Raw genomic sequence first — 126,808 nt, forward strand, 5'->3', positions numbered from 1 at the left:
GTACTTATCTCTCTCCACTTTATCCCTCTCCAAGGCTTAGTACATATGCCCAATCTATCTTTATTGAAATGCATTGCACAGACCAGGGGTAAATGTACTAAAGTGAGAGTTTTTAGAAGTGAGTTTTAGAAGTGATGTTGCCCATAGCAACCAATCAGATTCTACTTAACATTTAATTAGCACCTCCTAGAAGATAATAGCTAGAATCTGATTGGTTGCTATGGGCAACATCACTTTTAAAACTCACTTCTAAAAACTCTCACTTTAGTAAATTTACCCCCAGGTCTCAATCTTGGGCCTGACTTGTTTTTGATTCTTAACCACTTCATGACCTAAAAGGTCACTTTTCTCCCCATTCACAACCAGGGCAGTGTTGAGGTTATACCCGCTTGTTCCATTAGGAGTTTTGTTAGTTTACCAATGTAAGTTTCATATTGAGATAGGACTTTCTTTTGCACAAAGGGCCTGATTCATTACGGATCGCTATTGCGATCTCAGCTGCGATTACGCACGCAGTGCCACTGCGAAAATATGCTAAAGTTTGCAATCGCTATGCTGTTGCAGCCAAACATAAGGACGCCCACTTCCCCTTACTCACATCCGTAATACATTGCAAGTCTGGAAAATCATCGGTAACATCGAGTACCATGGGAGCCTCACGCACAGTTACATCAGGTCTGGCCTTACTCAAATTTGCTAACCTCATCGCACGCAGTGAAAGCCCAAGCTGCGTATGGCATCGCCGTGGTTAATTTATGCACGCCCCGGTAACGGCGTTCAAACGCACTGACGTTTCGCCGACCATCCCCTCATCACCACCCCCAAACAGTCACTTCTTGTCAATTACTCTGTGATGGGTCTGCGCAGTGTGATCGCAGTGGAGCCCTTGCACACAGGCACTGCGATGCATATGCATGCACAGTACGCAACAATAGGCCGTCTGCATGCGTAATCGCAGTTGTGATGTTTAATGAATCAGGACCAATATTGGAATAATCATCTTGTCTGTTATTTCAAGGATTTTTTTTGTAACTTTCACACAGTTAGTGCCAACCAAAGATGTAATCGGTATGCCGGGTAGGGTACGGGATGCTGGTGCTCACATTCCTGGCGGTCAGAATCCCTGACGTCGGCTTCCCGATAGGGTCACAATCCTGTCAGAAGGAGGTAACTACGCATCCCCTGCCTCTAAACTTCCTTCCCCGCAGCCTAAACCTAACACTCCCCCCCGTAGCCTAAACCTAACCTTCCCCCCTTTAGCCTGAATCTAATCCTATACCTCCCCCCCCCCGCAACCTAACCCTAATCATCTCCCTAGTGGCTAACCCTAACTCTCCCCCTAACCCCAATACTTACTGTCGCATCCCCCCTCCCCCGCAGCCTAACCCTAATCATTTCCCTAGTGCCTAACCCTAACCCCTAACTCTCCCCCTAACCCCAATACATACTGTCGGCATGCTGGCGGTTGGGATGCTAGCGCCGGGATTCTGACTGGTGTCGGGACTTCGGCGTCGACATTCTGAGCGCCGGTATCCCAACAGCAGGGATAATAACTACATCCCGTTATGGCATATGTGTAATGTATGTTATATTTTTTTATAAGCATTGATTGGGTTGTAAATGCAAGTCCTGTATGCACTTTTATTTTCTTGTTAAGCTTTTTTTAATAATAATTATTTTTAATTTGTGATAACTGCAGTTTCCTCTCCCTTTCTCCTAGTACTCTAGATTCACTATGCACATCCTGCATGTTTACCCCTCATCTGTACAATGTTTAAAACGTATTACTTATATACTGACACATCGCTCATCTACTGATATTCTTTGCACTGTTGGGGGACCCTGCTCCTTCCACTATAGAACTCAGGGCCTGATTCAGAGCCGCTCGTAAGCGGCTGCCGCTCGTTTGTTCTGAGCGATGTTTGCACAACTGCGCTTGCGTATGGGTCGTAATGCGCATGCGCAAACCAGTCATTGCGTCGGAAATCGTGCGCTCGCAAAACAGCGAGGGGCTGCTAATGTGATTGACAGAATGTACCGTTTGTGGGTGGTAACAGTGAAGGTGCTTGAAAACGGGGGAGTGGAGATCCGAACGCAGGCGTGCCTAACGGTCAAAAGGGCGTTTAATGGGAGTGCACAATTAGTAAAGGAGCGTCATCGACCACGTCACCTGGTTGTCTTTTAGCCTGAACTGCTCGCAGTGATAGCGGGAAGTAAAACCTACCACAATCACTGCGAGCAGTTCAGATGCCTTTCGATGTACCCGATTAATCTAATAAATAGCGGAGATGACGTGTGATGCGAACAGCAAAGGGGCGTCTTTACAAAATAGCGAGCGCATTTTTCGTTCGCTCGCTCAGACATAGAGGCGTCAACAAACTGCAAAGAGCGAGCGCTCAATTTAAATAGCCGTCCCCTTTTTTGGAACGACCGTCCGCAAATAGCGTCCGGCTCTGAATCAGGCCCACAGTCTCTGGCCTCCTACTGCCTCCATTTCTCACCTTACATCATAACACTGAGCCTGTCACATGCAGCCTTCCCTCGCCATCACTCAGCTCCTGATATACTATTTACTGCTGAGGGAACCTGCTCCTTCCACTATATAACTCACAGCAGACGAGCCGATAGCAGCGCAGGGCCCTTGCAAAGGGGGCGTGGCCTAATCTTGGGAGATGTGACCACACCCCCTTAGGAGGAAAATAAACACTTTTTGCAGCGCCGCAAAAAGAGTTTAGAAAATGTGAGAGTTTAGCAGTAACCTCTCACATTGGCCGAGTTTTATCTTCAAAGTGGGAAAACATCTAGATGAGAGTTTATATATTGAGAGGTTTTTTAGTCTAAAATGTTCCATGTTCTCAGACTCTATTACATTGACCGAGTTTAAAAGTGTGAGAGTTTATTGCTAAACTCTCACATTTTCTAAACTCTCACCCTATTGCATTTGGCCCTCAGTTTCAACCTCACATCATATCACTGCTCCTGTCAAACGCAGCTCTGTCCTCACTAACACATTACTCACCTCCTGATATACTCTGTGAAGCTGGGGACCCTGCTCCTTCCACTATATAACTCTCAGTCTGTGGTTTCCTACTGCCTCCATTTCCAACCTCACATCATTTCACTGCCCCTGTTAGATGCTGCCCTGTCCTCACTATTACTCATCTCCTGATATACTCTGTGCTGCTGGGAACCCTGCTACTTGCCACAATATAACTCTCAGTCTGTGGCTTCCTGCTGCTTCCATTTCCCTAATCATTACACAGCCCTGTCACATGCAGCCGTCCTCACTTAACACATCACTCATCTCCTGATATACTCTGTGCTGCTGAGAACCCTGCTCCTTCCACTATATAACTCTTTGTCTGTGGCTTCCTGCTGCCTCCATTCCCCTTCTCACATCATATCACTGCTTCTGTCACATGCAGCCCTGTCCTCACTAATACCCCTTTTACATCAGACTCCTAGGTCTGACCCGGGATTTGGAATACATTTCCAACCCGGATCAGACCCAGGACAGATCCTTTTTACACCACGGCGCCGACCTGGGCTATGCCCGGGTCAGCACCGTTCACACCAGGACTGGGTCAGCACTGACTCAGCTCTTCCGACGCAGGTGAGCAGCGCTTCTTCCCCTCCCTAACCCTCTTACCTCACTCCGCAGCTGTCCAGAGGCAGGAAGGCGGATGGGGTGCGCTGCTCCATGCTGGTCGGCCCGGCCCTGGTTGCTGTGGACGCTTGGAGATGATGTTATCGCCAAGTGCCACTAAGCCGGCCAATTGGGCGGCACGCGACACGATGAGGGTCATCATGACCCGGATCGCACCGTTTACACTGCAGGGTGACACGGGAACGACTCATGGTCAACTCTGCAACTACCGAGTTGTGTCCCCGGGTCCCTGAACCCGGGTGGATCCATTTACACTGACAAAAAATCCTGGGTTTATGCACATTCACATGCATCTACCCAGGATTTTCAGGTTGGTGTAAAAGGGGTATAAGGGAAAGGTGTCCTAAGCTCTGGAAAGTGATAAATTGGAGAGTGATAAACTACCAGCCACTCAGCTCCTGTAACTTTACAGGCGATGGGCCTGATTCATTAAGGATTACATAGCGTATGCAGTTGGCTGATTGTTGCGTACTGCGCATGCGCGAAGGAACCACTGCGATCACACAGACCACGTAGAGCCATCGCAGAGTGATTGATAGGCAGTGAGCGTTTGGGGGTGGTGACGTGGGGGTGGTTGGCGATACACAGGTGCGCCATTGCATGGACGTGCATAAATTAGCCAATGCGATTGCATACGCAGCTTGAGTACTTACTGCGGCAACAAGGCTAGCAATATCTAAGCAAGGTCAGGGCTGCTGTAATTCTGAGTGAGGGGCCGATGGTACTCGATGTTACCGATGTTATGGAGGTTTGCAAGGTATTACTGAGATATCAGTAGAGGGAGGCAGTGGGTGTCCCTATGCTGGCAGTGCGACGGCATTGTGATTACAATCATTAGCATATTTTCACAGTAGACCTGCGTGCGATTACGGAGCTGCAATCGCAATAGCGATCCTTAATGAATCAGGCCCTGTGTTTGAAAAATGACAGTTAGGAGCTGATTGGTTGGTAGTTTATCACTCTCCAATTTATCACTTTCCAGAGCTTAGGCCCTGATTCAGAGCCGCTCGCTATTTGCGGTCGTTCGTTCTAAAACAAGGGGTGGCTAGTCAAATGAACCGTTCGCTAATTGCGGTCTGTTCACGCCTCTAAGTCTGAACTAGCGAGCAAAACTTGCGGTTGTAATTTTGGAAAATACGCCCCCTGGCCGCTCGCACCATACGTCATGTCCGCTATTTATTAGATTAATCGAGTACATCGAACAGCGTATGAACTGCTCGCTATTCTTGTGGCTGTTTTTTTCAACCGCTATTTTGCGAGCAGTTTTGAGTAAAAAAAAAACAAGTGACGTGGTCAATGACGCTGCTGTATTAATTATGCACTCCCTTAAAACGCCCGTTTTGACCTTTAAGCATGCCTGCGTTCGAATTCCACAACCCCGTTTTCAAGCACCTTCCCCTGTTACCACCCACATACGCCTCCTTCTGTCACTCAAAATAGCAGGCATTCGCTATATAGCGAACAAACGATTTTCGGCCGCACTGACTGGTTCGCGCATGCGTATTAAAATCCGTACGCATGCACAGATGTGCGAACATCGGTCAGAACGAACGAGCGGCCGCTTACGAGCGGCTCTGAATCAGGGCCTTAGTCCATCTACCCCTAACACATCACTCATCTCCTGATATACTCTGTGCTGCTGAGAACCCTGCTCCTTCCACTATATAACTCCCAGCCTGTAGTTTCCTACCGCCTCTATTCCCCTCCTTACATCATGTCACTGCCCCTGTCACCGTACTACAAGATTATTACACTCATTGGCTCATCGGCTTTCCAACAATCTGACTGGCTGATAAAGTAAATACACAGAGGTGCATACACGTGTCTCAAATGCACCGTAAAAAGGGTTTGACACAAAAACATACTTCTAACAAAATTGTCTGTTGACAAAACTAACTTTTGTGTAGAATGTAAGCTCCAGTAGGACTGATAGGAATGATCAACAATTCTCAATTTAGAGCCGTATTCAATTAGGTGCGTAAAGTCCGTTATCGGCGATAATTTTTTGCCGATAACGTCATTTTTGCCATTTTCAGTTATCCCCATATTCAATTTTCAAAGACACCTGCGAAAAGTCTTTGTCAAAAAACGGGGATAAGTTTCCACCATAGAATAGGTGGCGAAAAAAAGTGCAGAATTGGGATTTTGGGGTGCAGACTTTAAAAAAGTACCCTGCAGCTATTGGAATGTCCCCTAAAAGTTATCTGTGTCAAAAAAAATGAAAAAGTAGCATAGGACACCCCAAAAAAAGTGTTCTAGTTTCGGAGGTGAAAAAAAAAGCTAGGGGACAAACTTAAAAACTAGCGAAACAGACTCAGGGGGGGTCCCCATGTATGCGGCAGGTGTTTTCTAGAACGCGGTTGGTTGCGGCAGGTGGATTTTGAAGAATTTTAAAACTTTACTTTAGGGACTTAAAAATAAACTTGCACCTATTTTCATGTACCCCAAATTTGATGGAACTAGTTATTTTTTTCAAAAAAATGAAGCTAAATGCTATTCCATACCACTTCTTTAAATACGCATTAATACACCTTTCGCAGCCGTTTAAAAACCCAATTTACCTTTAGCAGGCCAATTCGGAGGTACCTATAGTGGTCCCCCATGTCAGACCATATTTTGGGGGGTGACAGGCTGATTTCCCCAAAAGTGACAGGGCTTTTCGATACTTACCTTTCCGCCGGGCCCCGTTTTCACCGATTCCTAATTGAATACGATGATACGCGCCCGATACTTTATCCCCAGGAAAAATGGCGATGATGGCAAAAAGTCGTACCTCGGTCTTATCGCCTCTAATTGAATATGGCCCATAGTGCTGTGTAACAAGGTATTGTAGTAATAATGGAAGACGAAATTTGGATAGAATTGAGGGAAGATAAGATTGCTGGTTTTCTGCTGGTGTGGGATTGATGACAGCCTTGTTACTGGGTTAATCTGTGTGTGTCAATTTGTTTGGATTAGCCTATGGGATGTTTAGAGGGAGGAGTTATAGGGAGTCTATTTAAAGTGCTGCAAGAGCTCAGCTCGGTCTCTTGTAAGTGGATCATCTTCACCCACCATCCCACCCAGTTGTTTAAGTTGTGTACACTAACTTTTATTTCCAAACAGGTGAGGCACAGCATGGCGGGAGTACGCTGCAGCTCAGTGGCTTTAAGTGGCGTAAGACAACTTTGTGGGGGCACTGACCCTCGTTGCCCCTGGCGAATTTGTCCTGCTCTGCGCGGGGGAGGACCCGGGTGCTGGCTGTACGGTAGCACCTCGGATTGGCCCTAGAGGGAAGTGAGACTCTCACATCGTTAGTGCGTCTAGAGGGGGGACTTTTAAGTAGTCCTCCGAGTTTTGTTCAGTGTAAAAGCTAGAACTGAGCTTGCAGCGTCTCTTAGCCACCCTGGTTAGGTTGATTGTTTAATTGATAAATAAAAAGCTGTGACCTTTTTTAGCCAAGCTCTGGTGTCCGTGTCTTTATTTACTTATATTTAGTAGTTAAGTAAGTTAAAAAGGTGTTAAAGTTTATTTGAAGCAGTAAACCAATGTAGATCTTATAATAATAATAATAATAATAATAATAATAATAATAAATGAGGATGGGATTCCTGATCATAAAAACTTACAATCTAAATAGTAGGGTGCTCATGTCAACAATTAAAAACCAGACTTATGCTGCTGCCTATATAACAAGGCTGCACAGTCAGGTCAGATGCATGCTGTGTATTTACATAGTGTCACCTGCAGAATTGCCGCATGTGTATTTCAAATGTGTCTGATTTTAAAATGCTTGACCTGGTAACCCTAGTAGCAGCTTATAACTAACAGTCCACACAAACAGCAGGTTTTGTAAGTCTATTAAAGTAAAGATATGAACCACACAGAGATATGACATAATTAGATAACAATTAATTGTTCCTCGCACTGGCTTTAAGCAGTGGCTTTAGATCATACGTAAGAGGCCACTGCAGGGGTCTAAGACTGCCCTGAGCATTGCTAATTGGTTTCTAATGTAGCTATAATTCATCTGCCGAATGTTTTCTCACTCAGAGCCCTCTGTAAAAGCCTCCCCCCGGGCAGTGTGAAGATGAGAGCTGTGTATGGACACATCTGACAGGCTCTCACCATTGCTGTCCACTGTGATCCATGGCTCTGAGGGAGCAAGCGGCAGGGTTTTGCAGGTAATAGGTGGGAAACACAAGAGGTGTAGATGATATGACTGGGCGATCCACAACAGGCCTGAGTACTAGAGAACACACTATCAGTAGGGCGACCTCCTTCCTGCTAAGAGGCTCTATATACATGAGTGCCTGCACTGGCCGCCAGCGGGATTTTTGCATTTCAAATACATATTCACTTTTGTGTTAAATATTAAGGATGCAGTGTATCTTAGATTGCCAAGGTTAAGCAAAACAACTCCTTTCATGTCCTATGGTTCAAGCTTGGTGAAGTTGGTCTGATGACACTGTGGTGGGGACGGACGCATCACCATTTAAACATTGGCACTGCGCCTACTGTACCCACTGGTGCTGTACCTACTCATCCTACACAGCCCAACCTGAACCAACCAGAAAGGAGATATATACTTTGCCTTGGTAATCTAAAGGCTGGTACACACTTGCAAATGATGCGATATGTCATCTTCAATTTCCCTTGAACTCCCGGACAAACGATCTAGTGCACACACACTGTGCAATGTAACAAACGACCAAACGATATATATTGCATTGTTGGTGGTGGTTAGATCGTTAACTATATAATGTAACCATATCGCCTGGCCGTTCTGTAGTGCGCACGCGCTGCACGATCTGAGGGGAATCGTTAACGAGATTGACAGATCTTCCTACATGTAGAGAAAATCTGCAGATGCGACGGACGATGTCACGGGAGCGCTCATTGTGCGTACACACTTGACGATTTCAGCGAGTTGTCGCTCCGATGCATCGTAATCGGCCATATCGTTCAAAGTATCGTCCAGGGTGTAGGGGCCTTTAGATACACCCTATTAGAATATTAAAGGAGCAACTTAAGATAAGTAGATTGTGCCATTTCAAAAATAAACACAACAATGTAAGACAAATGGTTCAAGAAATTCTGATGTCCTGTATACCGGATGTACAGTATACTGAAAGCAATGCATGCACTGAGGCCCTGATTCAGAGCCGGACACCCTTTCAGAGCACTCGCTCTGAATCAGGGCGGCATTCAGGTTTTTTTTAAGCCGGCCTTCTGGCCGCTCGCTAAGCTGTGGGTGACCACCCACAGCTTTAGCGAGCGGCCAGGTGATGGTCGCGATGGTCCCGACCACCGCTGCTTGCGACAAGACCCTTGTGGTAGGGTCTCGTCTGCCGCAAGCCCCAGTGAGCTTCCCCACTCGTGATGCCAGTGGGGTCGCCCCCAAATGGCAGGCGTTCCTTCGGGAACGCCTCCGTTTGGCAAGCCACCCCTCGACCCGCCTACAAAACGGGGCGAGCTGTCAATCAATATCGACAGCCGCCCCGTCTTGTAGTGAGCCCAGGAGCGACGGAGCTGCTGTCTCTCACTAGGGCTCGCACATGCGCACACCGGAGCCGGCTCCAGCGTGTGCATGCGCAGTGGGGGACCATTGACCCGCTTGCAAGCGCTGTGTGCTCGCGAGCAGGTCTGAATCAGGCCCTGAGTTCAATATCTCTCTTTGTGCCCGTCCTGTAAATTGGTATAAAAATTCCTTTATTTACACCTGTGAGACTGAATAAAGGTGATTTGGATGGTGTGAAGGTGAACATGTACCTTGATTTCACATTTTTGCACACACGGCCTGATCGCAAGTCACACACACAGGTGATGTCGGACGTAGTGGATGGATTATTTTTCTTCTCCCTGTCTAAAATCCAGCCCCAGAGGGCAGCATAAATGGGGTTGCTGACTGCTGGAGGGCGGCATAGTTGAGGTTGCTGGGTGGTTGAGGGCAGCATAGTAGGTATTGCTGGGTGGTGCAGGGGGTGGAGGGTATCAGAATCTGTCAGGGTAGTACTCATCTGGTAGGTGATTGGCTTTGCGGTGTGTGGCGGGTATGTCAGTGACAGCCGCGGGGGTAGGTTGGGGATGGGCCCAGATGCAACTGGCTGTCAGTGCGTTATCTGGCATCATCTTTATGAGGTAGGTGAGTGGGTGGGTGAGTCGGGGCAGGTGGGGGAATGTGTTTTGAAGACCCATGGACTGTTGCAGGGGCTCACGTGCGATGAGTAGGCACAAGCTCCCTTTAACTCCGAGAACTGTCACCTCTATGGGGTCTTGTATGTATGGCCTAGACAGACACCATACAGATTTATATAATAGATAATTATGTATAGAAAATGTGTGTGCAGTATTGTGCTCCATTACTCGCGGTGCTGACCTTAAAATGCAATTTGCAGGGACAGGCAGCCTTTGGGCGTGTGCATCAATACTTGTTGAACACAATACTTTCTAAATGACCTCAGTGCACTCTCAGTATAACCTGAGCAGAGATTACAAAAAAAGTGATCTGGAGTAAAAGCATTAGATAATGAACATTGCACCTAAGTCACAGGACAAGTGGTGCTGTGCAGTTTTCATATATAGAGAATAAAAACAGATGGCGAGAGTACATACAGCAAACACAACAGGAGAAGTGGTACTATAGTTGCCCATACATACTGTATCATACAGAGCATATACTGACTTTTAGGTCTGTCACAGAGAACATGAGACATTGGACCGGATTCAGAGATGGCCGCTGCTGAGTCCGCTCTTGCGTCTGTTGCTGGAGTCGTGCCTGTGATAATATGCAAATGCTAGTATCAGCCTCCCCCTGGTGCAGTAGCCAGCGCCTGAAGGTGCAAGGACTGAGATGCCCTCTATCTGCATCTCTGCACGCTATAGACGCCGCCATTGGCGCACCATAGGCACTTGCACCAGTCCTATGGCTGGTATAGGTTCTCTGTCTGACTATGGCCTCTGTAGCTGCGGCTGTACGTTATAAATTATAGCATTTGCACTGGGCATGTGTGGCCTCTCAAAGGAAAGGTTTTTAGTGGGCATGAAGGGCTTCTCCAGCCCGCACACGCAGCGTCATTCATTTAGAGCCTTAAAAACTGAAATGCCCCTCCCTGGTGCATTAGACATCTGGCAAAGCATGGGCATATCTATAATGTGCACAGGGTGTGCGGTGCATATGGGACCCTAGGTCCAGGAGGACCCACACCCCACCCCCCGCACACATGCATCATGCTTTCCTCTCCGGAGTCTATCGCTGCAGAAATCACCGGGAAAATGGTGCGACCACCATTTTACCAAAGATTTTAGCATGCGTCTTAGAGAAACGTGCACGGGCGCCATATTCCCTAATGTGCAAATGCACCAGTGAGAGGGGGGAGGGCTGCAGACAGCTGAATAGATTATTTAGGGCAGAACATGGCAAAAGACATGTGTTCCAGGATGATGTAACTAGAGATAGCTATATAAGTGACATTATACACATTGTAGGGGTTCACTAGAGACAGTAGAGCAGTGATAGTCAGCAAGTGACACCGGGGCTGCATGTGGTCCTCCAAGCCTGCACTTACAGATCCCAGCTCCTTCGCATCATACGTCATCTCCGCTATTTATTAGATTAATCGAGAAAGGCGAATGAACTGCTCGCTATTCTTGTGGTTGCATTTTCCTACCGCAATCATGCGAGCAGTTCTGGCTAAAAGACACCCAACTGACGTGGTCGATGACGCTGCTTTGTTAATTATGCACACCCTTAAAACGCCAGTTTTGACCGTTTGGCACGCCTGCGTTCAGATCTCCACTCCCCGTTTTCAAGCACCTTCCCCTGTTACCACCCACAAACGCCTCATCCTGTCACTCAAATTAGCAGGCATTCGCTATTTTGCGAGCACACGATTTTCGGCCGCACTGACAGGTTCGCACATGCGTACTAAAACCCATACGCATGCGCAGATGTGCGAACATCACTCGGAGCGAACGAGTGTCCGCTTACGAGCGGCTCTGAAACAGGCCCCGAGCTTTTGATACACAACACACACAGAGCTTTTGATACATGCCCATGACAGCAGTAATTGCCCTAATTCATGGATAGGCAGTTTCAGGCCAGTTTTGTCTGACTTAGAATAGGGTGGGCAATACACAAAAATGTATCAATTTGCAGCTGCGCATACGCTGGATGCTAAACTCGCCATTTTCATTTGTGAACAGAGATCCGTGCGAATCAGTCCCTAAATGTTTGGGGTCTGGGGTCTGGCTATCTGACATTGCTGGCAAATGCCAGAAGGGCCGATGGCCAGATCAGCCCGTTTGAATGCCTGAATGTGTACCTTAGACGGTGAATTATCGCCAGGCCACGACCCCATGACTCCCTGTACTTTCCCTGTACAGTACTTTCCCGTACTGGCAATAGGGATGCTGGGGCAGAAATATAGCCCTTCTCCATCCGAGTTCACAGCTATTGTGGACCTGTAAGTCCCAGCATGCCGGCCAATCTTTTTCACTACATATATGATATATATCAGCTTCAGGTAGCATGCTGTTGTGGAACTACATGCACCAGAATGGTGGGACTTAGGGCCTGATTCAGACCCGCTCGCGAGCGATGAGCGCTCGCAAGCGGGTTGATGTTGCCCAAGTGCGCATGCACGAGACCCGAATAACGACGGCCAAGCCGTCGTTATGGGTCTCGCACCAAAGGGGGCGTGCTGTCAATGGTGATTGGGAACATGGGAACGCCTACCGTCTGGGGCCGGCCCCACTGACATCACTAGTGATATCAGTGGGAGTGCTTTTGGCTCTGATACAGCCAAAAGCACTCCAAGGCTTGCAGCAGCGAGACCCTACCGCAGAGTCTCGTCGCAAGCCCGATGGTCGCGATGGTCTTGACCATCGCGACCATCATTTTGGCCGCTCGCTATAGCTGTGGGTGGTCACCCACAGCTATGCGAGCGGCCGGGAGGCCGCTCCAAAAAGGTGGAGGGACGGCCCTGATTCAGAGCGAGCGTTGTCAGAGCGTCCGGCTCTGAATCAGGGCCTTAATCTGTTTTATGTTACAAGGGCCCTTTTAACATTGTATATTTGCGATTTAATCCACGAAAACACCCCAAAAATTAAGTTTCCCCCAGATGCCTGACAGGGGGACTGCAGCAGATATCTCCGATACCAGCTGCGATCAATCCATTCCCGCTGGCAGCAGCATCCCCCACAGGTTTCTATATGGGATGCGATGCTGACTAATTTACCAACTGGCCCCAGCAGCTCACGTCATCTGAAGATGGCGTTAGCCACTGTAGCCTATGGGCTACACTTAGCATAGCTAGCTGGGAGAGGGTTCCCCTGGAACCCTCCCCTGCAATGACGGCCACGCATGTGCTTTCAGCTGTAGCCCTGGCAGCACTACCGCCACATCGCAGGGATTTTGGACCTCATTCAGAGTCGGTCGTTGCGGCCGCACGGTCGTACGCCACCGATGTTCGCTAAACTGCGCATGCGTAAAGTTCGCAATGCGCGTGCGCAAACTAGCTGCTACGATCAGAAATTTCTCTCTCCTTGAACACAGCCAGGTCGGTAGTTTGAGTGACAGGATGAGGCGTTTGTGGGTGGTAACAGGGGAAGGTGCTTGAAAACGGGGGAGTGGAGATCCGAATGCAGGTGTGCCTAATTATGCGAACGGCGTTTTATGGGAGTGCATAATTACCAAAGTAGTGTCATGGCACATGTGACATGGGAGGTTTTTACACTGACCTGATCGTAGAGCTTAAGGGAGGGATGGTCAACCTTAAGCTCTACGACCAGTTCCGATGGTTACCAATGGTCTCGATTAATCCTTATATGGCCGGAGATGACGTGTAATGCGTACGAGAAGGGGGCGTATTTTTTGTCTTATGGCCGCATCCTCCCCTTGGTCGGCCAGCTAACGATCCAATCTTAAGGACGCAACTTGCGAGTGTATCATTTGCATATCCGGCCCCTTTTCCCTTACGACCGTGCGGCCGCAACGACCGACTCTGAATGAGGTCCTTTGTCCTTTCAGAGCCCCTGCCTCTGTGTGTGTGCTGAATAATACATTCCGGCGCTATGCAATGTGATCATGGGTGGTAATGTCATGCCCAGATCACATTGCAAATACGATCATTAATAAATGGGACCGATAGTGAGACACACATTTATGGGGCAGATCTCCTGCACGGTGCTCACTGAGACACACTGTACTATAGGTACAATGCCTTTTGAGCCTGCTCTTCTGGATGTCTGCTCCTAGAATAAGAGGGCGTTCATGGTTAATGACATGTATCATCCTCAGCCTCTTGTGTCTGACACAGCACCTCTCTCTTTTCGCCTGGTCCTCTCCCTATCTCTGGTACTTCACAGAGGGGTCGCTGCTAATATATTTAGGAAACTGACCCTTTGTTGATTAGTTCTTTGTGTGTATTTGGGGAGGTATTAACCTGTAACCTGCTGAGTGAGTGCTATCCCCCAGGTTTTGTTATTGCTGTCACCTGTCAACAAATTAGTGGGTGTCATTTGTGAAAGAGATTCATCATTTAAGACTCCAAAGGTGTCAGCCGAGTCACCTTTGGGGTCTCCGTGTAGGGTAAAGTATTAATTACAAAATGATTAGACACAGTCTCTTAATCCTGTTCCCAGGGCCTCTACAAGCAGAAAATCTTGAGGCTGGATATCTTAAAGGTGTTGCATTTCTAGATCTTGTTTAACTAATAGACTTATTAATTCCTTTCTTCTCACTACGCCTAAAGGATGTTATGTGACTGATTATGTGACTTGCTGCAAACAGCATTTGCACAACATACAGTAACTATTACTAGCAAAATACTAATGCAATGTGGACTGATCGCCAGTTAAACTGATAGTTACTTAGCATTGAGAAATATCTTGACACTTGTTGCTTTATTTTTCTATTTACTGTTAAGATAGCGTCGTGACTAGTTTTAATTAATTTAGTCAATATAAATATATTAAATGCAGGGACGGACTGGGGCTGCAGATTAGCCCTGTAGTTCGCCCTGTGCGTGCGCTTTAGGCAAAGGTGGCGTGGTTGTTACAAGGAGTCGTGCCGGGGGCTGAGCACAGCACACTGGCTCATCACTGCCACCACCCCCTTCCATCTCCCTAAGCTCACATAGTGAATCTGGAGGCGGGGGGTGGAGAGCGGGGACACTTCCGGCCTACTCGAGCCAGCCCTGAGGCCATCGGCCCTTCTGGCGTTTGCCAGAAGGGCCCGATAGCCAGTCCGGCCCTGATTAAATGGCCAATAGTATGTAGTATGTGTCGTCGTCCCCCCCTACAATATTTGTTCCTTAGTGAAGCATGCTGGGGAACTTGTTTCAAAGGGGGGAATTGTCATGAAACAAATTTTGATCAAACTGCAGATGAACAACTGAAAGCTTTGTCTTACATTATTCTCACTACTTCCATAATGGACACAGGGGGTATATTTACTAAAATGTGGGTTTATAGAAGTGCCTATAGCAACCAATCAGATTCCACTTATCATTTATCTAGCAACTTCTAGAAGATAATAGCTAGAATGTGATTGGTTGCTCTGGGCAACATCTCCACTTCTATAAACCTGCGCTTTAGTAAATATACCCCCTGGACCCCTATAAATATAACTTACCATTGTCTGTTCTGTAGGGATTTCCTTCATTTCCAACAAAAATACATTCATGAATGAAATGCTAGCATTTGATATGAGGTGACAAGGGCTGATCTAGGGCTGTATTCTATCACAAGCTCTGTCTCGCAGGGCTGGGCACAGAAGCTTCTGCTTTATTTAACATGTCTTAGCGCTGGAGACAGGCCTCTCTAAGTAATGATGTTAGAGAGAGACACCCGTTCCATGGAGGGCTAGAAGTCAGAGACATAGATGAAATCACTAGATTTCCTCCATGATAGATGTCTATTGAGACTTATGTCTGACAGGGAATAGTCATATATTTGCACTCTGTGTCAACACAGAGCCTTATCAGAGCAGGCTGTCCCATTATTACATACAGGGCAGGCAGAGCCTTTACATTTGTTGTGGAATGACTGGATACTTGTGAGCAATGTCTGGTAGAATTAATTGATGGTTTATAGAGTGTCAATTAAAGGAGATCAATAGCTGGTTATTTATGGAAACCGAGACCAACTAAGGAAAGCGAAAGTACTCGCACTGAGGTAGTTGTATCAAAGGGCCTGATTCAAAGATGGTTGGTGATGCGATATGCAAATGCTAATCTCAGCCTCCACCTTGTGCAGGACGGTGAGATGGAGTGTACGAGCGGCGAGGAGCCCACTTTCAGGCTGCGTGGTCTGTGCATTTGCGTTGGAGATTGCAAACACTCCAACATCGTCACAACATTGGTCACATCATGGACATATGCGGTAGCCTAGGGTGTACTCTAGCTGCTCTCCTCTAATCCAACGAAACATGGCCTCTGATGCATTGGATGTGCCACACTCGCATAACACACCCATGAAACGGACTCTTTTTGCGATCACTTTAGGTCACCTCCCAGTCCCCACCCTGATGCACCCAGGGATCGTAAACCTCTTCTGTCAAGTGTTAGCGGTTGCCCGTACTCAATTACGAATGGCATAGGACACTTGGTTTCGCTTGTGCGCAGTAAGAGATTTCTGGATTTTGCAAGCGCAATAGCACAACATCGCTCAACTGTGTAAACATAGGCACTGCAACCATCTCTGAAACAGTTGCGCAACCAGTTTGTGTCACATATTATTTCTAGCAGACATTAAAATGTGCTTGTCAACCACAATGGCGGCCATTTTGTGTGCTGGACCAATAGGAAGGCAGAATCAGACTGGATCACCGCGGTATTAGAAAGATCCCCTACCAGTCTGTGCATGCCAAGACAATGTCTAGAGACATCCGCCTCTCAGCACCTGCTCCTGCACATACAATTGGCATTGTTGATGTCACAATCAGTGAGCAATGCCAATTGTAGGCACAGGTGCCTCTAAACATTAGCCTAGCAAACATGGAGTGGTGGCAGATCCCACCAATGCCACAGTAAGCCAGTCCCATTCTGATTTAAGGATGAAGGGTGAAAGGTGGAGGATAAAGAGGTAATGATGGAGGATGAGGAATTAATAATAGGTGAAGACTTCCTAGACTCGCAAGAGAGCAGGCAATTCTCCTGGAAAGCATGTATCTGCCTCAAGTTGGACCGGAATCATGACTGAATCTGTGTGAATTGCGTCATTATGTCCCATCCATCTCAGGCGTGCAATGATGTGTATTGATGTGCATTGTATAGAATTCTATGGGAACAGCAATGTAGTCCAATTTACCAAGGTCCAAAAAGCTAAGCTTGTCCAAGATAGCTAATGACGTACGACATTGTAGCCTATAGGCTACACCATCACCGGAGAGGAACTATGTATCAGGCCGCGCTTGGAATGTACTATAGGAAAGCCATGTCCTTTAGACAACAAAACACACAGTAGCAGTGTGATAGCAAAAACATTACTTTATTATTTTCTTAACCATGGGAAGGGTTCACTTCTTATTGGACTAACAAAGGTTTTTGTTAAAGTCATCTGCTATCACTGGGAATATCGGCGATAAAAGATTAAACTTATCAAGACAAAACGCATTGGGTCATCAAGCTGACATGAGAATCTTGACATGGTCATGATGTCGAAGTTGACCAGGTCTATTATCATGTAGACAGTGATGAAATGTCGACATGTTGGAATGTCGATATATTGTTTCTGGTGGTCCAGCAGTGAAGTACCTGCTCCCGATGGCTGCAGCAGCATCTTCTACTCGCCTACCCCCCTGCAGCCTGAAGGGCCCCAAACATCTGTGATGGATCGTCGCGATGTAGCGATCCTGTAACCCGGCATCGTAGGATCGCTGAAATCCAACATTCTGGATTTCACCGATATGCCGATCGCGATCAAAAATTATTGTGATTGGCAGATCTGTGAAATTTAACATGTAGAATTTCACCGATCCTGCAACGGATTGCGGAACATCGATAGCCGCCGGTCGGCATTTCCGACCGCCGGATCGGTGTTTCCGATCTCATCGCTACATAGCGACGATCCGTCGCAGATGTATGGGGACCTTAACCCTAACCACTCAACCCCAAGCAGCCTAACCCCTCCACCCAGGCAGCTTAACATTTCACCTGAAGTTGTCTGTCGACATTTGACAATGTAGACATCATAAATGTCGACATTGTAGTTGTTAACATTTTTCATTGTCGACCTTTTGACTACATCCCCTTCCAGACATTATTTAATATTATACTGGATTACAATCCTTTTACACCAGTGGTTCTCAACCTCAAACTTCAAGATCTCTCAACAGCTCATGTTTTGAGTATTTCTGTCTGTAGAAACAGGTGACAATTACTGACCCAGCAAAACAGATCAACTCACCTGTGAATAATTAAAGAAATCCACAAAACATGACTGTTGGTGGTTAGGCCCCCATACCATACATCAGCAATTGATTGCAGCAATCGTGCAATTTGCAATCGATTGTGGCAATTCTGCAATTGATTGAAAGAGGGAAAGATTTTTATACACAATCGATTGAAAAAGGGAAAGATTTTTATACAGAATCGATTGCAAATTGCACGATTGCTACAATCAATTGCTGATGTATGGGGGCCTTTACTTGAGGCTGAGAACCACATCTCTACACAGTTCATCTAAAATGTTTATTCTTTTTTGCCATCTGACCCCCAAACCAACATTGATGTGTGACTTTTTCCCATTCTAGTTCGACCACTGTGCCATCTGTATCCTTTAACGCTATGTATAAACTACTTTTCCCTTTAGATTGTAACATGCTGGCCTGCTTTTTGGACCTTTTAGGGGAGGCCTGAGTGGTAAGCACAGGGTATGTGGTGACATGATTTGTGCCGCCATAAACCCCATGCCCTGTTACGCAGTGCCTTGATCCACATCATCATACAGTGGGTGGCAATACCATGCTGACTTAAGGTGCGTACACACTGGGCGATCAGGAAAGACAGGACGATTACGACATCGTACCATCGTTCCTGATCACCTGTAGCGATCAGTCATTCAGTGCAGGCACAGTCCATCATTCCTGAACATGCCAATCTGTCGTTATCGGCAGATTGTGCTGCATGTTCATGCGATGGACAATGTCGGAAGCGACCAGCGGGAGCGCGCATCGCTGGTCGTTTCTGACATGAAAGTGCACAATTTGTGCACGATTACTGAGCGATTGCGCGATTATGGTGTTGTAACCGTGCAATCGCTCAGTAATATCGCCCAGTGTGTACGCACCTTTAGTTTGTGGTGAATTGGACCTCATCTCCAGTGAAGTGGGTGGGAACTGGGACTGTGTCCTCCTATCCCAAACTGTGCGGGTCTCCCGGACTTTTTTGGAGAGTAGGGGGCGCTATTACCACTTGTACTGCCACTTTTTTTTAAGTCATGTATTTTTTTACTAATTGCAAAAAACTGCAAAGCATGCTGGCACTATATAAACAGATGTTTACAGTAATAATAATGATATCTTTGATGTCCCCCAGGTGTTTCCATTTTTTGCCCACTACCTGTATTTTACCGTCTCGTCACTTCCCAGCATGCCTTGCAACAGTTTTAGCAAGGCCAAATAGCAAAAATGTCAGGGCATGCTGGGATGTGCAGTTCTTCAACAGCTGTGTTTGTGTGGGGGGAGGGATGTACTCCCACCTCTAAACATTAGCAAATGTAATTCTCAAGTGCTGAACCTGTATTGCTGATGAGGGAGCCCTGTATACAAATTGTTTTCTATGGTGAACCAAAACTGACAATTAACTTCGGCTGCAGCTTCATTAGCAATTCTCAGCCTCTTAATTAGCAAAATGTTTTGTCCTGTCATTTTCCTACATCATTTACCTTCATTAATCATTCAGGAATTGCACATAATTATTAGTAACATAAACATTATTTCACAGATCCAGCTGCATTAAGTTAGAATTACAGCGTGCTTCGCATTTTAATCGTCCATACTTCTGCTTCTGAACTATAAACAAATACTCATTAGGCCGCGTTAACGGGGAGACGATCGTTTTTATAAACTTATCTTGCTTAAGTGTATAATTCATTTCCACAATGGCGAGTTTTCGTTAGCTCGATTCTCTCAGTCAGTTTCCTACTTTTTGAATTACTCTCTACAGCTTCACGAGTTGAAATTGAGTTCACTGGGATGCACAGTAAGTTCTTTAACCTTTTCATGGTAAAACCCCCCCCCACACACACTTTGGGGTTACAATACCTTCCGCTCAAGTGCTTTACACCTCTCCCCTAGAGTATCTGAACTTGTGCGGCGCAGACGCTGTGGCAGGCAGAGTAGGGGGATGTCAGTCTTGGTGATGCTGCTGACTTCTGCCTTCCTGTAATAAAGTGGCAGACTGGGAGTGTGGCGCTGTGCTGTGACATCACAATAGCCAACAACATCACTGCTACAACTACATTATCTAATACCACTTTTATACCAAAGTTCCATGTCTGACCTGGGGGTTGGAACAGGGGGCCTGATTCAGATCCGGTCGCAAGCGCTGAGCGCTCGCAACCGGGTCAATGGTGGCCCAGAGCGCATGCGCACGACGGAGCCGGCTCCATCGTGCGCATGCGCGAGACCCAGATAGCGACGGGCAATCCGTCGCTCCGGGTCTCGCACCAAAGGGGGCGTGCTGTCGATGTTGAGCGACAGCACGCACTCTGTTTGAGCCGAAAGCTCTCTGGGGCTTGAGGCCACGAGACCCTACCACAAGGGTCTCGTCGCAAGCCCGATGGTCGTGGGTGGCAACCCACAGCAATGCGAGCGGCCAGGAGGCCGCTCCATAAAAAAAAAAAAAGACGCCCTGATTCAGAGCGAGCGCTCTATCAGAGCGTCCGGCTCTGAATCAGGGCCTGGGTTCCAATACGAATCAGACCCAGAACTTACCACTTTCATACTATGTCACTGACCCAGCATATTCCAGAGTCGGCGCCATTCACATCGGAGCCGGGTCAGCAGTGACCTGTCTCTTCCAGCGTCGTATTGGACGCTTGGTGATAATGTCATCTCCAAGCGCCACTGAAGCCGGGCAATCGGACGGCATGCCGTATGATCCGGGTCATTAATCGCGCCGTTTACACTGCAGGGTGCCACGGGAACAACCCATGGCCAACCCTGCAAAGTACCTGTGTTGTATCCCCGGGTCCCTGGACCCGGGTGGATCGATTTACACAGACAAAAATCCCGGGTTGATAAGCATCAACCCGGGATTTTTAGGTCGGTGTAAAAGGGGTACAAGTGTGTATGGGGCCACTGTGTTTCTACATGAGCAGCTATATGTCACATTATCCTACTCTTGCTCCATTCACTCGTGTAACTATGGTTTTGGAATATTAACAAGTCTTAGAAGGATTGTGCCAGGTCCAGTTGCCCGCACCAGTGCAGTCAGCAACGTAACTGCACTATTTTTCCTACTGAGCCTCTGATTTAAAGTACTCTGAGGTCAGAAAACGAGAGCAGAGCTTAGTGGTTCTAGCGGAGTGATGTCTGCACTGTGTATGAGGTTCCAGGGTAGCCCACTGAGACTGCTGGACATATAAAAATGAGGTAGACTTTATGGGGAAATTCCACTGGAAGTGCAAAAATAGCTCCTACCTCCCTCTGGACTGACGTCCGGCGGTAATACATACCAATTCCGTCTCATGGGGCATACATCCTAGATGATAAAAGTGAACAATAAAAACGATAACAACATCGTTCAATGATATATTGTTCATATCGTCCAGTGTGTATACACCAAACGACAAACGATGCGTGCTCCTGCAGGTCGTTAACAATGTTTGCTGGCGTGCAAACATACAGGCCAATCTGTCAGAAAGTGGCTGTTCAGGGATGTGGCAGGATGACGTCACTGTACGCCATCGTTCAGTGTGTACATTCCGATACCTTTCACCAATATCGCTCAGCACATCGTCTACTGTTTAGGCCTTTTAGATTGTAAACTCACTTGGACAGACCTCATGTTTCATGTCATTATCTCTTAATCATTTGTATAATGATTCCTCAATGTACAGTGATGCGTAGTATGTCAGCCCTTTATAAACAGAGAATATAAGTAGTTAAACAGGCAAACTAGCAGTATTTCTGTGCGTGTCCAGCTTGTGCACTTGTTGTCAGTAAATGTATGACCATGATGTCCATTGTATCCAGCCTGAATGTGTTTGATGTTAGATTGTCTCCAGTATGGATGTGTGTGACATGTTTCAGTATGCAGCATGGATGTGTGTGACATGTTTCAGTATGCAGCATGGATGTGTGTGACATGTTTCAGTATGCAGCATGGATGTGACATGTTTCAGTATGCAGCATGGATGTGTGTGACATGTTTCAGTATGCAGCATGGATGTGTGTGACATGTTTCAGTATGCAGCATGGATGTGTCATGTTTCAGTATGCAGCATGGATGTGTGACATGTTTCAGTATGCAGCATGGATGTGTCATGTTTCAGTATGCAGCATTGATGTGTGACATGTTTCAGTATGCAGCATGGATGTGTGTGACATGTTTCAGTATGCAGCATGGATGTGTGTGACATGTTTCAGTATGCAACATGGATGTGTGACATGTTTCAGTATGCAGCATGGATGTGTAATGTTTCAGTATGCAGCATGGATGTGTGACATGTTTCAGTATGCAGCATGGATGTGTCAAGTTTCAGTATGCAGCATTGATGTGTGACATGTTTCAGTATGCAGCATGGATGTGTGACATGTTTCAGTATGCAGCATGGATGTGCCTGGTGTGTTTTAGTGATCAGCCTGGATACCCTTAATGTGTCATTGTATCCATCATGGGTATGCTTGATGTGTTATTGTATCCATCATGGGTATGCTTGATGTGTTATTGTATCCAGCATGTGTGTGCTTGATGTGTTATTGTATCCAGCACGGGTGTGCTTGATGTGTCATTGTATCCAGCACGGGTGTGCTTGATGTGTTATTGCATCCAGCATGGATGTGCTTGACGTGTCTTTGGGTCCAGCACGGGTGTGCTTGATCTGTCTTTGGGTTTACCATGGATGTGCTTGATGTGTGTTTGGGTCCAGCAGGGGTGTGATTGATGCGCGATTCGGTCCAGTATGGGTGTGATTGATGTGTGATTCGGTCCAGTATGGGTGTGCTTGATGTGTCTTTGGGTTCAGCATGGGTGTGCTTAATGTGTTATTGGGTTCAGCATGGGTGTGCTTGACGTGTCATTGGGTCTAGCATGGGTGTGCTTGACGTGTCTTTGGGTCTAGCATGGGTGAGCTTCACGTGTCTTTGGGTCTAGCATGGGTGTGCTTGATGTGTCATTGTGTCCAGCATGGGTGTGTTTGATTTGTTATTGACTCCAGCACGGGTGTGCTTGATGTGTCTTTGGGTTCACCATGGATGTGCCTGATGTGTCTTTGGGTCCAGTATGGGTGTGATTGATGCGTGATTTGGTCCAGTATGGGTGTGATTGATGCGTGATTCGGTCCAGTATGGGTGTACTTGATGTGTCTTTGTGTCCAGTATGAGTGTGCTTGATGTGTCTTTGTGTCCAGTATGAGTGTGCTTGATGTATCTTTGTGTCCAGTATGGGTATGCTGATGTATCTTTGGGTCCAGTATGGGTGTGCTTGATGTATCTTTGGGTCCAGTATGGGTGTGCATGATGTGTCTTTGTGTCCAGTATGGGTGTGCTTGATGTGTCATTGTATCCATCATGGGTATGCTTGATGTGTTATTGTATCGAGCAGCATGTGTGTGCTTGATGTGTTATTGTATCCAGCACGGGTGTGCTTGATGAGTCATTGTATCCAGCACGGGTGTGCTTGATGTGTCATTGTATCCAGCATGGGTGTGCTTGATGTGTTATTGCATCCAGCATGGGTGTGCGTGACGTGTCTTTGGGTCCAGCACGGGTGTGCTTGATCTGTCTTTGGGTTTACCATGGATGTGCTTGATGTGTGTTTGGGTCCAGCAGGGGTGTGATTGATGCGTGATTCGGTCCAGTATGGGTGTGATTGATGTGTGATTCGGTCCAGTATGGGTGTGCTTGATGTGTCTTTGGGTTCAGCATGGGTGTGCTTAATGTGTTATTGGGTTCAGCATGGGTGTGCTTGACGTGTCATTGGGTTCAGCATGGGTGTGCTTGACGTGTCATTGGGTCTAGCATGGGTGTGCTTGACGTGTCTTTGGGTCTAGCATGGGTGAGCTTCACGTCTCTTTGGGTCTAGCATGGGTGTGCTTGATGTGTCATTGTGTCCAGCATGGGTGTGTTTGATTTGTTATTGACTCCAGCACGGGTGTGCTTGATGTGTCTTTGGGTTCACCATGGATGTGCCTGATGTGTCTTTGGGTCCAGTATGGGTGTGATTGATGCGTGATTTGGTCCAGTATGGGTGTGATTGATGCGTGATTCGGTCCAGTATGGGTGTACTTGATGTGTCTTTGTGTCCAGTATGAGTGTGCTTGATGTGTCTTTGTGTCCAGTATGAGTGTGCTTGATGTGTCTTTGTGTCCAGTATGGGTATGCTGATGTATCTTTGGGTCCAGTATGGGTGTGCTTGATGTATCTTTGGGTCCAGTATGGGTGTGCATGATGTGTCTTTGTGTCCAGTATGGGTGTGCTTGATGTGTCATTGTATCCATCATGGGTATGCTTGATGTGTTATTGTATCGAGCAGCATGTGTGTGCTTGATGTGTTATTGTATCCAGCACGGGTGTGCTTGATGTGTCATTGTATCCAGCACGGGTGTGCTTGATGTGTCATTGTATCCAGCATGGGTGTGCTTGATGTGTTATTGCATCCAGCATGGGTGTGCGTGACGTGTCTTTGGGTCCAGCACGGGTGTGCTTGATCTGTCTTTGGGTTTACCATGGATGTGCTTGATGTGTGTTTGGGTCCAGCAGGGGTGTGATTGATGCGTGATTCGGTCCAGTATGGGTGTGATTGATGTGTGATTCGGTCTAGTATGGGTGTGCTTGATGTGTCTTTGGGTTCAGCATGGGTGTGCTTAATGTGTTATTGGGTTCAGCATGGGTGTGCTTGACGTGTCATTGGGTCTAGCATGGGTGTGCTTGACGTGTCTTTGGGTCTAGCATGGGTGAGCTTCACGTGTCTTTGGGTCTAGCATGGGTGTGCTTGATGTGTCATTGTGTCCAGCATGGGTGTGTTTGATTTGTTATTGACTCCAGCACGGGTGTGCTTGATGTGTCTTTGGGTTCACCATGGATGTGCCTGATGTGTCTTTGGGTCCAGTATGGGTGTGATTGATGCGTGATTTGGTCCAGTATGGGTGTGATTGATGCGTGATTCGGTCCAGTATGGGTGTACTTGATGTGTCTTTGTGTCCAGTATGAGTGTGCTTGATGTGTCTTTGTGTCCAGTATGAGTGTGCTTGATGTGTCTTTGTGTCCAGTATGGGTATGCTGATGTATCTTTGGGTCCAGTATGGGTGTGCTTGATGTATCTTTGGGTCCAGTATGGGTGTGCATGATGTGTCTTTGTGTCCAGTATGGGTGTGCTTGATGTGTCATTGTATCCATCATGGGTATGCTTGATGTGTTATTGTATCGAGCAGCATGTGTGTGCTTGATGTGTTATTGTATCCAGCACGGGTGTGCTTGATGTGTCATTGTATCCAGCACGGGTGTGCTTGATGTGTCATTGTATCCAGCATGGGTGTGCTTGATGTGTTATTGCATCCAGCATGGGTGTGCGTGACATGTCTTTGGGTCCAGCACGGGTGTGCTTGATCTGTCTTTGGGTTTACCATGGATGTGCTTGATGTGTGTTTGGGTCCAGCAGGGGTGTGATTGATGCGTGATTCGGTCCAGTATGGGTGTGGTTGATGTGTGATTCGGTCCAGTATGGGTGTGCTTGATGTGTCTTTGGGTTCAGCATGGGTGTGCTTAATGTGTTATTGGGTTCAGCATGGGTGTGCTTGACGTGTCATTGGGTCTAGCATGGGTGTGCTTGACGTGTCTTTGGGTCTAGCATGGGTGAGCTTCACGTGTCTTTGGGTCTAGCATGGGTGTGCTTGATGTGTCATTGTGTCCAGCATGGGTGTGTTTGATTTGTTATTGACTCCAGCACGGGTGTGCTTGATGTGTCTTTGGGTTCACCATGGATGTGCCTGATGTGTCTTTGGGTCCAGTATGGGTGTGATTGATGCGTGATTTGGTCCAGTATGGGTGTGATTGATGCGTGATTCGGTCCAGTATGGGTGTACTTGATGTGTCTTTGTGTCCAGTATGAGTGTGCTTGATGTGTCTTTGTGTCCAGTATGGGTATGCTGATGTATCTTTGGGTCCAGTATGGGTGTGCTTGATGTATCTTTGTGTCCAGTATGGGTGTGCATGATGTGTCTTTGTGTCCAGTATGGGTGTGCTTGATGTATCTTTGGGTCCAGTATGGGTGTGCATGATGTATCTTTGGGTCCAGTATGGGTGTGCATGATGTGTCTTTGGGTCCAGCATGGGTGTGCTTGATGTGTTTATTGGGTTCAGCATGGTGTTCTTGATGCATGATTGGGTCCAGCATGGTTGTGCTTGACGTGTCTTTGGGTCTAGCATGGGCATGCTTGATGTGTCATTGTGTCCAGCATGGGTGTGTTTGATTCGTTATTGAGTCCAGCACGGGTGTGCTTGATCTGTCTTTGGGTTTACCATGGATGTGCTTGATGTGTGTTTGGGTCCAGCAGGGGTTTGATTGATGCGTGATTCGGTCCAGTATGGGTGTGATTGATGTGTGATTCGGTCCAGTATGGGTGTGCTTGATGTGTCTTTGGGTTCAGCATGGGTGCGCTTAATGTGTTATTGGGTTCAGCATGGGTGTGCTTGACGTGTCATTGGGTCTAGCATGGGTGTGCTTGACGTATCTTTGGGTCTAGCATGGGTGTGCTTGACATGTCTTTGGGTCTAGCATGGGTGTGCTTGATGTGTCATTGTGTCCAGCATGGGTGTGTTTGATTTGTTATTGACTCCAGCACGGGTGTGCTTGATGTGTCTTTGGGTTCACCATGGATGTGCCTGATGTGTCTTTGGGTCCAGTATGGGTATGATTGATACGTGGTTTGGTCCAGTATGGGTGTGATTGATGCGTGATTCGGTCCAGTATGGGTGTACTTGATGTGTCTTTGTGTCCAGTATGAGTGTGCTTGATGTGTCTTTGTGTCCAGTATGAGTGTGCTTGATGTGTCTTTGTGTCCAGTATGGGTATGCTGATGTATCTTTGGGTCCAGTATGGGTGTGCTTGATGTATCTTTGGGTCCAGTATGGGTGTGCATGATGTGTCTTTGTGTCCAGTATGAGTGTGCATGATGTGTCTTTGTGTCCAGTATGGGTGTGCTTGATGTATCTTTGGGTCCAGTATGGGTGTGCATGATGTATCTTTGGGTCCAGTATGGGTGTGCATGATGTGTCTTTGGGTCCAGCATGGGTGTGCTTGATGTGTTATTGGGTTCAGCATGGGTGTGCTTTATGCGTGATTGGGTCCAGCATGGGTGTGCTTGACGTGTCTTTGGGTCTAGCATGGGCGTGCTTGATGTGTCATTGTGTCAAGCATGGGTGTGGAAGGTCAACATGCACAAATGGTCGACAGGGTCAAAAGGTCGACATACAAATGGTCAATACTTTTGTTTTTAGGGTTAAGGTTAGGTTTAGCCACTTACCGGAGGGTTAGGCACTTATCCCAATGGTTTGGCACTTACCCCGATGGTTAGGGTTAAGCACTTAGCCCTACGGTTAGGGTTAGGCACTTAACTCGACGGTTAGGCACCAAGGGGAAGGTTAGGGTGTAGATTAGGGTTAGAAAAATATATGTCAACCATTTTCAGGTCGGCATTTTGACCCTGTCGACCATTTGTACCTGTCGACCCATTGCCTATCTAACATCTGGTGTCTATCTAGACATTGTCGACCTTCTAACTGTGTTTATACCACACACGTGTTTTAGTGTCCAACATGGATGGGTTAGATTTGTGATCGTGTCCAGTTTATATGTGCTTGATGCAAATTTTTGTGAAGCTAATGTGCATGGTGTGTATTTTGTGCAGATATGTGTGGCGTATGCATGAGTGTCAGATGAGGATGTGCTGCAAGTTGTATCTGTATCTACTGGAAATATGTTTTGAGAGTCCTTTGTCGATGTCCTATTTGTGGCGGCCGTGCACATACAGTACTTGTTGTGCACCGCTGGTGTGAATGTATGTATAATTGTGTTCTGCATCACAATGAACATACAAATCACTGTCATAAGACAAGTATAATTATACACAAATAAGACCTCTGCATCCTTAGCGTCAGGAAACACAGCTGTCATGTGATAACAGTTACCTGCCACAAGAAACGTATATTATATAAATTCTTCTGAAAATAAAATATATTTTATATTCTCTGCAACTTTCTACATAATTTATAGGCGCCATATAAGTAAATGCTATTAAATATTTTAGAGACCATGGACTAATACAAAAATTTGAACGTTATAGAATTTTACATTTACAGCTATTTTGCTAAATTGTTTATTCCACATCTAATTTTACAGCATATAACTAATACAAGTTGTCTCCCATATCCAAATATTTCAAAATACGGAATATACCGCAATATGGATTTTTTTTTCGCATGACTGAGATAGTGACGCCTTTGCTTTTTGATAGTTCAATGTACACAAACTTTGTTTATGGCACAAAATTATTACAAATATTATATAAAATTACCTTCAGGCTTTGTGTATATGAAATAGGGATGTGCGCCGGACCATTTTTGCTGGATTTGGCTCTGATTTGTCATCCGGTTTTGGATTTGCCAAACTTGCCGTGACTGGATTTGGCTTTGGAATTTTTACAAAAATGTACCAAAAAAAACTAAAATCACATAATTTGGTCTTTTTTTGTTCCTAGAGTAGTATTAACCTCTATAACATTAATTTCCATCCATTTACAGTCAATTTAGACCACCTCACAGCTAATAGTATTGTTTTCACCATTATTGGCCAAAGGTTGCTGTGAGCTGACTGGTTACTAAGCGACACAGCAACGGCGCAGCGGCACAGACACCACAGTTTAAAGCACATCTATGAAACATTGCCACACAGCAGTGGCAGAAATGAAAGGTAGTGCAAGATGAAATTGTCCTTGGCAAGTGGGGTACGGCCAGCAGAGTCACAGTACTTGTATACACAGTGGGCTATGGCCCAAGGAGTTACAGTGCTTGTATACACAGAGGGGTATTGCCCTAGGAGTAACGGTGCTTGTATACACAGAGGGCTACAGCCCAAGGAGTCACGGTGCTTGTATACACAGTGGGCTAAGGCCCAAGGAGTTACAGTGCTTGTATACACAGAGGGCTACTGCCCAAGGAGTCACTGTGCTTTTATACACAGAGGGTTACTGCCTAAGGAGTCACGGTGCTTTTAATTTATACACAGAGGGCTCCTGCCCAAGGAGTCACTGTGCTTTTATACACTGAGAGCTACAGCCCAAGGAGTCACGGTGCCTGTATACACAGTGGGGTACAGCACCAAAAAATAAATAAAAAAAATAACTTTTTAAACTTTTAACTTTCTTGAAAGTTTTGTTTATTTTTGTAAAACTTTTTTTTTGTACACAGCCACTTGTGAGTCTCGACACTTTAAATCAGCAGAGTGTGCACTGTTCCCCCTATACACAGTTACTTTGCCAGAACAGCCACTTGTGAGTCTCTGGACACAGCCAGTTAATCAGCAGAGTATAGCGCAGCATACATCAGCATGCTGTGTGCCCCCATTACACAGTCACTTTGCCAGCACAGCCACTTGTGAGTCCCTTTACACAGCCAGCTATCAGCAGAGCAGTGTGCGCAGCGTGGGAGTGAAATGGCGCAGAGTCCCGGTCTCATCGCCTTATGTAGACGCGAACTCTCGTGAGAATCCGACGTCAGGAAGATGACTCGGATCCCCACTGTTTGGAGCGGTTTGGATTCCACAGAATGCGAACCGCTCATCCCTAATATGAAACATAAATTAATTCCATATATGTACACACACTTTGTTTGAGATACAAAATTATTGAAAATATAGTATAAAATTACCTTCAGGCTGTGTGTATAAGGTGTATATAAAACATAAATGTATTCTTTGTTTAGATTTGGGTCCTATTCCCAAGATATCTCATTATGTTATGCAATTATTCCAAAATACAGTATATTCTGTTATCCAAAGTACCCCTGCTCCCAAGCATTTTGGATTTGGGAGACTCAACCTGTAATAACTTGTAGATTAGGTGGTTATAATGGAATTCTACCACTGGATAGATAATATATTTTATTCCAGATCTTCAGTGAGCAAGTCAAAAGTACGTTTCAGAAATGTTTTAATTAAATGTTTTTGATAAAAGAAAACACAACGAAATAGGAAGGAAAAGAGCAAAACAGTCTGTGTTAATACATTACTACATGAGAGGTAAGTGGACGTGATAATTAGCTCGGTATGTTCACACAACAAACAAAAATGCTAAAACAGAGCTTTAATAAACCAGATATAAAAAACAAAATGGTATCCAATTTGCACAGAAGCAATAAACCAGGACTTGATTTTTTTTTTTTTTGTTATTTCTTTTTGCAGCTGCTCAATGATTTTGAGGGGAGACTATATTCCGCACCATTCCCCCTTCCCCAAATTGCTCTCACAGACCGGTAAAAAGAAGAGTAGGGGAGGGGAGAAATGGTGGGAGTCACCAAAATGCCACATCTTCAGTTCATTTGAACACAGCACTAATGCGCTTTTGAAACCTAATTTCATAATTTACTGCCAGCCAGGCTAAAGGGAATAAAATAATAATAATTTCTAGCCTCTGGACAACAAACTCCGCTTTTCTTCTGAAAAGGTAATTAGCCCTTTAAAAAAAAAAAAAACATGAAAAAAAAAAAACGAGAAGAAAACCGCCATCTCATATTAAGCTAAAATCTCATCAGAAGAGAAAGAGGCCCTCATTACAGGTAATTACACAGGAATTAGAAACATCATTTAACTAAATGAGTGAATAATACTGTGGAGATTGAGGGAAACTTGGTACACTTCTGCAGAACACTCTAAGTCGCATTACAAAAATTGTTCCTCTTTAATGGAATAATTCCTTTTTCTCGTCTGAGCGGCTTTCAGAAAAACCTGAGACTGCAGCCGGAGAGGGACTAAGAGGAGCTGACATGTAAAAGCCATCTCCGCAGGAGAGTGGGAGTATAAAGAGCTCCTGAGACAGCATAATGAGCCAAATTAAGCTAAGGGCTGCAAGAAGGGAAAAAGGAAAAAACGCAAGCACTTTTTTTTTTTATTATGATCATTATTATTATTATTATGAATATCGAGCTTGTTCAGTGAAGAATGTGTCCCAGTGGCTATGTAAGAGTTGGTCAGCAAGATGGAGCAAGAAGGCAAAGGTTACGTCCATCTCATAAATCAGCATGTCTATGAATTATCCCTCTTCTGACCTATACGTCAGACACTTATGATAAACAACAGATGAACGCAAGTCGGCCATAACTGCTCACGCATTACATGCACAGGAAATGTCTCTGCGCCCGGACCACTGCTAGAAGTACGTTTGATACTTCTCGTCTTCACCGGTGCAGTGCTTCCGGGTAACCTGTGCCTGCCCTTCCCTCAACCCATGACATCCCATGGTGGGGTGGCGGAAACATATGGCACTCCAGATGCTGCAGAACCACACATCCCAGCATGACCTGCCACAGTATTAGCATGCCCAGCAGCAAAACTGTAGCAGTGCATGATGGGATGTGTAGTTTCACACCAGCTGGAGCACCACACGCTGCCGACCTCTAACTTAGAGAGTCTGGTCCATGTTGGCGTGACAGCAACACAGGGGTTACCGCAGAATTTTCAGTTGCACATTCATGCCGTGAATCTCCCATTCCGCCACATCCCAAAAGTGCTCTATTGGTTACTATGGATGCCATTGCAGGACACTGGACTCAAGGCCAAGTGCGTGGAACCAGCATGAGATGATGTGTGCTTTGTGATATGGTGCATTATCCTGCTGGAAGGAAACTTTAGAAGATGGTAGCCTGTGGCCATAACGGGATGTACATGGTCAGCAACAATACTAAGGTAGGTTGTGGCATTTAATAATGTGCTCAGTTGGTATTAAGGGGACTAAAGTGCTCCAAGAAACCATCACCACCTTTCTGAACCATTGTGACAAGGCAGGATGGATCCATGTATCCTTGTGTTTATTCCAAATTTTGACCCTAACATCTGCACATCACAGCAGAAATGAAGACTCATCATATTTCCAGTCTTCAACTGTCCAGATTTGTTGAGGCTGTGCCCACTGCAGCCTCAGTTTCCCGATAGTAGCTGACAGGAGAGGAACCTCTGCAGCTGTAGCCAATCCACTTCAAGGTTCGGCCTGCTGTGCGTTCAGAGATGCTCCTCAAAATAGCACTGTTGTAACGCATGGTTAATTAAGCTACAATTGTGTTCCTGTCGACTTTAACCAGCTTGGACATTCCCCCCTGATGTCTATCACTAACTAGGCATTTTCACCCACAGAACTGTTGCTCATGGATGTTTTTGTTTTCTTGAGCACTCCCTATTAAACTAAAGACTATTGTGAATAAAAATTCCAGAAGATTGCCAGTGTCAGGTAGGGCGGTTTGAGTATGGCAGAAGCCGACAATCATTTCAGTGACATACAACGTGGGCCTGATTCAGAGAAAGGCCGGTAACGTAAACGCAACAGCATACTCTCACGGATCGCAGTTGCTAAAATATACTGATGCCTCCCAAAGCACAGCCAAGCATAGGGACGCCCACTGCTGCCCGACGACATGCAACAGCGTAAGCATCGGTACCATCGACTTCTGTAAGTCAAGTCTGGGCAGCCACACACACAGCTCTCATGCTGCACAGGAGATCACAATGACTAATATATGGCCAGCCACAAAACGACATTTAAAATGGTCAGACACAGCTACATTTTTCTAACCACCACCAGACCCATCAGTTATGTAAATGTCAATCGGAGGACACGCAGTAGGTCGACAGGGACAATAGATCGACAGGGTTATGGTCGACACAAATGGTCAACACATTTTTTTGATAAAACTTTAAGGTTAGGGTTAAACTACAGAAGAAAAAATAAAGTGTGTTGACCATTTGAACTGGTCGACCTACTGCATGCCGACCATCTGGTGTCAATCTTTTATACCACACCCGGACTGATAGTGCATGGCATGGGTATTCAACATTGCTGTGTACCTACACATGCCAGCATGCCCTGCTTAGCGATTTAGTGCATGCTGGGAAGTAGTTCCTCAGCAGGTGGAGGGCCGCATGTTGAATAACCCTGATGTAGGGGGTGTACACAGCCGCATGGTTACGTTCAGTATTCTGATTGTTGGAATGCTGCTGTCAGTATTTGGACCTCCGGTATCCCGTACCCAACCCAAATAAAACCATCTAGGAAGGTGAGGGTGGGCACACTTCCATACCAGATATTCATTTGCTCTTTAATGAAACTGTATAGTGCGCATGTATTATACATAGCTTAGTCCGGTAATTGTTGCAGCATTACACACATTTATGATGCAGCTATGTAAGAAATTTAGAAAATCCAAAATCTTGTTGGAGTTCACTTCCCCCATTACTTCTTGTCAGCAAGTCTTTAAGTCCCTACAAAGGAGCTGTTCAGATCAGCAGACAGAGCTGCTCCAGATCAGCAGCCACAAAATGTTTCCAGGTAACACGATCCTTTAACCTGACCAAACACAATTCCCTGATATTTTCGCTCTACCCCCGTACAGAGGTCCTCAGGACAATGGCAGCTTGTCTGAGGCCTCATGGCCACGGTCCATGCTCATGAGGTAATTACCTGGCCAGATCCTCACCTTTATTGGTACTTCCGATGTTGCCTCTGATTCTCTGATGTCCTTCCGATGGTTATCGCTAGGCAGGGTCAGGAGGGCAAAGGGTGACAACGCACTGCTGCGCAGCTAAGCTGCTTTAGACATCACGGGTGGGGGTAATGGAGTAGAAATGGACATTTCCATAATCACCTCCTAGATAACTTGGAAGGGCAGAATTGGGAGGAGGGGAACTAGCCAAAGCCACTTCTGAAGCATGCAGCAGGTTACGGCCATCATTAGAGTATAAATTGCCTGCTCAGCAAAGAGAGAACCAAAATAACTATAATCCTAACACGACTACTAACTGTACCTTCCTGAAATAAATAGTAAGCCCAGAAAAGTTAAATAACATGAAGTACATTTTTACAAAAACACACTATGGGGTAAATGTAATAAATTGCAGCCTCTTTTAAAGCAGCCATAACAAGCAGCAAAAAAACATGATTTTGACTTAGAAACATGATTGCTGCCCTAAATCTAAAGGCTAAGGGGGAGATGTATCGAGCCTTCTAAAAAGAGTGGACAAACTGGCCAAAGAAACCAATTAGCTTCTTCCTATCTTTTTATAGGATGTACGGCCATAGCCAAAAGTTTTGAGAATGACAACTATTGGTTTTCATAAAGTTTTCTGCTTCAGTGTTTTTAGACCTTTTTGTCACATGTTACTATATGAAATGCTTGTAATTTTACTTCTGTATAAGTATCAAAGGCTTTTATTGACAATTACATTAAGTTTATGCAAAGAGTCAATATTTGCAGTGTTGACCCTTCTTTTTCAAGACCTCTGCAATTCGCCCTGGCATACTGTCAATCAAATTCTAGGCCACATACTGACTGATGGCCGCCCATTCTTACCTAATCAATACTTGAAGTTTGTCAGAATTTGTGGGTTTTTGTTTGTCCACCCACCTCTTGAGGATTGACCACAAGTTCTCAATGGGATTAAGGTCTGGGGTTAGTTTCCTGGCCATGGACCCAAAATTTTGATGTTTTGTTCCCCGAGCCATTGCCTTATGGCAAGGTGCTCCATCATGCTGGAAAAGGCATTGATCATCACCAAACTGTTCTTGGGTGGTTGGGAGAAGTTGCTCTTGGGAGGATGTTTTGGTACCATTCTTTATTCATGGCTGTGTTTTTAGGCAAAATTGCCCACTCCCTTGGCTGAGAAGCAACCCCACACATGATCTCAGGATACTTTGCTGTTGGCATAACACAGGACTGATGGTAGCGCTCACCTTTCCTTCTCCAGACAAGCGTTTTTCCAGATGCCCCCAAGAATCTGAAAGGGAATACATCAGAGAAGATAACTTTATCCCAGTCCTCAACAGTCCAATCCCTGTACCTTTTGTAGAATATCAGTCTGTCCCTGATGTTTTTCCTGGAGAGAAGTGGCTTCTTTGCTGACCTTCTTGACACCAGGCCATCCTCCAAGTCTTCGACCTGTGTCATGCCAACAGTAAAGCATACTGAGACCGTTCAAATGTAGGGTTGCTTCTCAGCTAAGGGAGTGTGCTCACTCACAGTTTTGCCTAAGAACACAGCCATGAATAAAAGAATAGTAGCAAAACATCCTCCAAGAGCAACCTCCCAACAGTTTGGTGACGAACAATGCCTTTTCCAGCATGATAGTTATCACTTTTGCCTTATGGCAAGGTGCTCCAAGTGGCTCGGGGAACAAAACATCGAAATTTTGGGTCCATGGCCAGGAAACTCCCCAGACCTTAATCCCATTGAGAACTTGTGGTCAATCCTCAAGGTGCGGGTGGACAAACAAAAAGCCACAAATTCTGATAAACTCCAAGCATTGATTAGGCAAGGATGGGCGGCCATCAGTCAGTATGTGGCCTAGAAGTTGATTGACAGCATGCCAGGGCGAATTGCAGAGGTCTTGAAAAAGAAGGGTCAACACTGCAAATATTGACTCTCTGCATAAACTTAAGGTAATTGTCAATAAAAACCTTTGACACTTCTGAAATGCTTGTACTTTTACTTTAGTATACCATAGTAACATCTGACAAAAAGGTCTAAAAACACTGAAGCAGCAAACTTTGCCAATTCTCAAAACTTTTGGCCATGGCTATACTTGATAAATGCTATTTTCTAATTGGTTACTATGGGTAATTTCTCCACTCTTTAGGAGGCTTGATATATCTCCCACACAAATGATGAAATCTTGCAGGCGTATTATTAGACGTATTATTATTATATTAGACGTAGTTTTATATCCAGCAGTTCTGAACTTTTTTCCCCAGTTATTATAGAATAAACTTGCCCAAATATGATGAAAGCCAGAGGACGAACATGCTCCTCACTGACGGTAACAAGATGCTTATATGAATTTCATATTTATACAGATTTATGAATATCACCTTAGTTCACTTTTTATTTCATTCAAACTTGCAGTGGAAGGATCTCATTGAACATAAGCATCTTCTGCAGTTACCAATAATAATTTGAGGGCAAGGTACGGGACCATGTCAGGTGGGAGTTGGGTACGGGTTCCCGGCAGTCGGGATGCCGGTGGTCAGAATACAGACAGCAGCATCCCAACAGTCAGAATCCCGACATAATTTCTTAAGTATTCTAACCCTCCCCCTATGCCACCTTCCCCGCACCCTAGCTCTAACCCTCCCCTCCCGCAGCCTAGCCCTTACCATCAGGATGTCAGCGGTCAGTATTCTGGAGCCAGGATTCCAACTGCTGGAGGGATTCAACTACATCCAGTCAGGTGGCAATTTCAGTGATGACTTTGAAACTCTTTAATGTTTAATGGCGATTATAGTAACAGATGATAATGAAATCATGTCTGAGGTGTTGGAAGAACCAGAGAGCAGTAGCTGTGAAACTCCATTCCTCACTATGTCCTGCAGCAATTGGGCAGCCAAAAAGCACCAACCACCATAGTTTGTTGACTACAGTAAAACCTTTGGGGCACAAGTGTCCCTATTACAAGAGAGAACCAAGACGCCAGGGTGGGGAGTATCTAGAGCCCACAGGGAAAAATAAGAGTTATGATATAAACATACCTTTGTTAACTCTTTTTCTTCGAGGTCCATGGGGTATGAATCCCGGTCACCAAAAACAGTTAATACAAACAAGCTCCCAGGATGCACCGGGTTTCCTCCTCATATACCTCACCTCCTGCCTCAGGGAGCCAGTTCGTTACCAAGCTCAAGCAGGCAGAGACAAACAAAGGGTAAGAAAGAAAAGACCCATACTTACAAGTCCAGACTCAAGAGAAGAAACTACAAAAAACCTCCCCCAGAACTACAGGTGCGTCTGGGTGGGTGTCCTGTGGACCCCATGGACCTCGAAGAGAGTTAACAAAAGGTATACCATAACTCTTTATTTTCTTCTTCGGGGTCCACAGCCATTACATTGGGGATATCCCACAGCACTAACCCTACGGGCGGGTACGGTCCTGACTCTCGGAAGAGAGGAGAATCCTACGCCCGAAGGAGGCACCCTGAGAGGCAAAAGTGTCAAAGGCATAAAATTTGACAAAGGTATGGATGGAAGACCATGTGGCTGCTTTACATAATTGCTCAGCAGAAGCACCCCAACGGGCCACCCATGATGGATCTACAGCCCTAGTAGAATGTGCAGTCACTGAATCCGGCACACGCATACCAGCCTGTGTATAAGCCAATGAAATTGCCATGCGAATCCACCTGGCCAGTGTCCGTTTATTGGCTGGCCAGCCACGCTTATGACAACCATAAAGCACAAAAAGTGAATCGGACTTTCTCCATTTGCTCGTGCGTTTAACATAAATTCTCAACGCACGGACCACATCAAGGGAAGCCTCACCTTGTGAGAGACTTGTGCCCTGAAATGCTGGAACTATTTCTTCTTTAATATGAAATTTAGACACCACTTTCGGAAGGTAACCCTCCCTAGTACGTAGTACTGCTCTATCTTGATGAAATATCAAGAACGGCTCCCGGAAGGAAAGCGCAGCTAAATCCAACACTCTACGTGCAAATGCCATAGCAAGGAGGTATACTGTCTTTGCTGTTAGCCACTTGATGTCTATTGAATTTAAAGGCTCGAACGGAGGAGCCTGTAAAACCTTCAGAACTAGAGTCAAGTCCCACGGAACAATCGGGGAAACGAAGGGAGGCTGAATCCTCAACACCCCCCTGAAAAAAGGTCTTTATATCCGGTCTCAGATCAATTTTATGTTGGAACCAGTCTGAAAGAGCCGACACCTGTACCCTTAAAGAGGCCAGGCGTAGCCCCTTTTCCAGACCGCTTTGAAGAACATCCAGCACTCTGGATATCAGGCATTTATGTTGATCATACCCTTTCAGTTCACACCACTGAAAGAAAGTATACCAAACCATATAATATGTACGGGCTGAGGATGGTTTCCGTGCCTTCAGCATCGTCCGTATAATAGACTCAGAAAACCCCTTTTCCCTCAAAACGGAGGCCTCAAGAGCCATGCCGTCAAAGATAGCCGATGAAGATCCAGGTACCAGCAGGGACCCTGTAGCAACAGATCTGGTCTCAATGGCAGAGGCCATGGAGTGTCTATGGAGAGAGAGTCCGTAGATCTGTGAACCAGTGCCGTCTCGGCCACGCCGGAGCTATTAATATGACGGTGCTGCCCTCTTGTTTGATCTTTCTGACCACTATGGGCAGAAGAGCAAACGGGGGAAACAGATATACCAGCTTGTAATGCTACTTTACTGTCAGTGCGTCTTCAAACTCGGCTCTCATCCAGGATCCGTACCTGGGAACCTTGTTGTTCCTTCTTGATGCCATCAGATCTATTTCTGGTAGACGCCACCTGTCCACAAGGTTCCGAGAAACCTGTGGATGTAGGGCCCATTCCCCTGCATTTATCTCTTGCCGACTGAGAAAATCGGCCTCACAATTCAGGATTCCTGGAATGAACACGGCAGATATCATGGGCAGATGAGTCTCTGCCCATACCAGGATTCTTGATACCTCTGCCAAGGCGGCCCGACTCCTCGAGCCCCCTTGATGATTTAGGTAGGCGACAGCGGTGCAATTGTCCGACTGTATAAACACCGACCTGCCCTTTAAGATTTCCTGAGCCTGCACTAAAGCTTTCAATATAGCTCTTAGTTCCAGGATATTTATCGGTAGCCGACTTTCCGTCACTGACCACTTTCCTTGGAAAGTGTGTGACCCCATCATCGCCCCCCAACCTTGAAGACTGGCGTTGGTTTTGACTAATGTCCAATCCGACACCCAAAAGGGGCGACCCTGCCTGAGATACTTTGTCTGCAACCACCAGGTCAGGGACAACCATACCTCTGGAGAGAGATGCAGCAGCTGGGACCTGATCGTGCGATGATCCTTGTTCCAGCAAGACAGAATGAATTGCTGCAGTGGTCTGGAGTGGAATTGAGCGTATTCTACCATCCTGAAGGTGGCCACCATCGACCCCAGGACCTGCATGGCTACTAGAACGGATATCTGCCTGTTGCGAAGCACCCTATGTATTCGTGATTGTAGAGCAAGGATCTCCTCCAGCAGATATATTCTCTGCACCACGGAGTCCAATCTGGCTCCCAAATGACACATCTGTTGTACCGGACAGGGTGACGACTTTTGCCAGTTTATGATCCAGCCGTGACTGTACAGACATGATACTGTCAGCCTCAAATGATCCTGTAACTGCTGTGGGGACTGCCCCAGCAACAGGTCATCCAAGTAAAGCAAAATCCTGACGCCTTGGCGCCTGTGGCATGCCATCATCACTGCCATCACCTTGGGGCTGTGGACAGGCCAAACGGCAGGGCCTGGAACTGAAAATGTTCCTCCCCTACCGCAAAACGAATAAATTTTTGATGAGCCTGTGTGATTGGGATGTGAAGGTAGGCATCTTGTATGTCTAGGGACACCATATAGTCCCCCTGTTCCATTGCCAACACAATTGATCACAATGTTTCCATCCTGAACCCGGGGGCTCGAACAAACACCTGCGGGTTTACACAAAAGAACCTTTGAGGAGGAGTCCTCCAAAAAGACAGGGCATACCATCAGGAAACAACTCCCCGAACCCAGGCATCCTCCGTCGTGAGGTGCCAGGGCTCTGAGAACCGAAGCAGTCGGCCCCCCACCCTGGGATCCCCCAGGGGAGGCCCGTCCCCCATCAGGCCACTGCTTTATCCTGGACGTTTGTTCTGCCAGGGCTTCCTGGGTCCTGCCTTTCTTGGTGGAAATCTCGCTGAGGGCTGACCTTTGGCCTTGCCCTGCGGCTGAAACCCCCAAAAGGACGCCCTCCTCAATTCAGACGAGGTTGCTGATGGTAAACCTGCAGTCTTTGAGGCTGCCATGGAGGATACAATTTTGTCCAGTTCTGGACCAAAGAGCACACCTCCTGTGAATGGAAGGAATTCTAGGGCCTTTTTAGACCCGACATTTACCCTCCAACCAGAGGATCCTACGTGCCACCACGGACTCAGCTGAAACTTTAGAGGAAAGGATCCCTGCATCCAAGGCGGCATCACCCAAATAAGAGGCCCCTTCTCTAATAAAGGAGATCATATCCAGTTGCTCCTTAGAGGCATCTGGTAAAGACTCAGTTAGAGTTTTGGCCCACTCCTCAATAGCTCTTGCTACCCAGGCAGTGGCCATAGCTGGGCGGGTGGCCGTTCCTGCCAGCGAAAAAATTGATTTGAGACAAGACTCCAGTCACCTATCCGTGGTTTCCTTCAGCGAAACTGCTGGGATTAGCAAAGTGGTACATTTAATCAGCTGTGCCACATGCGCATCAACCGATGGTGGATTCTCCCACTTGGCACAGTCCTCTGCTGGAAAAGGATATAGACGCGCCATTCTTTTAGAAGAATGGCTTATCTTATCCGGACGGACCCAGGCTTCCTCCATAAGTTCTGATAAATGTTCAGATTTTGGGAATTCTGCCTTAACCACTTTTTGGCGCTTGAACAGGGGGGGGCTTTCCTAAGCGGAAGATCCCCTTCCTCGATATTTAACACCGATTTTACAGCCCTTATCAGAAAAGGGACATCGGCTACTGGGAAATGATCATCACCCTCCTCGGAGCTAGACTCCTGCGAAAAGTCCTGTGCCTGTTCCTCGGAGGAGGAGGCACTCGAGTACTCACCCATGTAAGGCGGTACATAGCGCCTAGATTTAGGCTGCTTTGGCTTGACAGCCTGAGGCTGAAAAACCCCCGAGGATGATGCCATAACTTACCAGCACCAGGGTCCATCCAAGGCGTCCACATCATGGGCATAGGATGCATCTGCTGAGGCAAACCCCAAACCAGTGGTACCGGGGCAGCCAGCCGTTCCGCCACCTGAGCCATAACCTGAGAAAGTGATGCCCAAGGAGGCTCAGGGCCTGAAACAGGCAAACTTAATTGGTGTGGTGGCTGTCTGAAACAGTTCCCACAAAGCCCATTTTGTAGAAAGTCCTGTGGGGACAAACCTGCCTTGCAGACTACACAGGATATCAGCAACGGGGCTCCCGCCACCTGACCCTCAGACTCCTTAGACATAACACTATGCCACTGGTTCTGAGTGTATATGTGCTGCTTTCTACTCTCAACCCACACACCTGTAGTAAGGGAAAGGGAGAGACAGTGACAGTATACAGGAATTACAGTTCTTTTACAGAAGAAACAGTATCCATAAACAATCACATGTCATGCATAAAATACTCTGCGAGCCATATACACATAAGCTCTCACTACCATAATCAGCCTCAGCTTAGGTAGGATAGAGCCCTGTAAAAACCTAGACCAGCAGTAGGCAAGGTATACAGGGAGACTGCCCAGCGTCCCTCTTGTAGGAGCAGCGTTCAGAGAGCAACTGACATACACTCTGGCTGCCCTATATGGAGGCTGGGAGGAACAATCCACAATCAACTGTGCCAGAGGACTGAACTAGCGTGTGGATTGGGGGAGGGTCCGCCAGGGAAGCGTACCTCCCCTATGCTGCTTGGACCTGCCCGGTAAACTGACCTGGCCGCCGCCACAAGCCCCGGCTGGTCAGGAACATCAAATCCCGGCGGTATAGGCTAGGAGAACAAGCCGTATGCCTCCTGACTGCAGCGCACCTCCGGCCAGTCTCACCGCCGGAGGCCGGACCACCACATGGTCTCAGCGTCAACAGCCGCCACGACCACCTGCTTACCTGCCATTCCCCTTGATCCGGTTGCAGTCCAGGGCCAGAAAGCCCCTGCCGAGGCTAGCGGTGCGGCGCCGGAGGAGGTAGTTGCAGCGCGTGGCCGGTGCAACTCCAATCATGCGCAAGGCTGCTTCCAGGACAGCTCAGACCACCCGCTGAGATAGAGTCTAAAACTCTTATTTTTCTTTGTACTCGTCTGCAGGACTGCTCCAGCAGTCCCACTGTCTATGTGGTGAACACACCAAACAGGAAGAACTGGCTACCTGAGGCAGGAGGTGGGGTATATGAGGAGGAAACCCGGTGCATCCTGGGAGCAGAGAGCTTGTTTGTATTAACTGTTTGGTGACCGGGATTCATACCCCAACGTAATGGCTGTGGACCCCATGGACCCCGAAGAAGAAATGGGAAAAGCTTCAACTGTTTATAATGGAATGTAGGAGCCAATACTTTACTTTTTTCGCCCAGCAGCAGTAGAAAGTCAGCTGAACATTGACCAATGCATTTTACTCTCCATAGTGCATTGGTGAAAGTGAAAAATTTGGGACTTAGAGCAAAGACAAATGGGTTTTCAAGAACATGGGGACCACAGAGCTGCAGAATTCTACAGTGAGGAGACTTTTCCACCTGTTGCACCATGGCGACCCTGCCATCAAAACGACATGGTGTAACACAGGAAATCGTTGCCATATTTTTTTCTGGGTTATATTAAGCTGGCAGTACCAAGCTGCTTTTTTTGTGGATAAAACTTCAGTCCTAAAAGGTTTGGGTGATCGGTTTTATGTTTTTCTTTTTATTTGACTGCTTGCATATAATTTAGTGATTAGGCAATAACAATCTATACATATCAAACACATTGTTAAATCCACCACTAAAGTTGCTTGCCCTCTGTAGGTGCCAGCTGCTATCAGCTACAGTTGATCATATCCATATGTGGCGAAATGTAATCAGCGCACAGTGTGACACATTCCAGGCACAGCCTGGTGACGGAGGGCAAGAAAATGACAACGGATACAGATACATTAAGAACCTAGGTATACAAAACATACTCCTGTACAAGGCACTATTAAGCAGAAAATGTGGGCCTTTAATGTAAAATAAAAAACTAAAAATTAGAGGAATCATCCCTTTCAAACCAGTTTAATTTAATCAGCGAGATGATAATACATAAAACTGTACGATCTCCTGGCCATATTACAATGACAAAACGACTATGCTTTGACCACGGGCAGCAACGTCCGAATAAAGAAACTGACATACAAGTACCATCTCTTTACTCAGCAAGATTGGATACAAACATTAAAAAAAAAAAAAAAACATACAAAGTTTAATGACCATTCATACCTATACATAGAGCTTATTTACAGCAAAACAACTCTAGATGAAGGGAAAAATAATCCAATGTTAACTGTACAAATGAAAGGAGAGAAACAGGAAGAAAGATGAACCAATAGTCGGCCAGACTCCTCACCGCTGACTTTCCTTCCAATGCAGTTAGAAGTCCTCCAAATGAAATAATGAAGGGCAAGAAATGCAGAGGAGGTCGGCACGCTTCTGTATAAAACAACTGAGCATAATTTTATCTGTCAGACGTCTATCAACTGACGGATATTGAAAGCTTGGGTGGATGTGATAAAATCTCCCCCAGCCCTACAGTCAGCCACAGTTATCTCCCCTTACCATCAATAACGCTATTCATGAGGCAAGGGAAAATTAATAAATCTCGGTGCTGGTGGAGGGGGGGGGGTGGGGGAATGAGGAGGGGAGGCAGGTGGAGCTGCCTCACTTGGGCTTTGTCTCTGCGTCTGTCACTTGCCGTATGAAGATAGCATCTTCGGGGTGTTCAATGTCATCCATTTCATACATGTAAGAGGCAGCAATAGCCAGTGTGCTGCCGTCATTGCTGAAGGCCAGGGATGCGATGCTCGTTGGGTAGCGGTGGAACTGGCACAGGCGCTTCTTGTTGAAAGGATCCCAAATATTGACAAAACCATCTGAGCCACCTGCAGGAGACATACAGAAATGAGACTACACTGCTGTGTAAAAACATTGATTCAACATCAGACCGATGGTAAAATGTCCTCGCTTTATTTCTGCAACATTGCTTACAGGGCGCTGCCTTCTTTGGTTTCCAGCCGTAACCATTCATTTAATTGCATTTAGTCATTCACTATATCCATCTGAATCCTACTACCACTGAAATTGCAAACTGAGGCTGGGATTCACCAAGGGCAATAATGACTTCAGCTTTGTTCGGCCTGGTACAACTGCAGTAACCTTTATTTTTTTACTTTGCAATAGGAATAAACTAAGAACTTATGGGCGTGTGTGCCCGTGTAACTGCCCATGGTGTATTGTCTGGCGGGTGTTTGTTTTTCAGGCTACTATGAGAACCACTTTCAAGGAACGTATTACACTAGTCCACTGCCCCACATCTCATCAGCATTAGAAGTCTGTATCAGGTGGTCCATAGGGGTTGCGGTCAGGTGTTCGATATTCTCCATGTGGACAGGGAGCATGTTGACCTCACACTGCTGGTGCCAGGAACCGGACGCTGTTATAATGCTACTTACAGCATTTTAAAAACGTGCTGATGTTATAATTACATACTGTTAAGTTTGAAGTTGTATGACCCAAAGTGGGTGCTTATTATCATGTAGTGCTAGGGACCACCGGTACAGAGATGCCTTGATGCAGCCTGGATGGCTGAGACGTATCTTTGCAAATACATGCAACAAAGATCCCTGGATTTCCATTATGTATTATTCAAACCGTATTGCTGGTCTTTTGCAGTGTGCTGGGAGGGGGGGAGGCATTTTTTTCTAGTCTAGATTAAACCCCTCCGTTTTCATTGGCCTGTGAAAGACCATTAAGTTGATCTGAGCAGCCACTATTTTAGATTAGCATTTTAAATGTGCCGGTGTTACTTACAGTAAAGTTTACAGTTGTCACACATACAAGGTTAAAATGCTCTTAGTAGTATTACAACAATGCTAAGATCCTGTACTGTGAGGTCGCCCACCTGTACCGGACCCATACACAGAGCTCTATGGAGAACTATTCTGAGTTCCGTTCATCTGCTAAACACAGGCCAGGGTAATTCAGAGTGTATACTAGTAAGTATGTAACCCAAAATCTTGTGGGTAACTACAACAGGAGTGGTGCCTCCGGCTCAGAGTAAATTGTTAATAAGGTGTATGCTTCTACTAGCAACCACCAATGCAGACTGTACACAGAGGCAGAAACAGACACCTGTGACTGTACACTGACCTGTGGCAAAGGTGTTGTGTAGGCTGTGGAAGGACACTGCATTGACAGGAAAGATCTGTTCAATGTTATTCTCTTTCAGACGGTGACACTTGAAGGCATATTTCTTCTTCTGCACTTCCAAGCTTGGGTCCAGGTATTCAACAGCAACTCTTCCCTCAATGGAGCTCAGCACATAGCCCTGGAAAAGGCAACAAGATGGACGATTAGATTCATTAGCCTGTGGTCTATGGCCTGCTTGGGTCACAATCTTAAAGCAAAAACAGACTTAATAAAATAAATGCACACAACACACAGCATAGCACTCACTAACATCCTAAAGGCACCACACAAAGGTTTGTTCAGTCAATCTGCTTTTGTTCATCGGAAACAAAAACAATAAAAACACCAGCCACACACAACCCCCCCAAACCCAGAACAAATACATCCCAAACATTAAACTCCTAATCTAAACATTTACAACATGCTGCTTAGACACAGAACAAACTCATAAAAGTTCAGTAAAAGGTAAAGTGTTACTGAAGCCATTAATACCTGTTTATTGGGGAAGGCTCGGATACATCGGGTTTGGTACTTCAGACTGGATTCTCGCCTCTGCTGCACATAGCCCATGTTGCGGAGGTCCCATACCAGCACTCTTCGACCAGCAGTGCCTACGATCAGCCGATCGCCGGACACAGACAGCGTATACACCTTTGCGGGAATAAGTTGTATTCTTAGGACTAGACAGGTCATAAAGCAGAATAACAGCAGCACAACTGGCGGTAAGGACAGTGCTCCCAGTTTATCCCATCTATGTCTGCACAGGAACCCATTCATCTTCTAACCTTTAGCAAAACGTTTTCACTGGCAGGACCGCTACTATTTACTACTAAATTGTAATTAGCAGCTTTAGGGCTTACATTAAGGTTACATCTTATAACTCATCTAATTGTTCCAATGACCGCCCCAACGCCGCATACAGAGCATTCAAGGTATGTTCTATATGGTAAATAACTTTCAATGACAGAAAAGGAGATGTCCACCCAAGGAGAACGTCTCGCCCCAGGTGCCATTTGAGGGGGAACGTCGCCTACTGGCGGCAATCCAACTGCAACTAAATGTTGCAACTCTAATCTTCTTACAATTCACAGCTTGCAATGTGTGCAGAGCAGTTTTTGGTCAGTGCCCCTGTATTCCCTGACTAGCAACACCCCAAATAAATCCCCTAAGCAAGGCATCATCAGACAGCCACCAGGAGGTTAAGTATTTTGCAAGTTAACTCCTGCACCTCTTATGAAGCAGATGATCCTTTACTAATAAAATACCTCTATGGGTGGAAATCTACCTATTACAGGGCTCGACAAATCCCGGGGGCCAGGTCGCCATAGCGACTAAAATGTTACTCCTGGCGACCAGATTTTACAGAAGCCAGGTACTGTAAACAATAAAGCTAATTGGCATTATCAGTACTAATAACACTGTACAACAAATTACTTTTAATTTGTTTCCGTTCTAAAAAATAGTCACATTATTTGAGGTCAAGAAAAACTAAAATGATTTCAGAATGTTTTTACTAGCTCTATTTTTTGAGCTACACTACTTGCACTATACTGTATGTACATTAGTAATATAGTACTAGTGAAAAGCTATTTTAAAATAATCTGATATTTTCTTGATAGAAAATAAATAAGTTGTTTTAAATCAATCACAAATAAGAACACAAAACGAAACATACAGCATACGAAACAAACATACAGCATACGAAGTACTATGTAATATAGTGGCCTATTCATGGGGGTGCTTTCTCTTTGCTTGTCGCTCGTACTCCTCTTCTGGGGCATCTCTTGTCACTGTCCAACAGTAGTAATTCACCTGCCCTGATATCTTTGTTCCATTGCTGAAATGTCTTGGTGGAATCACTCACTATGCTTGTCACTCAGTGCACCACAGTTATCTTGTGTGGGTAATCCCGTGAATCGCATATATTTGAATAGGGGAGGGGACAAATAACTGAATCATTTAATTGGGTCAATAGACCCCGCCACCTCTGCGCGGAACGCAGATTGCTGCTAAGATTCTCTCCATTCTGCCCACTTCACTAGAAATACCCCTACATCGTCATAATGGGCTATATCTTGGAACTCAGAGATAACAGTTTTAAATGTCATTCATTCTTTGGATGCTGAAATCAATTAGAAGTAACTATTTTCACATCGGAAACATTTTCATTGTTGTGCAGTGTAACGAGTCTGAGTGACTCAGTATGTTGGCCGGTCAGTGACTGCGGGCATTAAGAAGGAGGTGGCATCTCGGGGCCGCAATCAACAGCACTGTCAGGCATTGTAGTCACAATGGAGCCTGTCTGGCAGAGAGGAAGGATCAGCTCCGCCCCCTCATTGTGACGTGTGATATCACTTGCTGAGTTGTTGCCGCCGCGCATATGGTGTTCGATGCCTGCCAGACCAGTTAAGCCTAGTACCCCTGCAGCTAATGGACCCTACCAGCAGGGGAGACACAGCCGCTCAGTAGAACAACAGAGGCCGCAGCGCATAGACTTCGGCTAGGACTACAAGGTGCCGGAGGATGGAGCAGAGCCGCGAGAGTGTGACTAGGAGCAGCCACAGCAGGAGGAAAAAGGTTACCTATATATGCATTTCCCGGGTCTATCACATAAGGTGCATACATATACACACACACAATTTTGTTACCAACGATTTTCTATTAGATTATCTGTCAGATTTTTTAAAGTGTAATGAACGATTTTTTTGAACTACAAACGATTTTTGCATATTCCCTTAATGAAAATCATTTAGTTGGTCAGTCTGACTGAACTACAAACGTGAACGCGCATGAATCGTTTTAACTCAGAAAGTGAACGATTTTTACGATTGAACAATAATCGTTAAAAAAAATCGTTGTGTATGCACCTTAACTGTACATGCACTGTGCCCCTTTACTGTCCCCCTGTGCATCTACAGTCCCCCCACCCCCGTGCATCTACAGTCCCCCCCTCCCTGCCCCCCCGTGCAGCTACAGTCCCCCCTCCCTGCCCCCCCCGTGCATCTACAGTCCCCCCTCCCTGTCCCCCCCCGTGCATCTACAGTCCCCCCTCCCTGCCCCCCCCGTGCATATACAGTCCCCCCTCCCTGCCCCCCCCGTGCATAAACAGTCCTCCCTCCCTGCCCCCCCCCTTGCATACACAGTCCTCCCTCCCTGCCCCCCCTGTGCATACACAGTCCTCCCTCCCTGCCCCCCCCTGTGCATACACAGTCCTCCCTCCCTGCCCTCCCCTGTGCATACACAGTCCTCCCTCCCTGCCCCCCCCTGTGCATACACAGTCCTCCCTCCCTGCCCCCCCCTGTGCATACACAGTCCTCCCTCCCTGCCCCCCCCTGTGCATACACAGTCCTCCCTCCCTGCCCCCCCTGTGCATACACAGTCCTCCCTCCCTGCCCCCCCTGTGCATACACAGTCCTCCCTCCCTGCCCCCCCCCTGTGCATACACAGTCCTCCCTCCCTGCCCCCCCCTGTGCATACACAGTCCTCCCTCCCTGCCCCCCCCTGTGCATACACAGTCCTCCCTCCCTGCCCTTGTGCTATAACTTTTCATATGTTTTGGTCATGGATGATGGTCTGGCTCCTAAACTTTTAAGCTGGCTCCTAGTTTTTACAAGACTTTGTCGAGCCCTGACCTATTAACACACTTAGGGGCTGTCTCAATGTAGCACAATGTGCCTCCTATCATCACTGCAATGTATGGCTGCGCAAAGTCGCCATATACTACGTTACCCTGAACACTGCAATTTTTCCTCTGCACCTCTATGGGGTGCAAGGAAAAACTACAAACTTACCGATCCAGGACAGCACATGCACCTTAATAAATTGTCTACCCCCTCTTTGTAACCTAAAGCAGTTCCGTTTTATGGAAGCACAAACAGCCAATGACTGGCCATGCCAAGAGCTGCAGTTCTATATAGCTACAAGGCCAGGATGCCACAAAGAACCTTTCCCGACTGCACATACACGAGAACACACGGCATAGGGTAAGTGAAGGGTTATATCAACCGACATCAGCGAGCCAGTTGTAGGAAAATTATAAATGGAGGCAGCGGCTCCAGCCACTTTACACTAATGCCACAGGTACGACTTCTGCCACCATTACCAAGACATACAGCAGCTACAGCGCGCGTGCAAGAAAAAGAACAGAGCTAATGAAACAATCTCGCCGAGAATCCTAAATCTTCTTTACAAACTGGTGTCACACCTGGATTGGAAGTAGTCTTTCTACCCAGCAGGCTCATCAATCAGCCCAAATCAGCGCGTCAAGGAGCCGAGTGGGTGGACACATTTATCAGGAGTATGGAGAGAGGGAAAAAAAAAAAAAAGGGCAATGAAGAAACCTGACATGCCGAGCTGTCTGAGCCAATAGGTAGGCGGTTTCCCAGTGGCCGTCTATTATATGCTGTCCTGTCAGCTATTCATCACGGGCCTCTACTGGCCACATACACCCATAAATCAAACCAAGAAACAATGCAATTATTCTGCTCTGCACAAAGGTCTCGCCAGAAGTAGATTCAGTCGTGATGGGGTAAAAATGACGGCCATTTAGATGGAGTGCAGGGCCTGTAATGATGGTTCCAAACTGGCCAGTATATTTAAGAGGAAGCACAGGCACAGAAGTGCTGTGTTGATTTACTAGAAGGAAAAGCTTTCCTGCTTCATCTTGACACAGTAACTTGCTGGAAAATATGAAGAGGAAAAGGATGTAATAACTTAAATGCTAGCGCTATAATCTTATGTGAGGTCTGCGGAAGAAACAATTGGTTTTAGTCGAGCTCTGAATTACACTTCAGAAATACGATGGGAAGGCAGGCAACAATGCAGCAGAACTTAGGTTAAAGCATTGCGTATATATAACACAGCACAGAGATTTACAGCATAATGTATGGTAACACAAACCTTATCTGGCTGAGAGAATGTACCAGCGTTGCAAGGAGTCCGGGGGTCCCATAATTTCACAGTCTGGTCCCAGCTCCCCGTCACCATAACATTTACCTCAGGGCAGAATTCTACACATCGAATGGGGGCGTCATGACCCCCAACAACAGTTTCTGCAAAAGAGACATTAACAAAATAGAAAATCAATAGAGCCTTGGGGCCAGGCATTCGTATGTTATAAAAGCATAGTACTGAACGTCACAAGGAGCTGTTCAGCTGCATCCTATCACATACCGGCTCCATGGGACACACCGGTCATACTGTATTACTTTATAGGTGATCAGTGTTTATATTCATGAATGGAAGCTGCCTAACTAATTTCTTGCTGAAGCACAAATCAATATTTTCCAGGCAGGAATTGAGATCACAAGAGCATTTTTGTGCTTTTACAGAGGAATCTTTCAGCAGAGTATATACCATAGTTTAACTTAGAAACCCCCAATAAAAAGTACGTCAAGTAATATTAATACATAGAAAAATGCACACAGAATGAGGTCAATCCAATTAGCCGTGAAGGGTGCTAGTTGCCGTTGCCATGGCATTAAAACGTTTGCAACGGTACTGTATCGCTCACCCCTCGTGGCCAACTTTCAGACCGAGCTCGCCCTATGGGGCTGCAACCAGTTGTGAGCGAATTCAGGCTGCCGTAAAGTGCAGCTGTGGCCATGCGGACGTGCATCCACAATGCATTTGTGAGCAATTGGATCAACCCCATAGCTGGGATTAGGTTATTCTGTAGACTATTCAATATAATTTAAGAAAGAAAAAAAAAAAAAAAAAAAGTAGTCACGATTTTTAGGCTTCATTTAAGCCCTTGTTACAGAACTCACTAGAGGACACAGGACCGCAAAATATAAATACTGTCACTTTAATAATATTAAGTATTTTATGCTCCTCCCTCTTACACACCCCATCCTTCCGGAATCTTCAATATTCTAACCAAGCCCCACAGGACAGACTGAAAACAATGAGAAGTAACTATTAAAACAAACACCCCCCCCCCCCCCCCCCCTAACTTAGGTCAACTTTTAACAGGGGAATTAATTGGATGGCTGGTAAGTGACCCTGATTGGATTAGTAAAAAGGTTTCATCAGAAGTAAAAAAATTCCCATCATCTCCATCATCCCATGAGGGTCGCTGGACAATAGAGACATGCCAGCTTACAACCATAACTGCAACACACTGAATTTGTAGGATCTTGAAAACGTACACAGAGGACCAGCAACTAACCTTAAACCATTGGTACCTTTTGGACATAGACCAGAGGCTTAATAGATGGTTTTGCCCACAGACCACCACTATCCACATGAAGGAAAAAAACAAAAAAACAAAAACACATTCTTCAGGCCATGAAAATGGAGACTAAAAAAAAATTAAAAAAAAGTTTTCCAAGTGAAAAACTTCAACAATTCTGTCTCATATGGTACAAAAGTGGGTTGTTGCAATGCAGTCAAATGCTAAACCTAAGTCCGAAGACATTACTGGAGGCAGTATGGAACTATTAACACACACACACATTTATTTTGTTTTACACACATACACAGGAAGAATCATCCTCTTCAGTTGAGTGTCTAACCATAGACCCAGAAAGACCACGCTGGGACCAAAATCAATGTCACTATTCTGGGGCTAATAGGCAATCACCTAAATAAGACAGACTCCAGAGTTTTTTCGATTTTTCGCCTACTTGCCAATCCTTGAACCAGAGGGCTCGGCAAACCAGGGCCACTGAAGCGGATCAGCATTCAAAGCTGCTTACCACGGATATTCAGACACCTCTCAGAGGTGTTCCGCCAAGGATTGCAATTCAAATATAGGTCTCTGGCTGTAAGCTTTTACACTACCTTGTGACCCAAGATAGAGGAATCGGGTGTCAAAGAAGCATCAGTCAATGGTGTCCACCATAGGAAGTTCCAGTTGACACAAAACATCGTTTAGCAAGACAAAAGTTATGACACCTGAAACCTGTGTTCATATATGACACACACCTCACAGAGCAATTGCTGGATTAGAAGAAAAGTGAATGCTTTCTTTCCTGCACATATTGATCCTTGCGATCCCAGATCATACCAGGCAAACTGCCCATACGTCATTATCCACACCCATCAAACCACAAAGAATCTTCAATGTCGGATTCCCCCACTACCTTACCTTCATCTTTGGCAGAGAACACAGGGACAGACTAGCACCGGGCTTCCAAAGGGCCCCATACATCTCCCAGCTGTTTAAAATGCCGATTGGCCAATCAGTCAGGGAATTTGTGAAATGCTTCATGTTAAAAATTCCTGATAGCGATCTGCAAATCAGTGAAATCCAACATGATGTATTTCTCAGATGCTCCAACCCTGGCTTCTGGGGAATCAGCCCAATACGTCGCAGATGTATGGTGGCCTGTAGTTGTCATGGAGTTATCTAGAATACCTTCTCAAGTGAGGACTAAACTTTTAACAGAATTTGCTAAATACTGCGCCTAAGCTGGGATGCCTTATCTATAGTCACTGTGGACCATACGGACACTTGAATGATCGCAGATACATAGCGTTTGCGCTACCCCCAACTGTCCCAGTCTCTGTAGTGTAGCAGTCTCGAGGACTATCTGAAGCCTTCCAACATTACGGCAACCCCTCCCTTTGGAAGGCGTACATCACTTATCTTGCTTCACTCCCAATGCAGTTACACTCTACCATTGGCGTGGAGGGGGGCATAAAATAGTACAAATGATTTAGTTAGGCCATGGGTCTTCAACCCGTGGCCCGCCAATGGTTAGTGTAGTGCAGACCGCACTACACAGAAAAACACACCGCCGTTGGCAGTGTGTTTTGGCAGCTGCAGTGTGTTTGTTTTGGCAGCCAATGAGTCAGACAGACTCTCACTGGCTGCTGCGCTCACTGCAGGAGCCGGGCTCATGAGCTCCACCTTCCGGCTCCTGCACTGGGTGATGAGAGAGACGTCATGACGTCTCTCCTATAGTGCAGAGCAGGCTGGGAGGACTCGTCATGCCGGACGGAGGAGCGGACAACGGCAGGTGCGGGGATTCAGGTATATGTGTTTTTTTGTATCTTTGTCCAATATATGTAAGAGGCACTGCATAGGGGAAACTACTACTGGGGGGGGGGGGGGGACCACTACAAGGGACAATACAGGGGGAACTACTACTGGAGGAACTGTATAAGGGGCACTGCATAGGGGGGACCACTACTGGGGGCACTACTGACAGCACTGCATAATGGGGACCACCGCATGGGGGAAGGACTACTACTGGGGCACTGCATAATGGGGACCACTACTGGGGGCAATGTATAAGGAGGGGGCACTGCAGAGGGGAGCAGTTATGGGACATAAGTGTTTACGGATGGGGGAAACTGACATAATTAATTGAGTGGGAGGGACAGTTATGGAGCAGAATTTTAATTGTGGGAGGAGGGGTGCCATTCTGGGAACTAATTAAAATTTTAGGAGGGGGCATTTATGGGACATAATTGTGTGAGGAGAGGGCAGGGTCTAAATACCGCAGGAAAGCTTAGTGCCCCTCGTGCTTCGTTGAATTTTTTAATGTGGCCCACACTGTCTCAAAGGTTGAAGACACCTGATTTAGGCCGTGAATAAAGATTCTATACCCCATGGTCCGGTGTCTTCCATGGCATATTTAAAAAAAAAAAAAAAAAAAAAACACACATAAACGTGTTGCAACCCATAGTAACCAGATGTTTGCTTCATGGCTGCCCACCATAGAGCTCTTCGAAAACTCCCACCCACAGAAGCCACACCAACACCTCCTCCCAACTTTCCCAATCTCCACTCATTCCTCTTCTTTCAGCTGTACCCCTCTTCCAGGTATAACATAGGCAATTCTTGTATTGCTTCCTTGCCTCTGTCAAGTATGTCCTGTTTTCACCACTGTGCTATGGATCCAGTTACATCTATATATAACAGATGTATGTTTGTTTGTTGACGAATATCTGCCACAGCTCTCAAGGTAAAGCAAAGTTATTTAGTACCAAAACAGTAATCTATTAGACCATATAGCGACAGAGTGACAAATCTTATATATAAAAATCATTGGTATATTTGTCTGTCTGGTTATGCATTCGAACACACCCCTGCACAGATTGGTATTAAATCAACGTGAGGTGGTCCAGTTGGATCCTGGCCAGGTTTTACGGGGTTTGGGTCCCGGTCGGACCTCCCATTGGTGTACGCTGGGCAGAACTTTGACCCAGGAAGCCTGTTCTGGGCCTTCCACTGGATGAACTTGGACAACATCACATAAAAAACTTAACTTGAAGATTTAAACCCGAGCAATGCCAGTTACTTCAGCTAGTATCTACTATAATTCAATTGTGTTCAAGTACTTTTTTTTTTCTAAATAATAATCTTGAGATTCTCATATCCAGAAAGTGTATTAGATCTCATTGTTTTGGATCAGTGTATAGCAAATATAATGTAGTAGTAAAACTTGGTACTGTAATAAATCTAGTACCAAACTTCCAGTCAAGCACCATAAAGTGGTCTCATTCCCTGCATGCACTGTCATTACTATAATTATGCTGTTTGAGATTCCAATCCATCAGATACCTGGGTGCCAATATGAGCATTATAATCACAGCCAATAGTTTCTCATTTGGATATTTGACATTAGTTTTTTTTTTTTTGGATGTATGAGCTATTATAATGCTAGTACCACTGTCATTGTGTTCTTGTTTCTGTACATACCTGGATGATCTATTGCTGCAACTACATTCTTTGGACAGCCGTATTAACGAATAGCGACATTGTATTACTGAAACCCTGCGCACAGTGGGATGTCTGTGCCATAAGTAAATAGTAGGATCTCAAACAGGACTGCATCATAAGTAAAAAACATTATGTCCGGGCATCTGCACAATCTATGGAAGTAGACAAAACCTGATGCTCCCTGCTTCATTATTTTTAATGTACAGAAAAAAAATACAACCATATAGACCTGAAGTAACAGATTGCTGTACTCAAACTTACCCCCATCTGTATTCAAGTCATGCATTTTTAACTGCTGATCCAAGCCCCCACTCCAGGCATGGGTAGGATCCTGCAAAACAATAGGAATAAATAAAATAATTAAATTCTTCTGAACTTTTTGTATTTAAAAAAATATACAAACAGACATCTGAAATAAAATCAAGATAAATGTTGAAACCTAGAAGTACATACGTAGAAAGCACAATCCAGGACAGGACCAGTGTGCGGGTACTTTAGCCTCATTGTATTTGCAGGAACATCATAGAGCCGGACAGAAGAGTCCCAAGAGGAGACCAGTAAGAACTGGGAGGTGTGTGGGCTGAACTTGACGGCAGATATTCCATCTTCAGGGGCTTGGTTTAGCTTATACTCATTGGACCCAGTCATCTAAAAGAAATGTCAGAGAATGGGGTATAAGTAGACAACTTCCATCGGACACATTCTCTAATGCCGCACCCACCTAGTGCCTACATACTGTATAATACCACCAGGTAAGTTCAACCATCATGACCAATTTGCCATTGAGGAAACAATGGTGTGTACGTCAGTCCCAACAATATTATTATTATCCTTTATTTATATGGCGCCACAAGGGTTCCGCAGCTCCTTACATAGTACATAAACATAGTGCACAAACATAGTACAGAGACATAGTACATAGACAGTTGAGCAGAACAAGAAAACAGTGTCATACAGTTTAAGACAATGCAAGACAAGTACATGGTATATAAACATTGCTGCAACAGAAGCAGGATGGCAAAAGTCACGGGTTAGGTGCTTTTGAGTATAGAGCAGATAATACAAGTAAAGAAAGGATAAGCACAAGAGGAAAGAGGGCCCTGCTCGTGAGAGCTTACATTCTAGAGGGGATGGGCAAACAGACAGGGGTGACACAGATGGGGTAGACAGTGAGCATTGGACAGAGGGTTAGGATGACAGATGGGTGGATTCCTATTTTACAGTATGTGTGGAAGTCATTTGAATTAAGATTTATGCCACTGACATTCTACTTTAAGAGGCAGTTTTTGTAGGTGTCTGTGGAAAGCCATGGCTATTATATCAGTTTACGTGAAGTCTGACGGGTAGCTGAAGCCACTTCATGAAGGCCTATTTAGAGAGTTTGGTTAACGTATAAACCAGCAGTCTCAGGTAAATGTAGAAATTGGTAAAAGTAGTTATTGTAAAGAGATAAGATGTAAAATAATAAGTTGTGATCAAGTGTGAATTCTATAAGGCACATTTATTGATTTGGAGGGTGATGGGAGACATGTGAGGTTTGCAGGATATTTATTCCATAGTATATCCGCTGTATGTGTGTGGGGCCTGGATTTGGTGATATGTCACCAGATAATAAAAGCAGAAGGATGGAGAAGTAGATATTGTTGTAGGTGTGTAAAAAATTTTTATAGTGACACAATGAGGCTGTAATAGTCAGTTTTTGATGAAAAGAAATCTCATTAGTTTTTAGAGGAGGTGAGTGACTCAATAGGGCGGCAGTGTGCCCAGAGAGGGGAGGTGCAGAGAGAGTTAGGGATGTTATATCCTTAGAGAAAATACAAAGGAGGGAGTTGCAATACATGAGCATCTTTCTGGGCACTGCCACATCATTTGCATATTGCCCGAGCACTTACCACGTCACGCATAAAAAGACAAAATGATCATAAATGAATTATGCAGTTCAAGTAACTTATAGCATGTCCCCACAGCCTTCCCTGTGCCTTTTCCACCAGCGGGGCGCAGTGTCCCTCGGGGAGATGAGGGAAGAATTGCGGTGACCGATCACCAGCGGGTAAAAAGACGCAGTGCGCATGGCATGTATTCACAATGAGGGGAAAGCTTGTGGAAAGTCCAGATCCTCCGTAAGTGTAGGATGACGTACCCGCGAGGCTGCGCCCTGCCCAAATTCAAGCAGGAATACTAGAAGGGTCCTAATTTTGGGCACCCAAACTGCTGTTTGGGTGCATTAACCAGGACTTTAGATGTGCTTAGCCATTTTATGCGGCTAGCCTCGGTCTGTGTGGGTGCGATATGTGCGGAAAAGCATAGGCGCCCAAAACATTTGAATATTGCCCCCACAATCTCCTGTCACTTTAGACTGGAGATTGGGTGCAAACAAACAAGTGAATTCCCTCCATAGACTGAAGGCAGCCACTGAGGCACCAGCAGTTAAGGACATCACAAAGACAAAAAGGTACAAAGTATCAAGTTTCCATGAATGAGAAGGCCCATCATATATTTTGGTTTGGCCCAGACAAAACACAGAGGAGTAAACTTTATATTCAAATAGACCTGAGCTGCCACCAGCATCTAACAGGTGCAATGACAGTCACAAGAGGAGCTAAACACAGAATAAAACACCATAATTGCAGAATTACCAGATATTAATAAGATGCAAGAAATTAAAAAATTGTCACCAAAACAAGGATGTCGTTTTCCAATAGACAGACATGCAAATAATCCAGTTTGAGATCAGTAGATTGTTTTCTCTGAAAGATGCAAGTAATCATTTTGAATCTTTATAATGAAGCCTGTTCTGGTGGCAACTATATTAATAAATAAGCAAGGAATGTCTTCCCTGTAACAAGATCTGTCACTAATTACTAAGTATTTTAACCTTCTAAATTACCAGAAACCAAGATTGGTTTAAAACAAGACATATGTCTTTAATAAGCAGAGGCCTCTATGAAGCCACTAATAAAATAAAAAAGACCCACTAACGCAACTCATTTCCTCTCGGATCAATAAAGTAATTATATACTACAGACGTTTAAATAAAAATATGCCAGTGGCTTCAAGCAAATTTAATTTCACAGATTCTCCTCTACAAAACAGCCTGCATAAACAGGACCATGTCAATTAACCCTGCTCTGTTCTAGAGATCTGCTGGTAATTGTGCTGTGCAGCAGCAGAGCCTTATTATATCAAAGGGTTTAGGCAGTTACCATAATGATACAGGTGCATTATGTTGACATTCAGCAGAATTAACAAACCAACAAAAAAAATCCACAATCAATTCACATTATAAAACTAAAATAATTTTTTTTTTTTTTTTCAAAGACCAAAATGATCTTATCAAGAGAAACAGATCACCTGTGAGTTTTTAATCTAAACTACTTATAAAATGGTAACAACCTCCCTAATGCAAGCTAATGAATGGCCGATACTTTTCTCTCCCCACCACACCTTTCTAAAAGATAAATCCACACGTTCATACATGCAAACAGAATTAAATGCTGGAATAGAAAAATAAACCATTGCTAATACCCCTTTTCCACCAAAATTCCGGGTCTGACCCGGAGTTGGAACAGGGTTCCTATACGGATCAGACCCGGAATTTAGCCGGCGCCGACTCGGGATATTCCCGAGTCGGCGCCGCTCACACAGCAGTCGGGTCTCCATAGACGCGGCTTTTCCGGTGTGAAAGTGGACGATTGGAGATGACGTCATCTCCAAGCGCCACTGAAGCCGGACCAATCGGCCGGCTTGCGGCGCACTGCAGGTCACCAAAACCCGGACTGCCGTGTTAAACACTGCTATTTACGTGGGTTGGATTGCCGGGTCACTCGACCCGGCGATCCAACCCTCACCCCTTTTACACCAAGGATCTGCCCGGGTTAACCCTGCAATAACCCGGGTTTTAGCTCCGGTGTAAAAGGGGTATTAGTAGGTGTTCTTACTCGCTGCCTCCTATTATATAACAATCCCTCCATCACTCATTCTATAGAGAAAAATATAAGTACAGTGTTCCCGCTAGGCTGTTTAAGTGGGACGCCACGCCCTGACCTATTTCTAAAGGGCAGAAAGCACCCTGCCCTCCAGCGTCGTGCCCCACTGAAACAGCCTGCGGGTTCTGTTCTCCACCCGTGGGCCGCAGTGTCCCGCGGGCGGTGAAAACGGCAAAGCAACTGTCACCGCCGGAGAATAGATGCCATGCGCATGCGCCCAGCATTCATTCACAGTGACCAAGGCACTTGGGGGCAGCCCGGTAAGTCCGTAAGTGCCGGGAACGTCCCCCAGAGTGACGAAAAGGGGACGCTTCACAAAGACACGCGCCCTTTCCAATGACCACATCCCCTTTTTGGGCGCAAGCGTAACAGTGACCTTGCTCTAGGTCCGGCGCCCTGCCTGCCGCCGAACCTAGAGTGAACGAACACACACGAGAATATGAAATATATAAATATATATATATATATATATATATATATACACACATACATACACACATATATATATATATATATATACACTGATCTAAGAGCTCGGTATTAATTACTGATCACAGAACCAAATGCAGTGTGGTCGGGGGGGGGGGGGCACAGCTTGGGAAGAGATAAAGGGATATATGTACTAAGCTTTGGGGGCCCATTTATTAATAATCGCAAAGCGACCTGGGCCTGACATTACCGCATTGCAACATGCGACCATAGCGTCTAGATGTATGATTCGGTACATGCAGGGTCATGGGCTCTGAAAGGAGTCTGTTCCTGTGATGTGACCGTAGAGCTGCCGGGGGTGCTGCGCACGCGTAATCACACTGACTGCACATGCATGGCCCCCTCTGTCAGCTAATTATGCAGGGTGTAGCCCATAGGCTACAGTGGCCAACGCCATCTTTAGCTGTGGGGGACAATATCCAGGATTCATCGTAATCTGGCAGCATCACATCCCCACAGAAACCTATAGGGGAAGCGGCTGCCAGCGGGAATGGAAGGATCACAGAAGGTATTGGAGATACCTGCTGCGGTCCCTCCTTCATACATCCGGGGGAAACTTAATATTTGTGGTTAACCCCCGAAAAAGGATGTTTTTTTGTGGATAGAACCTCAAATATAGAATAATAAATGAGCCCTTTGAAGAGAGATCAAGCACCAACAATCAGCTTCTAACTGCCATTTTTCAAACACATCCTGTAAAGTGACAGGAGCTGATTGACTGGTACTTTATGTCTCAGGAGGGTGCGAGCAGAAATCCTGTAGTCTAACTTAACAGCACGGTCAATTGAATAGCTCCAGGAACTCCTTCCTGGGGTTATACAACATCGTTGAATTGAACTGCTCCCATAGAGGCCCAACACTCTTCAATTGTCAACTAAATTGGCAGATCAAATCTACATTATGTGGCCAAAAAGTATACCAGAATGTAATAAATAAAAAACTACCTTAAGTTCATAAAACAAGTGTCAGATCCGATAGGATATACACAACCTGCTGGGAAAGAAGTGTTCACACTAATAATGGTCAGGTGTATTGCCTTAAGTATTAGTGCACCTGAACACCACCATAACAGCAGGTAAAAGGCGTGGTATCCATTGAGGGGTGATTACCACCATGTCCTTGCATAATACCTGCTGCTACAATCATAGGAGCTAAATATATAAAATTTGTTCTAATTAAATAAATTGTGTAATGCAATAATAGCTTTACAAAACACATGCGGAGGACACAACTTACTAATGGTACATTGCCTTTAATCACTTAACTGACAAATTTCCAAAACGGCTTTAATTAGGTCAAGAACATCCAATCAAACTATCCCACATGATTTTATTTATAAATATATATTTATTTTTTAAAGAACACATTATCAATTTTTATTATATCGGTCACCGATATATCAGACTATCAATGTTCAGAACATCGCAGCTTTGATTTCCCCAGAGGCTGCTCGTCTGAGCAGCCGCCAGTTACACACTGGGGGGGTGGTCCTGCCATGCTGACCAATCAGCAGTGTTCAGCAGCATGGCAGTCACTAGGGGGTGTGAAGGGATTCAGAGGGCCAGAAGGTCTCTCTGCTATTGGTGGCTGCTGAAAGTGTGTCTCCCGGCAGCCGCCCACTGTGCATTTGACAGGTTGCCTTCTCTACGCTGGTAGTAAACACAAGTGAGGGGAGTCACAGGCAGCCATGGGGGACAGTCTCTGATAAGTCTGTTATAGTGTTCACACCAGACCAGGGGGAAGAAAAAGGGATGTGGTGGACTGGGGAGGGGGCGTGTCCTAGTGACCCATCTCCAATTTGTCACTCTAGGGGGTGTGCCCAGCAGTTACAGGGGTGCTGGGCTTCCCCCAAGCTCTCCCCTCACTGAATAGGTGCCGTGCGCAGGCATCTATTCACCTGGTGGCGATCAGAAAACGCAACATTCCTCACCCATGGTGCGGACAGCACAAGGTAGGCTGTTTTAGTGGGCCGACGCTGTAATGGCAGGGCGCATTTTGGCACTTTAAAATATGGCTGGGCGCGCGCCCCACTAAAACAGCCTAGTGGGAACACTACGTAAGAGTTGGGAGCACACAGTCTGAAAGAGAGGACGTCCCTCTTTTACCTATGTGCCCATAAGAAGAATGTGTGATGATCATATACATTTAAAAACCCCTAGACTGCAGAAAGAAGTTGCGTCCAGGGATGGAGAAAGATCTCCCCCAAACTGGCTTAAAAAAAAAAAATAAGGGACACAGATATTAGATAAAGGTGTCCCCTCAGTACTTATTGCCTGGTAACCACCAGACAATATACACTGCACTATGGAAAATGTTATCTATATATGGAGAAGGGAACCAAATGTGCCCCCATCAGGCTGCACGGACAGAATAATGGTTAGCATTACTGCCTCACAGCACTGAAGTCTTGGGTTCGATTCCCACCATGTCTCTAACTGTGTGGAGTTTGTATACTCTCCCTGTGTTTGCGTGGGTTTCTGCTGGGTACTCTGGTTCCCTCCCACACTCCAAAAATAAACCGGTACAGTATTTGACTCACAACAAAAAAATATCCCTAGTGTGTGCATATGGTAGGAAACAGATTGTAAGCTCCACTGGGGCAGTGACTGATGTGAATGGCCAAAAATATTCTCTGTAAACCACTGCGGAATGTGTACGCGCTATATAAAAATTACTGGTAATAATAAATGGATGGTAGTGTTTGAAAGTGGAGTTTCCTCTTTCATAAGATATACCCGTTTAGTAACTGAAATGTCTGTCTGGTTCTCCATTGTAATCTCTTTGCCATAATGCCCTTGACACACTTTTTCCATATAGGACTAGAGTTGGCCTAAGGGGGCGATTACATTTTTTAATCACTCCCGTCTAAAGTGACTGGGAGCTATTTAATGGTCTTGAGCTGCCAGTCCTGAGGTTGCACTTATCGCGGATATCCAGTCACACCCTCCTGAGGTGCAAGCACAAATCTGCATAAAGTAGGGCTTTGGGGCTGGTCACACCTAAACTGCAGTGTGCCCGTCGTTTAGCACAGGAAACGCCACTTAATGCGGCTAATCCCGTGCATTAGGTCGCAAGAAAGAATGCAGCTATCGCAACCAGCACGGTGCTTGTCATGCAAACAAATTAATAGCTCACATAGGGGAAGATTCAATTCAATGCAATGCTGAATAGCCCCGGGAATCAATTGACCACGATGTTAAGCCCAACTAGAACTACTAAAGTTGGAGAACGCCGGATACCGTGCCTTAAGCTGGGTGTTTAGTCGCGTTAACCTGCATTCTCAGACTAAAGTGCCGGGTGCGATGCTGTTAGTGCCGCTCTAAGCCGGAAGGGAGGGTGCGAGCAGAAATCCTCTAGTCAGACTTAACAGTGCGGTCAAATCCTTCCCGAGGCTATTCAACATTGCGCTGAATTGAATCGCCCCCTAAAGAGCAGACAGTGCAATGAGACAGTTGGGGACAGGCAAGGCATTGCTGGTGTGACCCATACGGAGGATTGGTGTCCTCAGAGTGCAGAAGAAGGATGGCTCTAAAGAAGGTACCTCCAACCAATCCGACTTTTGGATTGGCAAATCCTTCCTAATCTGTAATAAATATTTAACAGCCATACAATAAAATTCACACACATTGGGCTCAATACCATTCAACGCAAATTGAATAGCATCAGGAATGAGCTCCCAGAGCCATTCAATTCAGTACACTGCTAAGCCCGACTAAGGATTTCTTCTCGTAACCCTCCTGGGATGAGAGCAGAAATCCGACAAGAGTACAGGTGCAATGTTGTTTTCTGCCCTTAGCGCGGCAGAAACAGCATCTCGCCAGGAAGTTTCGTTGGAGAATGCCCGTTCTCGCGACTAAACACCCTGTTTAAGGCGCAAGGGGCGGGAGAACAGGCATTCCCCGACCTAACAGCGTGCAGAATTGAATAGCCCCGGGAGCTCCTTCCTGGCGCTATTCAATTTGCGTTTAATTGAATCGAGCCCATTAGAGACAACCAGCGAGTTATGCTGGTCATATACTAGTACGACCAGTATAAGATGGGATTCATGTTACGATTTCCCTTGAACTCTCCGGCAGTCCCGGTTGCACGATTGACACATGATGTACATACGATCGATCTGCAGTTTAGGAGAGAAAGTCACTGAAAGAACATGCACTTCTTCAAAATTTCACTCACATGACGCCAGTCGGTCGCACGATGCATTGCATGCACAAATACACGGCACAATATGCATACGATTATGATAGATAATATGGACTGCACATCTGATCATACGATACAGTTTAAAAGCGGCGGGAGGGCGCATCGGATCGTATCCTACCTATATACTACACGATTTCCACAGGATTCATAGTACGACAGGTCTAAAATCGGGCAATCAGCCCAAAATCACACTAATGTATGGCCAGCATTACTGTTTTTTTTTTTTACTAGAATGTGCAATAAAGCAAAGTTATGATAACCAAAACAGAATTGAACTGTATGGTATGTAGGCTACAGTATTTATGCACTCAGCCCCAAATCACTGGTGTGATGATACACTAGATCAGTGGTTCTCAAACTCTGTCCTCACGACCCCACACAGTTCACATTTTCCAGGTCACACAGCAGGTGCACGTATTAATAACGGTGCATACACTCGTAACGATTTTGGAACCAACAATTTTCTGTCAGATTTTCCCTTGAGAAAGTGAACGATTTTTGAAGTCTAATGAATGATTTTTACAACGAAGAAAGTTCCTTCCCTTAATGAAAATCGTTATGTTGGACAGTCTGAAATGGACAATGAATGATAACTACAGACGGGAGCACGCTTGACCGATTATCGTTCGTCATAACTCAGAAACTGACCGATTTTTTTGAACGATTAGGTAGTTAACATCAAATCGTTCAAAAATATCGTTACGTTTATGCGCACCTTAACGGACACATTTTAAAAGATTCACAGGTGGAGCTAATTATTTCACTTGTGATTCTGTGAGGAGACCTGGAAAACATGCACTGTGTGGGGTCCTGAGGACAGAGTTTGAGAACCTGTGTACTAGATATAGTTAACTACTTTTGAAAGGGTGTTAGTTACTTGTTATAGGGATGTCACCTGACTCTACCCACATAGGTTTTATTATCATGGTCTACCGGTCTCATCGGTGGCCAGTCAGGCCTGTCTGTTTAGGAAGGCCACCTTGTTGTCTGTGTGAGCATTATAGCACTAGTCACACATGCCTGATGGTGAGCTGCAGCAGAACTCTCGGGAAGGGGATTTGGATCAGCACTATAAGCTCCCAGTGCTCAAGAAAGTGACAAGTGAGCGGGATGAAGTGGCAGCACCCCTATAGCTAACAAGTAGCAGATGTTAAGCTGCCCATATACTGCATGATAATCCAAATGACTGCTCTGAATGATTATCATTCAGTGTATGGACCTGAACAGCCTCAAAAGTTCTGAATCATTTGGTGATCAAACCTTTCGGAACCACCTGACTGTTATTCAGTCAACTTCATGCTGTGAATGACACCTCCATGTGTCATGCCATGTATGAAGGTGGTGGAATTGGCTGTCGCTCCTCCCCTCGTCCATGTCGGATGCACTATAGCGCAGTCTACGGCCAGACTTATTTAAATGGTTAAAGACAAACTAGTCTTCTGCACTACTCTCACACTAGAAAGAAACAACAAATTAAATTAAAACAAGTCAGCCATTATACAGCAAGTGATTGTGAAGGTGGCACTGATCAGTATGCACATTTTCACCATGGTCGCTGTGACTGATAGTAACCTGCTATTCCTGATTGCCCATTAAGCCCTCACCCCACTGACTCCGTAAGGGCTGCACTGATAATATGAGGCAAGATATGGTAAAAATGAGCTGAGTTTTTGTCTATTATTCCAGATAACACTTGCTTTTCTCTGACAGCCTTATAGGGAGCAGCTGACAGGAAGACTACGGTGCCCTTGTTATCTTTCCTTCTTCATTTTATGTAATCACAGATTCATAGTAACTATCTTTATTGCCTCACACCAAGGCCCTATCTGTGTGGCAATTGTATGTTCTCCCCATGCTTGCAAGGGGGTCCCTAAGGGTGCTCTGGTTTCCTCCCACACTCCAAAAACATACCAGCAACATACTTGGCTTCTGACAATAGTAATCCTGGTGTGAATGCGATAGGGACTATAGATTGTAAGATCCTGGGACTAATGTCTGAATATTCCCTGTACTGCGCTGCGGCATATGGGGGTAAATCCCATTACATGCAAAGGGTGCGAGTTGCCACTGCAACGACATTAACACACCGGCATCGGACTCACACCCAGCTCCAAGCCCAATTTCGCTTTATTTTGCTCTGAGCCCTATGGGACTGCGACCACTTTTAGGCGAATCCAGGCTGCCATCAACTGCGCCCGTTGTGGTGATGACTCGCACCGGCGAGGGCATTGCGTGGAATAGGATTGGCGAGGGCATCGCGTGGAATAGGATTGGCCCCCCCCTGTGTGAGGTATATAAATAACTGATCACAAATAAGAGAGGACAGTAGTCTGGTGCTCAGCTGCTGTGACACTACAAACACTGGCAGGGCATGCTGGGACTTGTAGTTCCTCTCACCACTCTGCGTGACACGTGGTGCCCAGGAGCACTATATACCATATGTAGCCAGGGCCCTGCATCGTGTACTAGTATCTGTGTACACAGAGGGCCTTCAGGCAGGGACCATGACAATATATATGGAGAGCACATAGTGAGAAGCGGAAGCTCCACATGACAATGGCCCGGGAACAGGCAAAGGTCCGGAGCTGGCCTGCTGTACACAAGGTAGATACATACACACACCGAGTACACCGCCCGCCTCCTCTCACACAGCTCCCCTGCCCGCACAGCCCGGGACACCCGCTTACCGTGCCGCCTGTCTCCGGAATCCTCCCGATCTCTCTTCTCTCTGCTGCCAGGATCCGTTTCAAACGGACTCACGTTCGGCACCTCACAGCAACGGGCTTCCCAACTGGCTGGTTTGAACACGCGATCTTTCCTTCCATTGGCTGGCAGACAGATACGGGCAGGAAAAGGCGGGTGTAGGCCGCCGGAAATGTCTACGTCATTGGTTGATTGGCCGACCCCAGTCCGCCATGTTGTGGATGGCAGCATATTATTTGGGGGGCTTCTAGATGATTAATAGCAATGTTAGCTGGCAGTTTGCGGTGGAAGCACCTAAACATGTTGATTTAGCTTACATTCCAACCTGTTTTATTCCTAAACGTACTGGCTCTGGTTTAGTGACCCCCTACACCCTTTAACATGGCCAGTGCCCCTAGTTGGGACCTTTCTTTGGCAGTGGGGTGCCCAAGGAGGCAGAGATTAATAAGATCAAGAAAATGGCAAGCACCCCATAGGGACAAAAGTTATCCTCACAAACACTGATAAACTTGGTATATATGTCATGTTTAGGACCACCCTGCATCCTTTGTGAAGTGAAATGCTCTGACAAGACTTCATATGCACATTCCACTCTGCGCAAAACGCTCTCTTACCCCTTTCTGAATAATATTATAAGTATAGCGCCTCAAGGGGTCCGCAGCGCCTTACAAAGTGCATATGCAGAAATGGTGCAAACATAACAAGAAAAAAGTCCAAAAGACTTAGGCCCTCATTCAGAAGCGGTCGCAAGAAGCGATCGCTCTCTCTGAATGAGGGTGGCCGCTTCTTTTTTTTAGTGCGGCCTCCTGGTTACCACCAACAGCTTAGCGACCGACCAGGGTGATGGTCGCGATGGTCAAGACCATCGGGGCTTGCAACGAGACCTTAAGGTTGGGTCTCGGCAACCGCAAGCCCCAGGGAGCTTCCTGCTCTGATCGAGCAAGAACCTCCCCACTGACATCACTGCTGATGTCAGTGCAGGCCGCCCACAAAACGGCAAACGTTCCGTCGACAGCCGGCCCTTTTGTAGTGATCTCCAGAGAGAGAGTGTGGCCGCTGTGCGTGCGCAGGACCAAAACATCGAGCTGGTTACAAGCGCTCAGCGCTTGCGACCGACTCTGAATGAGGTCCTTAGTCCGGCATTTAATAAGAGGTGAAAAGACGCGATCAGCGAAAAAGTTTTGCCGATGCGATGTTCTCGCCTCATTCGCCTGTTTGTATGCAAAGTTATCGTGTACCTTCACAATGCGTGCTCCCGCTTTTCTTCCTATTCAATTGCAAAACAGGCGAAAACGCAGATGTGCGAATGTCGAGACTAGCGAAAAGGACTGCTTTTTTTGGCGGAAATCAGTCTGTACTCCAAATAAAGCCTAAGTGACCCTGGTAATCAATATAGAAGTGTATTAATAGCTCTAATAAAAGTATTTTGTGTACCTAAAATGAGTCAATGGGCTGTTATATGCACTTTTGCATTAGTGTGGAAAAATTAGATAAAGCTATATTTTTGGTGTTAAAAAAAATGTAGTTTAATTGGGGGTATATTAAAATAGGTACTAGTATATTTTTGTGTTAAGTGCATTATAAAATACTTTTAAAAAAATGTAATCTTTCATGGACAAACATCATCTCCCATGAACTTTCCATGGACGTCATGAAAGATGACGTCCATGGAAGACTTTTGTCCATGGAAGATGATGTTTGTCCATGAAAGATGACGTTTTGCCTCTTTCTGAGACCCGATTTTTGGAGGGAAAAATCCGAACTCGGCGTGCAAACTCGAACCTATCCGAGCCTGCACATCTCTAGTTACAAGCAGATCCCTGGGTCCAGGGGCGCCCACACCGCACACTTTGCGCCCATTTCTTCATGTACCTCTCCCAAGTCCTACTTCTGCAAATCACTGGTAATCTGGAGCAGTGTCCATTTTCCTGGCGTTTTGCGCATGCACAGTCATTACCAGGAAAATGTCCGCCGCGCCTTTTTCCCGAGATTTACTCTGACACCTACAGTATTGTCACAGTGTCCATTCAGTGTCCAAAGTAACCAATGCTGTGTCAGGCCACCATATTGTTTGGGCCTGCGGGAGCTGTTCCTGGACTAAGGGGCAGTGGGCACTTGAAACATTTTTATGCTTGGTAATGGGCATATGGATATAGTGTACATGTGGAGTACTGATTATTTGTAACAAGTATTAAATAATTATATACCTATTACAATAACATACCTCCCAACCATTCCAATTTCAGCGAGACAGTCCCAAGCTTAGGGCTAAGTCCCGCCAGTACGATTGGGACTGCATTGTTTCGATCTATGCTGCACCTCTTTACTGGTGCGTGTGGACGTGAAATGGTGAATGCGGAGGGCTGGAAGGGAGAAGAGGCAGGGAGAAGGGCCAGCCTAGCACTGTAGACCCCTTCAGAAGTGGCATGGCCTTTCTGTGATGAGACCGCCATGACATCATGACATACTCCCCTCTTATGATCCATGCTCAGAATATGTTGGGATGTATACAATAAGGCCTGCCCCCACAGTACTCTTGATGGGTATGTCTGAAATAAAGCCTGCCCCCACAGTGCTCTTGATGGGTATGTATGAAATAAGGCCTATCCCCACAATGCTCTTAATGGGTATGTATGATATAAGGCCTACCCCCACAATGCTCTTGATGGGTATGTATGAAATAAAGCCTGTCCCCACAATGCTCTTGATGGGTATATATGAAATAAGGCCTAATACCACACAGTGCTCTTGATGGGTATGTATGAAATAAGGCCTGCCCCCACAGTTCTCTTGGTGGGTATGCATGGAATAAGGCCTGCCCCCACAATGCTCTTGGTGGGTATGTATGGAATAAGGCCTACCCCCACAGTGCTCTTGATGGCTATGTATGAAATGGATTGGTATGTAATGCCGGTGGCTGTTTAGCCGCTGGATCAAATACCGACAGCGGCAGCCCGGCGGGTCGATATCTCGCCAGGGAAAGGTAAATAACTTAACCCTCCCCTTTCCCCCTAATCCTAACCCTCCTTTAGGGGTGCCTAACCCTAATCTCCCCCCTTAGTGCCTAACCCTAACCTCCCCCCAGGGGTGCCTAAACTTAACCCCCCCTCCCCGCACCCTAAACCTAACCCTCCCGAGGGGGTGCCTAACCTTAGCCTCTCCCCTAGTGCCTAAACCTAACCACCCCTTCCCCTAGCCTAACCCTAACCTTCCCCGAGGGGGTGCTTAACACTAAGTCCCCCCAGGGGTCCCTAAACCTAATCCCCCATCCCCGGGCTAAGTGTTCTACTTATCCGTCAGAGGATGTTCGGGATGGCAGGGGTCGGTCTTCCGGCGTCGGGATTAAGATAGGTGTCTGCATTTCGATGTGTATCTTAAGTCCCTTGTCAGGCAAGACGAGTCGGGATTTAGACCGGCAGCATCGCATCCGCCGGTCTATTAACTACATCCCGTATGAAATAAGGCCTGCCCACAATGCTCTTGATGGGTATGTATGAAATAAGGCCTGCCCCCACAGTGCTCTTGATGGGTGTGTATGAAATAAGGCCTGCCCCCACAGTGCTCTTGATGGGTATGTATGAAACAAGGCCTGCCCCCACACACTGCTCTTGATGGGTGTATACAGGGGTGCCGAGAAGGGGAGGGAGCGGGTACTAATTACCCGTGCCCAGGCTTGCTGGAGGGGCCCGTCGGGGGCCCGGGTCCGGCACCGCTCCTCCCCCCTCTTACATCACAGCAGCCCAGCACACGCTGCTGTGTGCTGGGCTGCACTTGAAGACTGCTCGCGGCTGCTAAGAAGCAGTCACAGCAGTCTCCTATGCCAAGCTGATCGCGCCCCCCACTGGTTATGTGCCGGGCTGAGGGGGCTCACTGCGCCTGCCTTGCCAGCGCGTAGCACCGAAAAACTTTTTATAAAAAAACCTAAGGTGGAGTGGCCACTCCTCCCGCGATTAGACCACGCCCCTTTTTTTACCAGCGCCCAGTGCGGCTCTTGGCGGGCCTGGGTATATATGAAATAAGGCCTGCCACCACAATGCTCTTCATGTCTATCCGTGCAGCCTCCATTTGATAAATGGTAGGCTGATTCCCAACTTTCATTCCATTGAACGGCAGTGACAAATATGTCGGAGTTAACTAACATTTGCCAGTATGGCGCTAGGATCTTGCGGTGAAAGCAAGAAAAGTAAATTAAGCAGGCAGCATCTGAAAACCCATGTGCAAAGCAAACACTCCAAACTGTACGTGCAAATAGTAGTGGCTATGAAATCGTTAGAACAAATGGGTCCTATTCCTATGATTGTTTACATGTTTCTTCTACTACTTATAAACCTTAGTAGACGCATTTATTTTGCTACCAGTGGGTAAGGGACTTTAGGCTACCAGCCAACTTGTGCAACGTATTTTGTAGGGACAGTAGAAATGCATGTCAGATGTATAGGTTTTATATTTGCTTTTGGTATACATTTTACCAGCATTTTACATATATTATGTTTGCAAATGGACTAAAACACTGCAAACACACTGACATGGAACAAGAAGTGTTTGAAATAATGCAAGGCAAGAATGGATTCACTGGACCAAGGTTATGTATAGGGGTGAGCGGGTTCGGATTTCTGAAATCCGAACCCCCCCGAGCCCCCCCGATCCGAGTCCGATCCGAGTCAGGCTCGACTTTTCCCGCCTGACTCGGATCTGACATCGAGGCAAAACGTCATCATCCCGCCTTCCGAGTCTCGCGGGTTTTGGATCCTATATAAGGTACCCGCGTCGGCGCCATTTTCTCACTCGGCTGTGGACAGTGAAGAGGGAGGGTGGGAGTTAGTGCTGTGTAGTGTAGTGTAGTGTAGTGCTGCTGTTGTCCACTACTTCAAAGTCCATAGGGGCTGGCTGTGTTGTGCTGTGCTGCTGTTGTTAATAGGGGCTGTGTCCACTACTTCAAAGTCCATAGGGGCTGGCTGGACTGTGTTGTGCAGTCAGTTCCAAAGTCCTGTGCAGTGTCCCAGTCCTAAAGGGGTGCTGTAGTGTTGTCCAGGGGGTGCTCTGTCCATCAGGGGTGCTCCCCCCAAGTGCTAAAAAAATAATATATTTTCTGTGTTTGTGAATTGTGTGCGCAGTAGCCGCACGTGCATCAACAAAGTAGTGCCAAGCGTGCGCCTGTGTCATAAGTAAAGGGCCGGCTGGCTTGACCGTTAAGGGTGCTGTAACCCCCGAAAGTACACTCCAGTCCAAACCAAAAAAAAAATTATTTTCTGTGTTTGTGAATTGTGTGCGCAGTAGCCGCACGTGCATCAACAAAGTAGTGCCAAGCGTGCGCCTGTGTCATAAGTAAAGGGCCGGCTGGCTTGACCGTTAAGGGTGCTGTAACCCCCGAAAGTACACTCCAGTCCAAACCTAAAAAAAAATTATTTTCTGTGTTTGTGAATTGTGTGCGCAGTAGCCGCACGTGCATCAACAAAGTAGTGCCAAGCGTGCGCCTGTGTCATAAGTAAAGGGCCGGCTGGCTTGACCGTTAAAGGGTGCTGTAACCCCCGAAAGTACACTCCAGTCCAAACCAAAAAAAAATTATTTTCTGTGTTTGTGAATTGTGTGCGCAGTAGCCGCACGTGCATCAACAAAGTAGTGCCAAGCGTGCGCCTGTGTCATAAGTAAAGGGCCGGCTGGCTTGACCGTTAAGGGTGCTGTAACCCCCGAAAGTACACTCCAGTCCAAACCTAAAAAAAAATTATTTTCTGTGTTTGTGAATTGTGTGCGCAGTAGCCGCACGTGCATCAACAAAGTAGTGCCAAGAGTGCCCCTGTGTCATAAGTAAAGGGCCGGCTGGCTTGACCGTTAAAGGGTGCTGTAACCCCCGAAAGTACACTCCAGTCCAAACCAAAAAAAAATTATTTTCTGTGTTTGTGAATTGTGTGCGCAGTAGCCGCACGTGCATCAACAAAGTAGTGCCAAGCGTGCGCCTGTGTCATAAGTAAAGGGCCGGCTGGCTTGACCGTTAAAGGGTGCTGTAACCCCTGAAAGTACACTCCAGTCCAAACCAAAAAAAAATTATTTTCTGTGTTTGTGAATTGTGTGCGCAGTAGCCGCACGTGCATCAACAAAGTAGTGTCAAGCGTTCGCCTGTGTCATAAGTAAAGGGCCGGCTGGCTTGACCGTTAAGGGTGCTGTAACCCCCGAAAGTACACTCCAGTCCAAACCAAAAAAAAAATTATTTTCTGTGTTTGTGAATTGTGTGCGCAGTAGCCGCACGTGCATCAACAAAGTAGTGCCAAGCGTGCGCCTGTGTCATAAGTAAAGGGCCGGCTGGCTTGACCGTTAAGGGTGCTGTAACCCCCGAAAGTACACTCCAGTCCAAACCAAAAAAAAAATTATTTTCTGTGTTTGTGAATTGTGTGCGCAGTAGCCGCACGTGCATCAACAAAGTAGTGCCAAGCGTGCGCCTGTGTCATAAGTAAAGGGCCGGCTGGCTTGACCGTTAAGGGTGCTGTAACCCCCGAAAGTACACTCCAGTCCAAACCTAAAAAAAAATTATTTTCTGTGTTTGTGAATTGTGTGCGCAGTAGCCGCACGTGCATCAACAAAGTAGTGCCAAGCGTGCGCCTGTGTCATAAGTAAAGGGCCGGCTGGCTTGACCGTTAAGGGTGCTGTAACCCCCGAAAGTACACTCCAGTCCAAACCAAAAAAAAAAATATTTTCTGTGTTTGTGAATTGTGTGCGCAGTAGCCGCACGTGCATCAACAAAGTAGTGCCAAGCGTGCGCCTGTGTCATAAGTAAAGGGCCGGCTGGCTTGACCGTTAAGGGTGCTGTAACCCCCGAAAGTACACTCCAGTCCAAACCTAAAAAAAAATAATTTTCTGTGTTTGTGAATTGTGTGCGCAGTAGCCGCACGTGCATCAACAAAGTAGTGCCAAGCGTGCGCCTGTGTCATAAGTAAAGGGCCGGCTGGCTTGACCGTTAAAGGGTGCTGTAACCCCCGAAAGTACACTCCAGTCCAAACCAAAAAAAAATTATTTTCTGTGTTTGTGAATTGTGTGCGCAGTAGCCGCACGTGCATCAACAAAGTAGTGCCAAGCGTGCGCCTGTGTCATAAGTAAAGGGCCGGCTGGCTTGACCGTTAAAGGGTGCTGTAACCCCCAAAGTACACTCCAGTCCAAACCAAAAAAAAATTATTTTCTGTGTTTGTGAATTGTGTGCGCAGTAGCCGCACGTGCATCAACAAAGTAGTGCCAAGAGTGCGCCTGTGTCATAAGTAAAGGGCCGGCTGGCTTGACCGTTAAAGGGTGCTGTAACCCACAAAGTACACTCCAGTCCGAACCAAAAAAAAATTTATTTTCTGTGTTTAGCCGCACGTATATATCAAATCGATATAACATAAATGGAGGACCAAACTTTCTCCGATAAAAATAAAATAGAGAAAGATCAAGAACCACTTCCTCCTAGTGCTGAAGCTGCTGCCACTAGTCATGACATAGACGATAACATGCCATCAACGTCGTCTGCCAAGGCCGATGCCCAATGTCATAGTAGAGGGCACATACAATCCCAAATGGCAAAGTTCAGGAAAATGACCTTGAAAAAGACATTTAAATCAGCTGAAGAGAAACGTAAACTTGCCAATATGCCATTTACGACACGGAGTGGCAAGGAACGGCTAAGGTCGATCCCTAGTATGTTCATGACTAGTGGTTCAGCTTCACATGACGATGGAAGCACTCCTCCCACTAAAAAAATCAAAAGAGTTAAGCTGGCAAAAGCACAGCGAAGAACTGTGCTTTCTAAGAAGATATCACAAATCCCCAAAGAGAGTCCAAGTGTGGTGGTGGTTGCGATGCCTGACCTTCCCAGCACTGGACGGGAAGAGGTGGCTCTTTCCACCATTTGCACGCCCCCTGCAAGTGCTGAAAGGAGCACCCACAGTCCACTTGCTGATATGCAAATTGAAGATGTCACTGTTGAAGTACAACAGGATGAGGATACTGGTGTAGCTGGCGCTGAGGAGGAAGTTGGCGAGGAGGATTCTGATGGTGATGTGGTTTGTTTAAATCAGGCTCCGGGGGAGACAGTTGTTGTCCGTGGGATGAAAAAGCCCATCACGGTCATGCCTGGGCAGAAGACCAAACATTCCACCTCTTTGGTCTGGCAATATTTCTATCCAAATCCGGACAACAACTGTCTTGCCATATGTACCATATGTAAAGGTGAAATAAGTAGGGGTAGGGACGTCAACCACCTAGGAACATCCTCCCTTATACGGCACCTGCAGCGCGTTCATAAAAAGTTACTGTCAAGTTCAGAAACTTTGGCTCAGACCGTAAGCAGTCCAGGGACACCTAAATCCCGTTGTCCTGTTGTATCCAAGCGCCTGCAAACCACACCGTCAACTCCCTCCTCGTCAATTTCCTCCTTAGTCAGGATCGGAAGTAGTCCTGCAGGCCATATCACTGGCATGACTGACTCTCCTATCCGGGATTCCTCCGGAGGATCCTGCATTGCTACGCCTACTGCTGCCGCTGCTGCTGCTGGGAGTCGTTCATCATCCCAGAGAGGAAGTAGGAACACCACTACTTTTACTAAACAATTGACCCTCCAACAGTCCTTAGCGAGGAGGATGAAGTACGACAGCAGTCATCCTGAAGCAAAACGTATAACTGAGGCCTTGACTGCTATGTTGGTGTTAGACGTGCGTCCGGTATCCGCCATTAGTGCAGTGGGATTTAGACAATTGATGGAGGTAGTGTGTCCCCGGTTCCAAATCCCGTCTAGATTCCACTTCACTAGGCAGGCGATACCGAGACTGTACAGAAACATCAGAAAAAGTGTCCTCAGTGTCCTGAAAAATGCCGTTGTACACAATGTCCACTTAACCACGGACATGTGGACAAGTGGAACAGGGCAGACTAAGGACTATATGACTGTGACAGCCCACTGGGTAGATGTATCACCTTACGCAGCAACAGCAGCAGCGTCACCAGTAGCAGCATCTCAGAAACGCCAGCTCGTTACAAGGCAGGCTACGCTGTGTATCACCGGTTTCAGTAAGAGGCACACCGCCGACAACCTCTTAGAGAAACTGAGGGAAATCATCGCCCAGTGGCTTACCCCACTTAGACTCTCCTGGGGATTTGTGATATCTGACAACGCCACCAATATTGTGCGGGCATTACATCTGGGCAAATTCCAGCACGTCCCATGTTTTGCTCACACAATAAACTTGGTGGTGCAGAATTTTCTGAAAAGCGACAGGGGCGTGCAGGAGACGCTTTGGGTGGCCCGAAAAATTTCTGGCCACTTTCGCCATTCAGCGACTGCGTGCCGAAGACTGGAGCGCCAGCAAACACTCTTGAACCTGCCCCGCCATCACCTGAAGCAAGAGGTTGTGACGCGGTGGAACTCAACCCTCTATATGCTTCAGAGGATGGAGGAGCAGCAAAAGGCCATACAAGCCTATACATCCACCTATGACATAGGCAAAGGAGGGGGTATGCACCTGACTCAAGCGCAGTGGAGAATGATTTCCGTGTTGTGCAAGGTTCTTCAGCCCTTCGAACTTGCCACACGTGAAGTCAGTTCAGACACTGCCAGCTTGAGTCAGGTCATTCCCCTCATCAGGCTTTTGCAGAAGCAGCTGGAGAAAGTGAAGGAGGAGCTAAGACGGAGCGATTCCGCTCGGCATGTGGGACTTGTGGATGAAGCCCTTCATTCGCTTTGCCAGGATTCCAGGGTGGTCAATCTGTTGAAATCAGACCACTACATTTTGGCCACCGTGCTCGATCCTAGGTTTAAAGCCTATGTGGTGTCTCTCTTTCCGGCCGACACAAGCCTGCAGAGGTGCAAAGACCTGCTGGTGAACACACTGTCAGCTGAAGCGGAACGTGACACGTCAACGGCTCCTTCTTCATTTTCTCCCGCAACTGGGGCTGCCAGGAAAAAACTTAGGTATCCTAAGCAACCCGCTGGCGGTGATGCAGGGCAGGCAGGACCAAGTTTGGACATCTGGTCCGGACTGAAGGACCTGGCAACAATTTCTGACATGTCTACTGTCACTGCATATGATACTGTCACCATTGACAGAATGGTGGAGGATTACATCGGTGACAGCATCCAAGTAGGCATGTCAGACAGTCCATACCTGTACTGGCAGGAAAAAGAGGCAATTTGGAGGCCCCTGTACAAACTGGCTCTATTTTACCTGAGTTGCCCCCCCTCCAGTGTGTACTCCGAAAGAGTGTTTAGTGCAGCCGGGAACCTTGTCAGCGAAAGGCGTAGGAGGTTGCTTCCACAGAATGTGGAGAAGATGATGTTCATCAAAATGAATTATCAGCTCTTCCAGGGAGACCAGCCTCCAGAAGGTACAGAGGGACCTGTGGTGGTGGATTCAAGTGGGGACGAGTTAATACTTTGTGAGGATGAGGATGTACACACTGAAGAGGGTGAGGAATCGGTGGATGAGGAGGATGAGGATGACATCTTGCCTCCGTAGAGCCAGTTTGTGCAGGGACACATTAATTGCCAGCTTGTTTTGTGGGGGCCCAAACGAACCAATCATTTCAGCCACAGTTGTGTGGCAGACCCTGGCGCTGAAATGATTGATTTGTTAAAGTGTGCATGTCCTGTTTATACAACATAAGGGTGGGTGGGAGGGCCCAAGGACAATTCCATCTTGCACCTCTTTTTTTCTTTGCATTATGTACAGTTTGGGGCCTAGTTTTTCTAACTGCCATCCTGCCTGCCACTGCAGTGTCACTCCTAGATGGGTCACGTGTTTGTGCCGCCCACTCGTGTCGCTTAGCATAGTCATCCAGCTACCTCGGTGCAACCTTTTGGACATAAAAACACTATTGTGAGGTGTGAGGTGTTCAGAATAGACTGGAAATGAGTGGAAATTAAGGTTATTGAGGTTAATAATAGCATAGGAGCAGAAAAACCTACAAATTCTGTGATTTTAGCTGTTTTTATGCTTTTTTTCAAAAAAATACAGATCCAAAACACAAAACCCAGAACCCAAAACACGGAAGGGTGGTTTTGGCAAAACCAATCCAGATCCAAAACACGAAGAAAGATCCAGATCCAAAACCAAAACACAAAACACGAAAAGTGGCCGGTGCACACCCCTAGTTATGTAGTGTCCCATCTGTGTCCATTAGTTTTGCATTTTATTAAAAATGCATTTAGCACACATATTTCTGATGCCAGTGGATGTGTACCCTAGCACATGCTGAAATGTCATGGCCAGGAGGTGCCAATATAATGTGCTCTGGCATATAAAGGTGGTATATGCATTTACAGGTGGCCACAATGTGCCCGTAGTACAATATTTGCAGGAAAGAAGGGAAGATGACTGACAATACCTTGCTCTTCTTGAGATCAATTATCACAGGGTTTAAGCATCTTAGGGGTTGCCTATAAGCAGAGCCTGTAACTAGACTTTGTGGTGCCTTGTGCCAGAGAGCATTGGCGCCCCCCCCCCCCCATCATGTATTAAACAGCAGGATTTGGGGGGGCAGAAATATGTTGGTAATACTCTTTTTGATAAAGCAAATTTTGTGTCACCATTGCCTGAATGAATGCGTTCTCTATTGACACTATACCTTATCATGAATAAAGTAGAATAGCTGTGTTAAAGAATAGGATACTTGTCAATTTAGTTTCAAAATAGACCATGCTGAAACAAATGCAGTATACTGGTCTGTTTTGACTTCTGTTGATTTATTAAGGGCCTATATATTACTCCAGCTTTGTAGAAGAGAAGGAAAAACTATATATATATATATATCAGAGGTCAGTAGTTGGTCACTCCGCTCAGCAGGTACATCAATTTCGGATGCAATAGAAGTCAATAGTCTATGGTATAAAGAGTCATGGTACGCCAACGTTTGTAGAAAATGACCAATGTGTTTATTAGGTTTAAAGCACAGCCAAAGATATCAGCCCGAAACAATGCTAATATCTTTGGCTATGCACCGGAGCGGGATATTCATGTGGAGCACTGGAGTGCCGTGGCATATGCTACATAAATATATATATATTATATATATATATATATATATATATATATAATTAGTGCATACATCTATATTTGTCTTCCCCATGATGATAGCCCCACCCATTAATTTACCTCTGGCATCATCACATGCAGCTTAAGGTGGCCATACACAGTGCGATACAGCAGCCGTTCCGATGGATTGCTACGATATCGCTGCTATATTGTACCGTGTATGGACATGATATCGGTCAGTGTTGGCATATCGGACGGTCGGACAGCGGATCGCTCCGTGTGTGGGGACCGCCTGATATGTCGGCCGTCGGATCAGCCGTCACAGCGCAAGGTGCCTATCGCACCATGTATGGGCACCTTGAAACACATGGGTGCTTGAGTTCTTGAAATGTACCTACCATCTCCACCATAAAACCATGTTAGTTAATTAGCAATGCTTAAATGACAGTACGTTTATAAGGACATACCAAAGCAGCAAATACGTTCATGTAATTTCCCTTTCATTTCTCATTTCAAATCTACAGTAGTAACGTCCATCTTTGTTTTATACTGCTATAACACCAGCTCAATCTCTCCCCTCCTCTGTTACTGGAAAATGAGAGTGCTCCCAATACTGGAACAGCCACATAAATCTATAAGTATTACCAGTTTCCCATTTACCTGTAAAACCCATGTTTAATCTCAAAGTAATAGGCCTATTGTATTCACAGGTCATCCTAATGCCAGAAAGCAAAGGGTTCATACAAATGATCTTGTGTTTTTAGTAGTCATGTGCAATGCTTTATCTGTTATGTGCCTCCATTTACTAAATGTTTTTTTTAAGTGATTGTAATAATTGATAAAACACAAAGCAGATAATTGCACTGTAGTTATAATGCATTGCCTTTGGTAATAACTAGTATATCAAGTGATATACATTGAGATATGAGTATACATGTGGAATGCCTACAGTACATGGGTGTTTTGGGTATATACTGCTCAGGGTTACCCTGTACAATCTGACCTTTCCAATTAGTCCTGTACTCAGATTCCTAATTTCACTACATATTAGATCAGTTTTAGGCAAACCATGGCTTTTGGGGGATTTAGGGACTGCAAGTCTCAGCATAGCTGGTCAGTGCACAACCACTGGAAAAACCACAAATTGCATAAAACTATCATTGAGAGACCAAGTACTAAGAAATCATGAAAGGAATAAATCTTCTTTTAGCAATGTTACTCAGAAAATCCCTCCTTGTAAATATTGCAAAGTTGATGCAAGAAGACCAACAAATATGAGTATTAAGTTTCCACTTAAAGGAAACAAATGAGTGAAATTCATAGTAATCACCTATTGTGGGGTATATCCTATTGTAATAGTACCTGAAAATAGTCTTTGATATTTCAGGTTTGATTTTTAAACCTGATGTTTCTGCAGAATTCGCCACCAAATCACTTATTAGAATAATCTAAGAAGAACAACAAATTAAAATACATTTTATCTCTGCTGAAGACCGTTTCAAAAACTATTTAGAACATGAGGTCAGCAAAGACCATGAGAGTTGAATTGTTAACCAATTAATACCCTCATTCTTGCAACTTTTTAATACTTATTTGATAATCGAGTACTGTTTTATTTCTGTGACAGCATGCAAATAATATCAATGCTCTCATAGGGGTTATTCTTAGATTAATGATATATTTTCTTTGGAAATGCCTCAATGGACAGTAAAGTATATTTCATTACAAGGAGCATTTGCAATGTAGAAATAATTGCATTTTCTAAAATGACATGGCATTGCAGCTGGCTTGTCATATCAGGTGAAAATTAGAGCAAAATTGCGTCTGCCAGTAAATAAGGAACAGTCAGTAAAAAACAGAATAATGCACTGAAAAGCATGGGTTTGTCAGGAGCTGTATATTTCCAATATTTGTAATCCTAAATCATTTTCCTGTTGTAAATACTTACTTTGATACATGATAACAATATGTCAGTAAAATGCTAGCTGTTAGCAAGTATTTTGCAAAGTTTTCTCAGCTATGATATGTAAGTACACTCAACAGTGGCTTGCAGCAAAAATAATTTAAACACCCTACAAGAAACACATTTATTCACCATGTAATCTTTTGCATAAGAATTAACTACAACTACAGGAATATAGCTGTGGAACAACCCCCATGCTGATTAATTCATATCTAATATGCCAAAAACAATAAAATGTGTGATAGGATAAAATATTGTCTTTTTGCATGTTTATATGGTTATATGTGTTATGTGTGTGCATGTTTATATTGTGCGTGTGTGTTTTGGATGCAGGATAATGTTGTATTTTTATAGTTGATTTGTTTTGCATTTTTGCTTTATATTATTAGTATTACCTTTACTGTTGATACATAATTATTTGTACATTAGTCGTTTGATTATTTTTTTACCATGTTGCCACCTGTAAAGTCGCATGTTAAACGCAGCGCTCTGCGCACAATTTATCGCACAGTTTGGTTCCTGCGGAAACATTCAAATCGCTTCATTATCAACAGAGCTGATTACCCTGACAACGATGGTTTAGGAGGGGAGAGAATGACACGTTTAATTGTCCCTGGGTCATTGCTTATCTCTGGTTATTGTACCCACTAATGCTGATGCCCCCTAAATAAACAGGTGGCTGGGTGCGACCAGCAATTAATTAGCTCATGCATAAGTGCGGTTTGTTAAGTCTTCTAGAGACTTTAATATCTTAAAATATCAGAATCATTTTAATAAAGAATTGGAACAAAAGAAAATTCTCACAGATTGCAGATCACATTTGCCAGGAACGCAGGTTTACTTTTTAAAAGTGCCTCTTAATTTGGCTATTCCTATTTTCAATGTGAATAACAAAGCTTCGAATTAGGATCTAAGAAGTTTTGCAGAAATAGCACGAATACATCGTTTTACTTAAACTTAGATAATTATCAGTGTGTGTATTAACCGTTACATGTTTTATTTATTGGTAGTTATTGTGGGTTAAAATAACGGTAACTTCATGTGTATTTTTTATCTTCATTTGTAGCAATGTTTGCATTCAATCCTGTGTTACATAATACTGCATATATGTGTTCCAGTTTAGAAATCATGGCTACTTATGATACATTTGAGGCAATTAATCCTAATAGTTGAATTTGATACATTTCCTCCCAATGGTGGAAGCTTCGCCAATCTCAGTAATTAGATAATTATATTTATTGTGTTGCTGACAATACATATTTCTTTTCTTTCTTTTTTTATAACTATAGATTGGTTTGGGGATTAGCAAATCACCTTCTATGAACATTTCTCATTATAATCGCACAGGCAGCGATTTGCACTTTGAATGTGATTAAAGGGACGATATGCACATGATCTACACTCGGATTAGTAACCCCACTCACCATCCTTACCCACTCATTTCTACATGCGATGAGCCATCAAAAAAATTCCATAGTACCAACGAGGATAAAAGTTATTATTTATTTTAAAAAATATTATTTACATAGATGAACACTTCTTCCGCCTATGCTAGGGACAGGGGCAAGGTCGGCCACCCCCCGGCAGGGCACGTGTTAATAACCTGTGTAATCATGTACAAGCAGCTCTTCCATAACACTTTATCAGTCACGTGGAAGGAAGGGATAATATATATATATATATATATATATATATATATATATATGTATATATATATATATATATATATATATATATATATACTGTCTAAATAAATACTCAAGAACATGGTGCTGCAAATAATGGTAGACACATACACATAGTGTATTTTCCTTTGTGATCTGAGCACCCTGGCTGGTAGGATTTGCAGAGGTGGAGTTGGGAGGGGGGCACAGTCAGTAATCCAGCTTGTTGTATAGGTTATAAAGAGGTAGGGACATGTTACTGCCTGGATAGTACAGGGGGGCTGGGAAGGCAATAGACCTGGGTACTGGCACCCTTAGAAGTGAATTGTCTCTGAATACCAGCGGCATGCCCACCAGAGTCTGCGCAGAGGCATGTGCCATGTTGGCAGCCTCCAGCTCAGCGGAGAGCTGCCTTTTCCATTTGTTCCTCCGGTTCTGGAACCAGGTTTTGACCTGAGTCTCTGTCAGCTGCAGGCTGGAGGCCAGGCAAGCCCTTTCCGAGCTGCTGAGGTACCTCTTCATGTCAAAGGTGGACTCCAGCTGGTAGACCTGGCTCCTGGAGAACACTGTCCGGGTCTTTTTCTTGGCACTGTTCTGCCTATCCCCAGGATCTCTCTGCCTGTCTCCTGGAAAGGGAGTGCCGGGGGTTAAATGCCTCTCCTTCTCCCCGGTATAGTCCTGCTGAGATGGAGAGGGCAGCTGGATCCTCTCTGTACTGTGTGGTCCTTGTGCATTGTCTGCAAAAAAAGAAAACCAGTCACTGCACTGTCACCAAAGCCTGCTCGTCAGTCAGCGCGCACATTGTTCCCCAGTATGCTCTCAGCAAGTGCCTGCCACGCATTTGGGGGGGCATCTGGCACGTAAAGCGTTAACCTTCCAGCTACAGGAACTAATTAAGGCGACTGGTAATAAGCGGAATCATTCAAACGATCCGCGTTCATTTTAATTGCAATTATTTGATGTTTCATTTCACCTGAAGTCACTGCATGAAATTGGTCATTTCTCCACTTTTAATCTTATGTAATCGTAGAAATAAATGTTTTTTGAAATGCTATTATTTATTTGGATGCTTCTGCGCTGGCAAAACTTTTAAAAACAAATATTCCACTTGTTACATTTATTTGCCCAGAAAGAGATTCTGTAATAGTTCACCCTCCAGATCAATTTATCTCCCTCCAATTATTTTATTGCCCGTGTGATAAATTAGGAGATGAGTTTTGGCTCATTAAATGAAATACATTGTGCCTATATATGATATGTAATACTGAGTGAATAGATAGATAGATAGATAGATAGATAGATAGATAGATAGATAGATAGATAGATAGAGTTATTATCTTGACCATAATTGTCTCAGTGTTGCTGAATTTATTTCCCTCTGTACAAATATAAATAAAATGCGCTGGTTGGAATGGAATTTGCGCTCAGTATTTGCTTTAACCGTTTGATGCTTTCCATAAACGAAATCCTGCCCCGGACAGGTGCTTGTCTGTTTGGGAGATAAATGGGGGCACTGAACTGAGAATATTATCATGTATTGTAAATTATTTAGTGGAGGAAGCGCTGTCAGCCTAAAGATGTAACATCCAAGAGCAGATCCCTGGTCCCAGTCCCCCTGCGCCTCCATTACTGCTCCAAGGGCTGCTGACATTTTCATCTGATCTTTTTACTGCCAAATATAAAACCGTACAGTACACAGCACTAAAATCCTACACCAAGCACACCGCGCAACACACACCCGCAAACACTAGGAGGGTAAATCCCATTATTAGATCCCTGCAATTCAGAACAGGAGGACAGACCACCAACTCACATATTCCCAAATACTTTGTATAGAGCACATACTCACTGAGACAGGTGTGGGGGCTGCAGGTATGGGGGGCTTGGTCTCCCGGCTCCTTGTTGCCTGATTTGGAGCAGAAACAGCGGTGATCCCTCCATCCCTCCTCCTGTTCTTCCTCATCTGAGGAGGTGCTGGGGCTGGGTTCGCTGCATGTCAGGGATGCCCTGGCATGAGGCTTGGCACTTGCTCGCCCCCGGTTGGATGTGGTGCCGTGCAGGATGGACTGGATGGTGAAGCTGGAGAGTGTGGCTGGGGCGCACTTAGTGGCCTCTTCTTTGCTGCTCATCCTGAATACATAGGAAGGGAGAGGAGAGGATGAGGATGATGGAGATGCACTGAGAAGATGTGGGGGCTTGAGAGAAGGGGGTGCTTATTTTTTTTTATTGGGGGTGCCTTTGCTTCCAGTTTGCACACACAGAATGCATCCCTCCCCTCCTAAGCACGAGTCCCTACTGATCTCCTGACTGACTGCTGGCGTGGCTACATTTGCATGACATTCACAAAACCATAGAGCCAATCATAGGCTGCAGCCAGCCCCGGAAAAATTGAAATTCCATTGTAAAACCATCGCTCTGTGCTCCCATTCCTTATCAGGAGTGACTTGCAGTCTGTTCCTTGTGGCATAACAATGGACGTGGATGCGCTCCTGGACGTATGGCGCTATGGCGCACAGGTGGGCAGCAACTTAGGGAACAAACTTTGCACAAAAGAATCTCAGCTCACTCGTTCTCACTCCCTTTCCTGTCCCTTCCTGCTATAGCTTACATATCAAATATATATGGCCTCCAAATCAAATAAACAAAGGGGGAGATTGTACAAATCATGGAGACAGAGTGGACGGCGATAAAGTACCAGCCAATCAGCTCCTGTCACTTTACAGGCTGTGGGCAGAGCTGATTGGTAGGTACTTTATCTCTCTCCAACATTTGATAAATCTACCATATAGTGATTCTGTGGTTAGTGCACTACTGATGCTATTATTACTACTACTACTAGTACTATTACAACTACTACCACTGTTACAACTACTGTTATTTTTACTACTACTAGCCATGCAACTTTTATTATTACTACTACCACTACAACTACTATTTCTACAACTTCTATTATTATTATTATTACTACTACTACTACTAACAATTATTATTACCACTACTACTAATAACTAAACACTTTTTATTACTACTACTACTACTACTACTACTACTACTATTTCTACAACTTTTATTATTATTATTATTATTATTATTATTATTATTATTATTATTATTATTACTACTACTACTATTAACTAATAACAATTTTTACTACTACTACTATTACTACTACTACTACCACTACAACTACTATTACTACAACTCCTATTATTACTATTACTACTACTAACAATTATTACTACTACTACTACTATTACTACAACTCCTATTATTACTATTACTACTACTAACAATTATTACTACTACTACTATTAACAATTATTATTACTACCACTACCACAACTACTATTACTACAACTTATATTATTATGACTATTACTACTAATAATAATAACAATTATTACTACTATTACTACTATTATTATTATTACTATTACTCCTAGCAATTATTATTATTACTACTACTACTACTATTACTACTACTACTATTACTACTACTACTACTAACTAACAACAACTATTATTACTACTACTACTACTACTACTACCACTACAACTACTATTACTACAACTTCTATTATTATTATTACTATTTCTACTACTACTAATGACACTCTTATTACTACTACTATTACTACTACTATTACTGCTACTATTATTACTACTATTGCTACTAATAATAATAATTACTAATAACAATTATTAATACTACTATTACTACCACCACTACAACTACTAATAATTATTATTACTACTACTACTACTACAACTACTATTACTACAACTACTATTATTACTATTACTACTACTACTAACAATTAATATTACTACTACTACTATTACTACTACTACTAACTAATAAAAATTATTATTACTACCACTACCACTACTATTACTACAACCTAAATTATTATTAATATTACTACTACTACTATTATTATTACTATTACTACTAGTAACAATTATTATTACTACTACTATTCCTACTACTACTACTAACTAATAACAATTATTATTACTACTACCACTACTACAACTACTATTACTACAACTTAAATTATTATTATTATTACTACTACTACTACTACTACTACTACTAATAACAATTATTATTACTACTACTATACTACTACTACTATTATTACTACTACTAATAGTCCTAATAACAACTAATAACAATTATTATTACTACTACTACCACCACTACAACTACTAACAATTATTATTATTACTACTACTACTACTACTAATACTACTACTACTATTATTACTACTACTAATAACAATAATAAAAATTATTATTACTACTGTTACTATTACTACTACCACTACAACTACTATTACTACAACTTCTATTATTACTACTACTACTACTACCAATAACAATCCTGACTACTACTACTACTACTACTACTAATAATAATAATAATAATAATAATAATAATAATAATTTTATTTATATAGCACTTTTCTCCTAAAGGACTCAAAGTGCTTTACATTTGCTTTTACAGTACAAAACACAAAATAAGCTTAAACAAGGGACATTAGTGAAATGCTTGGGTGAAGAGGTGAGTCTTGAGTCTATTTTTGAAGGATTCTAGAGTGGAGGCCTCTCGAACTGTGCGGGGAAGTGAGTTCCATAAGGTTGGAGCCACAAAACTGAAAGCTCGACCCCCAGACGAATTCCGGGAGATTCTTGGTACTGTTAATAGCCCTTTGTCAACGGATCGCAGTACTCGTGTGGGATGGTAAGGAATCAGAAGCTGCTTTAGGTACCTTGGCTCCTTTGCATGTAGGGCTTTGTAAGTTAGTAATCCAATCTTGAAAACAATTCGCCATCATTATTATTACTATTACTACTACTACTACTAACTAACAACAACTATTATTACTACTACTACTACCACTACAACTACTATTACTACAACTTCTATTATTATTACTATTACTACTACTACTAATAACAACTCTTATTACTACTACTATTACTACTTCTACTATTACTGCTACTATTATTACTACTATTACTACTACTACTACTAACTAACAACAACTATTATTACTACTACTACTACCACTACAACTACTATTACTACAACTTCTATTATTATTACTATTACTACTACTACTAATAACAACTCTTATTACTACTACTATTACTACTTCTACTATTACTGCTACTATTATTACTACTATTACTACTACTACTAATAATAATAATAACAACTAATAACAATTATTAATACTACTACCACCACTACAACTACTAATAATTATTATTATTACTACTACTACCACTACAACTACTATTACTACAACTCCTATTATTACTATTACTACTACTAACAATTAATATTACTACTACTATTACTACTACTACTAACTAATAATTATTATTACTACCACTACCACTTCAACTACTATTACTGCAACTTATATTATTATTAATATTACTACTATTACTACTAATAAAACTGAAAGCTCGACCCCTAGACAAATTCCGGGAGATTCTAGGTACTGTTAATAGACCTTAGTCAACGGATCGCAGTACTCGTGTGGGATGGTAAGTAATCAGAAGCTGCTTTAGGTACCTTGGGCCATGGTCATGTAGGGCTTTGTAAGTTAGTAATCCAATCTTGAAAACAATTCACCATCATTACTACTACTACTACTACTACTACTAATAATAATAATAATAATAACAGCAATTATTACTACTACTACTACTACTATTACTACCACTACTAATAATAACAATTATTACTACTACTATTACTACTACTACTAATAACAATTATTATTATTACTACTAAAACTACTACTATTACCACTGCTACTACTACTACTGGTATTACTACCATAACTATTACTGCTACTACTATTACTACTACTACTGTTTTCATAACTACTATTACTGCTACCACTCCTACTACCACTATTATTATTACAACTGCTACCACTCCCACCACTACTATTATTACTATTGCTACCACTACTACTACTACTATTATTACTATTGCTACCACTACTACTACTACTATTATTACTACTGCTACCACTCCTACTACTACTATTATTGCTACTACTAATAAAACCTTTATTATTACTACTACTTAGACTACAATTACTATTACTACCACTACTACTACTGCTACTACAAAAAATAATAATCATAATAATAACACTACTACTACTAATAATAATTATAATATTAATACTAATAATAATAACAATAATAATAATAACTATACTACTACTGCTAATAATAATAATAATAATAATAATAATAATAATAACACTACTACTACTACTACTACTAATAATAATAATAATAATACTAATAATAACACTACTGCTAATACTACTACTACTAATACTAATAATAATAAAAATAAATTCTGTAGCTCATATGATACCCACCTGCCTATGGTTACACATTTGTAGGAGAATCATATGAAAAACAAAACATTCCCATGGAAAAAGTCAGAATGGAACCATAAAGAAGAAGAAATTAGTTGGTCAATGGTGACTCTACAGCATTTGGGGAACTACAAGTTCTAGCAAGAAATGTGAGCTTGCTAGCACTTGCAGTTTCACAAATGCTGAGGAACAACAAGTGGTTAAACTGCTGTAAATGATTAGGGCTTGCAGCTCTCTGCCACTTGAGGACATACGGGCCCATTTATCATTCTAAATTGCGGCTATATCCCCGAAAACACCAGTTTTCGGGGGTTAACCACAAATATTAGCTTTCGCCCGGATGTATGAAGGAGGGACCATAGCAGGTACCTGCTGTGATCTCTCCATTCCGGCTGGCATCTGCTTCTCCCATAAGGTTTCTATGGGGGATGCGATGCTGCCAGATTTACCAACATCCGGAATGCGATTGGCCCCCCGCAGCTAACGCTATCTGAAGATGGCATTAGCCGCTGTAGCCTATGGGCTACACCGTGCATAATTAGCCGGCGGAGGGTTCCCCCGGAACCCTCCCCGACAATGGCGGTAGTGCATGTGCAGTCCCGGCAGCTCTCTGGGCACATAGCAGCAGCAGGCACCTTTAAGAGCCCGTGTCCCTGCATGTGCCAGATGATTCATCCAGGCACTTTGATCGCATATTGCATTGCGATCATGGGCGGTAATGTCATGTCCAGATCGCATTGCAATTGCAATCATTACTAAATGGGAGCCATAGAGAATGAAAACAAACTGTGTATTATTTCACCGCTCTAAAGTTATAAGTATTTGAAATTTTACTTTGAATATAACTTTTTGGAGGAAGTGATTTAACGTTACATTCTTTACTTCCTCTGTATGGTGGGGACATTATTATTTATTACAGTCTATTGAAGTGTCGGCATATTCAGGTTTTCTAAGCAAAATATATATTCATTAGGGCAACTTTTATCGAGTGTTTATATATATGAATACAAATAAAGTAAGGGTTTTTTATTATATTGTTTGTACTCACTCCATTACATTGGTCAGCTATTGTCAGTAAAAAGGAAATCTCTGGTATAAAGGCCTGTTAATTTACATACACTGTGTTATGGAAAGCAGAGAACCAAGGGGTCTATGTACTAAGGGCCTGATTCAGAGCCAGACGCTATTTGCGCTCGCTCGTTCAGAAAAAGGTGCCGGCTATTTAAATTGAGCGCTCGCTCTTTGCGGTCTGTTACGCCTCTATGTCTGAGCGAGCGAACGAAACATGAGCTAGCTATTTTGTAAAGACGCCCCCTGGCCGCTCGCATCCTACGTCATCTCCGCTATTTATTAGATTAATCGAGTACATCGAAAGGCATCTGAACTGCTCGCAGTGCTTGTGGTTGGATTTTCCTACCGCAATCATGCGAACAGTTCAGGCTAAGAAACAACCAAGTGACGTGGTCGATGACGCTGCTTTGTTAATTATGCACACCCTTAAAACGCCCGTTTTGACCGTTTGGCACGCCTGTGTTCGGATCACCACTCCCCGTTTTCAAGCACCTTCCCCTGTTACCACCCACAAACGCCTCATCCTGTCACTCAAATTAGCAGCCCCTCGCTATTTTGCGAGCGCTTGATTTCCGACCGCAATGACTGGTTGGCGCATGCGCATTACAACCCATACGCATGCGCAGTTGTGCGAACATCGCTCGGAGCGAACGAGTGGCCGCTTACGAGCGGCTCTGAATCAGGCCCAAAGCCTAAAGACGCACATCCACTTGCCAATTTCTATGTGCAATTGAACGATAACGATATCGTTATCGTTCAATCGCACATGAATCGGGCACATTAATGTCGGGAACGACCAGCAATGCGCGCTCCCACTGGTCATTTCCGACATCAATCATTGGCCAAACATGCTATACAACCAGACGATAACATCAGGTTTTTTGGTCTGCTAGTGGATGAGCCCCATAAGAGAGAGAGACAGTGGATGGAGATAAAGTACCAACCAATCAGCTCCTAACTGTCATGTTACAGGCTGTGTTTGAAAAACAACAGTTTGGAGCTGTCCACTTTATCTCTATCCAAGGCTTAGTACATAGACCCCCAAATTCTGTTTTTTTTATTTGTGGAAACCATGATTTCATACATTCACAGGAGTCGCAGATGAATATACAAGGTTTTACATTTATTATATACAGTGTAGTACAGGTGGAGTCTCCCATATCCAGATATTCCGAAATACGGAATATGTTTAGTGTGACTGAGAAAGTGAAACCTTTGATTTCTTACGGATTAATGTACACAAACTTTTTTTAAAGTACAAAATCATTAAAATACAGTATACAATAACCTTCAGGCTGTGTGTATAAAGTGTATATGAAACATAAATGAATTTCATGCATGTACACAAACTTTTTTTGATGCTCAAAATTATTACAAATATTGTATAAAATGACCTGCAGGCTGTGTGTATAAGGTGTATATAGAACATAAATGCATCCTGTGTTTAGATTTGGGTCCCATAACCAATATATTACATTATAGTATGCAAATATTCCAAAATACGGAATATTCCGATATCCAAAATACCCCTGGTCCCAAGCATTTTGGATATGGGAGACTCAACCTGTATAGGTAAGTCAGGACTAGAAACATGCCAAAGCACTGAGCAATAGATTCCATTGCCATTTTGTCTGCCCAGGGAGAGATCTGAATGTTTGGTATTTGCAATTAGTAACCAGAACATATTGGATACTGAGCACTATTATTCCCCCGTGCATTTGACTGCACACATGGAGAGTGGTCACCTGTTAGCCAAATCTACAGCATATTTCAGCTGTACTGCAGTGTTCATAGCCAGCGCACTTGTGCTATAATGGTAAGTGTCTAGAGATTGGTTGCTATGGGTTACTTCACATTTTCACTTTTGTCCCATGTGCATAAATGCCTGTTAAGCACTGAAGCATTATGGATGTGTAACAATTTTAATGAATCTCAGGTTATTGCTGTTATACTGATAACAGATTACTAGGCTCACGCTTACTGTTTGCGGTAATAAGAAATTAAACTTCGCCCCTTGTATTAAAATATGTACACTCCCAGGGACAGGGACTTCAAAAGTAGTTCATTCCTGCAGTGTGTTAAGCTGGCCACACACGTAGTGATATTTTACCCGATCTGGCCGATACTGACACATTGGAACGACAGATCGTGTAAAATATGGCCAAATCCTGAGTAAATCGTGAGTCCCCACTCATGATCACGATGCGATGCGCGTCCACGCTGGTCGCACATCGCATCTTCAGGTCTGCCATGCAGTAGGGCAGATTTGACAATCTAGGAGGCGATGCATTGTGAAAGTCTGACTGCAGGAGAGATCGTTTGAAGATTGGACACCAAATCGTGTGCAGATCATGTGGAGATCGTGTGCAGAGCTGCCGGGGAGAGTTTCAAGGGAAATCGTACACAAATCGTGCACATCGGCTGATCGTGTACAGATTGCCGTGTGTGGCCAGCTTTAATGCTGCATACACACGGGACGATTATCTTGAATGATGTGAACGAAAACGATATCGTTGAACGATATATCGTACATTTTTAGGCAGTGAACGATCGACCAATGACCAACGATACGCGTTCCCGAATGGACAATTAAGATATCTTCGTCCATGCATGCAGGCCAACTTGGACGATATCGTCAGTTTTCCTTGTTCAGAGATGTGGCAGAATGACTCACTGAAAGATATCTTTGAAAGATGTTTGAACGATCTTTGAATGATCTTTGAACGATATCTATGAACGATATCTTTGAAAGATATCTTTGAAAGCTATCTTTCAAGTCGTTGGTGGTACAGATCATACCGTGTGTATGCACCAGTCAAGTGATCACATTAAAGGCACACATCCACTAGACGATCTGCCCCCTGTCCAATATCTTAAACGATATTTCTTTGATTTTTCCCTTCAAATTTTATCTTTCAGTCTGAACGATTTGCAAACGATTTGTGAACAATAACGATATGAGAATGATAATTTGGATGGAAAACCAGCACAACGCACGATGCAGTAAACGACGTACGGGAGCGTGCATCGTTCATCGTTTACGACATTTCAACAAACGATTTTTAAACGATAAACGATAAATGAACGATTGAACAATAACGTTATCGTTCAATCGCTCGTTTTTTATCGCCTAGTGGATGTGTGCCTTGACGATCACTTCACTCCTCTATCGGGACCTCGTGGCACCGCTGCGTTGCGTGGCCTTCTGACCGCGCATGTGCGGTGGACATTGCCGAATTCGGCCCCAATATTTTCTGCAAAGAGTAGCCCATAGGCGACAGTGACTAACACCATCTGAAGATGGCAGTAGCTGCCAGGGCTAGTTGAAGCATTCTAGAGCTTGGCAAATCCGACAGTCTAGCAGTACTATAGAAACCTATGGGGTCTGTTTCTTCTGCTGTTGGAAATGGGAGGAATGTTGCATATATCAGAGATAGCCCTCGATTGTACATCCAGAACATGCTTAATATTTGTGGATACCCCCCCCCCGAAAAATGGGTGTATTCGTGGGATTTCCCACAAATATTGGCCCTGATTCAGAGCCGGACGCTCTGACCAGAGCGCTCGCTCTGAATCAGGGCCCACCTCCATTAATATGGAGCGTCCTCCTGGACGCTCGTATAGCTGTGGGTCACCATCCACAGCATATACGAGCGTGCAGGATGATGGTCGCGATGGTCTTGACCATCGCGACCATCGAAACTGCGAGCAAAAGCCTGCGGTTGAGTTTTTCAACCCCAAGGCCAGGAGTGATTTTGGCTCTATCAGAGCCAAAATCACTCCCACTGACATCACTAGTGATGTCAGTGGGGCCGGCTTCAGACGGTAGGCGTTCCCTTGGGAACGCCTCCGTCTGGCAGGCAAGCCCCCGGCACGCCCACCAAAGGGGGCGTGCAGTCAGTCAACATCGACAGCACGCCCCCTTTGATGAGACACTCTGAGCGAAGGAAAGTCCTTCGCTCGTCGCGTCTCGCGCATGCGCACGACGGAGCTCCCTCCGTCGTGCGCATGCGCAGTGCAGACCATCGACCCACTTGCGAGCGGACAGCCGCTCGCGAGTGGGTCTGAATGAGGGCCATTATTCGTTAAATTGGTCCCTTTTACTTTACTATAGTGGCTTTTACATTCCCTTGTGAACCATTATTGCAATGTTCTAATACCCTGTGCTTTTCAGCAATGTCTTTATATCACCAGAAAGCAATGTTTCTGTTTCTGTTCTCCAGATACAGCTATATATCTGATGCAGAGAACACAGTAGATCGTCATCGCATCTATCTTCATTGCATCAGAGAGTAATAACAATAAGCCATTTTGATTATGTAAATGCATGGCTGAAAAACACAGAAATCAGCCCAAAAGATAGCAGAAGATAGCTAGTAAAAGTTGCAGGTTGTTACATGCCAACCCATAAATTTAAAATGACCTGGAGGTGGATAACCCCTTTAACTCACACATCCGCAGGGTGATGAAAGATACTGATTATTGTTTTTTTCCCAGAGACATGGGAATAGGACAGGGGCTGGTGGCCAATGTTAAAATTAAAACAAAATGAGGACATTGTCAGAGTAACATATCAAAGAAGTTCTCATCTGTACAATAATTGATCTTATTTTTGTTGTCCATGAACCCTCCCCTCCCTTTTCACGCCCCCACTTTCGTGTATGATTGCCGGGAGCAGGGAGAGAGGAGACAGACAAGTGTCTGGCGCCGGGAACCTGAGCCAATATTATATCATAAGGAAGGTCTTTTACATGATCACCCAATGCCAGCAGCACTCTCACCCCCCAGCCCCCAGCGCATCGTATTACAGGTTATGTTTATTGGGAAGTAAGAGAAAAGATTCATGAAATAATGTTGCATTTGGTGGAAATGGGTTTATTGATCTCTCACAATGCCCTTAACTGGCCGCAGCAACTATATTTAGGCTGGAAAACACTACGCTTGTATAGTGAAATATGTCACTAATATGCTTTTTGTATATTGTACCTAAGGCGATGACTTCTCTGCTAATTATAAGAAGGCACAGGCTTATAGTATATAATACTGTGTATTTATTATGCAAGGCCTTCTTGTCTCACATTGTACAGTATATTGATTATACATCCATCAGGACACGTGGTGTGTTTCAGGTGAGTGCTATTTGGGAGGTTATTAGGAGTTGAGGTTCCACAACTCAGGTTTCGCTTTGGAACCACTGGCGCCAGTGATGGGATAAGAAGTTTTGGGGCTCAGGACAAAGTTGATAAACTGCTTCTATCCCTGTTTGTCTTCACGGGTTCATATAGCATAATTTCATATACAGATATGCTGTCCTGCCCAAAATCTCCCCTGTGTTCTGATGTTCAGAAGGTTTATTCTCCAGGCCTGGAGAAATCTCTCATGGAACTTGTGTAGGAGAAGAACTATATTTAGTGCTGACAGGCGGCACTCTGCAAAAGCCACACTATGGTGTTACATATTTATTGTCTGCAAGCTCATTTTCACTTCAAATCAATGTGCACCATTGCATATTGTATTATTATTATTATTATTATTATTATTATTATTATTAATAATAAGAATACAGAACTTGTCAATATCAACAATCAGCGTCTAGCTATCATTTATCAGACGCATAATATAAAATGATAGCTACCAGATGTTTGGTTGCTATGGGCAACACCTTCACCTGTCCCATATAGACCCCTTACAGTGCATGTCACATATTTACTACATGTGCATGTACACTGTTTATTGAGTTTCTATTAATAATATTTGAGTAATAGTCATGATATAAAATCCAAACCAAAGGCTGATCAAGCCCTTATTGGGCCTTAGGCAAGATACAGGTTTAGAGACTCCCTCCTCCTCCCTGCTCAGGGGTGCTAAGAGGGGGTGAGCAGGAACTAATTACTCAGGCCTGGACTTGTTGGAGGAGTCCGGCGGGGGGCCCGTCCCCGACACTGCCTCCCTCTACCTCTTACCTGTCAGTAGCCCAGCACACGCTGCTGTGTGCTGGGCTGCAGTGAGAAACCAGGGAGACTGCTGCCACAAAGCACAGCAGAGCAGTCTCCTCTCCTCTGCCTGTTGGGGGGGGGGGGGGGGGGAGAGAGATATCACTGATCACCCCGTCCCCCACCTGGATTAGCGCCCCAGAGCACGACGCTGCAATTAGGGTTTTTATTTTCTTTCTAAGGGGGCGAGGCCACACCTCCCATAATTAGGCCACACCCTGATAGTAATGGGGCCCGGGACAGCTCTCTCTACGGCCCTGCTCCTGCGCTGCTACTCTCCCAAATGTCTGGTGTTGCTCCCGGCCGCCAGGAAGAGAATTGAAATCTCCCGGGGGATGACCCACATCCACCGGGCACCGCCCACTTCCCGAGTAAAGTGGGCAGTCCGGGCAGCTGATGACTGAATCGCGTCATCGTAGCCACACTCCCAGCAATGTATATCGGGGGGTGGAGCATGATGCATACCTCCCAACTGTCCCACATTCAGCGGGACAGTCCCATTTTTCTGGGACTGTCCCGCTGTCCCAATCGCGGGCCGCAGTGTGCCCCGCGGTGGGGGGAAGTTGGGGAGAGCACATACCCAGGGTTGGACTGGCCCACAGGGGTACAGGGGAAATCCCCGGTGGGCCCCACTGTCTGTGGGCCCCACCCCCTCCTCTAGGTGTCAGGTTCCAGACCCCCAATCATACATTGTTACTCTATTAGATGGTCAGTTACCTTGTGGAGTAGCACCACTGATCAACATGGGTGCTTGGTTCTTTTCTATAGAAACTACAACAAGATTTGCCTATTGGTTAGCCAAGCATCTGTGGTGGCTGGCCACACCCCTTAAGCATGGGCCCCTACCACTGCATTCCACTGGTGGGCCCTTCATGTCCTAGTCCGACAATGCACATACCGCTCCTCTGCATAGCAGAACAGCGGGTGTGCAGAAGGTGAACAGATGCTATGCGCATGCGCACGGCATCTGGTCACCAGTGTAGGGAAAGCCTGGGGGCTGCCCAGCATCTCAGAGAGTGCTGGGCACGCCCCTACAGTAACATTAACGGGGGTTGCCGAGTGGTTCTGCCCCTTTTCCATGAGGCCCCACCCCTTTCCATGAAGCCCCACCCCATTTTCAGACGCACGCACCTACGGCGCACAAAGTGTCCCTATTGATCATGCACAAAAGTTGGGGGGTATGCATGATGACATAATTAAGCAGTCATCACCCCATATGTCGTGCCAGGCCCCACGTACCGCCCTTTATGCAGCGCCAGGCCCCCGTGCTGCGCCGTAGGGGACAGACAGAAAGTCGTCAAGTTGGTCCCTCCTTTTGTCATGAAAACCTCACATAAAATAGGTTAGGGTAATCCAGGTCCCTCACACCCCACTGGGTCCCTTGGTTGTCTAATGGCAGTTAAGTCTCTGATAAGAACATAGCAAATGCATACCTCCCAACATGACCCTCTCCAGGAGGGACATAATACTCTGGTCCTGGACTTCCCTGGTAAGAGGTGGGGCTGCAGCACAGTTCAAAATTCAAATCACTGGCTGGGACTCACTTGCAGTTGGTGTGACTCCCCTATTTGAATTTTGGACTGTGCCGCATCCTCACCTCTGGAGCCGCCACCAATCATAAATTGCCAGGGAAGTCCAGGACCACAGCATTGTGTTCCTCTTGGAGAGGGTCATGTTGGGAGGTATGCAAATATACATTCCATTAAGCATGCTTTTTTTTCTTTTACTGTACATTGGAAGCTGTTGATACCAAGGTCTCCGAGAGGGGATGATGAAGGGGCATGTACTAATTACCCAGGGTGGGGCTTGCTGAAGGGGTACGTGTTTATCAGCTCCAGGATTCTGCCTTTTCTCTTGAGCACCTTAATGATGGTCTTGAAATAAAATCTGTGTATTATGCAGAAATATAAACGGCTTAGTGTAAATTATCATGGGTGTTAGAAGACTTCTAGAACCTGTTTACAATAATTTGGTCAAGGACCTGTTGAGTGACTTTTAATATCCTTATAATTACAGCAACAGGTACAATGACAAAGCTTTGTAGAGCAGTTCGAAGACAAGTGAAGAAGCTATATAGAAGTAAAGTAAAGTAAGCTTTCTCTGCAGAGCACCTTGTGATACTAGTCCTTTCATTTAGCCATGTGAAGGTGTCTCAGTGGCTTTTAAGCTGATAGAGCTTGCTGACACTTGTAGTTCCTCCACAGCTGGAGAGATAGAGGTTGCCCATGTTTGATCTAGGCCTAAAGAAATTGTTCCTATGCAAGGACATAATATTAATAACACTGCTTTAAATGCTGCACTATTTAAAATATGAAAAGTAAAATAAATCTGGAGGACAGTATAGAAATCAATAGAGACAAATGTCAGAGCGTTCTCAGATGATATTTTCATTAAATCCAAACCGGGCTTTTATGCGTGCGTTATTGAATAAACTAAGTGCCTGTAATGTTATTAAATGCCTGTCACGTGATCGTGGTTCTTTGACCAGAAGTCTAATCTTTAAATACTCACTTGATAGACTTAGTTAATGGACTAATTGATTTACAAAGACGACTAGGCTCACACAAATCCTCCCTCCTTTTACTCCTTTGGGTATATTTACTAAAGTGCGGGTTTATAGAAGTGGAGATGTTGCCCATAGCAACCAATCAGATTCTAGCTATTACCTTCTAGAAGGTGCTAGATAAATAAGTAGAATTTGATTGGGCAACATCTCCACTTCTATAAACCCACACTTTAGTAAATATATCCCCCTTGCCTGTGCACACTGCTTGTCACAAAAAATACAACTAACCATGCTCTATTAATGCTAACATAGAGAGAGAATATTTGTGTACCGGGAGTATATTTCTATTCAAGGAAATCCTTCAATGGAAATATGACTTTGCATGCACTATGGGCCTGATTCAGTAAGGAACGCTATTGCGATCGCAATAGCGATTACGCACGCAGTCTCACTGCGAAGATATGCTAATGATTGCAATCGCAATGCCATATGCAGCCTAACATAAGGATGCCCCCCTTACCTTACACATATACGTAATACTTAGCAAGACTGTGAAAACATCGGTAACATTGAGTACCATCGCAGCCTCACGCACACTTGCAAAAGCTCTGATGTTACTCGGGAATTGCTAGCTTCAGTGCACGCTGTGAAAGCCCAAGCTGCGTATGGCATCCCAGTGGCTAATTTATGCACGCCCCCGTAACGGCGTTCAAACGCACTGGCATGCCTGCGTTTCGCTGACCACCACCCCCTGTCACCACCCCCAAGCGGTACTTCCTGTCAATCACTCTGCGATGGGTCTGCGTAGTCACTACGATCGCAGTCCCAATCGCAGTGGAGTGTTCGCACATGCAGAATGCAACAATCGGCCGATTGCATGCGTCATTGCAGTTGCGATCGGTAATGAATCATGCCCTATGTTCTATAAAACCAAGTACTACTGAATTTGTTTAATGAAAATATTTTACCACAATAAAAACTGGGTAATTTTAATACTGTTTAATGTTACATCATAAAGTTTCATGGGTTCCAATGAGTTGGCTTATACACTTTTATGCCTGCAGGTGTCACTGTTTCTAGTGGTATTTACTAAGAAGATCAGTCTGTGACTAAAAGCTAGTTCGTAAAAATGATAATACAAAAGGGCGTATTGTTGATGAAAGAAACTTAAATATATTTTTATAATGAATATAATGAATGAATATATTTTTTCTTGTTTGCTATAGATTTTGGGACATTTTAAGCAAATATTTTATACTAGCCAAAACATAAGCATTTTCTCTACTAGAGTACATGACCTATTTATAGTAAATTGTTCTCATGCCTAATATATTAAAATGTATATTTAAAGATAGCGGGGAAACTTTTCAAACCTAACATGTTAGGTGGTCTTATATTCAGAGGAAGAAGGTTTTGTTTTAAATTCTTTTCTCCTCTGAGTTCAATTGTTACTTAAAACAAAAATTAAAAAATAAAACCCTTTAAACATCAATGTTCTTAATACCCCACTTGAGTTCTTTATCCCCAACTGTATCCTTCTTTTCATCTGCCTATGTTCAGACCTCTCACCTTTCTCTCTATCAGTATATCTCAGATCCTTTGTTCCTCTCCCCAGGTCCCCGTGCCCCTTTTCTCTGTCAGTGAGAGGGGCAGGTGCAGCAGAAGAAGACCTCCTCTTTTAGCAAATTAACCTTTTCAGGGCTCAGGACCACAGTCCAGACACATTACAAATGGTCAGCTTTAATCACAATGTCAGGTCATTAACCCTGGGAGACCCAGTCATTGAAAAACTATTTGGGAGTCTGTCATCAGTCCAAGTGCATTCCCAAATTCATTCACACATTCTAGGATAATTCAGTTATGCCTTGCAGCTCCTCAAGTCATTTAGAAACAAAGATGACAAGGGAGGCGATTATAATAGAGTACAAAATATGTCATGTGTAATAGTAAGTTGTTGTTCTTGTTTTTTTTTTTTTTTTTTAAAAGGCATATATTATATACACACATATTATTCAGGCACCTTACAGAAAATGTTTTAATTTCCATTAGTAAAAACACTCTAAAAAAGTAAAATCAACCAATCATATTCCAGCTAAGCTGCATACACACGCAACGATTTAGTAAATGAACGATTTTAGTAAACGATTTTCGTTCATTTTTCGAGGGAAAATGAACGAAAATCGTTTACTAAAATCGTTCATTTACTAAATGTAATGAACGATTTTTTTTTAACTACAAACGATTTTTGCATATTCCCTTACTAAAAATCGTTGAGTTGGTCAATCTGACTGAACTACAAACTAACGATATCGTTATCGATAATCGTTCAAAAAATCGTTGTGTGTGTATAAAGATATCGTCCGTCGACCGTGCATGCAGGCCAACCTAGTTGATATCGACCAGGGTTACTATAGGGACCCATGATCGTTGATCGCGGGTCGTTGGCCATCGGTGGTGTGCTGGACAATCATTGCAGCTGCTGTGCAAAAATATGGAAATTTCGCGGACGAAAGAAGCAGCATTGATCGCGGATCCTTCGATTATCGGTCTTCTGAGTAGTCCAATGGTCGCGGGACCTGAAACGCTGGAGACAGTTTTCTTGCATACGGGATCGCAGATGCAGAATGTGACACACCACCGAAACTGTCGTGACACCTCCCACAAACGCTTCCCTGACTGTCATTCACTCTACAAGTAAATAGTCTCTGCGGTAATGTACATTGACGCTTGCGCCATGCGACTCAGATGCATGATTGAAGATTATCGCTCAACTGCATCAACATCAGAATAGTGTAACTCTGCATCAGGACCTAACTTCTGAATATTTGCTAATTAAAAAACTTGATACTATAATTTTATAATGTTGTTATTTTTTTTATTATTTCTAATATTTATTTTTCTTAAATAAGGTCAGTTTAAACCTAACTATCATCTTGGGCTTTGACACGCAAAATCTAGAGCAGTCTCAAAATAGTATGGAGACTCCGGGCACTTTGAAAAAGTGCAAGAACAGGTATATAATTACTAGTGTAAGCACTGAGGATTTACACATTGTTTATTTACAGGATTACCTTGCTTGCTGCCTCTAATCTCTGATCTAATAGTGAGAGGGCACAGTACAGGAGACAGTTCAGGATGTCTGACACACATACGCAGATGTCTTAGCAGATAGTTTGATGAGACTGTGTAAGTGTAAATAGGAGTCTCACTCACACAAGGAGGCAAGCTCTGTGTATAAACCCAAAATAGAAAATGCAACTTTTAAACAACCTTTGGTATCACTGATCCAAGGTCTGCTTCATACTAGTTTAGACCCTACTTGTATCAGCAGCCTAGCACTGGTAACTAGTTTTCACCTGTCAACATCTGTTTTTAAGTCAACTTGTTGGAGGTACAACATGTCAGCTGATTATAATTACATCATTATATTCTGTTGTAAATGTCCACAGTTGCCCGTTGTCCATGATTTCCAGAAGTAGCTCTTATATTTAAAGTTATATTCCTAGTGGTTGCTGTCCCTGCTCTCTTTCTATATTGTGCAGTTACATAGAACCGCATGGTATTGTTAAGGTCAGAGGTTCCCAAAATCCGCCATTACAGTCCAGGGTTTAAGGCTATCCGTGCTTGAGTCCAAATATTTAAATCAAATTGACTGAGGTGCTAAATAAGTCACCTGTGATCAAGCATGGATATTCTTAAAACATGGACTGTAATGGAGAAGTTTGGAAGGGATACATTCAGTATCCTGGCACAGGGGATACCGGTGCTTAGAATACCGGCGCCAGAACCCCGACACCTGTCAGATTCCCGGCATCCCAACCGCCGGCATCCCGAAGGTAAGGGGTTGGGGGGAGAGTTAGGGTTAGGGGTTAGGGTTAGGCACTAGGGGGAGGGTTAGGGTTAGGGGTTAGGGTTAGTTAGTGTTTATTTACTGCACATGCTAGTCACAATGACACACCCTATATAGCACACGCTAGTCACAATGACACACCCTATATAGCACATGCTAGTCACAATGACATACCCTATACAGCATACGCTAGTCACAATGACAACCCTATGCAGCACACGCTAGTCATGATATAAGCTGGCCATACACCTGCGTGACCAGCAGCAGATCAGATTCACCATCCGACTCCCCGGAACTCCCTGGCAGTCCCGGCAGCATGTTTGTTGTTTTTCTTAGCACAGGATCTGTCGTATGATCGATCCTGTGCCTCACGCGCTCATCAGGGAAAAAGTCATTGAAATGACTTGAATGGACACATGATGCATCTCATGTACAAAATACAAGGTACGAGCTGCACACGATAGGATGGAACATATGGGCTGCACATCTGATCATATGATCCCTTTTAGGAGCTGCGGGAGCGCACATTGGATCGTATCTTACTCCAAAAATACACGATTTTCACAGGATCCATCCTAAGGATACGTTGAAAATTGGGCAATTGGTCCGAAATCGTACAGGTGTATGGCCAGCATTACCCTATACAGCACACGCTAGTCACAATGACATACCCTATACAGCACACGCTAGTCACAATGACATACCCTTTACAGCACATGCTAGTCACAATGACATACCCTTTATAGCACACGCTATTCACAATGATATACCCTTTACAGCACACGCTAGTCACAATGACATGCCCTATACAGCACACTCTAGTCACAATGACATACCCTATACAGCACACTCTAGTCACAATGACACACCCTATACAACACACGCTAGTCACAATGACATACCCTATACAGCACATGCTAGTCACAATGAAATACCATTTATAGCACACACTAGTCACAATGACATACCCTATACAACACACGCTAGTCACAATGATATACCCTATATAGCACATGCTAGTAACAATGAAATACCATTTATAGCACACGCTAGTCACAATAACACACCCTATACAACACACGCTAGTCACAATGGTATACCCTATACAGCACATGCTAGTCACAATGAAATACCATTTATAGCACATGCTAGTCACAAAGACATATCCTATACAGCACACGCTAGTCACAATGACACCCTATACAGCACATGCTAGTCACAATGACATATCCTATACAGCACACGCTAGTCACAATGACATACCCTATACAGCACACGCTAGTCACAATGACATACCCTATACAGCACATGCTAGTCACAATGACATACCCTATACAGCACACGCTAGTCACAATGACATACCCTATACAGCACACGCTAGTCACAATGACATATCCTATACAGCACACACTAGTCACAATGAGAAACCCTATACAGCACACGCTAGTCACAATGAAATACCCTTTATAGCACACGCTAGTCACAATGACATCCCCTATACACCACACACTGGGCCTGATTCAGAGCCGCTCGTAAGCGGCTGTACGCTCGTTCCGAGCGATGTTCGCACTTCTGCGAATGCGTACGGTTTATAAAACGCATGCGTGAACCAGTCAGTGCGGCCGAAAATCGTTTGTTCGCTATATAGCGAATGCCTGCTACTTTGAGTGACAGGATGAGGCGTATGTGGGTGGTAACAGGGGAAGGTGCTTGAAAACGGGGAGTGGAATTAAGAACGCAGGCGTGCTTAAAGGTCAAAACGGGCGTTTTATGGGTGTGCATAATTACAATTGCAGCGTCATTGACCACGTCACCTGGTTGTTTTATAGTCAAAACTGCTCGCAATATAGTGGTAGGAAAAACCAACCACAAGAATAGCGAGCAGTTCATACGCTGTTCGATGTACTCGATTAATCTAATAAATAGCGGACATGACGTATGATGCGAGCGGCCAGGGGGCGTATTTTTCAAATAAACGTCCGCAAGTTTTGTTCGCTCGTTCAGATATGGAGGCGTCAACAGACCGCAAAGAGCGAACGGATCATTTGAATAGCCACCCCCTTTTTCTGAACGAGCGAGCGCTAATTGCGTCCGGCTCTGAATCAGGCCCACTAGTCACAATGATATACCCTATACAGCACACGCTAGTCACAATGACACACCCTATAGATAACTGCAGATATATTTCAGGGTTATGGCCCATCAGAAGCTGAGCTGTATTCACCATGTAGGCAAACTAGGTACATGCACAGAGCAGCAGGGTTTCGGGGGCAGCAGGGGAATGGAGACAGTAGGCCCATTTAGAGATGGATCCCTAGGTAATTTAATGGATAGTTGAAGCCTACACCAGGGGACATATATATATATCTATATGCTATGATCATTCCAGAGGAAAATTCCTCACCCTTTTCCTCAAATACTCCCATTTTGAGTATTTTACAAACTATATAATAGACCAGAGGTAGGGAACCTGTGCCTCTCTAGCAGTATGTGTGTCATTATACGCAGACAGCCTCAGCACAGATGTCACATGTTGCCTAACTAAGTTCTAGACCATCAGCAAGTCTTATAATGGACCTTACAGCTGTGGGCCTCATGCATTCTTCTTCTTCTTCTTCTTCTTCTTCTTCTTCTTCTTCTTCTTCTTATTATTATTATTATTATTATTATTATTATTATTTAATATCTTTAAATGTCAGCGTTTTCTTATTCATAACCCATGTATCAGTGTGCTGGTGACTTGCAGAAGGTTCCAATGTTGGTACATAAAGAGAGCCCAAAAACAGATTCTGGGACCACACCTGGGAGTTTGACCCACCAGGGGAACATTGGTCTCAATTTTAGATGATTTATTCCTAAATGATGCTGCGACAGTATAATCAGCTTTCATTATATGATGTCAGCGTCCTTAGGAAAATTCAGACCCTAGCTCCATGTTTTGAGCTTGTGCTGAATAAGTATTGCAGGGTAACTCCATTATAAAACAAAGGGCACTTGTTTCTAAAACATGATCCAAGAGAGAGTAAATACTTGTGTGTCCATGTCGGGCATCTCTGGAAAGCTCAGGTGTTATCTTCTAGGAAGGGGATGAGCAGCCGGAGTCAGGTACCAATTGTTATTCAGCCAAGTAAGTAGCGCAGGCCGGGAGAAACCCGAGTTGTGTATACTCTCTCCACATGCAGGGCTAACTTGTAATAGTGTCTTTACATTAGTATGGTGCTGCTGGTAAATCAACTTAAGTCCATTTTAGAAAACGCCACCGGTTACTTATTAAGCTATTTACTTTACTCAGTCATGCTAGTTACTTAATCTGTAAAAATAATTGTTTTCCAAAACAAAACAAAAGTCAGGAATAACTGTAAAAACTGTGAGGGTGAAGGTCGTGCTGGGACCCAGCTGGGACAAATTATGTAACTTAGGGGTCTATTTACTAAGCAGTGTTAGGAGACAGAGTGAAAAGTGATAAGAAAGTGATAAGGTACCAGCCAATCAGCTCCCAACTGTCATCTCACAGGCTGTGTTTGAAAAATGACAGTTGGGAGCTGATTGGCTGGCACCTTATCACTTTCTTACCACTTTTCACTCTGTCTCCTAACACTGCTTAGTAAATAGTCCCCTCAGTGATCAGGTAACTATGCAGATGAGGAGGATGGTTCTGCCATTTTGAAAGCAACCGTCTGGTTGGCTGATATAGTTCAATGAATAGTTTCTTCATGGCTTGCTAGGTGAAAGAAAACCTCTTGTAGGGTAATGTAAGATGAACAAGGAGAATATGCACATCTATCTGATGGAAGACTGCGGGTAGATTTACTAAAACTTCTAAAAAGGAAAAGTGGAGGTGTTCAGCTGGGTACACACCTGTACAATTTGCATTAAATCCCACCCCCGACTTACCATTGGTCCAACATTGGAAGAGTTTGTACGCTCACCCGACCTCTGCTTTCAACCAGTCCTGGTTGTCTGGTCGAGTCAGGAGACCCAACCAGTCGGCTATTATAGAAGTGTGTACTCTGCTGCGACTGCTTTGTCCAATTCTTCTCCCAATTCCACCTTCAAGCAGCTCCACCTTTGTGGACGGGCTGAAAGCACTGCACAGATCAGCGTGATCTGTGCAGGCTTCATTATGTGTTAAAAAATAGCATAAAAGGTTAATTCTTTAGAAAAAAATGTGTGGGATACAGCCCTGTGCTGGTTATTGGAAAATAGGGGGAACCCCATACCTTTTTTTCCCCCTGTTTTCCAATGCCAGCCCAGGCTCAGAGGTCCGGGGCTGGTTACTGATTAGGGGAAAAGGACCCCACACTTTTCTTTTCTTTTTTCATTAATCTTTTTCTTTTTAGCCTGCACAGATCATACTGTGCTGTGCAGCTCTGCCCATTAGTATGTACATTTTTGTGTGAGTGGCAGCTGGTCTGCCAAAGATTGGAAGAGTGTGTACGGTGATACAATCCTTTCAGCAGATTGTTTCAGCAGTTGCAGATTGGAGGTCTGCAGCAAAATTCAACAAGTGTGTACGCGTAGATTGGATGTAGATTCTGCGACTAGGTCTGCAGTAGGATTGTATAAACAGTCTGATCTGGTGGATGATCCCTCGAGGATTGGGCAAGTGTGTGCCCAGCTTAACTCATAATGACCAATCAGATTCTAGCTATCATTAACTTTAGTACATTCTAGAAAATAATAGTAATAATCTGATTGGTTGCTATGGGTAGCACCCCCAATTTTCCTCTTTAGATATTTTAGTGAATCTACACCTGGGCTCCGCACAATTTGTAAATGTGCTCATTGTAATCTGCTGCATGGTCCAGGACACTGTTGTTCTGCTTAGGGAGATTTATGGGTACACATGAGGAAACTGCCTCCACATCTCCCTATTTTACATCCCATTTGTTATAGAGTACATACAATGATGGCAGCCATTGTGTAAGCTAAAAACTCAACCTTTCATTTGACAAGCTACTAACACCATCAGCCCTATGGCACAAAGTATGGTATACACATATAAGAAAAACATACTGTACATTGCGCTTACTAAGTTGCTTATTCAGCTACACTTATTTATGTTTTGATGTAGCAACAGATAATTAAATGTCCGTCCTAGTGGCAGAGGCAGCATACAGACAATTCAGCAAATGTCCGGCTCTTGTATCTCAGCTGTCAAGATAAGGTGTTAAACTAATTAAATGTGCGATAACGTCTTTGTATCAATTACTTGTCAATCCTGTAGACAGCTATTATAATGCACAACGGATGAAGAAACAGAAGCACTGTTGGAAAAGCTGACAACCTCCGGTAAGGGAAGACATTAAATAATAAGCTGATCTGTGTGGCGTACAGTTACCCTCTGGGTGCCCGAGGGTCTGTAATACAGCTGAGTGCACTGTGTTTTTAAACATTATATAATGCAAAAGGTTAGAAGAGTTGGTTCTCCCCCCATATTTTTTTTTTATTGGTGGGGGGTGGGGAGAGAACTTGTTGGAAGGCTCCACCACTAAATACTGCGCCCAATGGTTTACGTACAACTCCGACTGTTGGAGATCTGCGCATGTGCAGGTCTCTTACTGCCACTACAGCCACAGTGCCCCTAATTCCCAGTATGATGACATGCTGCAGTGCTTTGAGGGTGGGGAATAGGAGGCATGTCACCCCTGTTTTCTGGAATTGGCGAAGCCAGTGTCTGCGTCTTCTGACACAGACTTACTGGCCTCTGCTACGTAGCTGCGATGGCCTTTGTGAGTAGCCTGAGGCTCGCTAAGATGGCCAATGCCGCGACCGATGGTGATCCGATGCTGAGATCTGCGATGCCGCCAGGGGGTGTCTTTTATCCTCAGACGCCTCCTGCGGAATTAGCATATTTTAGCATCTTTGGATGCAGCAGTGATGCTAATAACTAACAGCTCTGAATTGGGCCCTATGTTAGGATGTGGATCCTCCTACGCTTGCTCCTTTGCTCGCACCAAGTTATCACCATCAGCATGTGTTTGTGCCTGCTCTGTAGTAAGTGTCAAAGAGACACCTCCTAACAGGCCTATATGCTCGTAATTTCTGGTGTGCCTCATCTGCTTGAGCACACCCTTACTGCCCACCCCCATTCTGCCTCTCTAGGTGTAAGGTTTTATACATGCAGGTCAAGGGCGAGAGGTGGGGGCCCGTGTTCACCATCCAGGGCACCCTCCTCTCTCTCCGGCGGCCGCGGCATACTGACAGGATCAGTAGACTCCGGGCACTAGTCTGTGCCCTGGAGTCTACTGCGCATGTGCAGGACACCGGGAAAATGGCCGCGGCAGCCATTTTCCCAGAGATTTCCCTACTGTGCAGAATGTCAGGAAAGTGGCCTCTGCAGCCATTTTCCAGGCGTTCTGTGTAGCGCCTCCCCAGCCGACGTGGGACTTCGGAGAGGTAAGTATAAGACAATGGGCGCAGGGTGTGCTGTGTGGGCCCCCCTGGATCCAGGGGCCTATGTGCCCCACACACCCTGCACCCATTATAGATACGCCCCTGGTGCAGGTACGGGTCTGCAACCGCACATTTGCATGCATTCGCTTTCTGTGCATGTGGAAGATATGGTACACAAATCGGCGCAGTACTGACTCAGCGCCGGCCCCTTAGTAGTCAGATTCATTTAGTGGATGAGAGAGGTCACCTGGTCCAGCTAATCCAGCTAGTCTGTAGCTACTATAAAAGCATCTTGCATGTTTTGAGACGTTATTGTAAGAAAAATGAAACTCGACAAAGAATACAACAACCTGTTCTGTCTTCAATTTCCTTGGATGTCGGGACGCTTTTGTTTATTCAAAAATAGTTCAGACATTTCTAACTGGCAGTGGCCATATTCCTATGAAAGACCATCCCACAATGATACGATCTTTGAGTTCACCCTTCTGTGGAATTCCACTCTCCACTGTCATTTTGTAATTCCCCATTTTGCAGAATGAATGGAGCTGGGACAGCAAAAGTCAGTTCATTCTGTTGTGTTGTAGGCCTGGGGTAGGACTGGGCACACTTAAGTCTAAACTCTGCTGACTTCACGCATGAGATGTTGCGCCCATACTGTACATGTGCGACCATGCAAATATTTGGAGAACAGTTTTAATCATTTTAAAACTGTTCATAATTTGGTTCCTTAACCAATCACTGTAAGGGATATTCACTTACAAAGTGCAAACACATCAATTGTGGTAGCACATAGCAACCAATCAAAAATGACCTTTCATTTGTGCTGTGCAAATTAGACAGTGAGAGCAAATGTCTGATTAGTTGCATTGGGTTACTGGGCTTTTACCCCTTTGCACACTATTAGTGAATAAGCCCAGCAGCTATGGCAGACATATTTATAATTAAACATAATTGTACATCAGGGATCTGGCCGTTTCTATCCTGGGAAAGAGGTTCCTCCTAAGGGGGGGGCGGTAGGGTTCACAAAGTGAAGATGGTTTGTTAAATGTCTGCCAGTCAATAGCACCCAGCATGTCCATTTCAGAGAGGCATATGCTAGGAGCAGGGGGTCCCTGCCCGCAGTGTCTGGATACATTGACCAACGTTGCTGCAGCACAGTTGGGGACAGAATTTACAACCTTTGTAGACAGGCCGTGAAATCTCCTCTGTCAGAGCTAAATGGGCAGGTTTTATACACTCATTTCAGCTTCAGCTTGTTAAATGAGCACATCTGTCAGCTGAACGGAGAATCTCAAAGGCCTTTCGGGCTGGTTCTCCATCTCTACTAGGCATACTCCACAAATCAATGTCTTATTCCCATTTCAGACACATCGCAGCCCAGCTCTACGGCCACCACAATATACACACACCTCCGCCGTCTTCTTCTGGAGGGAGAAATGAGCACAGTGGAAGTAAGCGGACTTCTCACTTAATTCAGGAATCTCATGAAAAATTAATTCCACTAGGCAGGCAGCATAGAATCCTGTGCAGCCAAGCAGCGGACATGTTTCATAACGAGCTAGAAGAGAGGCCTGGTTAAACTGTTAAATTGAGTGATACAAATGAATGGGGACTTGGGAGAATTGCATGGCTCGTAAATAAAAAAAAGACCATGTAGACATCCAGTCTACCCATCCCTACGCACAGCGTAGGCAGACATTTGTGGCCTGGCTAATATTCAGCCTATCAAATCACTAGGGACTAGTGACATCACCTTGGGCGTCATGGTTGAGTGATGTCACAGGAGCGTTCTGAGTCGCACGCTGACACGTGTAGTGCTGTAGGCGCTTCTGCAACTTTATGCTAATGCTACAGTAGTATAAGCCTACTTTCTGGTGTTCTAAATGTTCAAGAGCGGCTGCAGTCATGACCAGTGGTGGGTTTTACCTAGGGCCTGCAGCACCTCCCCCCCCAGTAAAATCTCCCCCCCCCCCCAGTGAGCTTGTTGGAGTCTGTGCACTGGCAGTGACTTCCCATGAGAAGAACTATCTGCTAATAACGCACGGGACAGGCAGTCCCAGGGGGAGGTGTTTTCCCGTGCAGAAAGCAATTAATAGAGAGTGTTTCCATTCGAAAGCCAGTCCCCTATTCTCCTGTCTCCCCTACCTGCTTTCTGGGCATTGCAGCTGATGCTGTCCCTAGAACCCGGTGCCTGTGTGCATGCGCTGGTGCCTGCCAGATCCATAGCACACGCATTCCACCATCAGCATTGTGTGCAACTTCGAATCAGGCCCAACCAATTGCGTCGCTATGGGGTGGCGGACAGCACACGGGTGTCACCCTCGGAAGAAAAGTGATGCCATCAAGATTTCCACTAGGCCACGCACCCTTTATGATAGGCCACGCCCCCTTTTCAGGGTGGGGGGGTATGGAGTGCGCTCCAGGTGTCACCAGACCCGGTGACGCCTCTGAGCCCAATATGTTGATAGCACATGCTAGGATACCATAAAAGGCAGAACCAAGAGGACTTTCCCGAATCATAGCACCCGAAAAGATATTGCAATGAGTTGGGTATCTAATCGGATGAATGGTGCTTCAATCACACTTAGCTCTACAGAACACAACACGCACACACCGCAATTAGATACACAATTTCGCCTCTCTATATAACTACTCAGGACGTAATATGTACAAAATAAGATTGTTTTCGCATGAGGCTGGGGACAGCAGGTGTGATTGATAATTCCTTACATGCCTTCAAGATATTACAATATTTACCTGTGCTGATTGGTGAAGTGTTAAACATTATTATACTAATAAATGGTTTCTGCACAATAATGTATCAGTAATCTTTGTTCAGTATTATGAGGCTCTGGGTGTCTGGGATTGTTTACTTAAATCGTAATATAACTACATTACATTATCTAAAATTGTATCACAAATTCTGATTTGGTCACTTGAGGTCAAATTTGTAAAGCTTAAAGTATTTATGCAAACCATGCAAACTAAACGGTGTTAAGAAACTACAACAAAGAATTAACTCCCGATGAAATGGGTAAGTCAATATGTTAATAAACAAAATAAAATGAAGTGTTTTATTAATAGAGCTGCTGAAATCCACTTGTATGCCATCACATCCTCTGCGTAAGGCCCAGATATAGACAGGGTCTAGCTGGTCACAGTGACAAAATGAGTAATTGCAGTTTTACCTATTCTAATGTTTCATTTTTGTGACATAGGGCCTGATTCAGAGCCGGACGCTCTTTCAGACCGCTCGCTCTGAATCAGGCCCATAGATCTAACAGTATTACACATAGCATCCTGTCTTTTGCAAATGTGCACCTCACCTGAGTCAGTTTTTGGACAGGGCACAAAGGGCATTTGCTTTTGGCCTCCAGCTTTCGAGAGGGCTCCGTGACTGGTCCTCATGTGCCATATTTTATTTGATATATTAGTGTCTGATTCAGCAGCAGATGCAAACCCGATATTTTACGCATATCGAGCCATTATTTGCTATTGCCCATGCGTGTAATTCACAGAGGATCCATTCGCAATGTGAGTGTCATGCGGTCAGTGTTTGGGGAGGTAACGGGGGAGGAGGTGGTTAGGTAAAGGCAGGCTGTCTGACTGTTTGAACGCTGTTTCATGGGCATGCATAAATTAGGCATTGTGATCGCCTTTGCAATATGAGTGTTCTGTGCGTGCGAGGAGAGCTGCAGTGTTTGCGGCTGGTCAGACTTGCCGCACATGCTGCGTTACTGCTTGATGTACATCGATGGTACCGATGTTTATGCAGGAGTGCAACAGTGAACGGATATGAGAAGGTACCAGTGGGCGTCTTTCTGCGGACCGTGCTTTGGCAAGCATTAGCATATTTTCACACCTGTGTTCCGTGTGAAATCGCAGTTGCGACCGCATTAGCGCCCAATACTGAATGAGGCCCTTAGTGTGGGATTTATGTTTTAATCAGATGGAAGGGTTTTATTTTCAACAAAACTTGAGAGACATCTACAGTACATTTTCTACATACACAGAGGGATTACAGCTTTGGCAGCTATAGCTAATATAAATGAATCTAGTAATAAAGTTGTTCTAATACTTTACAGTTCTCACAGACCTTGAGGAATATGTGTTTACAGAAGAGTAAGGTCATAACATGCCCTTATTATAACCAACAGTCATGAGTATAAAAGTTGCTCCACTTCCATCGCAGGGCAGCACCCACAGACTCAAGATGGCAGAGCCAGTGGAACCCCTACTTATTCTGAAGTGTGATGAAATATTTAGAAGTGCAAGAAACTTGCGGTGGGGGTGTAACAGCCCAGGTGTAATCCAAGATGAAACGCTGAATCCTTTCTAGCTCTCAGTGTGCAATCTGATCCAGGAGTGAGCTTCAGCCTGCTTGTTAAACTACATTTCTACGGGAGCTTAAGAGCACGATTCTCCACTTTACTCATTTAAATGCCAATACATTCACTATGAACACACACAGGATCCCCTCCAATTACTTAGCTAACAGGTAACAAAGCTACAGGGGGATAAAGCAGCTTACACATAAAATAGTAACTGCAGAATATGTTGAGATCCAGCTGCGAAGAAGTTTTCCTACTCTGGACACCTTTTCCTGTAAAAGGAAATAAAAGACACAGGGACTGATACAGCAAGCATCGCTATTGCCAATGCGCACGCAGTTGGCCAATTGTTGCGTACGGCGCATGTGTATGCATCTCAGTGATCGTTCACGAAGACTCCACTGTGATCGTACGGCAATCACGGAGACCTTGCAGAGCCATCGCAGAGTGATTGCCAGGCAGTGAGCATTTGGGGGCGGTGACGGGGGAGTGGTCGGAGAAACGCAAGCGCGCCTGAACGTTTGAATGCTGTTACATGGGAATGCATAAATTAGCCATTGCGACTGCAAACGCAGCTTGAGTACTCACTGTGTGCTATGAGGTTAGCAATTTCTAAGTAAGGTCAGGACTGCTGTAATTCTGCGTGAGGATCCGATGGTACTCAATGTTACCGATGTATATGGCGGTTTGCAAAGTGTTATGGATGTGAGATAGCGGTAGTGGGCGGCAGTGGGCGGCTCTATGCTGGCAGAGCGACGGCATTGCGATTGCAATCATTAGCATATTTTCGCAGCAGACCTGCGTGCAGTTACGGAGCTGCAATCCAACAGCGATCCTTACTGAATCAGGCCCACAGATCACAACAATTCAGCAGCTTAATTCGCCGCTATTATGGACCATATTGCATATTAGTTCATGTAACTAATGTATGGGGCTTTATTCAGAGTTCCAAGTACACAGAATTGCAAAATGGGTCTGCAAAAATAAAAATAAATGAATTATAATCAGTGCTGGTCGCAAACACAAGTCTGCAGCTGGGTACTGAGGTTCCAATGTGAGTTTGCTAAATATCTGACGACACAGTGAAAATGCAGTACAGTCAGATAGTGCATATAATAAGTACCAGTAAGTATGTATATATATATATATATATATACACAGTGAAAACTGTGTGTGGCAATCTTCATCTTGCCCAAGTGAGTACAAAGCATTCTTTATCTGTGTAAAAACACTTTTCAATGTCGTGTAAAGTGACTTTGAAATGGCACAACTCATCAGGGCGTTTACATAAATGGGTCTGTTTTTAACATTTGTGACTAATCAGAGACAATCATCATCATCATCATCATCAGATAGATAAATGATAGCGCCAATAGCCTTTCCTGGACCCAAGAGATATACCAAATACAAATATAGTATAACAATATATTTATTGCAATTAAGAAAAAAAAAAGATATATTGTTATACTATATCTGTATTTGGTATATCTCCTGGGTCCGGGAAAAGACTATTGGCACTATCATTTATCTATCTATTTACCCTTGAGGCTTTTGGGTGTTGGCAGACCCCTAGGATAGCTGCCAGCCACTATTCAGCCATGTTTCGGAGGGCGCCCTTTAATTTCTGCCATCATCATCATCATCATCATCATCATCATCTGTGTTACACTTACACCAGGGTTATGGCACCCGCAGCTCAGACCCCACCAGACGCCTATATTTTTTACTTTTCACAGTCTATTTTAGTCTCATTACTGCACGCCACACCACCCCCTTACTATGGAGCCCTAGGGGCTCTTTTATCATTAAAGAATTTGCGGCTTATTCCTCGAAAACACATGTTTTCGGGGGGGGGGGGGGAATCCTCCCCTGACAATGGTGGGCGTGCATGTGCAGACAGCGGGAATACACATTTGCAATCGCCCCGGCAGCACTACGGGAAAATCACAGGGACGGGATGATACATTCCTGCGTTATGATCGCATCTTGCAATCCGGTCGTGGGCGGTACCATTATTATTAATATCATTATTATCCTTTATTTATATGGCGCCACAAGTGTTCCGCAGCGCCTTAAAAGTACATAAACAAAGTACAGAAACAGTTGAACAGAACAAGAAAACAGTGTCATACAGTACAAGACATTGCAGGACAAGTATATGGTATATAAACATTGGAGTATAGAGTAGTGAACAATATAAGTAAAGGAAGGAAAAACACATGAGGGAAGAGCTTACATTCTAACCCATACCCAGATCACATTGCAAATGCAATCATTAATAAATGTGCCCCCTAGTCCAACACCATAAACCATGATGAAAGACCCAGAATCGTAAATTCACTCATGCGCATTTAAAAAAAAGCAACTTGCGTGCAATAAAAGCTGCAAATGGAATCAATAATCAGTGCTGTAACTACTCCATTGCATAAGGTGCGATCTCTATGTGACCCGAGGTGGGGGTGGGGGGATAAATTGGAAATACTGTCCCTCTCTCCTAGAGGTCCTATTCTGTTTTTCTTAGCAAGCATGGAGGCCGGGGCATGTGTGGTGAAGTTCCTGCATGCTGGGAAGAGCAGGATGAGGCCTCTTCTGATGATCTATTGTAAAGCCCCAAACACAGTGTCATTGCACATGAGCTGACCCCCACAGAGACGGCATGTTGGAAGGATGGACTGTAATCACCAAACCCACCCCTACTTTGTTATGTGACCTGATTGTGACATGTTCTGCATCTATCAATGATCTCTATGCCCCAATGTTTGTGGGGGGGCTACCAGTGGTGCAGGGCAATAAGACATGTGGCTACTACCAGATCTGTAACTGAATATTTTTGTGCCCTGGGCAAGAGAGGACACTGGGAATCCCCACATACATTTGGTGGGGGTGATAATAGTCCCCCAGTGTGGAGATGGCCTGGCGTAGGGTACATGCCTGCCCAACAGTGGGGAAGGATAGCCATTTCCAAAAGCTAGACCACACTGAAGCCCACTCCCAGTCCATTCTTGCCCCTCCCCTTTAGAATGTAAGCTCTCACGAGCAGGGCCCTCGTCCCTCATGTGCTTTTCCTCCACCTACTTGTAGTATAATTTACTCCTAACTCCCCAATTGGCACCTAACAGTTGGGTGCTGAGGCCCTGCTGCTTGTGGTATGCAGCTATGTTTATAAACCTTGTCCTCCAGAGTTTTGTATTACTATTAACTGTTTTTCTTGTGTGCTCATTTATGTACTGTGTAAGGCGCTGTGGAACCTTTGTGGCGCCCTATACATAAAGGATAATAATAATAATAATAATAATATAATAATAATAATTTCATAGATCTTTGTGCTTTTCTGAGTCCCTCTGAGCTGAGGATGCCCCAGTAAGAAAATTATTAAATTATCCCCACAACGGCACCCCCAACTTTCTATAAGATGTAGCACTGCCATATTTGTGGCTGTGGTCACTCCTCAGCCCAAATCATATGCATTAAATATATCACTACATAATACATATTGCAGTGTTCCAAATCCCAATTCACAATTCCCTACTGACCTACATACAAGTTGTGAGGGGACCAAATAATGGGCCTAATTCCGTGAAGCAGGCCATGTCGGATGCAGTGAAGTAATTCATTTGCTACTGCGCATACGCCAAAGCTGTACTGTGTTCACGCGGCGATAGATTAGCGATGGCAGTCACAGAAAGGATTTATTCACAAAGTGAGTGACAGGTTGACCATTTTTTGGGGAGGTAATGAGGGGTAGCTAGAAAAACGCAGGTGTGTAGCAAAAGGTACGCCACCAAATAGTCATGTTCCCTGCTATGTCCAGATCTGCAGCACCCTCACAGAGCTTTGCCTACGTAAGAACGCCCCATATCTTATTATTATCATTTATTTCTATAGCACCACCAATTTACCAGTATGTTCTGGAGTGTGTGTTTGAGGAAACACAAACAAGCCATGACCGGGAATTGAACTCATGACTTCAGTGCTGTGAGGCACAGGTGAATTTTTAATGGGTGCAGGGTGTGTGGTGCATATGGGCCCCTTGGTCCAGGGGGCCCCACACCGCACACCCTGCACCAATAGTATACTTACCTTGTGCCAGCCAGAGAGTCCCTCCTCCTCCATGGCGCCATCTTCCCAGTGACATCTCCAGGAAGATGGTACCGCACAGTGGAAACAAACACTCTGACCATGTGCCGGAGGCTTTACTCTATTGTGTGCATGCACCATCTTCTCCAACATCACTGGGGAGATGGCGTCTCATAGCAGGAGGGACCTGCTTGCTGGCACAAGGTAAGATGCAAGGCGTGGGTGACGGTTACTGCTCAGAGGAGTGAATTTGGACTCAGAGAATTGGAATTTCCGTGGGCGTTTGGACAGCAAGACGCAGACGTGTAGCGTGCAACTTTTCTTTACAATTGCACTGATTCTGGCGGCCACTTTCGGGCCGACATTCTACGCCTCCATAGGGGTTGGTGCAATGTCCAATGGAGCAACTTTTTACGCAAAGCAGCGGAATAACGCCCCAGTCGGTGGGCATCTCTGTACAAATTCCATTGGCTGCGGCATTAGCATAAAGCTACAGTAGTGCTGCAGAAAAAGTCGCCATTAGCGTCCACCTCTTAATCAGGCCCAGTGTGCGGGCGACGAGAAGGGCATTTGCCCCCTTGGGAACCACCATATCTGCCACTACAGACATCCAGGGTCAGGCAGCACATTTTTGCCAGCAATGAAAAGGTGCAGTGGCATTGGATCAGCAAAATACCGAGGTAGCTGTGAGCTTTCATGAAGCCTTAATAAAAATTGATCTTTTTCCTCATTTTTCTTTTTTTTTTTTTGCTGCAGTTAGAAAATAGGCTTGTAGCCGGGCTGTTACATCGGGAGAAGTGTATGGGAGTAAATGACAGATGGAATCATAAACACGTTTGATCTTGAAATCAAGCTTTGCTAAATATTAAGCACAGATTGCTCACCACTTTTACAGGGACTGAGGATATGATATATGACATGTCCAAACTTTAAAATAAGGAAATTACCAGAGAAAATGATTGCAATAAATTTTCTAAGTATAAACGTTGATTATATTTCGATTTTCATTCAGAACATATTTTGGTGCAAATAGCATTTGGCACAGTGCTATGAGGAGGGGGATGGGAGGGGGTTAAAAAAAAAGCCCTGGAGCCTTAGAGGTGCACAATTTATGTAATCTGTGCTTGGAAAATGAATTGGGTAATTTATTGGAAAACAGAAAAGTCCTAAAGATTGGATCAGCATTGCCTACCCCCAATCCATCAAGTTCCAATTAACAAGCCAGCCAGAGAGAACTTTAATGGCTTTCCAATCTAGTTGCCTGATAAACCCATCAATTCCTCTGGGAGAAATTAAGAAAATCGACCGGCCTTTGGCGTTGTAGTGTCATTCCTTTCTGCAACTATATGTCAAATTAAAAACACAATTAAAATTTAAACTGTTCCAATCAGGGGCTGCCCTCCAACCTATGTTTCACTTAATAGAAGTTTGATGAAAATCTGATTCCTGCTCTCTATCAACAGGAGGCTGGGAAGTCAGAGAAGGCTCCAGCCCAGCCCTGGCCAGGAGACAAGAGCGCAGCCAGGATGCTGGGGCACCTCACTGGCCTCACTAATGGGCGCAGCAGGGCAGGCGATAAAGACAGTAGCTGGCACTGAGGGAATTAAACGCAGTGGTGACAGATTGATCTAATTAATGAGACACTGTCCACTAGAGAGGACACTGGTTTAAAAAAAAAAAACTCCAGAAACCGAGGACACTTTTTGCAAACCGAATTTACAGCCTGTGTCATATCCATGCACTAATACATAAAACGTATTTTCCTACATTTTAACGACTGATTAGTTGTAATGACCCGATTTTATTTATCTGTGCTGCTTTAATTATATGAAAGACAGTCGTTCAAAGAGGAAAATTGTGCCTGCCCAGCTGCGCTGGACCTACAAATCCCTGCTTTTAGGGCACGCTGAGACATGTAGTTCTACAAATACAGAAATGTGTACTGCATACGTTTGGAGACAAGCTTTAATATAGAATTAATCCGTTCATTGCTTTCTGCAGAATTCAGTAAGCACGTGTCCCCTCTACCCGCATTCAGCCACTAGCAGCTGACAGGTGCCTGTTCTCAATTACACACACACTATATAGTACATTACCAACAAAACACAGCATAGAGCAAAATAAGTCTATATAACAAAAGTGACCGAATGGTTTATGGTCTGTTCTACTGTAGTTCATGCCCACCCCCATTTACTATACCTATCAATTAATATTGTCATTCAAACATTCCTGCGTTATTATGACGTAATTCAGTGGTTCTCAACCCAATGTTCTCAAGGACCCCCATCAGGTCAGGTTTTCAGGATTTCTGTCTGCGTAAACAGGCGCTATAATTAATGACCCAGCAAACTGGATCATCTCACCTGTGTATGATTAAAGAGATCCAGAAAACATGACCTGTCCGGGTTACGTGAGGTCTGGAGTTGAGGACCACTGCGATAATGCAACAATTACGCAAAGCATCATTATTCTATACCAGTAGGGTGCTGTGACGCTAAAAGCACCCTACTGGCAGGCCATGCTGTGACTTGTAGTCCCACACCTGTCCTACAGCAGGTTGCCCCGTGAAAGTGCTGTTTTGTGCCCTCCTCTCGGACAATGCAGGTGTATCAGCCCCCTTTCCCCCTCTAAAATTATTTAGGAAACCTAAGTCCATCTGGGTGGGGGGACAGAGGTGTATTTGGCTTGGAGTGGAGACGTTTGGTGGCTGATGTGGAAGGTCACAACAATAGGATGCTTTAGGACGTAAGGGAATCCATAACGAGCATTTAACTAAGTGCTTTATGAGGGGGGCTGGTCGTGCAAATTATGAAACCATAGACCAAAAAAAAAAAAAAAATCCGGTGCACGTTTCCTACCCTGCAGTCATATTTGCTAAAAACTTGTTAATCTAATAACAGTCATGAAAGGCGCATTTGGCAGTTCCAGCACAAACCAAGGTCACTCAAGTGACAGAGCAGCGCTGGAACAATAGATTCATTTGAAACAATATTTTACAGACATTTTACGATCAATATGGACCGGAGCATTATGCTGCAGCAATCTGTTAATGTTTCTTAATGGGCTCCTCATTCTGTTTGCACACTGTTACCAGTCGATAGGCTAAAGTGATTATTTGCAAAGACAGTTGCATTATATTTGTATATAAATATAGGGGCAGATCTGCAAAGCGCTGGACTATCTTGCTGCAAATTTGGAACCCATACACGAACAAGTCAATATATTATTATGAATATTACTACTATTATTAGTATTATTCATTGAAAAAGATATATATATATATTTATTTATTTTTTCTTGGGACTTATACTTGTGATGAGCATAATCCAGTATGTTGGGTGAGCTATTGGTAATCAATGGGCGATGCTTACTCATGAAATAGAAGAGATAAACACAAGTGTCAGACTGCATTTTATTTATGTGCTGTATGTACATAGATAGGTAATAGATTCCCCCACCCCCACCCCATTCTTTCTTACAAAGTGTTCATGGTGAAGAAATATATTAAAAGACTTCGCTAATATGTATTATGTATATTGGTCTTACATTGACTTTATTTCATGTTTAGTGTAAGGCGATCTCTGTGCAGAAAGGAGCACTATCAGATAATATATTATCACCCCTCCCCCTACAGAAATGGGAGCTTTCACTAAATTGCAGACTATCTCCAGTTATTAATTCGTGTCTATTTAAACTAGTGCTGATTAGAATAGTGGTATATTTGAGAATTCGGGATAAAAAAGAGGGCTGAACCAGGACCCTCTCCTGGAATCACAGTCCCCCACCTCCATTCTCCTGTGTGCCCATGAAGCTACTGACCTGCACTGGTTGTGCTGTCCCCAGGTTGCAGAGTTGGGAGCCAGGTGTAGAGTTAGCAGGGAGAAGCCTCTGTTGGGGTTAATCGTCTGCTGGCAGCATCTGGTCCTCTTCTGAATAAAGAGTAATATGTGGTGACTGGAAGCTTATATATTTCTCAAGTGTTTGCTATACAAAGAGAGGGAGTATTTACTATCAAATAAAAGAAATACATGTGTGTTGTTAGTACAAACAACGAAGCGAGATCTGCTCAGTCTGACACAAAACACTGGACATGTAGAAATGCATCTTTCTTTAATTGCAAACAAACGCACAGATTTGGAATCCAAACTGGGGAGAATCAAGACAAGTGGTACGGGGATTTATTAACAGATTGCCTGAGAAAACAGGGCAGCTTGACTGAATTGCCCAGATCAAAGAGATTCAAAGGGAAACAGATATTGTGCCCAGCTCAGGGGCTGGGAGGAGGGTGGCAGCGGTAGGTGCTGGATCTCTCCAGAAAATGCGCTTGAACAAAGTACCCAGCAACGTTCCACAGCAGGGGAAGGCACACCAGCCTACATTTCATTGCATGATCACTTTTTGTAATGATTTCACAGGATAACTGTTACAGTGACCTGTCTCGATGTACAACTTTATATGTGCAATGCCACCCTGTCATGCTACCATGTGCATTGGCGCAGTGCATGGCTGCTGTTGGGTGCTTTGGCACACACGGTGACTTGACTGTATTATATCTCCACACACTGTGCTTCCTCCACTTTGCCCTCATGCCTTGATGAAGTTACCAAATTCTGGCCCTTGACAAGACCCCCAGCTACAACCTGTGCCATACCCTCATCTCACCCTGTGCTTTGTGCCATCATTTGTGCCAAGCTCCCCGACAAGTGCGCCATCACGGCGCATTTTGCTCCTTAACTACCCACAGCCTGGGTTTTTTGGGGGGTATGCTGTGGACTGATAGAGCCCCCCACCTTTCCACTTCTGCAGACAATGCAGAATATTATAGGGATCAATAAAGGATAGTACTTGTTCCAGCTCTATCTGTTCCTTCCCTATGTAATTGCATTTCTTGAGAAGAGGGCAGCTGTTTATTTTAGCCTACATGAATGTACTTGTTGTACTATGAGTGTTGTCTCTATTTGGAACACAAAGATCTGTATTTTGTTAAAAGAAGCCCTCTTTGTGTCTTTAATAGTTTAATTTGCTTATTCAGGGGATGTGCAGTTACTCAGAAAACACACAGGTGGTATAATCTAGGCTTCATCCGCCTTTTATCTGTAAATAAAAAAACCTTTTACATTTTCTGTTATTAATGTAGCTAATTTTCCATTCATCTCCCTCCCTTCCAATTTTACCATTGCATAAAATGAATGTCTTTAAATTGAATTAGGGCACTCCATGACCTAATTGCAGGGTTATTAATATAGAAAAGGTCTTAATGTATAGCTTCATGCAGCCTGAATAAGAATAATCGAAAAATCTCTTGTGTTTAAAGCACACACTTCGAATAGATCTTACTATTAGGCGCAGCATCTAGAAAAGGCTGATTATTGTTTTGTTTGCTTTTTCAAATGCCTTTAAACGAAACGATGTCCTATTAATACTATTTGGTGGTGAGGAATAATTATTTTAAAGACCTTTCATTGGGAAAACACTGACTTTTAATAAACATTAACTATTTTGTTAGAAAGGACAGAAAGTCTTAAGTAATTGGAATTAATCCATATTTATAGACATCTTCTATAGACAGCTATGGAAATGAAGTGTCAAAAAAACAAAGATGTTTAATCCTACTGTATCTAATGCTTAACACGAGATGGCAGAAACTGTAAAATAAAAAAAAATATCCATGTCATTATATACATGATCTATTCTAGGAGCACGAATTGGTACCTGGACAAGTGAGCAAAATCTAGATATCTTTTATCAGCCAGAGTGGACTTAATTGCTTCATTGCTTTCAATTCTGGAACAGATCAAGGCTGGTTTTATGCAATCATTTTGTGATGCCCCACCTGTGTCCTCCACTACAGCATTGGAACTCTCCTTCCTAACCTGCTGACTAAAGTGGTAACATTTGCCAAAGAGACACACATACAAAGCACAGCCTGGGCTGGTTACCATCTCTTGTCATTTCTGGTACTAGCAAAGACTGGATAAGTCAAGAAACGTTTTGCAGACACTAACCCCAAATAAAGAAGTTATTTTCTTCTGATTTGGTAACAGGAGAATCTCTCTGTTAAATCTGGCGCTTGTTTGTGATTGAAACATTTTAATGAGCTCCTTTTTGGTTCCTCTAAAAGTTAGTATTGCAAACAGTGGAGGCATCCCTCTGTTGTCATCATATACAAGGGACAACATATTTTGACTTTAGAATATGTGTTTGTATTCCTGTTAGGTCGCATGCCAGTTTCACTATATTATTATTATTATTATTTAAAACCTGACTGCAAATAAAAGGCACTTTTCAAAGCATTCAATCCTCCTTTGACATCATTTAATAAAAACACACATTATTTTAAGAGTTCGTTTTTCTATCAACCAAATAGAAAGAGATATGATCGTTTTGCCATCAAAACAACTCAGGGCATTGCCAGGGCTATCACCAGCAAGAGATGGCTGGGTGGATCGGCTTCGTGTGTTTTAGGACAATCTCAGAGCAGGTTCAAATCTTTCCAAGAACAACTGAGAATTAAAATATATATATATATATATAGAAGAACAAACTATATACAAGTGCATAATAAATACGTATACTTTTCCCCAGTGTATACACATAACATTGGACGTAGGCAATGACACTTGGGTGGATTTTAATTTTTTTTTAATTTGGGATACTTATCTTGGTATGAGAGAAATTGATTCCTACTGGAGGTTGATTTTGTGGATTGTGCAGAAAATATGACAATTATCATTCAGCAGGATGCTACTAGCTTTAAGTAGGGCAAGACTTTGATGAACGTGTGCTGTATTCATGTCCTGCAACGGTGACTTCAATGCACTTTTCATACTGAGCTGAGATGAACATAGTTTAGTACTACATGCCAAGTTTGGCACAGGTGATCCAAGTCTCTAAGCTTGTTCCACTTTGTGGTCTCTATATCCACTTCGAATTGCTTTTATATATATATATATATATATATATATATATATATATATCATGTCCAAATAAACAGAGGCAATCGGAGACTGATATAGATGAATAAATAGTGTATAATAAAGTTGACACCAACGTTTCGGGACCAAACGTGTCCCTTTGTCAAGGCATATATAATTTCATCCCTTTAAAAATGCACTGGTCTTCCTGCATGTTTGCATCTCATAGACTGTCTAAAATAAGCACCATTCAGCAGGGGAGATATATTTATTGGTCTAATTAGAGGTCTAGATAAGTGCATACTGTAGGGGACAGGTGGATTCTCTTTTACCCGCTAGGTGTGAATTAAAATGATATTATTATATACTACTACTACTACTACTACTACTACTACTACTACTACTACTAAATAATAGTAATAATAATAATAATAATAATAATAATAATAATAATCTTAAGTGTTCGTAGAATATCAAATTTTTATCATGGCTGATAATTATTTTGTTATGTTGAAAGTTGCACTAAATAAATATCTAGGTTTTAAATGATCTTTGGAACACGTTCAAATGGCTGGAAACGGGATAATTTGTGTGTGATAAAAATAAAATGATTGGCTTGGATGGTCTTTGGGTCTCTGCACCCACTGTCACGCATGCTGTGCACATCGCGTAACGGTGCCACTTGGATGAGAATGGAGCGTCCTTCCAATTACGCACAACGGAACTGTGAAACGGACACCCCGCACGAAAATCAGACGGAGACAACATAGGGAAAGCTTCTTTTATTTTTATTGATTTTTTTTTTCTCATTTTCACAACAAACATTAATTTTTACAAATATATTTTATTAAAAAAAAGTCTGAAATATGTCCAAGATACAGGTGGGGAGTTGGTGCCCTGCGCCCTGTCCACGTATTTTCCTATGGAACAAGTAACTGGGGAAAAAAAAGAATAGACTGCGCAGAGCCACCAGAACCCCACAATGTATGGATACTGTATATTTACAAAATAACTTAAATTACATTATTGATTGTCCCTTAATACAAAGCCCAGCTTCTAGTCTCATTTTCCATGACACACTCAAGTTTCCAGCCCCTACTTTACGTTGAAATTCCCGTAGTTATATATATATATATATATATCTATATATATATATATTATTATATACCACTACTCAATACTGTTTTGCCTTTTGATGCGGTGATTGAATCATTATCCAAGGTTCCCATCCTCATTTTCTATTATGATCAGCAAAACAATAATCTTCAAAGGGGCTGTAAACTATCACTTATATTGCACAGTCCAAACAAAAATATATATATATATTACAACACAAGTTTTCAACAAAAAAACGTACAAAAATGTACAGTATTTATTTCAAGTCAAAATGCCTAAAGGACAAAAAAAATAAAAATAAAATAGATGAAAAATAACAAGACCATGTGTTTTGAAGACCGAATAAGCATTTATAATAAATAATGTAATTGGTTAATAATAATATTAATAATTAAAAATGAGAGAGAAGTTACAAAATTGAGCAAAACAACTATTTATACAAATAGCCAATGCGCTTGTTCTGCCCCAATAGAAAATAAAATTACAGCGTTTAGTGGTAACATACCTGCAATAAGATATAAGAGAGTGCGATTGCATTAATTAGTTATTTCAGAGTATTTGGCAAATTGAACAGGAAAACAATGTAATTACATTTGCCCTTTTGTTAATGAAATAATAATTATTTAAAAAAAAAATCCGGTGTCACAAATACCTGCGCGTTTTGTTCACTTAAAAAAAACAAAACAAAACAAAAAAAACTGTATTTTTAGGAGTCCTCTTTTTAAACATTGCGCGACCTTCCCTTTCCCTGGGGTTCGGCCATATTCAGTACTTACAAACACTTTGGAGAAGTCCTGCAGCGTTAATAACTCATGGTGGCTAGTCCTGTCCACCAGACCAGTGGGTCTTAATGACACATGTCCATCCCTACCAGTGCCCAGGATGCTCACCAGTCCTCAGACTGGCCTGAGTAATGGAACTGATGTGACCACAGGATGGGAGTAGTATACAGGATGGGGAAAAGTCAGGAGGGGCTGACTGACTGGCACGTTGGCTCCAGAGCTGGCACTCTCTGCACTAGAGGAGTTCTCATGGTACAAGATGGGCACTCGCACGATTCTCTGGGCAGCTGCGTGGCTTAGGTTGGCAGCCTCCAGTTCTGCTGCCAGCTGCCGTTTCCATTTGTTTCTCCTGTTCTGGAACCAGATTTTGACCTGAGTCTCTGTCAGGTGCAGAGAGGCCGCCAGTCCTGCCCTCTCTGAGCTGCTGAGGTATCTCTTCATGTCAAAGGTAGACTCCAGCTGGAAGACCTGGCTCCTGGAGAACACTGTCCGGGTCTTCTTCTTCCTACAGGGCTTCTTGTCCGGGCTGTCCTCCCTTTTCTTCCAGTCCTCTCCACTCTCGTCTTTCTTGCCGTCCTCTGTGTCGCTCTCCTCCAGGATGATTTCCTCTGGACTCTTGGAATCATTCTCTTTGTGGTCCAGGTCTGATTTGAGGGCATGGATGGGTTCTGGAGAGTCTCTCTCGCCTCCAGAGACCGGTGATGGAGGACCAAGCAGCAGGCTCTTCTCTGGAGCTAAAGACAAACAAACAGCAGTCATTAGTCACTGTCACAATAACATTATCACTGTCATCATTACAACCAATTTATCTGAAACGTGCGCCCTAAAGACTTCAGGAGATGTAATCATCAGACAGGGCTAGAGACCCAAAGAAAAAAGCCAGATAAAGCCAATATTTTTCATGCGAGCCCTTATAGCAGTTACACCCCAGGATAACTAGTGTCTTTTTTATTTGAATAGATTTATCGTACATATTTTCCATATGCAGATGCAAAAAAAAAAGAGGAAGTTAATTTGGATTAATAATCCAGTGCCTAACTTTCTATTTCCGCTCTCTATTTAATTATAATGAACCAATTGTCATTTGTGTCATTCCTCAGACTCTTTATTTAAATGCATTCCGAAAAAAACCCGTCAGAGAAGATCTGAAAGTTGCACTTATCTCCCCATTAATAGTCCTGTCCATTAGTACATGACCGCGCGCCTATCCATCCCAGTCCAAGTCCAATAAAAAGTATTATTAAACATTCCTTCCCATCTGCCCAGCTTGCTTCTGAGTGACAAGTTATGGAACAATTGTTTTGTTTATGAATTGAACGTTCTCAGTGTTGGCTTTAGCTGTGCGTCCTGGGAAGCGCACTCCAGACTTTGCTGCAGAGGACATTTGTGCCTCTTCAACTATTGCTTAACTACAACTCCCAGCATGCCCTGTTGGCTATGCTTGGACCTGTAGTTCCCCAGCTTCCGCAGACACCTGAGACCCTCTACTCCCTATGCTACAAACAAGTTCATACTTGCAAGGAGAAAGTTTATACCTTCAGTCCTGGGTATGTGACCTCCATGCGTCAAGGTGTATGAGTACCACCAGGCAGGGGACCTCTCGAAGTAATGTGCAGGTAAGGCGAACCTCTGCGTTGGGATCTCCAGCCGGGGAAAGGACAGATCTGTCAGTGG

At 44.4% G+C, this 126,808-nt stretch overlaps 3 protein-coding genes across 3 annotated transcripts in view; all 3 read right to left on the minus strand.

Annotated features, from left to right (window-relative positions):
- Positions 1 to 42,826: 42,826 nt before the first annotated feature.
- BUB3 (BUB3 mitotic checkpoint protein) lies at positions 42,827 to 66,201 on the minus strand. The gene is made up of 7 exons (XM_088476889.1): positions 66,046 to 66,201; positions 55,134 to 55,328; positions 54,942 to 55,011; positions 49,907 to 50,058; positions 45,500 to 45,658; positions 44,969 to 45,146; positions 42,827 to 43,701 (listed from the first exon to the last, which is right to left on the minus strand). The coding sequence occupies exons 2-7, from the start codon at positions 55,326 to 55,328 to the stop codon at positions 43,481 to 43,483; spliced, it is 975 nt and encodes a 324-aa protein (XP_088333015.1). The 5' UTR covers positions 66,046 to 66,201; the 3' UTR covers positions 42,827 to 43,480.
- A 15,501-nt stretch (positions 66,202 to 81,702) lies between these two features.
- HMX2 (H6 family homeobox 2) lies at positions 81,703 to 120,245 on the minus strand. Its single transcript, XM_088476964.1, has 3 exons — positions 120,142 to 120,245; positions 83,528 to 83,808; positions 81,703 to 82,415 (listed from the first exon to the last, which is right to left on the minus strand). Exons 2-3 carry the CDS (start codon positions 83,805 to 83,807, stop codon positions 81,889 to 81,891), a joined length of 807 nt encoding a protein of 268 aa, XP_088333090.1. The 5' UTR covers position 83,808; positions 120,142 to 120,245; the 3' UTR covers positions 81,703 to 81,888.
- A 3,773-nt stretch (positions 120,246 to 124,018) lies between these two features.
- The window catches only part of HMX3 (H6 family homeobox 3), a 3,223-nt gene continuing 433 nt past the window's right edge, over positions 124,019 to 126,808 (minus strand). The window contains exons 1-2 of the mRNA XM_088476965.1: positions 126,670 to 126,808; positions 124,019 to 125,868 (exon numbers count right to left, since the gene is read on the minus strand). The exon at positions 126,670 to 126,808 is cut by the window's right edge and continues 433 nt beyond it. Coding sequence (XP_088333091.1) covers positions 125,249 to 125,868; positions 126,670 to 126,808 — 759 coding nt within the window. The 3' untranslated portion in view covers positions 124,019 to 125,248. The remainder of the gene's footprint in view (positions 125,869 to 126,669) is intronic.

Source organism: Taudactylus pleione, unplaced genomic scaffold (genome assembly GCF_031769625.1).
Source record: "Taudactylus pleione unplaced genomic scaffold, aTauple2 ptg000198l, whole genome shotgun sequence".
Lineage (NCBI taxonomy): Eukaryota > Metazoa > Chordata > Amphibia > Anura > Myobatrachidae > Taudactylus > Taudactylus pleione.

Excerpts from the sequence above, each read along its gene's own strand:
- HMX2 (XM_088476964.1), bottom strand. The coding sequence starts at position 83,807 with ATGAGCAGCAAAGAAGAGGCCACTAAGTGCGCCCCAGCCACACTCTCC. Across the intron at positions 82,416-83,527 it reads CAGCCCCCACACCTGTCTCA|ACAATGCACAAGGACCACAC; the intron begins GTGAGTATGTGC and ends CTTTTTTTGCAG.
- BUB3 (XM_088476889.1), bottom strand. The coding sequence starts at position 55,328 with ATGACTGGGTCCAATGAGTATAAGCTAAACCAAGCCCCTGAAGATGGA. Across the intron at positions 55,012-55,133 it reads TCCTGGATTGTGCTTTCTAC|GATCCTACCCATGCCTGGAG; the intron begins GTATGTACTTCT and ends ATTGTTTTGCAG. Across the intron at positions 45,147-45,499 it reads GAGCCTTCCCCAATAAACAG|GGCTATGTGCTGAGCTCCAT; the intron begins GTATTAATGGCT and ends TGCCTTTTCCAG.